Source organism: Gobio gobio (assembly GCF_949357685.1).
Source record: "Gobio gobio genome assembly, chromosome: 2".
NCBI classification, from domain to species: Eukaryota; Metazoa; Chordata; class Actinopteri; order Cypriniformes; family Gobionidae; genus Gobio; species Gobio gobio.
Genome location: NC_137098.1, coordinates 49,842,740 through 49,969,104, shown reverse-complemented (window position 1 = coordinate 49,969,104; position 126,365 = coordinate 49,842,740). Strand labels below are relative to the sequence as shown.

General features: G+C 39.5%; 1 protein-coding gene across 4 annotated transcripts; it reads right to left on the bottom strand.

Moving 5' to 3' along the window:
• Positions 1 to 46,854: 46,854 nt before the first annotated feature.
• On the bottom strand, positions 46,855 to 117,403 carry lmo1 (LIM domain only 1). Of its 4 annotated transcripts, XM_079810898.1 has the most exons (6): positions 78,121 to 78,454; positions 61,682 to 61,741; positions 61,322 to 61,588; positions 56,995 to 57,208; positions 49,913 to 50,038; positions 47,285 to 47,852 (listed from the first exon to the last, which is right to left on the bottom strand). In XM_079810898.1, the coding sequence occupies exons 4-6, from the start codon at positions 57,198 to 57,200 to the stop codon at positions 47,747 to 47,749; spliced, it is 438 nt and encodes a 145-aa protein (XP_079667024.1). In that variant the 5' UTR covers positions 57,201 to 57,208; positions 61,322 to 61,588; positions 61,682 to 61,741; positions 78,121 to 78,454; the 3' UTR covers positions 47,285 to 47,746. The 4 variants fall into 4 exon arrangements, with proteins under 4 accessions (XP_079667023.1, XP_079667021.1, XP_079667024.1 ...); XM_079810895.1 differs by lacking the exon at positions 61,322 to 61,588 and having other exon boundaries at positions 47,006 to 47,852; positions 78,121 to 78,710; XM_079810897.1 differs by lacking the exons at positions 61,322 to 61,588; positions 61,682 to 61,741 and having other exon boundaries at positions 46,855 to 47,852; positions 78,121 to 78,710.
• Between the last annotated feature and the right edge of the window lie 8,962 nt (positions 117,404 to 126,365).

Here is a 126,365-nt window from a genome sequence, read left to right as displayed (position 1 = left end):
CTTTCACTGCTGGGGTGAAATATTAAATCAATGCACACTCCCATATATCGAGTGGGCTTTAATTTTTATTTAATATTGATGGGAATGAAGCTGGTTTTGAGTGTCGTGAAGGACATACTGTTGCAAATCCAGGGGCCTTTATATTCATAGAGGAGAGACGGTAATGGTGAGTGAATGTGCTGGATTAATGCGGACCTGAGGAAGCTTGGCGGTGTGGGCCAGGCCTTGAGACACTGGCCACTTGTCATCCTCTATTTGTTACCATGAAGAGAGCAGGACGGCACATATGAGGCTTTGAATAATCTGGTGCGGTTCTGGAATTGATATATTATCAGATGAATGTCAAAAGTAGATTAATAATCCGAGTTAAAATGCTTGCCAGACCTTCAACCTGTCTTCCTATTGTAGAATGAGAAGTGATGACAGACATGCATGTGTGAGCGGTAAAAAGTAAAACATAACTGGACAGTTCTGCGAATGTGCTGATGATGTATTTTGCGGTGAAGGGAGGAAGCAGATGGGGATCCTGATTAAGGCTGAAATGCAGTGTAAATAGTAATCTGATCTGTAGCTGTGCCGTGCCTGTGGGAAAGCAGCTTGGGTCTCGGCCAGAGAGCACTGATGTCCTACCAGTACAAGACGTCACATTACTCGCTGCAGCACCCGTGACTCAGCCAGAGTTTGAAGGGTCAAAGGTCAAAATGCATGAATGATTGTTCGCAAATGTTTTGAATTCGAACCTAAACAGTATTTGAAAACTGTTTTGTGAAGTGTATCCTCCAATGATCATCTACACCATATTGCCAAAAGTATTGGGACACTCCTCCAAATCACTGCATTCAGGTGTTCCAATTAGTGGTATTATAACAAAGTAGAAGCAATTGGGAACAACAGCAACTCGTAGGCCCCACGTAAAATCACAGAGCAGGGTCAGCGCATGCAGAGCAACTTTCTGCAGAGTCAATAGCTGCAGACCTCCAAACTTCGTGTGGCCTTCAGATTAGCTCAAGAACAGTGCGTAGAGAGCTTCATGGAATGTGTTTCCATGGCCGAGCAGCTGCATCCAAGCCTTACATCACCAAGTGCAATGCAAAGGGTCAGATGCAGTGGTGTAAAGCACGCCACCACTGGACTCTAGAGCAGTGGAGACGTGTTCTCTGGAGTGTCAAATCACGCTTCTCTGTTTGGCAATCCGATGGATGAGTCTGGGTTTGGTGGTTTCCAGGGGGGCCTGGGACTTGCCTGATTGCATTGCACCAAGTGTAAAGTTTGGTGAAGGGGGGGGGGGGGGGTATGGTTATGGTGTGGGGTTGTTTTCAGGGGTTGGCCTGGTCCCCTTAGTTCTAGTGAAAGGAACTCTTAATTTTCCAGGATACAAAGACATTTTGGACAATTTCATGCTCCCAACTTTGTGGGAACAGTTTGGGGATGGCCCCTTCCTGTTACGAAATGGATGTGCACCAATGCACAAAGCAAGGTCCATAAAGACATGGATGAGCGAATTTGGTGTGGAGGAACTTGACTGGTCTGCACGGAGTCCTAACTTGAACCCGATAAAACACCTTTTGGATGAATTTGAGCGGAGACTGCGAGCCAGGCCTTCTCGCCCAACATCAGTGCCTGACCTCACTAATGCGCTTCTAGAAGAATGGTAAAAAAATCCCATTAACACACTCCTAAACCTTGTGGAAAGCCTTCCCAGAGTTGAAGCTGTTATAGCTGCAAATGGTGGGCCAACTCCATATTAAACCCTACGGATTAAGAATGGGATGTCATTAAAGTTCATGTGCATGTAAAGGCAGGCATCCCAAACCTTTTGGCAACATAGTGTATTTTTAAAGCACTCGGGTAAAGAAGTGTGTGATGTTTGTATGTACTGTAATAAAATAAAGAAGCAAACACAGGCACGAGTGTATCTTCTCTTTCTTTACTTTCTTTCTTCTCCTCTTCCTTCTCCTCTACTGCCATCTAGTGGCTACACAATGCTTCTGCAGACACAACATTTCCCCTTTCTTTGAAGCATTTATATTGGGGTATTGTACTAGAACATTACAACAATACTGTAAAGTACTATTAGTAAAACCATTGGTGTATTACTCCTGAGGACTTCAAAGAACATTTTCTTTAATGAGTGCCTTAATAACATTTAAACTTAACCAAGTAAACAACTCAAAACAACAACTGTTGAATTATGGCTATTTCAGCACCATTACCTCTATTTATTTCCGTAACACAAAGTCCTTCAACCAAGCTGGCTGTTTAGGAACTCTCACACTTCTTCTGTTACTCAATTGCTGTTCTTGTACCTGAACCTGAGGCTGTAAGCTTGGTTTCACTTCTGGTGTTTTTCTCAAACTTATCAACACCTCGTTTGGAACTCCAGTGAGACGAGAAGCGTTCCATTTCTTTCCATCCTCCAGCAAGAACGTGTTTGGACCAACTCTCTTTCTCACCAAAAATGGAGCAGTGTACCTTGTTGAGCCTTTATGAACATGCTCTGGTTTCTTAATACGCACCCAGTCCTTTTCCTTGAATTTGGGTACCTTAGCTCCTCTCTTTTTGTCAGTATAGTCTTTACATTTCTGCTGTTTACGTGTCACAGTGTCTTTGATCTCTGAATAGGTCTTCGCTTCCGTGCAGGCAGGCAGTACATTCAATTTTGTGCGCATCTTGCGACCACGAAGGAGTTCGAAAGGTGTAGCCCCCGTGGTAGCATGTGGTGTTGCTCGGAAATTATGCAAAAACTGCGTCACAGCCAACTTCCATGGCTTCTTTTCCTGGATTGCAGATTGAATGCATTGTTTCAACACCCTATTAAATCGTTCAACTGCCCCGTTGGCCTGTGGATAATATACACTGGAGTACACATGATGAATGTTACGCTCCTTCAGGAAATCAGCAAAAGCAGTAGATGTTAGTTGTGGACCATTGTCAGACACTAAACAGTGTGGGTTTCCTTCTCTACTAAAGATGGTGTCCAGAAAGTTTGTTATGACATCTGTTGTCACTTGCGATGCAAAAGCTACCTCTGGCCACTTACTATAGTAGTCCACCAGTGTTATGGCGTAGCGGCAATCCCACGTAGCAGACTCAAATGGTCCCACAATATCGATGGCTACCTTTTCCCATGGACCATTAGGTAGTTTCACAGGTATGAGAGGTGCAGGTGCAGGCTTGGCTGTTTTGTCATTCAGCTGACATGTCAAACATGAGGCAATCAAAGTCTCTACACTTCTGCCCATTTTCGGCCACCAGTAGAGCTCGCGCAGTCTTTGTTTTGTCCGTACAATGCCTTGGTGTCCTTCATGAGCTAAATTCACCAGTCTTGTACGCAGTGATAATGGGACTACTAGGCAGTGATCACCACGCATAATCAACGGACCTTCCACGGAAAGCTCATGTCTGATGTGAAAGTAAGGCTCTAGTTCTTGTGTCACTGACTTCTTGTTTTTAGGCCAGCCATTCACAATTTGTGCGCGAAGTTGTGCTAGCTGAAGGCAGTTCTCTGATGCAGAAGAGAATTCAGAGACTGACATGGCAAGTAAGTGTGAAACAGTGGCAACCATTTCTGGTTCATCTGTTGAGTCACTGGTCTCAGGTAAGGGGAGCCGAGATAGGCAGTCTGCTGTTGTGTTGTACCTCCCAGGGCGGAATGCCACATCATAGGAATAGCATAACAGACGGGCTGACCACCTGGCAATTCGCATGCCAGCTCTCCCTGTTCCTTTGGATGTAAGAAGCGTTGTAAGGGCTTGGTGATCGGTGCGCAGAACGAAATGTCTACCCCAAAGATACGTTCTCCATTTTTCAATGCTCCACACGCAAGCCAGTGCTTCCCTTTCCACAGTCGAGTACTTTCTTTCGGCTTGCGAAAGAGTTCGAGAGGCAAATGCCACTATGTGCTCGGTACCATCAGTGCGCAGTTGAGAAAGAACACCCCCCACACCGTAATCAGAAGCATCTGTACTCACGTAAGTTGGCAGTCGGGGGTCAAACAGAGCTAGAATGGGGCTCTTTGATAAGAGTGTCTTCAGTGTGACGAAACTTTGTTCAGCTTTATCAGTCCAGAGAATGTTTGTGTCAGTGGAGGTTCTCAAAACTTCTCGCAGGGGTTCAACCACTGTTGCATAATCTGGTATAAATTTACTATACCAAGATGTGAGGCCCAAGAATGAGCGCAGTGAGGCAGAATCATGGGGCGCAGGCGCGTGTACAACAGCAGCTACGTTATCGGGGTCTGGATGCAATCCCTCTTTAGAAATTGTGTGCCCCAAAAATTTAAGTGTTTGCAGCTTAAATTTACATTTCTGCATATTTAGTTTCAGACCTGCCTTGTTCAGACAGTGAAGTACAGCATTTAAGCGAGTGTCATGGATGTCCTCTGTTGCGCCATAAACGATTAGGTCATCCAGATAAGCTTGAACACCTGACAATCCATGCAGTATAGTCATCATCATTTTCTGGAAAGCAGGCGCGGCTGAAGCCAGTCCGTATGGGACACGTTTATAACGAAACAGGCCGTCCAGGGTAATAAATGCTGTTAAGTCTCGACTTTCCGGGTGCAATGGAACCTGGTGGTATGCTGAGGCTAGGTCTATGGTTGAGAATACTGTCGCCCCACGCAATTCAGCCAACAGTTCCTCTATATGGGGCAAGGGGTGACTATCTATCACTATAGCCTTATTAGGCTCCCTTAAATCAACGCACATGCGAATTCCACCTCCTTTTTTCTGTGTCACTACAATTGGGGAGACCCATGGAGATGCATCAACCCGTTCGATTATGTCATGCTCCAACAGATTTTTCAGTTCATCTGAAACTGCTTGCCTCACTGACAATGGCAGTCTTCTCAATTTTTGCTGAACAGGAGTGAAACCCTCTTTCACTTTCACTTTGTGTATGAATCCACTTGCGCAGCCTACCGTATGCACTGGAAGTATTTCCGGATTCTCATTCGTGATCACAGTATCGCCTTCAATACGACAGTGAAGAGCTTTCAGCAGATCCATTCCCAGCAAAGGTGAGCCTGACTTTACTATGTAGAATGTGCCCACCGCTGTATTACCATCATGGAAGACGTTCGTAGAGAAACAACCCAGCACTGGAATAGTCTCTTTGGAATAGGAAACTAATTTTACTTTCGCTGGATTGAGGGTGCATGAAGTGAAATGTTTACGGTACATGCTCTCGGGTATAATGGATACTGAAGAGCCTGTGTCCACAATTAACTCCACTGGCTGACAATGTCCGTCATTGGTTTTAATTTGCACTGAGCAGAGGATTTTGTCTGTCACAGTCTTAGGGTCATTCATGTACAATACAGTGAGCTCTGGTATCTCAATCTCACGTACCTGTTTCTGTGATGAGCGGCAAACTTTTGCAAAATGCCCAATTTTTCCACATGAATTGCATACTGCTTTGATCGCTGGACATGAAGGTTTGTTAGCCAGATGGTTGTTGGATCCGCAACGGTAACATGAACGTCGTTGTCTCGCGTTAGCGACTGGTCGCTCTGACGAAGAGGAAGGTGTTATATTTCTGTCCCGTTGTTTTACATTCCGGTGACTTTGTATGGCTCGTACTTGTGAAGTGTCTGAAAGAATCTCAGAGTTCTTTAATGCAGTCTCCATTTGCGCTGCTATCAAAACAGCTTTGTTCAGAGTGAGGTCCGCTTCTAGTAAAAGTCTATCCCGAACGCGTGAATTAGCTGCTCGCTCCACGAGCTGATCACGTAGCATTTGTTCTTCCATGTCTCCGAAATCACATGCAGCCGAAAGTTCCCGCAAAGCAGCAAGGAACTGGTTAACAGTTTCATCAGTCCGCTGTGTTCTTTGTCTGAATTTGTGTCTCTCTGCGACAACATTAACTGCAGGAACGAAATATTGTTTCAGTGCAGATACGGCTGTAGTATAAGTATTGCCCGTGTCTGGTAAGTTATAAAACAGTCTTTGTCCTTCTGTGCCTAAAGCATGTAGCAGAACAGCTCGCTTTCTTTCCTCCGGCCATGCGTCGCCAGTAGCATCGATCACGAGTAGGTAATTTTCAAACATTTTTAGCCAGACTGTAAAAGTAAGTGAAGGCTCACCAGGGCATGGCAGGAATGGAGCCGGTAAAGGAACTGTAATCGACATCCTCGTCGCCAATTGTGATGTTTGTATGTACTGTAATAAAATAAAGAAGCAAACACAGGCACGAGTGTATCTTCTCTTTCTTTACTTTCTTTCTTCTCCTCTTCCTTCTCCTCTACTGCCATCTAGTGGCTACACAATGCTTCTGCAGACACAACAAAGTGATTGCAATAAAAGCACATGGCAGATCAGTCCAGGTTCATTTATATTATTAAGATGATGTTAAAGGAAGGTGGAACTCAGTTTTTCACAACAATTTTTATATTGTTTTAAATGTTGTCATTTTATACATTAATCACAATGACATATTTTCCTTGTATTGTTGCGTCTTATATGTTTTGCTTATATCTTAACTGTTTTATTGATAACGTTTGGGGTTGGTAAGTAAAAAACAATAAAAAAATATATAGTCAAAACAGCAATATTGTAAAATATTATTACATTTTAAAATAACTGTTTTCTATTTTAATATATTTCATTTTTAACATGTCATTTATTCTCGTGATGGCAAGGCTGAATTTTCAGCAATAATTACACCAGTCTTCAGTGTCACATGATCCTTCAGAAATCATTCTAATATGCCCAAGAAACTTGTTTTTATGATTATCACAGTTGAAAACAGTTGTGCTGCTTAATATTTGTGTGGAAATGTGATTTTTTTTTTTATATACATGTCTTTATAATCACTTTTGATTAATTTAATGCTGAACAAAAGATTAATTCATTTTAAGAAAATTAATTTTCAAAAATTCACTGGAATAAAATGTTTAAAATCTATCCCCGGTCTCACATTGCCCCTGTGGAATTCAGATATTTGCGAGTGCCTGCATACACTACAAACATTTTTCAAGGAGGAAAGCAAATATACTAATTACCACAGCTAGTGCTGCATTTGCATGGAAATTGTTGTTTATGAAGCCAGTGTCAGTTTTCATTAAACTGCTTAGTGACAAACTACATATATGGCACAAATGTCAGTGTATTAAAACAGTGGTTCAAATTCCTCCCAGCAAGGTAATTACATGTGCCCGGCCTATCGTTTTAAAGGTAAGCCATAACCGATTGTGTTTTCACACAGGAAACAAGCAATTGATTGGCTTTGTTTGACATCTAGAGTTGTTTGCCAGTGCGCTGCATCTTTGTTGTGGACGCTGTATGTGGTGGAGAGAGTGTGGGCAGGCGGAGAGGGCCACTGCGAGGGTGGAGAAGGCGCAGAGGTTCAGCTGATAGAAGCTTTGATCTCAAACAGCAGGGGGGAAATGACATTATTTAAGGTGCCTCACCAGCACGACACTGCAGCACAGCGAGAGATGCGCTGTGAAATTGCAGGTTCAGTTGCACATGGTTGAAATGCCGGACACACACACTTGTGCATAAACACACAGACAAGCATATTAGCAGAAAGCCAGCCACAGGCGAGTCGGCATCACAAGCGCACACATGCCTCGCTGTGAGGAATGTAAATGCTTCAAATACATGTGGACTCTTCAAGTGTGACAGAGAGCTGTTTGTTTTTACATGGGCTGACTCAAGTTTAGATCAGATATTTATTTTAGTTTTGTGATGACAATCATACCAGCAGCATAATATATTCATCAAGTTATATATTCAAGCTTATTTCAAAGGTGCAGGTATAGGCTACTAAAATGTACTTAAATTAAGGCAGGGACTTAAACAAAACAAATGATCATGCATGGAATGGGATTCTCATATCCCATGATACCCATCATCTAATGGATAAAATATCAATTTTAAGCAAGCAATTGATAGTTTTTCCTGTGTGCTGTTAATCGTCCCTTTAAGGAATAGCTTTTAGCTAACAGGTCCTTGATGACATCATCCTGCAGGTAGTGACATCATTTTTGGTGAGAATACAACAGCACAAACATCAGTAAGTATTAGTGATTAATTTTTTGAATATATATGCTGGTTTGTCCTGCTCTTAAACGGAACAATGTTAAATAAAATTACAGAAATTTGGTATAACACCGAAGGTCAAAAGATGATTAAAAACACCACAAGTTCATTTTCTCACGCAGTGGAAAAAAACGCATAGTGGAGCTGCAAAGAGGACACTGACAACGCGCAGACAGACAAGACAGAACAGGTTATTGATTTGATATTAAACAGAGGTTGTATCTGAAATCGCATACTTCCCTAGAAGGCGAAAAGCATTATGGGTGCGTCTCAGTCAGCTCCCTAGTTCAGTAGTCAGGGCTGTCTCAATTGCAGAATCCTTCCAGTGCACTGAAATGTTTGCTCCCATAATGCACCGCAAAACCCAGGGTGATGCTCAAATTTGGCCTTGTCCCAAATGGCACACTTCATGTGCACTTTCGGTCTTGTGGACTTACAATGTCCCATTTGTTAATTTAGGTCTCAGAAGGGTGCTCGCGAGCGCCCCCTTTGAAGTCGATGTGCGCCCTCGACAGTGTTGCCCAGGGTTTCCTGCCCAATTGGGCAGTTTTGAATTTGATTGTGTGGGTTAAAACGGACTTGGGCGGGTGGACAAAATTTGGGCTGGTTTGGGGTTAGTTTGGCGGTTTTCAAACATCTAAATTGTATAGTCTAATTGGCTAATAACAAACTCAAGTGTGCATAGAGACAGAGCGTATTTAGGCCACGCCCACACCGGGGGAAAACAATCCAACGCTCTCCATTGACTTTGCATTGGGTGAGACTGCATCCTTGTAATTAACAGAACAATGTCTAAAAGCTGATATGTGACAAAGTGTACAGCAAACAAGCTAAAAAACACAGAAATAAGTTTTTATAAGCTGTCGACCAAAAAAAAACGAGAGTTTAAGGAGACAAAAGTGGATAAAGGCAGTAAACGTCGCTTCAGCAGGAAGAATGGGTAAATTTTGGGATCCTGACACTCAGTATGCGTATGTGTGCAGTAAACATTTTGTCACTGTTAAGTCAAATATCCAAATGTCAGGTTTATATATTATATTTACTGTCTCTGATTACGTCCCCCTGTAGTGGCTGTAGTTCTCAGTATAATATAACGTGTCGCGCTCTGCCTCTGTCTCAATGGCCTAAATCCACTTTTTAAGTCCGAAATGATAAGGAGGCCGCTTCACGCAATGGAAAGTCAATGGAGAGCGTTCGAAAAAAATAAAAAATAAATAAATTTAATCTCCTGGTAATTTTATTTTATTTCTAGTTCTTACTTTTTTAATAGCTTTTATTTTCTTTCTCATTTTTATGTAAAGCACTTAATTACCATATATGAAATTTGCCTTGCAATGAGGCTAAAAATATAAATAAATACATCATCATGTTGATATATATGCTGTATTTTTGTTTTTTTTACGACAATCATGTCTTCTAATATCTTCAATTGTTGCGTATACTGAGCTGTTGTAAACATCTTTATCCATTTGTAAACATCTTTACTTGGACCCATTGTGCGAGCTGTCTCTTTAATACCGCGTGGCTTATATACATGTTGCTGCTGATTGGGCTGACATTTTTGACACACCCACCAAACGAGATAAAACGCATCTCAAACCTGTTGCACACCGTTGCACACAGTTTCCAGGAAACATGCCGTTCAACCGGAAACCGTAGCAAAACGTTGCTTACCGGTTTGAGCTTTGAACGTGCCCCTGGCGTTGGTGTTGTTGACATTGCCGACGAGCACGCACTTCAGCCAATCGGCGATCGGCTTGATTCACGAGCACGATAGCCAGGGAACTGAATGAGACACACGTGACAAAATAGGCAAAAAGTCCCTGGATGACCTAACGTTACTACTTCAAGATTCTGAAGTGTAAGTTAACGTTACATACGATGGACACGTTACCGACGTAACCGACGCTGGTATGTCACATGATAATGACAACATGGCGAATGCAACATTACGTTCATACTAACATTACATATTACATACTTTTTGTTTGAATCGGTTGTGAAATAATTACTTGTTCAAAATAAGTACCTACTCAAGAGAGTATGCGATTTCGTTCGCAGCCAATGTCTCAGATCTCACTAGTGCCTCAGTTCAAGCGACACTTCAACGGATCATCTCTTTCTCTTTACTACTAGTTACAGCAATCAACATGAATCAACACCTGAAGGTATGTTGAAAGTATCAGTAGCCACAACTTACTGAAATGTATCATGCAATTGCTCAATCAAACGTTTCAACCGCAGAAAGACGTCAATAAAAAAAGCTTGTTTGTCACTTACCGTTGTATTTACCTCAGGAAAGCCATAGCATAGAGGGATGCATTTTATTACACTATACTACTCTATAAAAAAGCACTATATTACATATTTATTATATTTGTACTTTTATCATAAAAAAATCAATAACGGTATTACTATAAAAAATGCCTTATGCAATTGTATACAAATTAGTTTTTAACCTTTTAAGTAATGTAGCTACCAGCTGACAGTGTTCACTGTAGTGTACATAATTAGTTGAGAGATTTTTTTTCTTGAAAAATATTAACATGTACTGGTACCCATCACAATGAATTAATATTGAATCGAGATAATCAAATCGTGAAATTTCTGTCAATAAAAAAACAGTACCAGTTTTGTTGTACCATGTAAACTACATGTTACAATGTTTACAACAACTGGTGTTTTTTTTATTGACACAAATCTCACGATTTGAGACCGTAAACCTAATGAAATTATGTTGTTACCAAATGTTTTTACAATCACATAAGAGGAATAGTCCATCCACAATTAAATATTAGTACTTATATTTTTAATATTTCATGTTTTATTCCTTTTTCTCATTTCTATTCTACTCGCAGACAGTATGACTGGTTAGTATGAACTGTCATTGTACGTTGTGATTGACAATTTCCCATTTTCATTTTTGGCTGAATGTTTGTGAGATATATCTGCTGTAAACACAAACATCCCAAACAAATGAGAGTAAAGTTAATAGTGTTTGTTGTGCAAGCTCTGTCCTGAGAATGTCCTTCTTTTCTGACTGAGCAACCAGAGGCAGTTTTAATGTGCAATGTAAATCAAATACAGAATGTGAGTTACTTTGTCTTGTACATAATGGTTTTATATAAGCTACTCACTTTATGACTTTTTGATGTAAAAGCTCTATTCCTCCATGCATACTGTTTGATGTTTAGTTAATAAATAGAACAGGACATTGCTTTGGCATTAAAAGTTTCCAACGTACTTAGAAAGTGAATTTCTGCATGAATCAGACGAGTGTATGATTCACATACTAAACAAGCATATTTATTTAAGTCCCCCTTTTTTTTTTCAAACATAAAAGTAAAAGAATCAAAAACATTTTTGTTTAAAATCGAGATTACGATTCTCCCATGATTCTGAATAGACATCTAAAGGAAATAACATGTAATTTACTAGAGGATCTGACAAAATGTTAATAGCTGCAGTCTTAAAAATATATATTTAATTAATTTGAATTAAATCGCTTTGAATGAATAATTCAATAACTCACTCAAAGACTTCACTTGTTTATGAATCTCTTGAATTAATGATTCAATGACAATTATATTTTAACATTTCCAGTCACTTGTCGCCACCTACTGGTAGAATTATGTAATGATACAATCTTTATTTGCAGGGTCAAAAGTTACTTTGAAAAGGTGATTTACTCTATTTCTAGTATCAGTGTTTATATCCAAACTTTTCCGAACTATAATCCTTTATCCCAGTACTTCTATGAACATTGGTATGATTGTAATAGAGAAATAATGATACTGTGTGATTGAAAAGACTGTTTGTGAAGCTGTTTCATACATGACAACTGCTCTCTCTGGGTCAGCGGCAGCGCAACGCAGATTTGAATGTTCGCTGTGATTGTACTTGTAAAAAGTTGAATCGAGATTGCAATCTTTTAATGATTAATCGGGCAGCTCTAGTATGGTGCGGTTCAGTTGTTTCACACCTCAGGAGAGCTGATTTAGTTTATCATTTGCTTCAGTCATGCCCCTGATGGATCCCAGTCACCTGAGCCCTTATTTTGAAAGTGACGGAACAGAAAATCATCGGTGTGTTCCTCATGTGCACCTCGAATGGCCTTAACCAGCTTTAATAGGTGATAATGATTAGTGCTCCCCAAAAAAAGAGGGAACGAAATAACGGATAAAAAAAGAGAGAGAAAGAAGGAAAGAGCGCTTCTTCACGCAATTATTAACAAGTTAACTTTGTAGTGGAGACACTTTATCCCCGAGGACAAACAACCCAAATGTTTGCAAAATATAATTAAGCCGAGGCATCTTTAAATGTCATTGCAGCCTGTGCCATGTTTCAAATTGTTCTGCATCAACAGAATTTAACGAGATGGCGAAGGAATCCATTCCCTGCAAGCATGTGATAAGCCACACATACAGTGGAGCACTTTCATTGATTGCCAAAATAAAGCATTTTGTATGCAAATGGGGGAATGGAGTGGGTAAGCTGATTCAGCCTCATGGACACCAAATAATGGCCTTTACAATTAATACTCTCGCATGCTATCCATTGAAACTTTCATCTCCCGTTTAATGGCTCTGAAACGTTTACACATGCCCCATCCACCCCCCCAAAAAAGAAGAAAGGAAAAAAATGGTGTGTTGTTCCAATGGATTAATATGAAAGCCAACAAATAAATAAAGTCCAAACACCCTGTGCCTCCACATGAGCCCCCCTCCGATTCTTGGCCCGTTCACGTTTTTTTTTTTGCTGTTGTGTTTCAGGCACATTTTGGATTAACTGATAATCTTTGAACATGAAGGAAGGTCTGGGATCCCCCAGGGGCATGTGCTGGGGAGAGTGAGCTTGACAGGGGGATTGAGGCTGATGTGGCATTGTTTGAATGTAATGTGCTTGTTTTTGTACTTGTAAACACGCTTCTCTTTGTTTTAGTAATGCCATCCCGTTCCTGTGTAGATTTTTCTGCTGGAGCAGCACAGGTTTGTACACACTGAGGTGTGATGGGCTAACAGTGATGTTATAGCAAGACCTGATCAGATTGCTTAAGGGGAAAGCCTAAAGCTAGCAGACAGTTGAAGTGGAAGTAGAGCATCAGGCGATCTCTGTCCTTCCTTAAATGAGAAGCTACTGATATCATTAATAACACAGTGTCACGGTACTAACATGTTTTGTTTAATGTGGAACCATGGTACTTCTATTTCCATTCAATATAAAATGTGATGCTTTTTGTAAAATTGAGCAGTGGTCCTTCAGATGTATATGTATATGAAGAGATAACAGACAAGTGATTGTGACAGCCTTTATATATATTGTAACAAAGTTCAAGTTAAGGGAAGAAGGAGGCGGGAACCAGCGGACAATAAATGTAACTTTAATAATATAATAAATATAAACAACTAAACGAAAGTAAAGGCCAAAGTGTATTTCACTTTTTACGCGAAGATCGGTGTACAGTGCATTTGACGCAAATTTAGTTATCAGAAGAGTATGCGCGTACTGAATGCACACCGCTGAATTTTTGTACGCGCAGGTCGCATATGCGCATTTTATTTGTTTGCAGTATTTACATGGGGTTGTAACTTGTGACAAGTGATTGCACAAACAATACGAGTCAAAGGAAGTATAATTTGTAAGGCTGTGCGTTCGACTGTGCGCATACGCTCGCGTACGCGTAAAAAACGAAGTATACTTTTGGCTTAAAGCGTTAGCCCCTCACAGACGACTGCCGCATAAATTAGAATAAAACAACAACATTAAGTCCAGGCCTGGTCCTCTCTCCTCCTTCACTGTCATCACTCCTCCTTTTATCCTTCCGGAGCTCATCCGTGGGACTCATACGTTTCTGACGTTGCCTCAGAAGACGCAGTGGTCCAGCGTGGCGGCTATACATTTCCATGTTGTAAATAAGACAATATCTGTATTGCAAACCCCTCCATGTTGTGCCTTTTGTTGTTGTTTTTTGCGTTATCGCTTGCTGCGATAGTCTGTGTTACCCCCAATTTCCATCGGCTGCGTTACGGCTCCGTCACGGCGGCGGAGTCAATAGGTTTCCATTAAAGTCAATGAGTGTATTTCCACTGAATGCGTTACAGCTGCGTTCCGACTCCGGCGATCCGCAGCCCTCCGCATCAAATACGCAGAGCTTCTATTTTTGCCGGATGCCGGAGCGCTCCGCAGCACTACAGGGCAGAGTACGCAGGACAGGAAGTCGAGTGACAAAACAGAACAGCCAGAAACAAAATAAAAGATCCGTTTAATTTTCAAAATAAAATACACCGCGCTCATATTTCCCTACACTACACCTTGAAAACGTCATAATGGGCGGAGACAGGCTTGTTTTAACCCCGTTGACACGATGGATGAAGAAATGCTGATTATTGAGGTACAGAATCAACCCATCATCTATGACCCCTCACATCCTTTTTATAAGGACAACATTAAAAAGGATGGAAAACTGTTCCTGGTTTGGTAGTTCTGTTTATAGAAACTACATATCGCGCGATCACACCAGAATTCGCGAGATTACATGGGGCCTCGTGACGTCAGCTGTCAGTCATGACCGCAGCCGTTCCGCAACAAATCCGGACCTGGTGGGTATTGACGGACAACGGAACACGGAGCTGTCACGCAGCGGAGCCGTTCCGCAGCCGTAACGCAGCCGGTGGAAATTGGGGGTTACTGGTGTTACACGGTGTTCAGGCGATGGCGGAAGGTTTGGTTTCAAAGCGAAATGTAAAAGCGGCAATTAAAAAGGGCAATTTAAACCCAATGCTATAGGGAACCTGTAAACATTTAACGAGGCAGTCTGTAAACTTTGCGTGATGAAGGTGGCAGCATCCGGAGGTAAAACTTCTAATTTACAAACATACATACAGTACCTTAGCCTAGAAATCTAGACGCACCCTAGTGGCAACAAATCTAATTTGCAGCCAGGGTAGTCTAGCAACTCTCTGTTTGCTTGCAAGCTGGAAAAACGAAACTCTAGTCAGGCCAATCGCATTGTGTATAGAGTCTGTGGGCGGGCTTAAAGGAGAACTCCGGTGAATTTTTAAGTTAATCTTGATCGTTATACCTTTGTGAGTACTGTCTATATAAAAAAAATGAACCGGATTGGTGCTTGCAACACGGAGCTGTTACAGTTAATGCCCAGAGCTCCCACTAAGCTAACATGGCAGCTATGGGGGCATATACATAAAGAGTGTCTTTGTGCCTCTTAACAGACACAAAATGCAATTAAAATGTCAGTCCAACATGAACAGGGCCCTTACATAACAACGAGATGCGTTTAGCAACTTAGCCATTGTTTAAACTCACCGAAATAGTGTTTTAGACAGCAAGCAGTAGTCTCGCGCTGAAGTCCCGTGGGAACTCAGTTGTAGCCGGTAAAAATGTAAATAGTCCAGGGGGTAGGAGCGTCGTGTGTGTGAAGAGTGATGATCGGCTCATAAGTGAAGAAGAAATGGTTCGTAACGCTCCTCCCCCCTGGACTATTTACATTTTTACCGTTCCCACGGGACTTCAGTGCGAGACTACTACTTGCCGTCTAAAACACTATTTCGGTGAGTTTAAACAATGGCTAAGTTGCTAAACACATCTCGTTGTCATGTAAGGGCCCTGTTCATGTTGGACAGACATTTTAATTGCATTTTGTGTCTGTTAAGAGGCACAAAGACACTCTTTATGTATATGCCCCCATAGCTGCCGTGTTAGCTAAGTGGGAGCTCTGAGCATTAACTGTAACAGCTCCGTGCAAGCACCAATCCGGTTCGTTTTTTTTTCTATAGACAGTACTCACAAAGGTATAACGATCAAGATTAACTTAAAAATTCACCGGAGTTCTCCTTAACATAATAACGGCAGAGTTGCGGCGGTTCCGCGTGCTACTCATAAACCAAGAAGCTGGCGAATAGCGGTCTTTTGAATCTGCTTTGGCCGTGACTCTGGAAGACTTGGAGTTAAGCTTTTCTTTGAGAAAAGAACAAAGAACGGCACTGAAGTCATTCTTAAAGGGGCTCTTCAGCGCTGGGAAGATTAATGTGTATTTAAACTGTGTCATTTATGTAGTAGAAATGTGAAATTATTTTTGAATTTGGTGCCTTCTAGACTGAGAAAAGAAAAAAAAAAAGTATTTTTGTCTCATCTGTATGAAAGACAACAATTCCCAGAATGCACTTGCTTCGCTGCCCTACGAGGCCACTCCCAAGCCCACGGCCGCTGGTTATCACTTGCCCACCGCGGCACCGCCCCCAACGTCGTTTTGATATTCATAGTAATAAAATCATTTCGTTCAGTTAGAGAATAGACACTACAATTAAAAACTGAATGTGTCTTTTCAATAAAGTGTGAGTGAGCCGAACGAAAGTCACGTCACAGACGCAGCAGGAGTCAGATTTCATTCATCACGAGCTGAGCAGAGCTGAGGTAAGCGCGGCAGTCATTCTCGGCGCGTGTCCAGTCTGGCGTGTTATCAGATCGCATGTGGAAGCTAAAATTTCATAGGAATTAATTGAAAAGTTAAAACACTCACTTTGCTCCGTACCGCTCCATTATTAATGCCCGAGACGAGCGGCAGCGGCCGTACGCATTTACATTCTGTGAGTGAGATCCCTCCCCTGTGAGCGGGTTGAAAACATGCGGAACTAGCTCCTGTAGTCTCTAGCCTCTGGACAAAAATCCTCAGATGACGCAAAATGACAATATTTGCATCATTGGAGGATTTTTTCCAGAAATAAAATGCATAATTATCTCCTCTCAGGGGGATATAAGGGGGAAAAGTACCATAATTCGAATATACTACCGGGTTTCTACTGATACAAAGCTTAATGCTAAATCAATGAAGTAACCCTTTAAGAAAGGAAGACGTGTTTGGAGTTTTGCCGACCGGATACGAAAGTTTAATCGATCAACTAGCTCCGCTTCACCTTCTTCATTGCTCTGGTTGGTTGTAGAGATATCCTATTGCGTGCAGTGGGAATTTGAAAGACAACCGTTTATCCCGACGCTCGGATTGAGCCCTGTCAATGGTGTGTTCCTAGACCCAACATCTTGATGTGGGTCTGGTTTGTCAGGCTAACAGTACCTTCAAGCGGACCACAAAATTGAGACTGCCAGGCTTATTCGTTTTGTTAATAAAAGTTTTATGTTTTAAATTTGTCGTTGTAATATTTTATTGTGTTTTTCATTAAGAATAATAATGAACCCACCATTCAAGCAATCGTCGGTTCCGAATTGCCACTACTTTTGTGTAAACCATTTTTTTCCAGGATTGTTTGATGAATAGAAAATCATTGTAACATTCTAAATGTCTTTATTGTTACTTTTTGTGTTAATTAAATATGTCTTTGCTGAATAAAAAGTCTAAAATGTATTACAGACCACAAACGTTTGAACAGTAGTGTAGGATTGATATCTGTATTTACTGAGTGTGAACACTGTAAAAAGTGGTAACCTTTTGACTTAAATTATCTTCAAATGAATTAATTTAGATGTTACCACATGAAGCACATTTTAGGTTAAAATTTTTACAGTAAAGGTAGCCACTGAAAACATGCTAGCATCTGCCTGACCTTTAGAAACTGATTTTTAATCTGCCTTTGATCCTATTTATTTACCTTATTCAATTTTATACTGTAATATCTCATTCTCTCTCAGTCAGATGTTTTGAAATGAAGAGGTAATTGACATGCTCAATTGATGTAACATAACCCTTATTCTTATTATGTGTTATGCCGTAAGAATCACCTGTACCCTGATTATAGTCATTCCCAAAGTAATGACACCAGATCCCCATGTCTCCCTTCTCTGCCATTCATATGTTCTGTCTGATATCACCTTCTCATTTTGACATCTCTGTCCTTCAACTCCTTCAGCATCTGTGAGGTGTGTGAAAGTCAAGGGCGGCTGTAAAAGTGTTGACAGCAGTGTTTGAGGGCTCAGGACCACCACACCAGCAGGGAGGTAAGGAGGAGTCTGTTTACACGTTAGTGTGTGTTTGAGAGAAGTGCTGGTGATGGAGATGACCTCTGGTAGGCCGAAGTGTGCTGTGAGGAGAATGGGATCTCCACACTGCTGCCCAGGCTGGAATTTGTGCTTGGGAAGTGTTTAACTTTCTCAAATCCCAATTGCACTCAGCAGGAGGGGTCTCCTTTTTTGCCTACAGCTCTGCTCTCTAGGTTGCCCTTGTGTCTGGATCCTAAATGTGTGTGTATGTTGGGGGTTGGAGCACTAGAGGATTGATTGGATAATGGCTCTGCTGTCAGAGAGGTGAAAGTGAGCTAGGAGATGAAGAGAGACTGAAAACACAGCTTTAATGATGAGATCCACTCCTTAAGCTCAACCAGAGATGCCCGGGTAATGACGGAATGATTGGCTCTTTTTTTATTCAACTATTTATATATATACGTATATATATATATATATATATACATACATACATACATACATACATACATACATACATACATACATACATACATACATACATACATACATACATACATACATACATACATACATACATACATACATACATACATACATACATACATACATACATACATACATACATACATACATACATACATACATATATATATAAATATATATATATATATATATATATATATATATATATATATATATATATACATACACATACATACATACATACATACACATACATACATACATATATACACATACATACATATATACACATACATACATATATACACATACATACATATATACACATACATACATACATATATACACATACATACATACATACATACATACATACATACATATACATACATACATACATACATACATACATACATACATACATACATACATACATACATACATATACATACATACATACATACATACATACATACATACATACATACATACATACATATATATATACGTATATATATATATATATATATATGTGTGTATTTGTGAGTTTCAAGCACATGAATTTCCAAGCTAGGTTTTATAGGCAAAGTTAAAATTAAAGTTCCTGTAAAGTCAAAATAAAATACTGAGTTTGTCATACCACAGAAAAATGTGTTATTAACCACCCAGCCAAGTATATGTGTACTCCCCCTCAAGCCATCCTAGGTGTATATGACTTTCTTCTTTCAGCCAAACACAATCAGAGTTATATAAAAAAATCCTGGCTCTTCCAAGCTTTATAATGGAGTGAATAGTATCTCAGATTTTGAAGCCCCAAAAAAGCACATCCATCTATCATAAAAGTAATCTATACAGCTCAAGGGTGTTAATAAAGGCCTTTATGCAGTGAAGCGATGTGTTTTTGTAAGAAAAATATCCATAATTATAACTTTATAAACAATAATAACTGGCTTTCGGTAATAGCCGTATGAGAGCCGAGCTCAGGCGGAAGGGTGACCTCTGACCCAACTAACCTTTTAAGGGGAAAAAAAAAACCATGAACATTTTAGATGAGACCCGACTGGTAACATTGGAAGGGGCGTATTGATGTGAAATATTGTGGCAAAGAAGTCTGTTTAATGGTAATTAAAGTTTTCATAATTTTCAGACATAGATCCTAGATTAAGGGTCTTATTTTAACGACCTGGTGCCCTTAGGGCGTGTCCTAATCCACTTTTATTAGTTTAAAAAAGGGTTGGTGCGCCAGACACATGGCCCAAAAGGGTTGTCCCTATTCTTGAGTCATGGGTGTGTTTTGGGCGTAACGTGCAATAAACCAATCAGAGTCTCATCTCCCATTTCCTTTAAAAGCCAGTTGTGCTTGCACCATGGCGGATTCGCTATTTACATGGTGGAATTTGCAAGCGGAATGAAGGCTTCTCCAGAGAGGAATCCTTAAATTTTTTTAGGAATCCTTTTATTTTTAATATTTAAAAATGTTTGTGTGCTGCTGCGTGTGTGTGGGAGTGTACCAAGCGGCAACCTCCCGCAGTTTCTCTTGAAGCCAATACGGAAGTGACATATACTGCAATTCATCGACTGGCCACTAGGGATAGGCTCCAGAAGGGAGCAGAATCTCATTGAGCCCCATGTTAAAATGCCCAAATTTACAGCAGAATATAACATGTTTACAGCCTGGTACAAATTGTGGTTTTGGTCTATACGGCTAATTTTGCCCTTCATGACAACTGTGAGGGGGTGAATTTTTTTATAACTCATTTGTTTACATTATATAAAACATTACATTTCTGCATGATTAAGGGCTTGGCCACTTCGAGTGACAGGTGGATAGCCATTTATCTGCTGTCTGTTAGTCATCGCGTCACTTCAGCTCCACCCACGTCCCGCCTTTTTGCCCATTTTCTGTTATCCGGGAGTGATGCGCGATGACAAGATGGCAACGGCCAGCTCAACCTTAATTTACGCTTCAAAACTGCTCATCAGATTCCTATGGGTGACGTCACGGACCCTACATCCATATTTTTTTACAGTCTATGGAGTGTACGCGCATTGTGGATCCGCTTAATAGGCGCGTAATACTAATGCGCCCTTTAAATAAGACAAACAATACAGAGCTATTGGCTTTAGACCAGGTTTTTGTTGGTCAATGGCACAGTGTGATTTGATGGGCATGAGTGCATTTGCTATTTAAACAACGTGGCGCTGGCCATGAAAATGATAACAGCGTTGGGCTGAAACTATCAAAAAACACATGCGTCTCGACGTCTGGCTTGGCATTGTGTCGGGTGTATGATAGGGACCCATATGTTACAGGATGTAATTTTGTTTAAGCTATATATATATATATATATATATATATATATATATATATATATATATATATATATATATATATATATATATATATATATATATATATATATATATATATATATATATATATATATATATATATATATATATATATATATATATATATATATATATATATATATATATATATATATTAGAATATTATATTGGCTTGTGAGAGAGTTTTCATTTTAAATCCACTGGATTGAGTAAATCATTTTTTTTTTCAATGCTAACACTAGATTGAACACATTGTGTGTGAGCGATATCTCTCCATCATATCTGAGTTATAAAGCAATGGCAGGCCACTTCAATCTTCCTCAGAGAAGACTCGGCATTACTGGTCACTGCCATGCCCACTGACTCCCTGTTGTTGTTTTTGTATTTCATTTCACTAAGCTGCCTGAGCGAAAGGGTGAACGAAAATCTCCACTAAGTCCTTCACCCTCTGCGCAACCCTCATAGATATTCTCCACAGAGATAAAGCAAAGTAAAATTGAAATTTTACAAGCGACTAAAAAGATAATACAGTTTGAAATAATCTTACTGTGCATGCTGAACGGTGTCAATAAACAAGCATGCTTAGAACAAAATGCTCCCGCTTTTATCTCGGTGAAAAATCCATAAAGTCTTTACTTCAAGCTGAGACAGAGGTAAAGTGGTTGTTGCTTTTATGTTTCACCTTGTTTTTCTCAAAAGTGAGACCCCATTTGGGATTTGAGAGGCATGCCTTCTTATGGTTGACATTTATCTTGCACATGTGAGGGATGGAGGAAAGAGAAAGTTAATAGAGAGTAAGCGTCATGCTAATCTTACAGAGCAAAACAGTTAATTCACTCGGCAGGACAACAATAATCTCATGGCAGGAATGGACGCCCATTTATGTATTTAGCTTATAATTAAGAGTGTTAAATGCTTTTTTAAAATTTTGTTACACTTAAAAAGACAAGGCAAAAGTAGTCCAGTATTTTTTTTAAACTTCATATATTATTTGTATTTCAGTTTAATTTAATTCTAGTCAGTTTTACTTCTAATAATGTTCCCAAATCTGTCTGGTACAACTTACATTTTTCTCTGTAATTAGTGTCAAGTACAAAGAGTGCTACACCATTACTGGATGAGTTATACAGGGAAACATAGGTGCTTTAATTCTTTGCATGAATTTATTGTGGTATTCAACTGTTCAGAATCATTGTTATTCCATTCCGATCACCACTCCTGACCCTCATTTCATTTCACAATTAAACAAACTTTTTCATTTAAAACAGCAAATTAAATAGGAAACAAATATAGAAATACATACAGCAGACAATGTGTCAAATGTCACATTGTATGCAATTTTAGTGGGGCCAGTAGAAGTATGTTGGGAAGTCTGACAACCCTCCTAGTCTGGTCAGCCATTATCAGCCAATTTTAGTGACTTTGTTATATGCTTTTTGTCTTTTTTTAATGTTTATCTTTTATTTGTTTTTATTTCAGTTTTTGTTAGTTGCAAAGACTTTTGAAAGTGATCAGGTTGATGATGTTTGTCAATGTCAGCTGTGTGAACTGTGTTGTGAGACTTTCTGGCTGAATTTAAAGTAGTATACTATACTGTCATTATACTACTCTTACTCAGGGCTCGACATTAAGCCTGTTCATATGCTTGTCCTCCGGACAAGTAAATCTGTCATTCACTTGTCTGAGTAAAAAATGTGCTTGTCCGTATTATAATTTTTTTTGTTGTAAATAATTTATTCTGAAGCAGAATTCAGTGTTTAATCAGTTTTGACATATTTAAATCTGCATATCTTTCATATATTTACCTTTTTATAAAGGGCATTTTTTCCAATTTTCTTATTAAATATTGGCTATGCTTCAGCTTTCAGTTTATATTCTTAAATTTGACCTATAAATTAAATTAGAATTAGACACTATAGGGCTGTTACCAATCAAATTAAATAATTTACACTGAAAAATTACAACTGCATTAAAAATATGAGATTGTTTTAAATATTTTTGAAAATACAAATAAGAAATGTTGGAATGTTTAAACATGAAACTTCACCACCAGTAGGTGGCGGCAGGTGACCTTCTTAATGAGTTAGTCATTGATTTGATTCGTTCAAACGGCTGTTTCATTTAAAGGGTAACAAAACCCCAGCTCAGAGCTTAACTCCACCCACTGGCAATATTTGAAATATGCTGGAAAAGTGGGCAGAGCCCAGCGGAGACAGAGGGGGCGAAACCGAGGGCGGGACTGAGCGGAGGGCGTGCACCTGAGACCCGCAGTGACGGATTGATTGACAGCTGTCTGACTCGCGAGTCGCAAAGATGGAGAATGACTGGAGTGACGCCAGTAGCCTTGCAACAGAGCGGCCATTCTCTGGTGAGTTGTCTATAGACACAGACCCGGAGCCTTATCAATGCGAGCCGCTGGCTCAAACTGCATTAACTCCCGATGCCGACGATGCTAGCAAAGCAGCAGCTCAAGAGAACTGACCTACTCTATGAACAGTTAAATCCTTATACTGAATGCCACTAAAACTAGATCAGATTAACAGATAGATCCAAATTAACTGAATCAATAAGCAGCGCAGGACCAATAAGTTCAAACCTAATAGCCTATTATAAACAGATTTCCTCAAATAAAAGTTAGACTATATACGCCAGCACGTTACGGTATTATTGTTCGTTACCGCGGCAACCACTTGCGCGTCAGGGTTTGAAAGTGCGTCTCATCTATGAAACTTATCTGTACACAGGCGGCAATAATATATCGCAAGAAAAACCTGACGTGTACTGACAACTGCATTATTTAACCGCATTTTCTTCATTACAATGTTAAAGCATGTGTCAAGTAAGTTTCATTCATAATGTTTCTACTTCATGTAACATGACAGTTCATACTGGAGTGAAGCCGTTCTCATCATGTGATTGGGGAAAACATTTCTGAGGTCGTGGTGAGCTCGTGCGTGTTGGAAGAACCATCCTACGTCACGATGACCCACAACGTCCAATAGGAAAATTCAACTGCAGTAGCCACCGTTCAACCTTAAGAGGGCTTTACACCATATTGTATAGAATTAAAACACTTTATACCCCAATGTCAAAACATTTACTCGAATCAATGAACAGCATTAATAAAGCCCCAGTCTTGCAGATCATTAACTAAAAAAAGTTGGTTTAGGGTTTAGTTACTCTTTAAGAATTTATGAATAGGTTATTGAATCTTTGATTCAACCTATCAATTTAAAGCTGAATAATTCAGTAATCATTCAGTTGTTGTGTGATGCGTTATGGTTCTGCTGTGATCTTGGTTTGGAACTATTTTCGCTGCTAAAATCGGAAAAAAAAACCCAGTCAATATTTCACCTAAAATGTAAGTGACTTAATGTTAATTAATTGTTTATGGAACTGTCATATGAAATCAGTGTCACATTTTCAATCTTGATGGTATTCAGGAAAACAGCACTCTTGGTTGTGTGATGTTGCGTAACTGTATCATATGTTATAAATATAAAAACTCAGCAATTTGAAATTTAAACTGTGTTTGTTAACTGAGTTTCTTTGTGTGAGAGGTGCTCATTTGTTTTTATTTCTCCTCAAGAGGCTGCACGAGCGTCAACAGCGCAACATCGTTACGTCAGTTCATTATACATTATTATCCACTATCGATAGCCACTTACACTAAATTAATGCACAATCATTGCATTTTGGTGATTCCCTAGTTGTTTTTTGTAATTGGAGTTGTAATCAGGCTATTTGTCCGGTCAGGCAAGTACAATTCTCTTTCACTTGCTCCTTCAAAAAATCCACTTGTCCTGGACAAGCGTTAATGTCGAGCCCTGCTCTTACTATTTCTGTCATCTATAAGGCATAAATAAATAGTAAGAGTAGTATGCTAGCACATTATTCCGATTTTAGCTTTCCAAAAGACTTTTGTGTATGGTAGTCTTTTTTTATCCCTTGTGACCTCTCTTTAGAGCAGCATGAATTTATGAACTTATGAACTGTTTCCACTATAGCACTCTCTACCTATTGATGCTTTTGACCCAGTATTGGAAATCATTACAACCCTCTCCAAATGGTCAGCCATGATATTTCATTTTTTTTTAAAACATGTAGCACGTGTAGACGATGTGCCACATCAAATTAGCGAACTCGCCCTGTGTTGCAACTTGCAACACTCCTTCAGTGAATTTAGTTAAAAGCAGTACAGTTAGTGATGTAAGGTGGTTACATGTCTAATCAAACATAACAGAATACCACATATTAGACGCTTACACTCCCAGCTCAATATGAAATGGGATCACAAAGGTTTCTGCAAACACACTTCAAGTGCTGTGAGTCTGTCAGCTCTTAATAAGTGAAAGTGAAGTGAAGGTCCTCATGAGTTCAGAGCACCTGACACAGAAAGTGACCTCATCAAAGACTAGTTATCTGCCTCTACTATCTGCTGGCAAGATACAAGATTTGATGATTGTCTCAAGTTGAAGAGGCAATGATAAAAATGTCTCTCTGTCCCGACTGAGAAACAGAGCCACTGTGTTTATAAGAAAATTCATAGTCTTCTCATATTCACACATCAGAAATAATGAACAATATGCTCTGTTACTACATTAGCTGTTTATTGAGCTGTGCAGAAGTCTGACTTTTTTGTGTCCTACACCAAATAACCAGTTGCTATTAATATGTGTCAGCTAACCCGGTTGTGCTCTCGGCCCTTATTGATTCATTTAGCTTGCGTTTTCTCAAAGATTTGTCTCCATGCTGGAGACATCAGGAGAGCTTTCATAAGCCGAGAGTATGAAAAATATTACTTTTCGAAGCATTCAAACGCTTTACGTCACTTTGGCACTGTTATTACGTTTCCTTTGACCTTTTGCCGTTGGTGCGCAATGCGATTGACTAAGCGGAAGGCAGACAATAAGCTCATAATAGCCTTTAAAACAGTTCAACAACGCCGAGGAGCTCAATCTGCGCCTAGACAACTTTCCTCATCACACTTGTTGAATAAAACATCAGGCTGAGCGCATGCTAATGGCTGACAATGGCTTCTCTGTTTTGCACAAACAAAACCTTACTCTGTCTCTCTCTCGTTTTCACTCTTTTCGGCACCCAGGAGTTTTAGCTTTGATGCATTTTACACCAGCCTCGCTGTTGACAAGTTATCTGTGACCTGTAGAGAGAACCCCCTGAAACTGCAGCACCGAGAATCCATCTTCGCCTTCCCTTTTCGCCTCGAATAGCATCGGAGCAAACAAACAGGGCCTAAACAATACGATATATACCACATATCAATTACACTAAATGCCTCAGTATCTATACTTCACTGTCTCAACCACACACCGGTTACAAGGCACACACGCTGCGGTGGGACGATAATGGGTCGGCATTGTTCTCCACCATCTGGAGCGCTGATAAGACTCGCCTGTGCATAGTTGATAATAGGAGCCAGCGGAGGAAGAACTGAGTGTTAAACATTTCCTTGGCCCATGAAAAAGGTTCCATTAAGTCCACTGACCCCAATTGAATATTAATGAGCTAATTAACAGATTTATTGTTCTACGCAATTTCTGGAGGGGCCTGTTTTTTTAAGTGCTATTATTTTTTTCTAATTATTTTTTGCACTTTGTATAATTGAATCTTTGTAGCTGCCAGCATCCCAAGCGTGCCTTGGCAACACAGAAAAGAATTTGGACTTGTGTTTCTCTCTCTCTCTCTCACACACACACTCTCTCTCTCTTCTCCTCCACTCTGTTTGTTTCTTTCCCCGACAACAACAACAAAAACAATGTTTTCTTCGATGGCAATGTGTTTGTAATTAGGCTTTACCCCCTGCACCCCCCATCTTCAACAGCAGAGCTTAGGCCTATGAATTTTATATTTAAAGGGGCTACAATGTTTGTTCCAGGAAGGAACAGGGTGAGGTGTTGGATTACAAAACAGCAATCAGCAGGGTTACACTCGACTGCATCACTCGGAGGGTCTGGCAGGGCTCTTAAATGAGCATTGACAGCTGTGGCTGATAGATAGCATAATCAGCTGATGAAGAGGATACACTGCAGCGCTGCTCTCGACGGGCTTTTTGAATAGTGCTGCTGCAGCCACACACCGGGTTGATGTAAAGGTTACCTTGAAAGAAATAAATGCAATTAGGAATGCGAATGATCAACACGGGTGATAAAGGGGGACCGCAAGCCTTCAGTGGAATCCACCAAATCTTGCTCGTGTCGGCATGTCGGTGATGGATGGCATACTCATGCGAATGTTTTGTGTTTCAAAGGAGATGTTTGAAATGGTGTTCGATGCAAGGACACGGTCTAACAATTGCTTTTTTTGTGGTGAAATTGACATGCAACAGAATTTCAATAACTGTACGGGCATAGCGACCGGAATAATCGCAAATGTTCTGACAAGAGCACCTCCGTTTGAAATATGCGGGGAGAGATTGGAGGGACATGCGAGGGAGGGGGGGCCGCCGGTGATGACCTTTTGATAACTACAATATAATTATTATTGCATTTTTTTTTTCTATCTGCAACTTTACTTAATTCTATTTATGCCCAGAATCCAATTCCGCCCAAATAAAAGCATCAATTTCTTTCGGTTACTCCACCAATATAACTTAGAATAATGAACTCATTTCACTGTTATATGGAAATAGGGTCTCATTACAATAATTTTGCCTGATACACAAGCCAGCTGATATTAGGAGCTGGGCCCTACAGTCAGAGAGGTTATTATGCTATACATCACAAACTGCATTAGGCTCATAAAACCTGTCACCAAAAAGGTTGAGAAGTTGCAGCAGCCAGCCCTGTGGCTTCACATGTCTCCTCTAAAAAAGGAGACTCTGATGAATCAACCATATAGAGGAAGCTGATTAAAAAAATCATTTCTGATTGTTCATGATTTCCATAGACATTAGGGTTCCTAAGTTTGCTTCTGTTAAACCTGAATTGCTGTGGTAGCCCTTTTCTTTCCCATCAGCTATAACAGTAGTCTTTCTCTCATCTAATTCTCTAGTTCTATTTTCTTCTACTGTATTTATCTTAATTTTAAAAGACCACATCAATTTATATGTATAAACTACCGTTCAAAAAGTTTGGGGTGGGTACGGTTTTTTAAATGTTTTTGAAAGAAGTCTCTTATGCTCACCAAGGCTGCATTTATATGATCAAAAGAACAGAAAAAACAATAATCAAACAAAGTCACATGATCCTTCAGAAATCCTTCTAATATGCTGATTTGTTGCACAAGAAAGATTATTATTATCAACATTGAAAACAGTTGTGCTGCTTTAATATTTTTCCAGGATTCTCGGATGAATAGAAAGTTGATGAATAAAAAGCATCTATTTGGAATAGAAATAGTTTGTAACATTACACATTTAATTACTACCAGTTTTCGTCAATTAAAATTACAATTCCATTTAAAAATCAATTTAAATAAATTCAAAAAATCTTACTGATCTCAAACTTTTGAACAGTTGCTTTGTTGACTGTTTGTATACGTATGTGGACAGATTACAGGTCCTGAATGTATCAGTGTTGATAAATTAACCCGTTGAGGAATTGACTTCTTAATTTACTTTGTTGATTTTTTTTTTTTTACCATGTTTCGTTCCTGAATAAGTGTTTTTAACAAAATATTTGAGTAAATGATTCAATGAGTCACTAAAGTATATGCACAAATAGCACAAATAAATACAATACTTAAATAAACAATACTTTTACAGTGCTTGTGAAAACTGTATTACTATATGAAGTAAATCTACACAGATACCCATTAAAGCGACAGAAGTTATTTAGTTAAGAGCAGTGAGTGGTTCTCTCTTTTTCTTTTTTTGTTTGATTCACATTATTAACGTAGGAAACAGAAGTATGAGACTGATGTCACTTTAAGACCTAATGCACAGATCCATTGAATTGACATGCATCGGATGTTTTCTTAACCGTTTAAGTTCACTTAAGACATAACCGACGCTGTTTACTTTGATACTCGTCAAAGCGGAAGTTTTTTAATTTTTTGGTTGTATTTGCTCAAAATTCAAGAAAATGCAAAAGAGAACTAAATTTGGTACTCACATGCTGCCCGAGAGGTGGCTTTCTGTGTGTACCCTTCGTGTGTCCGCACAGAAACGATCTCTCACAACGCGCTAGTGTCTTTAAAATCACTTGAATGCTTGAAAAAGACACATGACAATGATAAACTTTCTCAAGGAAGCATCACTTGTTCAGATAGGTGATTATAGTTTTAGGCGGGCTGAGACGACAGACAAGGGGGCTGAAGCCCCCCTAAAAAGGATCTAGAACCACCCCTGCTTATGTAAGCTAATGTCTTAAAACGCCAGATGCTGGTCCTCAGTGAAAACTGTAATGTGGCATTATTTTAATTGCTTCATTTCCATGTAGCAGGCTGCTTGGTTCTTGACAGTTTGTCATAGTTCTTTGTGTTGGGTGGTGAGGAGCGGATGGTGAGAGCGATGACATGCATCTGCTGTTGATGTGAAATCACTTGAAGAAGGTGTCGAAAAATTTGGCTGTAATTGCCAGAGCTAGGAGAGGGTTTTTAGCATGCGTCTGGAAAGAAGAGCAACCAAAGCTCTACCTTGGCAAGTTAAGAGTTGGAGACAAAACAACAAAGTGCAATAATTGTTTTTGGAGCTGAATGCCAGCGGGAATGTGTGATGCTAAAAGCAATGCTTTCTTCCACACAGCACTCCCAGCAGCCAGATGCAGTTCTGCAATCATTACGTGTTGTCTCACAGAAAGTAATCTTTTGTAACAATCAATTACAATACATTTCCCTCTTTTGTCAGTTTTTCATATTCTGTACACTTTGCTAAACACCCCTCTTTCAAATATCATAAAATGTATTCATAGGGAACATTGAAACATGGAGTAGTTGAGCTTCAAAGTAGTGATTTAAAATGCAGCCTTCCTCTCAGAAGAGGAAATGAGGATAAAACGGGGCTTTTTTTGTCCCATTATGCAAAATGAATTACTATGTTGTTCTTTTTTAAAGATGTCTGTTGTGGCTCTGGTGCTTTTTTCAAAGAATTGTCCATACTCTGACTGAGGTCATGATTGTAGTCTGAAGGCAAATAGAGCTATATAAGGCAGTTTCATGCTCTCTGTGCTGGTTGGCTGACATTGAAATGTTCCACCACTAATTTGCAATGCGTACTCAGGAATGTCTTGCCAAATGTATTGCTGGGACCAGTAAATTCCTGACTTCACCATGCCACAGTGTTCTGCCACGACCTTTGGGTTAATATTAGACCCTGGAAATGATGCCTTTAGGATCCACAAAGAATGAATGATGAGCCCACACTCTATATTAAATTAAATTTTAGGATTAATTCAAACAGCTGGTAGCCTGTGTTAACTGTAATCAGGGGACATTGGAGCAGAGATTCAGTTGTAAGGCATTGTTAAAGGAATATTCCAAATTCAATAAAATTAAGTTCAATCAATAGCATTTGTGGCATAATTTTGATTATGAAAACTTTGACTGGGCCACTTGCAATAGAAGTAAATGGGGCCAGTATTTTGGAGGAAATGTAAAGCAAATAATTAAATAATATAAATAATTCTATAAAAGCACATTCATTCTTCTGTTAAAACTTTCATGTTCTTTGGTTAAATTATTTTGGTCAGACTTTAGATTAGGGTTCAATTCTCACTATTAACTATTATTAACCACAACTTTTGCCTCAATAAACTGCTAAACTCCTTAAAGGGTTAGTTCACCCAAAAATGAAAATAGAAAATGCTGGTTAGATCAGCATTAAAGAACTTTCTCAACTGTTAAATACAGATATAAGATTAAAATAATATCAGATCTTTCTTATTTTAAAGCAGCACTAGGTAACTTTTCAACCTTTATAATATATTTTCAAGACTCTTGTGATGATACATCGACTTACAATAGGTTGAATGACACGTCTGCCATAGCCTGACGGGGTCTGTATCGTTTTTAATCGTACTTTTAAACTTCGGGTTTCGGGTAGTAACCCGAGAACAAAAAGAACTACAAAATTCGACTGCTTTACGGCATATACGTCACTTCCACCACCACCCTCACTTCCTTAAATTCGGACGTGCGAGCCCAACTATCGTTTGTTTGCCGGATGTTATAGTCATGGCCGAAGCAACACAGAAAAATAAGAAAGCAAAGGTTTTGTCGGAGGAAAGCAAAAAGAGGAAACGAGAAAGTGATCGGATTAAAGGCAGGACGAGGATCAACATTGGGCCAGCGTTTGCTCGTTGGCGTGAGCTGAAGGAGGAGGAGGGGTGCCCGACCGATGCTGACTTGGCTGTCATGCTTTTGGACTAGTTATTACCTACCACTCAAACATTGAATTGAAGTATCATATAGATTTTGTAAAACGGTAACCAATAGACTAGGCTACTATAATGACGCTGGCTTGTAAACGTGAGCATCGTGATCATTTGGCGTTTTAAAAAAATAAAACCCATGAAATTATATTCATATGACATGCTGACACATATGCCACTGTACCTGGGATGAAGACATTTCATACGCGACGCAAGCAGAACACCTGAATGTGAACTCCTGCAGTGTTCAGGGCTATCATGGTTGTCATGTCAACAAATGCACGTGCGAATCCCCTTATGTAGGATGACAGAGTTTACGACAGTAGTAGAGGACAATACTGTTTCCCAACTGTAGGGGGACCCCGAGAGCAAAACCTACCTAGTGCTGCTTTAAATAAACACAAAAAACAGAGATACTTTTGCAATGGCTAAATAAATGTTCAGGGATATCTTCCAAAGATTTAAAAATTTTGGCGCAATTTTTTCTCTAAATAATTTTGATATGGCAACTAGTAAACACACTAAGTTTCGTCATCCTGGCATGTGTGGAAATTTTTAAACCATGCGTGTTACAACTAACCCGCGTTAAGTTGTGCCCCGCGCTCCCCTACATGTAGCTTCGTGTAACTACGTCACTTTTAAATACCAGGATTTTTTCTTTTTTTCTCTAAAATCATGTTAACAAACATTGTCGTGTGGCTGTACTACTGAATGATTTTTAAGTTGCGGAAGTGGCGACAGATCTTTGCGTATTGTAATGTGCCTGGTAAAGTATTTGCAAATCTGGAATACTAAAACCATTCTGTTTTTGCTTTAAAGCTTGAAATGATACAATCTAATTCAAATCATGAATCAATGTGTGTTGAATCTTTGTTTAGATCGTGATTCAAATGCAGTGGTTGCCTCTAATTTCAAATGGCTACAGATATTTTTGTTTAAGGACGTTATAGAACAAATAAACAACAAATACATTTGCTTAAACAAAGAAAAAAATGGCAACCGGAATCGCCAATTGGCCAATTTGAGGCCATGAAAAAACATGATCGGTGCATCACTAAATGTGATCCAAACATTATTTGGAATTGCCTTGTAAGTATCAGGGAGGGGGAAGAAAGCAATACACTTGGATTTAGGGCTAACATTTCAATTACGGACTTCATCAAGAATGGTAGCTTATCCCTCATAATTAACATAAAATGGAATATATCATCACACAGTGATTCTATTTTAGGGCAATCAGGGCGCAATTTCCATTCGATTATGAACGTGGTTTACGACTATACTGGGCGCCTATTGAAAGCTAATTAATTTGCAGTGAGGACAATTATCGGGGAGCTCATCATTTAGCACTGTACTGGAAGCTTTTTCTCCCCCCTTCATCCTAATTTTGTTCACTCAGTCGGAGTGCGGGGACTGAATGAGGCTCATGTAAAGCCACTGAGTATCAGTGAACCATAGCTATGCAGAGGGAATAGAAGTGTTGGGCCAGAGCTCTGCTTCCTCTTGGGGTTACTATTTCCCAAGCACAAGCCAACTTGTATGCCTGGCTGCCTTACAGCTCGAGCACTACTGTACTGAATGGTCCACAGATTGCTCCATTATTTCAGGACAGCAGCAATGCAAGATGGACTAAAGAGCCATTATCTGAGTGAGTGAGACCATCGGAACTTATTACACGTGTGACCTTTAAAAGCCTTTCCCCATTACAGATCTCAGGTGAGATTTTACTGGAATCAATTTTTTATACCCAGCCAGATGGAGGCCCCCGCTCAAAAAAGGAAATGAACGAACAAATGAGCGAGTGAGCAAGTGAATGAATGCATGAGCGAGTGAAAGAATAGCCCGGATCTTTGTGAAAAATGCTCTCATAAAAGGAATCCGCCAGAGCCGATGGAGATGGGCAGGATTTTAAAGCACCTCTAATGCCTCTGTGCCCTTTCTTCGCAAATTAAAGAGACTTTGAACTGGCTGAGGAAGATGCTGGAGTATTGTGCTTAATCAAGGTAGAAACACAAAGCCGGCACAGGTTCCCCAAAGGATCACATCAAAAGGTGCATCCCACTTTGTGCACTATTTAATCAGTTAAAACACAGATGGCAGCCTGCCTCAATTAATTAATCATATATGAAGCATCCAGTACCTGCGAGCGGAAAGTATGTCAATGCTACCGAGATCTAATTTGGATCTCGATGTACCTCAGTGTTTGTCTACAGAAAAAAGACCCGCAGTTAAAAAACTTCTTTCATTTGTGCGAAAAGTGCCAAGCGTAGTTAGTGCTTGGTAAACTGTATTGTAAAAGTTGCGGCAGCATGCAGCCTTTGAACCTCCTTATCCCCCTCTGACTGACAGCTTCTCATTTGACTTGGCTCTCATTGAATAACATAGCTGGTGCTTACCCTAGATGTATGGCTTGAATTTCATTTTAGGCCCGTTAGTCGTGTACCTGAGGGATATAAAAACAGAAGATATGCACATTATGTGTGCGTCTCTCTGTAAGAAAAAAAAAATATGAAAGGCAAATCTGCTTCAAAGCAAACATTATTTTATAATTAGCCTGTAAAATTCACTGACGGCAAGAATATCAATGCAAAAGCGCCTGTCAACAGACTTTTCCGTCTCTGGTTTGTTGAGCTTTTTGATGAACTGCAGTTTGGAGTGAAAATAGGAAAATGTCAACTCCTTTTAAAGATCTCACAAACCCTCCATATTAACCTTTTTTAAATCTGGAGACTTCTGGATAATGAGATGGAGAAGTGAATCTATTTTCTATCTATCTAATCTATCTTGCAGTTTAAGGAGTGCATGTGTCTTATTGCTTTGCAGGCTTTGTTTGTGGTTCATTGACCTGGTTGGAAGCTGATGTGGAGGTGTGTTGCAGGCCGTCATATGGCGACAATGTTTCTACCATATTTTTGCCGTCTTGACAACTCCCGTATATTGCTGTCCAGGTAATCAAACTACTTTGGAAAGTCTTGTCACCTTGTAAAAGTAATTAAATTTCCACGAAAGCACCATGAAGTATGTTTACAGGATTATAAAAGTGAGGGTAATGAATGTGGACATGAGGCCTGGAGCAGGGAGAGAGATGGATATGTTGTAAAACAGCAGCTGCGTGGACCCTTGAGTCTGGACCCATTGCCCCATGCTAACGTCAGGGTGGCCCTGTCATTCGGTGCAAACCAAGACTCCACTGGTGAAAAAAAAAAAAAAACTTCTTAAACTAGGCTTAGCTAGTCAGGTTGGTATAGTGGCTTGTTTTTAGTGGGGGTTTGGACATTTTTCAGATTTACTCTGAGCAGAATCAGTATTTTAACATTTCTGTTCTACGTTCCTTCTGTAACATTATCGTTCCGAAAACGGTTTGATTAGAAATAATACGATTTTTGGCCTATACTTTATACCAGAGTCTAGTCATAGCAAATAATACAGCCTGTTTGTAACTCTTCGTCTTTTGTAACACAAGTTTTTGGTCAAATATATTAAATGAGCGCCCGCCCACATGGCTACAATAACCTTTGTAACCTGTAAGTTGATAAAAACCTAATGCGAAGCACTTACTGCCTCAGATGCGACCATTCTATGACGGACAAAACACAAATCTCCATTCGCTGGAGAAAAACCTCATAACTCCATTTGAGCTTGATTTTGGAAAATATAATATAACGACACACCCAAGTGTCTGACGTAAACACACATAAAGCCGCAATACTACCTTTGAAGACAAGGCATTTAATCATTTACAAAAATAGAAAAAATATCCTAAAAAGTAGTTAGGTTTTACACTAACCTGCAATTTTTGGTAACATATCCTTGGATAAACTCCTGCGATCCAACAGCTAATGCCAGCACATTGCCTTGCGACTTACATAGGATGACTTGACAACTGAGCGCGGGCATTACAATTTGCAGTATGGGAGGAAAAGTTGTTGAACACTGTTGATATTTGAAATCAACCCAAACCAACCCACCCCCTCTCTTAATTTTTCTGCCTCCAAAATTCACGAACACTTTACAATCTGCACCTAACCACCTCGCTCCGCTGGTCTCAAACCCTGATCGCCAGCATCCGAGTCCGTGCTAACAAAGACACTAAACACAGCATTCTCTAGTCTAGTGTCACTGGCCTCCAATATACATGCAATACAAGGTTGGATGTCTATTTATCATAGCAGAAGCAAAGCAAAATAATGCTTCAAGAAAAATTAAGCAAAGAAGATGAACGAACGAAAAGGAAGCACAAAAAATTTAAATACAGTAAATAAAAGCAATAGTTGGTTTAGCACAGCAGCTCCAGACAAACAATGATACTCAAAACTGTCCTGTAACTATAGCTAACATTACAACAACAGCATTTCTTGGTTCTGTGAAACCGCAAAACCAATGTTACTCACGTATGGAGCAGAAACGACGCAACCTCGGCATCCGTTTTCAGGCTTTCCCGTGTAGGTCTCTACAACGCTGGAAAGCTTTTCTACAATTAAAGTGGCTTCTAAAGCTCTTTCCTGATCACAACCCTTCTTTTACCAGTGATTTTCTCTTTTGGATTGTCTCTCATCTCTCTCTATAGTCTTTCATCAAATCTCCCTCTTGCTCAATCTTTGTCCTCCACCATCATGCACCTCCTAATACTGATTGGCTACACGTTTGTTGTGGTGCTCGGTCCGACCAACTTTTCAACAGCATTTTTGAAAAATTGCTTACTGCACCTTTAACTCATGTTAATGATGCTTCAACGTCACATTTGCATAGGCTGTACTATTTGAATTCATGATTGGTTGACTGCAAAATTAAAATCTTAAACAGAAAGATAAAATAATAACGTTATTAACCGGTTAATGGTAATTTCAAATAAGCATTTCTGTTCAGAAAAATGTCATTAGTTTGCGGTTTGTTTTTGTTTTCGTTCCTTGAGCTGGTTCGAAGCCCTGATTTAAAATGGTATTCTTCCTCTGTGCCGTTATCATTATAGTTGTTGTGTGGACTTCTCTATTGTTTTAAATTTGGAATGATTTTTAAAATCTTTTTTAAATCATTGTCCTTGGTCTGAACGGGCCTTAAATTGGTTAAAACTGGTTTAAACTGGTCTCATGGCTTAAGGCCGAAACCGTTTTGCTTATTTTCAAGTTGATCATGTGAATTTGCTGCATTGACCTAGAGAAAGCTGCTTGGTTTGAAAGGGACTTCTGTGTCAGCAAAGCTTCATATATCTCCAGTCTACGCTATTGACAAAAGACAATGGACATTTTTTTGGCTTGAAAAATTTCGCTGCAATTTCGCAAATTTGACCACACCATAACAGCCAATCAGAACCCAACTTTAAAACTTGAGCATTTAAAGCGGCAGACATCGAAATAGTCTCGCGTATACAGACCTTCAGACTGATGGCAGAAGGTCTGGACTCGCAGCTTTCATTGGTCAAGAACCGCCCAAGAGGACATTTGACTGACATGTAACGCAACCAATCACACTTTTTGCTCCGCTTCATGTTTAGGGGCGTGAAAATGTAAAGTCGAAGTCCCTGCAATAACAGACCAGCGTGCATCTATAAAGTATTAATTAAAGAACATTGTTCAAGTTTACTGCAACAATGGAGCAACGAAATTGCGCTCATTGTCACAGTTGTGAACATGACAGCGTTCTTCTTCCACGAGGGAGTTTTTCCAGGCGGACCGTTAAAGAACGCAACACACTTGTCTCGCGGACATCCTGTAGAATTCAACCAATCAGATGACAAATTCAAAACTCCTGAAGTGTTTCCAGATAAGTGTGTCATATGTATCAGACGTTCAGCCAACAGTCTCTGGGCGTGATGTCTGAGGCTGAGACTAACGTTTTAACTGCAGCGTGCGCTTCTATTAAACAGAAAATTATTGTCCATTGGTATGCACGCTAATATAGTTATCGTGCTTTGGTGTGAAGGGCCCTTTAGACCGGTTTGAGCAGGATTTTTCAGCTGGGTCATGCAAATGTTAATTGTCAAAAAGTGTGCCCCTGTTGATAGTGTGGCATGCTGATATGCACATAAATGCAAAAACTTTTTTTTCCCCCCTCACTTTTTTTTCTTCACTCACGCATACAAATGTAGTTTAACCACCATTTCTCTTTATTCAGACTGGCGATGAACTGAAGTTTATTTGTCTCATACCCACAATTCCTGCAAAGCTCAATAAAGTAGATTAATAGTTCAGGGCTGCCTGAGCTCAACTGTATGGAAATAACTCCTATACAACAGTAATGTATCCGATCCCATGTCTCCCTTGTCTCCCCTGTCTCTCCTCCTGGAGGCAGCGTGTACCCTGCAGATGGTGCTGTTTTAAAAAGGATGGTGGCGTGAAATGCAGTTCCTGTGCTCAATTCTGCACTCTGTCTTACTGTTAGTACTTCTTAATAAGCCCTGTCTATGTCTGGCTGTTACGGTTAGTCAAATGGCTACTCCATTCATTTGTGCCATACCAACAGGAGAGGTTTACAGCTTTGCGGTCGTTTTCTACCTTATATCTTCAATGTGTCCTCTTAAAGGTGCAGCTGTAGCACTTGTTCACAAAGTCTTAACATCAAAGGGAGCTTTTAGAATGTGTCAGTGGCTATTCTTTTTGATAGAAACAGATATTGACGAAAACATCATCAAACTAAAGACCCCAGAGGGCGGGAGAAAGCAGAAGTGCTTGTGTTATTAAGGAGCTGCAGGACTGCAGTGATTGAGTACACTGTTTGTGCATTAGCAAAGTACAGCTGTGGTTAAATGAATGTTGCATCAAAGCTCACTCAATCAGCAGCAACACATGCAATTATAGCCGGCTCAGGAGCGAGGCACGCCATGACCCCAGTTCTGAGAAATAATTTACAAACAATTTACAGTAGAAAACACATGGCTAAAAATACCACACCTGGAATCAGTTTCATGAATGATGGTTTATTGATTCCATCCATCCGTCCATCCGTCCGTCTGTCTGTCTGTCTGTCTATTGTTCTGTCTATTGTTCTATCTATCATTCTGTCATTATTTCTGTCATTCTAAAGGGTTAGTTCACCCAAAAATGAAAATGTTGTCATTAATTACTCAGCCAGACTCCTACTCTGTTGACGTAGTAAACACAGTGCAAAGCTTCCGGGTTCTACGACAGAATGGCGCCTCATTTTTGGCCAGCCCCTGCGTCAGCATCACACACATGCGTCGTGGTGCTCATGTGAACATGTTGTCGGCCAGATGTTTTTTGCGCACAAATAGTACTCTCTTCGCTTCATAACATTAAAGGACAACTCCGGTGAAAAATTAACCTAGGGGTAATTAACACATGGTTACCGAGTAGATCGTTCTCTGGGATGCGTTTTCATGAAAATCGAATGTAAAGAGTTTATCTCTAAAAACAGATTAGCTTATAACGCTAGTATATGGGGCATAGAATAAGTGCAATTAAATCGCTAGTTAAAACCACTAACACGGCTCAAAATAGCCTCACACTAACAAGGTAGCATAATGAGGGTCCCTACATGCAAACCGAAGCATTGAGAACTTTGTAAGTGTACAAACAGTTTAATAAGAAGATACTTTATAAAGACAGCACATTACGCGTTTACAGACAGGAGCCATCTTGGAAAACAGTCTCGACAAGCCGAGCCACGGTTGAATAATCCGCCATCTCTTTAGTGTGTATCCTTTGGAAGCACAAGTCTCTGTTGCGTTCATTTAAAAAAAAATTTTTTTTTTATTTATTTATTTTCTCTGCTGCATTCAGTGCTTTCTTCCGGTTCATACGAACCATATGAGATTCCAAGTCACAGTTCATCACTTAAAACAGCGTTCGTGGCTCGACTTGTCGAGTTTTCCAAGATGGCTCCTGTCTGTAAACGCATAATGTACTGTCTTTATAAAGTATCTTCTTATTAAACTGTTTGTACACTTACAAAGTTCTCAAAGCTTCGGTTTGCATGTAGGGACCCTCATTATGCTACCGTGTTAGTGTGAGGCTAGTTTGAGCCTTGTTAGTGGTATGAACTAGCGATTTAATTTGACTTATTCTATGCCCCATATACTAGCGTTATAAGCTAATCTGTTTTTAGAGATAAAACTCTTTACATTCGATTTTCATGAAAACGCATCCCAGAGAACGATCTACTCTGTAACCATGTGTTAATTACCCCTAGGTTCATTTTTCACCGGAGTTGTCCTTTAAGTTTGAACCACTGTAGTCACATGGACTATTTTAACGATGTCTTTACTACCTTTCTGGGCCTTGAAAGTTGCAATGACGTTGCTGCCTATGGATGGTTCAGAAACCTCTGGATTTCAGCAAAAATATCTTCATTCATGTTCCGAAGATGAACAAAGGTTTTACGGGTTTGGAACGACATGAGGGTGAGTAATTAATGACAGAATTTTTGGGTAGTTTCGGGTATAATTTTTGTTTTTGGGTGAACTAACCCTTTAATTTCTATCTGCAGTTCTGTAATTCTATATCTAATGTTCTGCACTGATCAGCATTAAAACCGCTGACAGGTGAAGTGAATGACATTGATTATATTGTTACAATGGCTCCTGTTAAAGGATTAGATTGATTATATTGTTACAATGGCTCCTGTTAAAGGATTAGTTCGCTTCAAAATGAAAATTATCCCATGATTTACTCAGCCCCAAGCCATCCTAGGTGTATATGACTTTCTTCTTTCTGATTAATACAATCAGAGTTAATATCCTTACGCTTCCAAGCTTTATAATGGCAGTGAATGGGGCCCATGAGTTTGAAGCTCAAAAAAGATGCATCCATCCATCATAAACTTACTCCACATGGCTCCGGGGGATTAATAAAGGCCTTCTGTAGCGAATCAATTGGTTTTTGTAAGAAAAAATATCCAGATTTAAAAACTTTATAAAGTAAAATAGCTTACGCCAGACTGCCTTCCATATTCAACTTGCGGAAAAAGCATAACTGCTGTTACGTATGACGCCTGACGTTATAGTAATATTGCTGTTGATTGGGGTGTGCCATATCATACCGTTCACGATAATACCGGTATACATTTTTACATGATAAAAAAAGTGTCATATCGCGATATCAATGATATAGCGACGAGATGACGTTTGGCGCATTTACGTTCCCTAGCGCGCACAACAACAACAACACCAGAGTATAGAGCAGCATGTCAGCATCCGATAAGGACTTAGTACCTAAAAAGGGAGCTACTTGGTTACAAGAGGTCATCCCTCTTGACAACTGACTAAACATTGACAACTTAAAGCTGTTATTGATGTTTGTAGCGCAATATTTTACCGGAAGGGTAACATTGACGGTTATTTTCGTCCGTTACGGCTCGTGAGATCTAGCATTCTGCCTCCTTTGAATCTGACACAGAGATAAAGTAGTGCATAAGATTACATTTATTTGAATGGATGGATTATAGGATTTATTTGGATTAATTATCGATCGAGAGAGAGAAAGAAAGAGAGAGAGAGAGAGAGAGAGATTCGTACCTGTATGACTGCGTCTGTTCAGCGTCTCTCTTAACGAAGATGTGCGTTTATTACTGAAAAATATCGATGTAACGTTAACCCCATCGTTGCTGAGAAATATAATGTAGTGATCCAGTAACTTAGCTATTTTATTGCTAAAAGTCGCGGGCCGGCGTTAATAACAAGTGTCTGTGTTCATGAATGCAGCGTGTGCGCTTCAATATCCCCCTTTACATGCACACTTTTATGTCATTCCGACTAAAATCATTCCGATTGAACGATTCTGTGGACAGTTTACACGAGACGTTATCTAAACCGACCTGGTGTTGCTGTAAGAAAGCATCTGTCAGGCGCATTTGAAGTAGAAAGTGCCTGGTACAAACGCTGTCAGATGAGATGGCGTAGACAGGCTATGTCTGTTATTATTCCAACATTATCTTCATAACTTGTTACGAAATACAAAGTTTAACACTTCATAAAAATTTACTTTCCTCTCGTCAACATTATTTCCGTTTGAGGTGTTTATATGCAGCATTTTCATTCGGACTTTTAAACCGATTACAGTGCTCCGTGTAAACGCACCTCAGCGCATTAATAATATAAAACGAGGATTCATCCGACTTGGAACTATCTGTGCATTAAACGATTTTATTGCACACCTTCCAGCCAATCAGAATCAAATATTCAGACCGACCATGGCATAAATTACTTTAGTTATTGTTAAACTAAAATGTTATGTTATGGTTTTGTTTGCACTAATAAATGTTGCTGCCTACCAGCTGCAATAACCAATAAAACTTTGTTCCATATATTTTTTTCCTATATCGTCATAAATATCGTTATCGCAAATATTCTTGAAATGTCGTGATATAATTTTGAGGCTATATCGCCCACCCCTACTATTGATCTACCTTTCTATATCTATATCTGTCAGTCTATCTGGTTCTATCGTTCTATCTATTGTTCTATAGAACTTTAGAACTTTCTTTAGTTGTATTGTTCTATTGTATTATCTGTATCTATCATTTCACCATTTTATAATTCTATCATTCTTTCATTTCTTTCCATGTTATTTCTATTGTTCCATCTATCATTCTGTTGTTTTGTTGTCTTATCTATAGTTCTCTGTCCATAAGCCCTATTAGCCAAAACTTTCGCACAAAGCTTTTGTCAAATCAACATTCAAAGTTTGTCTTGAAAATCTTTTCCCATTAAATGTATATGCATCTTTATTTGAATTTCAATTCATTGCAATTCGGTATCTTGTTTGCTACATCAGTTAAAAGTCACACATATTGAATTGGAGTCTAAATGCCATTCTCGGTTCGGTTCTGGTGCACAACGTTGGCACTGACGGTAAGCGAGGAGTCTTTCGCTGGATTAGCGAATGAAATATCTGCCTGTAACTGCCCGAGCTCACATTGCACTCTGGCTCGTATCAGTACTTAGAGCAATAGAGGACCACGTCAGCCCGGAGAGAAACTTAATCAACAGTAATATATACAGTGCGCCCCGAATCCATTCTCTATATCCAACAAGGTGATTTTCTCTCTCTCTTCCTTTCTTTACGAGAAAGAGAAAATTGCACATCTAATGAAATCCAATTTTATATTTCATTCTGAGGAGCACAATAAACAGAGAACAAGCAGTAAATAAGCTTTTCAAAAAGCTGATTACCAAAGCAATTTATTGCCAAGTCCAAAACCATAGCAGAGCAGAGATGTGTTTGGGGGGTGAACAGGGGGGTTTCTTTTCTCTCTTTTACCTTTTTGCCTGCCGCGTTGTTATTGGCCAGGTGCGAGCATGTATGCGTAGGTCTCTATGTGCGATGATATTTATTTATCCGTATGCGCTCAACTTTTCTGGGATTTCTTTGTCTTCTGATGAAAATAAAAAAGAGGTTTGTGATTGGGGTCAGCCCTGCATCCATTAGAGCAGCAAATGAAGTGGAATTCAAGGCTCCTCCATTACCGAGGCCTTCTCTCATTGTTCCCAACTGCTTTCCATACAGCAGAGTCCCTCTCTAACCCAAGGCTGATTGCAATAATGATATTTTCCCACCACAACAGTCCCGACGTTTCCCTGATTGGAATACATAGCCAGCGTGCTCCAATAAATAGGCCTCACCTGTCCCCTGCCCCTTCTGAACAAAAGGTCCTAGCCTGTGCTTTGAGACAAATTGTCTCCCAGTTACAGCTGTATCATATTATTCTGTTGAGCTCATTTACTGGAATAGAAAAATGATAATTTCATTGTATTGTTTGTGTAGTGGGTCCACTGATACGGCCCGGCTATTCATGAGCTTTTCATTATTGGATTTGGATTCTAGACGTCTGGTTGAGCAGATCTTTGTCCTACAGGATTGAAAACGTATTGTCTCTGTACAGCCTCATCAAAGCGACTATGCGCCGTCTATGACTTGACTTTAGATCCGTGTTCATTTTTTTGCCATGCATTTTGCCCAAATGTGTCATCAGCATTCAAAATAGTGCCCATCTAGCTCAAATAGGAGACGGGCTGAGGTTGTCTGAAAGGGGGAGGGTGGCTAATGTTAGAAGAAATAAATTGAGCCGGCATATGGCGCAGGAAAAGTGCACCGTGCAGATTATTCACAGTTATATAATGTACTGGGAGAGAAACAGGCGCTTCTCATTTTGGTCACTTATCCCTCATTGTAGAGAGGCTGTATATTGCATTGCTGCTGCAGCAGCTTAGAGGATACATTTCAAAGCAGCAAATAAAAATTGGCTAAACTTCCAAAATTAGCACTTCAAAGTCAAACATGATTTGCAGCGAGGGAGGAGGGGGGGAGGAGGGAATGTGACTGAAATTTCTTCTGTGTGTGTGCAGGGGCTAGAGTACAAAACACTCTGTGTAGACCCTAAAACCAATTTCTAGGCAAATTGGTTTAATTTAAGAATGAGATCATAGAATAAGCAAAATGCTGCGGGGGCAAGTGTATGTATTTCTGCATTTATTTCGGCTCTCTTGCAGTCTGTCCATTTGGAAGTGTGTAACGGGAATAATTTCACCCAGGGGTGCACAAGCAGGTCAGCTTGCTATACAGTGTATGTTATCAAGCTAACATATTGTACAATGAAGTACGTAGTCTCAGTCTGACCGTTTTTAATAACTTATGTCTTTGATGTAGAACGCCTTCCTTTTTTTGATCACTTTGCTTAAAACTTGACATAACTGAGCATATCAGGAACTAATGTGTAGTTTGGGGGGTTATTTTTATAGGCCTAGATATTGTATGTTGATGAAGAGACAACATAGTATGAATAGGATATCCTCTGCAATGCCCAAATCAAAACAGAATCTGTTCTCTCTCTGTGTATATTCTTTTTTTTGCTACAGTAAAAACCTTTTACTTGAGTTGTGTACATTGGGGTGTTTTTTGCTACTCTTTGTAGTTTAATTTTAGTTATTTTATTATTACAGTGATTAGTATAATTTTAGGTGCAAAGCAGATTTTAGTAGTTGTATATAGTTAGAGGGCCCTATCATACACCTGGCGCAATGAGGCGACGCAAGGGTTTTTAGCTAGTTTCAGCCTGACGCATTTATCATTTCCTGCGCCACAATGTTTAAAATATCGAAATGCATTTGCGCCCATTTGTGCACCCATAGGCATGCTGGTCTGAAAACGAGGTGTGGTCAGGCGCATTGTTGGCGCGCCTATTTTGAGGCAACTGAAATAGACTGCGCCATTGACCAACAAAAACCTGGTCTAAAGTCAATGGCGCAGTATTTTTTGTTATATAAAGAACTTTAGTAATATGCGCCTATAGGCTGGCACGCAACGCACGTTACGTACACTCTGCTTATTACACACACAGGGACGCGGAGCAGCACACAAAAATGAAATTTTTTAAAGATTATTATTGTGTACATAAATATAAAAATGTCTACATGTCACATGCTCAGGGAGCTTTGGTGGAATCCGGTTTGTCCCGTAGATGGTCTGCTCATGCACTTTAACCTCGCGCACGAGCAGATCCGTTTCCTCGCTAGAGAAGCGATCCGTTTTTCCGCTTGCAAATTCCACCATGTAAATAGCGAATCCGCCATGGCGTGAGCGCAACTGGCTTTTAAACAGTTTCATCTCAAATCTATTTATTTATGTGGTGAAATACCGTGTAATAAGCGGTATGACTGTACCATATCCCTTAAATGTCTGTCTAGTTTGAACTTGTCGCTTGCAAGCTAGCAACTGCTTTCTTCGCAGAAGCTTTGCGTTTAAAGACCTCATAAAATATTTAAACTCAGGTCAATATTTCATGTCTAATTATTTACTTATGTGGCAAGTAGCCGTGTAATAAGCGGGATAATATACATCTTCACGTTGGGGGTCCTGAATACTCGACCAGCATTTATTCTGCTATAACAACCGACTGGATGTACATTATTCCTTATGTAAAAAATGTAAGCATTTTTTGCACAGTGAATTTCTGGAATCCACAGCTGCTCTTTTTTACTGTATATTTTACAGGATTTTTTTAACAGTATATGGTAATGTACACCATGAAAGCTTTATGCCAGTATTCAATAAACATTGTTTGTGTGGAAGTATATTTGCTTAAATGACCCGCTCAGACCATGCTGGGTTGTAATGCTGGTTTGGACCACCGTTCAAAATGCAACGTATTGCTGTTTTTTTTTCCTGCCCAGGGAAATGCACTGTAGCACAGACAAGGCACCTGTAGTTTTAATTACACACACCTCACCTTTAAATCACCAGTAAGTACATGTGCAGTCGTGTGTGTGCCTGTGCGTGTGAGGTAATGCTGCAGCTGGGGATGATGTGTGTGTGCGTGTGGTTGTGTATGTGGTCTTTTCCCTCATTATTTTTCTAGAAAATGAGCAATCAGGCATCTTGCACAGAGCCTGATTGTCTCCCTCTGTAAATCAATCCAGGAGCTGCAATTAAAAGGTACTCTTATGTGGTGTAATTGCTGTCTCGCTAATCCTTTATTTGCACACCTGCCGGTGAGTCTGAATTTTTAATGAATTTCTAATTAATGCACATTGTACACTTGATTTATTTGTTAGCAAATGATGTGGCTGGTCTGCTTTCCCTACTAGAGCAGTGTTTCCATGAAAGCCTTCCGTCATCCACAGTATAGGTACTTTCTCCATGCATTTAGGGTGAAAATGTGCACATGTAGGTCTGGCCTAAAGGTCAAAGCCCATATGTTGTCCATGTGTGGTTATAAACGTCTTACTGATGCAGGTGGGGAGAAACATTAAAGGTTTATGGTGATTTTGCAATTGTTTGGGCCCTTTAGTCCTTGACTTGATGGCCTGTTATATTCATATGCACTCAATGTGTGTGCGCACCTGTGAAATTTTGCAGTTTTATCACTGTTGCACTGATTACGGAAATGAGTCTCTTTTCGTGTAGTTTGGCGTTTGTATAATTTTGTGTTTTGTGCTAGCGTTGTGTGAAATATTACCTTATCGGCTTGGTTAAGTTGTGTGTAGTTTGAACGTGTATGTGTGTGTGTGTGTTTGTTTGAAGCTGCAATTAAGAATATAAAAAATACATATAATATAAATATAATAAAGTCTTGGGACATGCGCCTTAAAATTGACAGCCCTTATAACAAATTTTTTTTTTTTTTATGTTTGTACTTTTTTAATTACTTTGTGCTCTCTGAAGTTTTCAAAGCACTCTGGGGAAACAGGGAGAAGTTTTCTGTATGAATAGCATGAAAGGCTCCATTTAGCAAAATTATACCGGAGAGTCTGCTTTAAGTATTGGACATCTGTAAATGAAATTTCAATATGCTGCAAGACCCCAACTGATACCCTTCCCATTTCTTACCCACAATGAATGAAACTAATTGCTTTAAATGGCAGATCCTCGGTGAAGCAGCTCTCCTGTGGTTCAGAGCTCATAGAAACAAGAATTACCACCAACAGATGAGAATCAAAAGTAATGGGACAGAAGATTGTGTCACATCAGTCGCAATCCTTTAATTGCACTTCTTTTGTTCATGAAAGCCATTCGGAAATGCAGTGCTTTTGAGAGAGCAGTTTAACTCTCACAATGCCTCAAAAAGACTGAAAAACCCAAGGTGGCACGACAAATTGCGCTGTGTGTTTTGCGTACAAATACCATGCTGTTATTTTTCTCTAGACAACAGTTCATTATGAGGCCTTGTGATATTTTGATAGAGCTGTAAGTTGGTCAGACATGAACTCAAAAGGTAATTTGATCAAGACTTGAATCACCAGTGGTAAGGATAAGAATTAATTTAATAAGTGAGTGTTTGAAAAACAGGAAAATTATTGAAGACTCAAACTCTGAATCAGACACTCGGCATGACCTGACTTAACATAACATCGAGTACCACAACAGATCTGTCATTACGACAACAACAACAACAACTGAGTTTTTAAATGTATTTGCTTTATTCGAAATAGAGCCCGTATTTAATAAAGACTGTATTTAATTAATCTGAAAACAACTTGTCTTAGTCCATCAGCAATTAAAATATGCTGTATCATTGTCATTCTGTATATAAAATTGTCATCTATTATTTGTAGTTGTCTGATAAATGTTTTTGAAGCTTTAGCCATTTTAAGAGTGTTCAATAATTACATTTGTTGATACATGGACCAGCCTCTTCAAACTTTGGCTTTGGGATCAGAAAACAAACTCAACTATTAACATTTAAGAATCTGTTTAATTCACACTGGTAATAAAATTGCATTACAGTTTCATAAAATAAATGTTCCAGTTTATATATACAGAAAACCGACTGTACATACCCTCAGAGAAGCAGAGAGAGAGAGAGAGAGAGAAAGAAAGAGAGAGATGGTGACAAAGAGAAAGAGTTGGAGACCAAAACAGAAAAACATCACAAAAACCATACAGGCATTACAGTGCTCAACTAAGCAGGCACAACTGTACATCAAAACGTGTAACTGCTCAGTGTTGGGGACAGGAAGGGCCAAAAAGTAGTACATTTACAATAGAGTCCTCAGGGACCAATAGGGCTTTTACTGTAAAAAGTATTGCAGGCAAGCAGACAGATGCTCTTCTCTCTGAGTGCAGCAGAACATCCATCGCACAGAAGCGTGTGTTTGTGTGTGTGGACCGAGAGCTGCCGCTGCCATCATTTGATTGGCTATTGAACTTGTGTCTCAAAGCTCCCGTTGAGCTGCCCCTCCTCATAGTCCATCTGACACAGAATCATGTTGTTTTTTAGGAAAAACTTGTCACCCACACAAAACCTGCAGAAAACAAACAAACAAACACATAGGTTAACATACAAATCTATTTGGCTTATTCACATCAAGTCAGCAACAGATTTTAAAATCAACTCCTTCACACCAAGTCTGAAATATTGTACTATGCTGGACTTAAAAAAAAAAAAAAAAAAAAAAAAAAAAAATTGTATTCTGCAGCTAGGTTGTTCTTGCTGTTTCATTTCATACCATTCAGCTATCGCAGGAAGTAATGCTGATTCAGCATCAGACTCAATAGTTTTGTGAAGGTTTTGGTCCTTCAGGAAGAGGAATTTACTGACTAGCATTTTAGTAATGGATTCTGGGAAATGAAGCTAGTGTTAATCTAAGTGTTTTATTTTAATTGAACTTTATTCATTTTGTATACATTTTATATACACTATCGTTCAATGGTTTGGGGTCGGTAAGATTTCTTAATGTTTTCAATTAAGTTTCTAATGTTCACCAAGGATGCATTTATTTGATCAAACAATTTAAATTAACTAGTATAGGTATGTGGGCTTTTCAGCATTGACTATATAAAAATCAATTTAGGTTTTTTTGAGTGTAGGAAATAGTAGTGCATCAGTGTAAATGAACATGCAGTGGACCGTCTTCATCACTGGCATCAGGAATGCTACTGTTTCTGTGACGGCCTCAAAGCCTCTTGTGATGTAGCAATAAGGTGCAGCTTTAACTAAATGCTTTCAAAACCAAAAGCATTTTTCAAAGCAGGACAGGACTGGCATCCAATGAAAGCAAGCCACCATTTCTTTTCATTGGCAAAAAAAAAAACTGTACCAGTTTCCAAGGAAACCCCACCGCTGAGCTTTTTTTCCCCTATGTTGGGGCTCCTTGCCAAAGTATAAATTGTTAGCCTCTAAAAACTTCCCATGAAATTTCATGGCAATTAAAGAGAAAAACATTCCATGTGTGCACTGCATTTTTACATTAACAAGTTTGCATATGAAAGCCATGAATGTTGTATGGACAATAGAGCGGCCATGATGAAAGCGTTGCCAATGATGTTTTCTCTTATCCATCAGTGCCACACCAATGTTCTGCTTTGCCAACGGAATAGAGCGGGGGAATAGAACCGGGCTCCTCGTGTGCCATCCTTCAGCGGTGAGGCTTCACTCACCAAACTTAACTAGACTACTGGTTCTCACCAAATATGCCACTAAATGCTTTATTTTGTTTCATTGATGCATTCAACATCTAGATCCTTTAGAGGAGGCGCGGGTTCTGAATCATCAATTCTGAAATGGAGTTTGAGCTTGTTTGTATTTACTGTAGTATTCAACGAGTGTAGCGCGTGCATGCAGCAGGTTGAGAATGACACAAAAGTCTTTAGAAGTAGGTCACACTAGAGCATTTAAGACACTGTCACACTCCCTTGCTCCCCAGGAATGTTTGGAAGGATGATCCTTGAAAAGTTCATTCGTCCGGCCGCTTAATTCCCTCGGCGAGACACATAGTGGTGACGTGCTCGGCTTGGCTGTGTATTGAGTAAGAGCTTTCTGGCTGACTGTGTTCAATAAGGCGTTCACAGTTTGATCAGGCTTGGTATTGGTCTGCCAACGGTATCTCCACTGAAGCGCTGGTTAATTTCACTCAACTCAAGCTTATAATCCCGCTTCTGGTCACAAATACAAACCAGGACAAAAAAACATAGGTTTGAGACGAAAAGCAGAGTAGAAAGGGGTACGGGCCATTCGGAGTGTGTAAAGTCACAATGCTTGAAGTCATTAAGTGATTTTTGCGTGAGCTAATTGCCCGCCTGGTTTCACAGACAAGGCTTTAGGCTAGTCACAGACTAAAATGCATGTTTGAGCTGTTTTAACTGAAAGCAACGTGCACTGACATATCTTAAAATGTATCAGTGCCATTGTTTTGTCTCAAGATGCACACCAATAAGGCACGTGTATAAAAGCTCATTTAACTAAGACCTACTCCTGGCTTAATCTAAGCCCTGCCTATGAAACGGGGCCAATAGGTTCTTCTGCATTTCTAGATAGAAAGGAAGACAATCTTGCAGGCTTGTTGTGATCTCTTTCTCTCCTTACCTCTGGTTACAAAGCTGACAGGCAAAACAGTCCAAATGGTAAACATTATCTCTGGCCCTCATAACCATTTCAAAGGCTGGGATCAGTTTACTGCAGGCTGCACAGTTCCCCGTTGTACCGAAGAGCCTGTGAGAGAAAACACAAAAAGCAGATTTACTCACTTATACCTTTCTTAGCCTTTACGAAATCATGCAACAAACCAAAAAAGGCAAGAAAACAACTGTGGGAGAAGTGGGAGAAAAAAAACATTGGACATCTAATGCGATACGTGAATCCAGCTTGGCACACATTAGGTATTTTTTGTTAATGAGGGTACAAACCTAGATGTTAATTCTTAGCTAATGATCTAATTAAAATGATCACATGGTTCTAATCCCCTTCTTCAAAGAGTTTTTGCCTAGCACACTGCGAAAGCAATGAAAACAGGTCTGAGGCGAGCAATTGAACTGCTCAAAGTTTTTCTCCCCCTCTCTCTTTTAAATCCAAAGTAACTAATGAGACTTTGCTCAGACCAAAGCCAGCTGGATTTTACACAAGAGGCTAAATACTATAATGTAGTCAAAAGTTCAAAAGATTCCCCTCACAAGGATACTGCCTCGATCCTCCGTACCTCTCCTCTCATTCTCCCCATTTCTCTGTGACCTGTTAAAAACAGTGAGATGTACAGAGAGTGTCGCTGTGGTTCGTAACCTTGGAGAGGTAAGTAGATGCTCACTGGAGCACTGAAAGGGACACAAAACTCACATTTCTCTGCTGTTTATTTAAGCTTATTAGATGGGATGCAAACCGCCAAGGTCATAAACAGAACAAGGCATCGAGGCAGATCGCTTTCCTCCACTACATCCGCTGTTGGATTTACATTTTCATTTTCAAAGCCCTTGCTCCAATGTTTAATTTGGAGATTCAGAGTCAGAGATATAGATATACGTTTTACAGAATAGGGATGCTATGCACACAGGAAGAGCAAATGGAGAAGAACGGGGGGAAGAAAAGGGGAAAATAAGGCAGGATAGGGATGAGGCAGTATGCAAAACACTCCTAAAGTTAAGGACTTGGTTGAAAAGAGAAGGAAACCGAACAAAGTTGCTGCGAGTCCATATTAGTCTCTCTCGACTGCTTGCCCTGCGTCACCACTAGCATCTATCCAGCAGACCCTGCTGTTAATTAGAGCAACAGACCCGAGCGGAGAGGAGTCTTATGGTGGGAGAGGGCATGTTGTTATATCAGATAGGCGAGGTGTTAAAAAGAGCCATTGTTAGATCGGGTTACTGCTCCAGTAAAATGTGTTTATGTGGAACTCTGACACTCTGAGGAGGCCGTGCAACCCTATCGAGGTGTTGCCTCACAAAAGAGTTCAGCTTATTAAAATAATGGTTCGAATGCAGCCCTTCCAAGGTCAACGCAGAAACTCACTAATAATTGCATATGCACGTCTATACTTTACATTTTACAGCTACACTTTATGTTAGTGTCTGTTACACATTACACATAGAATTGTATTTGTAATCATAGTAAGTGTATTTACTGTCCAATTTGCAAAATAATTGCTTAGTTATCCATGTTGTCTGTATTTCTAGTGTATCACTGTAATAAGAAAATGAATGTATTTCAAATGTAACCCTGGACCACAAAACCAGTCATTTAAAAAAAAAAAAAAATGAATAAATAAGCTTTCCATTTGATGTATGGTTTGTTAGGACAATATTTGGTTGAGATACAACTATTTGAAAATCTGGAATCTGAGGGTGCAAAAAAAAATAAAAAATCGAAATATTGAGACAATCGTCTTTAAAGTTGTCCAAATGAAATCCTTAGCAATGCATATATTACTACTAATAATAATTTTTTTTATATATTTACGGAAGGAAATTTACAAAATATTTTAATAGAACATTAATACAACTTTACTTAATACCCTAATGATTTTTGGCATAAAAGAAAAAAATCCATAATGTGGCTTATGACTGGTTTTGTGGTCCAGGGTCACAAATTATTATTTTTTTATTGGTAAGGCTGGGTATCGATATAAATCTCTTAATTCGATTTTGATTCACAAGCTGTGAATAATTTAATTTAGATTCCGATTTGTTTGGGTCTATTTCAGTTCAAATGTGCATTTTGCTGATGTATAACAGAATATCACTTAAAATGTCAGAATGGACAGAATGTCACTTGGTTAAATGTAAATTATTCAAACCTAACTAGTCGAATCGCTAACTTGTCTTTATAAACAGTTGATTTAAATAACCAGCTCATAAGAGTTGTTTGTTTGTGAATCAGGCTAGGAATTGGACAACACTGGTCATGTTTTTGTGTGCAGCCTATGAGGACAACAATAGAAAGACTTTCCTTGCCATTATTGTGCTGTATTTATTGCATCACATTCAACTCAGGTGAAATATTTATTTCACTGTGGTGCTGAAGATTCATTATTAAAATGAAGATCATGATTGATTGGAAAATCTATATTTTTACACAGCCCTATGTATTGGCATTTCATGCTCTGTAAAAATCACCTTTTTGACAAAGATAGATCCGTCCAAGATTTGTCTTTTCATGAGGGCCTTTGGCAGCATATTAAAGAGACTATGCCAAATCATTTGCCACAACATTTGACAGGACAACCCTTAACGATAAGAATGCCAGTTGTAGTTGGCTGAGATCTACCAGTCATTCTTTGATCTTGGCAAGTTCTCAGATGGCGGGCCACATAATCCTAACGTTTGCAGACACACATACATGGTTAGAGGCAGAAGGAAGGATTAAGGTGTCTGTCTGAAGGGCCGTGTTCTCTAAAAGGGAATAGCACACTGAGTGTGGTCGAACACATTTCAAATGTCATGCCTTAATGCTGGAGCAAGCAACTGGAGTTGAGAGTTTAATGTTGTGTTATCCTGGCTTGCAACTGAAAAGGTGGTCGGTGTCCCTGGGGATCCTGAACAATTTCTTATGGCTCACGTCCATCATGTTGCACAGTAGAGGGTGTTACAGATCACATCACAAGACCCATTTTCCCTTGTTTTCTAAATCAGGTCACAGAAAGCACAGGGATGGCAGTTTGAGAGGGTTGTTACTGACTTGTGAAAATTCAGGAATCTCTTGATGGTTTAAGAGCACAGCAGTCTTCTTAAAAGAGAAGGGACTCCACACACACACACACACACTGACAGATAACCAGGGTTCTGCAAAGAAATTTGCGGTGGTTTAATTGTAGGTTTTCACAGCACTATGATGGCCCGGCTCAAAATGGAGACTTTACTGGGTTAATTTAAGTGGATTAGGAGGTTACAGAAACTCATTTGGAAGGTCACCAGCAAACTTTGAAATACAATGGCTTGGATTTTCAGGCAATATAACTCAAGATAAAGTGAAACCATTTTATCAGCAAGGCCATGTAATGTGTTATTCCAAGCAAAATGTACTCAAGAACTTCCAGGCCTGAAACGTCTATTGTGCATAATGTTTGCTGTATGAATTGCCATGAATGCAACAAAGCATTCTATTCAATAACAGATATTGGTGATAAGAGCACTCAACTCAATGTAGCATTCCTTTAATATAATCATAGCCTCGACAATCTTAAAGTCCCCAGCATGCCAAATCAAGTGAATAGGGGGGATTTTTTTTTTCACTCATCAATAAAGGAAAGGAGACGTACAGAGCTTTTCCCTTCATAATCTTGTTTGTGTTTAACTAAACTTTAGTATTAAAGCTGAAAGCCTTTGCTCATTGTTCTCTATGATTCCCTGTGGCTCGGTGTAGACAGGTGTTTCTCTTCTGGTGTTTCTTCTTAACTCCTCTGAAGCCGGCATCAGCTTCCTTCCCTTTAATGTCTCTCTGTGATTAGACTTCAGCTGTTCTAGTCCTTTACTTCCGTTCAAAGAGACTGTGGTTCAATACTGTACGTGTGAATTTGCACAAGTTCTGAATACAGCGGGGTTCAAAAGTGAGACCACAATACAGATCTGAGATTTTCACTTTATAAAGCCTAGACCTAAACTAAATATTTAAGGATTTTTATATTTATTATATTCTAATTATTCTACCTATCTATTTTTTCTATATCTTCGTATTACTACTATATTAACTATATTAGTAAATAAATACATACACACACACACACACACAAAAGCATTTTATTTTTATTTTTTATTATTATGACAGGACAGGAAGCGAAGTTGGAGAGAGGGGGGTGGAATCGGGAAAGGTCCACGAGCCAGGACTCGAACTCGGGATGCCCGAATCGCAACTGCGTAATATGTCGGTGCATTGCCCACCAGGCTATTGGCGCCGACAAACAAACTTTTTTTAAGCAAAGGAATGATAAATAAAACTTTGAAATTGTTTATTTTATAGTAACTTCTCTTGAATCGTAAAGCTGATAATATAATTTGTGATTGATTGTATTTTCACTACTGATCTCAGACTTTTGGACCCCACTGTATTTTTTGGCAGACAGGGGTCACTGTATTGTGTGTTTGGCGTAGTTAATCTTCAAAGTGAGATACGGTTGACATTGGGATTGTGTTTCCACTCAAACAATATGACTGATGTCTTTTTTTTTTACCTCATAGGAATAGCCGGGCTTGCTCAGTAGACTATTTTAACATCAAAATGCACTGAATGATTGCGGAGACTTATCTCTGCCCTTTAATCATACTCACATGCTGTGCCATCATTAGGAGGGGGTGTAATCTACTTTATATTTCAATTAAAAGCACCAATCTTTGATTAGTAAATGACTGATGTGTCCCCCATAATATAATGTAGTGGTTCAGATATAAAAAATAATTTCATGTCTGGGGTGAGCTCAGTCAAACACAGAGGCACTCTCTCTCTCTCTCTGGTCATGAGGTCAAAGGATTCTTGACCCCAGCAAAACAGATTAATCTATTTCGGTGCGCAGTAATGAAAGAGTATGGCCTGAAAGCTTATAAATCCCGCGTTTACTTCCTGCGCAAGGAGACGGTCAAATGCCACAGTTTGTGCAGTGGTGGGGCTGTGTGTGTTTTCATGGGGTGGGGGTTCATTATGGCTCTACAGTACTCCTGAAGGACAAAACGCAGAAGGAGCACAGCTCATAATTAACGTGCGCATGGCAGGGCTCCAAAAAACACAGGCGAAAATAAAAGAAATGCGTTTGATCCACCCGCCTGTCTTTAATGAAGTGCCTCCCTGTATGGGAGGCTAATTCTGGGTGAGATTTCAGCTTCATTACTGAAGGCGAGCGGGCTGATTCTCCAGCAGTGCACTGGAGGTGAAGTTTAGGTGGGATGCCCTGCGTGGAGTCTCAATCCCTCGCATTCAAAGCGAACGCACCAATGCAGCCTCGCTCTGTCTGCACGGAGAGAGGGATACTTCTTAATTTGGTCCTTAATAGAATTCATATCCAGCATCTCCAGGCATTAAGTAGCACACATTTGTCACAGGCTGAAGAGCAGACGAGTGGGCTAGATTTCATTAGGACATCAGAGCCAGTACAGCGGCAACAGGAAGCTTGTTTTTGTGCCGTTTCTCCCTCCTCCACCTAACTTTTATTCTACCAAACACAAAAAAGCAATCGCCAAAAATTTTGGTATTATTTAGATTTCAATACCATTCATTTTATCATTAGCTCACTTGCTCCTATTTGGGAACTTTGTCAGGTTACTTTTACAGTATCATAACAGTTGTGACTGGATGTGAAAGAGTAACGACCAGTGTATATAAATATTGACTACATTTAAAATTACATGACAATATACATTGCATTTAATTTCACTTTGATTGCATTCGGTTTCTATCTAATTGTAGTCTAAAATATTTTAGTTTAGAGTGAAATATGAATCCAAATATTCAAAGATTTTATACAGTATATTAATTTAAAGATGTTTCAACATGAACAAAATTATGTAAAATCTGAGTTCCTGAAGTAACATTATAATGTGTACAATATTGTGCATATGTTTATGTTTAATTTGTTGTCTGTGTTTTAGGTTTGTTTTTGACATTTGTCTGGTGCATTACATAAAACCATATTCACAATACGAGTTAATTCATAAGTTATATACTTATAAACAATTCTAAGTTATATACAAATTCACTTATACAAGTTCACTTGTGTATTCATTTTGTGCAGTTTGTGTATATCTGAATCATCCTGCGCTTTAGTGTACCAGCGTTCATTCACTGTTCAGTTCCAGCTCACGCTGCTCAAGTGGCTCAATCATTTTTCTACATTATTTTTTCCAAACTTTTCGGTTTAAAAGAATATTGTTAGAACATGTTTTTCATGCTTTAATTTTTTTACCCTGTTGACTTTCCTTGATAGGCAAAATATCTTTTGTGTTTTGTAGTTACATGAGAGCTACATGAGGGTGTGTAGATGACATCATTTTTTATTTTTGGGTGAACTCATGACGACAATGCTGAACTGCGTGTCTTACTAAAAAGGGCCTCATCAGTGGGGGCTCTTTGGGGAGAGCAGCTTGGGGATAAATGACTAGATCTGGTTGGGAGACCCCAGGGACTGGGATTTAACGCCCAGGAAATAATCATGTTTAATTTAGCAAGCAGATGGCTCAGAGATAGGTGGCAAAACCGATCCTTAGACCTGCGGTTCTGCCACTCAGCTGCCTGGGGTGAGCTGAAAGTCCATACATGCACTCGATCGCAGCGGTTTATCACTTTACTTAGAAAATGGGCAATACATCACAGTCATGTAAACAGGTGAAACCTCACAGAGCAAAACATAAACAGTCACTACAAGATGCCACTCCAAGCTATTTGCTCACTTGCACAATTGGGATTTAATTGGAACACACAAGAGTCTGGGTCGGTACACTGCGATGAAGAACGAACACGCACTTAATCTTCTATAATAGCCTCAAAGAAAACATAATTTACAAGCTAAAAAAATTCTTATAACCCCACAAGTTAGCAGATAAACGCAACAGGAGAGAGAGGACAGGGCCAGGAATGAGACGGGCAGGGTGGCAATCATCGGCTGTTAGATGAGGGTGTACTTTTCTGAATGTCATGCAGCCTGAGGTGTAACAAGCTCTTTCTGCTTTGGCAGCACTTTGACTTGAGCGTGTTCTTACCTCAGGTAGTCCCTGCGACAGAGGATGAGATTGGCTTTGGTGTAGAGGGTGGAGCCCACCTCCCCCAGGCGGCAGTCGCAGCAGGCACATTTCAGGCAGTCTTCGTGCCAGTATTTGTCCAGGGCCTTGAGCAGGTAGCGGTCTTTAATCTTGCGGTTGCAGCCGGCGCATCCCTTCTGTTTTCCTTTGGGCTGGACGGAGAGCATTGGCACACCTGTGGCGATAGGAAGACAAACACAGAGAGTGTTGTGATTTACTGCCTGGATAAACCAGTGACTTTTCATGTTCCGCGCTCTTTGATAAAGGTGGCATGCAGAAGCTCAGGCCGATGTTTCATATGCATTAGCCATGGACGCTCCTCCACGCAGATAGGCGCACAGGTCACTTTGGACTGCATTCATCCGTCACCGTCCCAGCTCAAAAGAACAGATGTTATTTTTGGCAAGTGACATACACCCGTTTAATTGGGGCTTGAATGCATCTCTATGTTGGGATGCCCCAGGACCATCTCTATTTAGATAGCTGACAGAGGTATTTATGTTGTTTGGAAGATTAGCCATGGCCCTATTTCATCAGTATGAGAACTGTTGGCCATGCTAAAAGCCTCCCGTGGGCTTAGTTTGGTATAGATCAACATTAACCTTTTAGAGCACTGTTGACCGCAAGAAGGCTGCTCTCAGCTTCCAATGAGATACGGTATGGCCTAAGTGCCTTCCGAACACGAGCGCACGCACACACGCCACAGCCCAATCTCCTTTTACACTCACGACCACTGAAGAGTAACCAAACAGGCTAAATCGCCGTGCTGTCATATAGCCTCCCCCCTTTAAGCATGCCTTTTAGCCTCCTAAAGGACAAATAAAGTCCATTTAATAACTGCACTAAACACTAATAGTCTATCTGCGGTCTGACATTTGTGTGTGGACTAAAAGCCGCCCCCGGGCCAGAGCTGGTAACACTGGCACTCGGCACCCCTCTGCCAGCACTAACAGGTCTGCCACAGCTGAAAGCGCAGGACAACAGCTCTTAAGACACTCTCTCCCACACTGAGCTATTGATCCGTCTAATAGAACGCGCAGCTAAACCGGCACTCTCCCTCTCTCTATACCTCTTTTTTGCTCTCTGCTTTCAAAACACATTTCTCTCAGAAAGCCCTGTGTGATGCCCTCTTTGACACCCCCCACCCCCCACGCCGCCTCTGCCGCCGCCATTCGGCAGTGCATTGGGCCTCGGACGGTCAAACATTTAAAACCCCCAATCCTGTATGGAGACGGACCCATCAGGACTTTTGATTCAAGCATTAGCCATTTTACAGTTTTACAGTACAGAAAAAGCATAAAAACATTCTCTGTAAATATTTAAAGAATTTGTTATTAAAAATATGATGTTGATATGACGCATTTGGGAGGAATTAAAGGAACAGTCCACACAAAATCAAAATTTAATCACCCCCATGTTGTTTCAAGCCTGTATGACGGTTTCTTTTAGGGGTGAGAATCACAGGGCACCTCATGATACGATTAGGGGTGTAACGATTCACTCGTTTTCGCGATGCATCGATTACAAATCCTGACGATGCCTATGCATCGACCTTGAAACATTGTATTTTTGAATCGTGAATCGTTGATTTCGGTCATAATTGATTTTAAATGCTAAGAATCTAATTAAAAATCGCAATTCGATAGTGATTCAGTGCTTTCAAATATATGAACATTAAATTATGCACAAATTAATATAGACGTTGTGTGCCGTCATTCGTGCCCTCACAGTTCTCCTTCACAGACACGCACTGCACTCTTTACCGCCTTCACTGGATTGCGCTCGATCCATAGCTCTCATTGACACATTTTTGAGCAGCCCACGTTTAGCTCTCCTCAGGACGGCCACTGCTATTCACATGAGCAGATGACAGCTCTCTATCGTATCGAGACAGTTCCTTCCCTAACTGAATGTACGAAGGAAACTGCTGAAAGAACTACACTGAAATAAGAGCGCACAGTTTATCTATCAGATGCGCATTAAAGTTGCATTCGTTACTGTAGCAACAGTATACACCCGGCACGGTTTTTTTCAGAATCATCATAGGGGAAATGTTCTGTTTAAAGAGAACAAAGAGGGCTTTTCTTTCCATTCCGTGAAGAAAAGTTAGTTTAGGATTAGTTGGAAAAGTGCATGATATTCTAGTCTCTCCATGGAAACATTGCATGTTTAAAGTGTTTAGTTTTAATAAAATAATAAAAAAAAGTTACAAAGTGTTTGTTTTTTGCCCACTCTCTGACCCCTGAAGGCCGCTGTGTAATTCACACCCTGACTAAGACACATTGGGGGAAGCATTTTAGAATCGCATCGAATTTTAATGTGAATCGTCTCGAATCGAATCGTTCTGAATTTGCAAAAATCGTTCTTGCATCGAAAACCTATGAAAGATTCAAAGATTCACAGCCTATGATGCGATATATGGCTCATGATACCGATAATATCACGATACAGCAATTCTAATAATACATCACGATATCTGTCTAACTATGAAAACAAAATGCCTGTGAAAAGGTTAAGTGCAGGTTTCTCGTATTGCTTGGAGAAGAACAACGATATATTGCCCTAGCGAAAACAAAAGATGAGAAATTTATTTTTTTGGCCATATGTTTTAGCAAGGCATGAACGTAAATGACAATTGATTTTGTTGTTGGTTGGACTATCTCTTTAAAATCATATTTTCCCAGTATTGCCATGTTTATATAATGCTTGTGCTTAGCTGATTTTTAGTGCATTGTAGATGTCTGTTAAGAGTATCCTGATGGCAGAGGTCACAGGCAGCAGCTCTTATTCAGCTTTAATGTCCGGTAATGGCTCTACTGTACATGATCAACAAATGTATGCCAGTGGGCATGAACTCCATTATCCGTTACCCTGCATGCAACTATCAGCATATTAATGTTTTTTTTATTTATTTTTGGTGTATGCTCCTCTAACTGGACTAGCCTTGCACTGTACTTTCAAGGGAGGTTTAGTTTAGTACATGGCAGGGTTGGACAAATTTCAGAATCTTTCCAAACTTTCAGACAAGGCTTTGTAAAGCCAATGTTCAAATTGACAAACTTAATTTAAACTTAAAATTAAGTTTGTCAAGACAAGTTTAGTTTGAGTCAAAAAATCATACCAATTAATTTGCTTCTACTCCCTTACATTTAAATTTAAATGATGCATCCTGTTTGCTACCTCCATTCAAATTTAGGGAATTTAAACCGCACTCTTTCAATTCAATTCTGAATATTCACAGATCTAGTACCTGCTCATTCTCACACTTTCCCTCTGTGATGCACATGTTCATTTATTGGATTCAGATTTGTTCAATGATTCTGGACTGCCCACGCATCGGTGGTGCTATGAATACAATATAATTAGCATTTTTTCGGTTATAAAATGAGGTAAAAATGTGAGCAGTAAGGAAAGACAGAGAGAGAGAGAGAGAGAGAGAGAGAGAGAGAGAGAGAGAGAGAGAGAGAGAGAGAGAGAGAGAGAGAGAGAGAGCAGGAGAGCGAGGGCTTGTTAGTTAAATTTATGACTTGGATGTGAATAAGAGCTCTGGTGGTATTCAACCATCTTATTTCTTTATCAGAACTGGAAAAAGAGGTAAGCTAATTGGTCTAGCGCCACTGATGGGAGCCATCAATTAGTGGTGTGCTTCCCCCTCCAGCTTCCTCCCAGTCCCTCCTCCGGCCCCAATACGGGCCCCTTGAAGCCGCCGCATTAGGATCACAAAACTCGCTATAAATACCAATGTTCAGTATAAATGAAGGTAAAAAGCCTTTAAATTGAAGCCACACTAGCTGAGGGCGGTCGTTTTCTACCTGCATTTCATGGCTTGTTAGAGGTGCACTCTGCAGGTATGCCAACAGTGCTCTCCTGTCAGCCTTCTACGGAACTAGAAACAGTCTTAATGAGGAGAGAGAGCTCGTCTGTGAGGAAAAAGAGTGTCTGTGTTTGTACGCGAGTGTGCGTACGAGACGGAAACGAGCATGGGAATCAGGCTCCTTCAGTTCCCCAAGGGATGGCACAAAAATCTTTAATTTGCCTTTTATGACAGCTAATTAGTTATTCTATTCAAAATCTTTGCTTTAAATAAGAGAACTAATTATACACAAAGGTCGTTTCCCCCACCTCAGGAGAACCACGCATAATTGGTTTAGGCCACCACCCCCCACTTTCCACCCACCTTTTAACAACACACACATTGGTTGAAGAAAAAGTTAACCGTAAAGTGTTTGACCCTTTCTGTAGTAAACCATATACGAGAAACCTTGGAGCATTCCCGTTCTGTAATTACCTGGATGAATTCAGGTTTGTGGGTAACTGAACGACACGTCACATCGTGACAGGTTTCCTAACCCAGATTTAAAAGCGGCTAACGCTTCCTGTCTCACCAGGCTAGAGCAATCTCCAGGATGAGTTAGTTGATGTGAATGGCGCCGTATTTTGTCTGAGCTAATCATCTTGTTTCTGCCATCTCTGAGAAACCTCTTGTTGTTTTCCAAAAAAGAGCCAGCTGAGATATGCTTTTAGAAGCCCTATATAGCCTCAGCACATTTTAAACCTGAAACGACAGAGTAAATGACTGAATAAAAGTACATAATGTTGACTCTGACATCAGCAAACTGGTATTTTGGGGTTATACAGAAGAGTGCACCTGTCATCATTCTTTGAACAGCTTGGAATCTCGGTAGTAGCCCCTTCCCCCATTTCTGTCCTGCAGAACAAAAAAGGGGAACATTATAAACGGAGACGCAAACTGAAGAGGCAGCTCCCACTTAATCCAATCCATTTAACCGATACAAGTGCTGCTGACCTTCCGGTGTCATTCCATGTCACAAAAAAGCATATCCTGCTATCTGCCACTTGATTCATATCCTAACAGTAGATGCGTTTTTTCCTTCAAGAGGCAGCGTTTGCCTTGTCAAACATTTCTCCCAAACAAATAAAAGGGAGGGAAGAAAATCATTCGCTATTAGTAATTGGTGTGCACCCTGTCATCTGCCTCTCTTTCCCCATCCACCCTTTAAATACCTTATCTCGGTCGAATATGTATGGATGCGTTTTTGCATTTGAAACTGTCAGACCATGTACTTTCCATTATAAAGATAGGATCCGGTTTCTATGTAGGCCTTCATTTCAAGTTCCATTTTTGTGGCTATCAAAAAAATCAAATCAATGTGGTACCCTTTTGATGTATTTAAGGTTTAGAGCAAGAGGGGAAAAAAAAGTCAAAGAATCATTTTAAAGTGTTAAGTGGGGGAGTAAAGGATTTGTTTGTCTTTGTATGACTCTTTCCTTTATTGCGTCTTCTAATGAGAACACTGTGAAAGCCGGTGATGATACAAAGTTGACTGTATGCAGGGTCACAGTTAATAGATCTGATCAATTAGCTGGACACCTCAGCTCCATGGGGGCAGGTGAAGGGGACTGCCGGGGTATTAGGCTTGAATGTGAGATCAGGAAGAGAGTGACTTGAGGGCTGGGCGATAAACTATATCATAATCGAGATTGCGGAAAAATTTACGTTGATAACGATAAGCTCTGGATTCTTTTCTTTCAATATGGATTAATAACAGCCTATCATAAAGCAGAAATAAATGTGACAATGGCCTGTCAGTTTATGTTGCCAATATGTGATTCTGCTTGTCTCCGTGTGAATGAACAGTGTGGTTTTGCCTGATACAGAAACTCGCACACGTGACGCTCACAGTGTTTTCAGCATCTGCCGTCTAATATATGAAGACATGAACTTCATCTCCAGAGCTTGAATACGGAAGGTGGTCTGCCGAAAGCTATATATTTTTACTTTACGTGTTAAATATGAATTTTTTTTATTTCAAAAACCCGTTGATTCGCTTCAGAAGGCCTTTATTAACTCCCCAGAGCCGCGTGGAGCACTTTTATAATGGATGGATGGATGGATGAATGGATGCCCTTTTATTGGGCTTCAAATTATGGGCTGCCTTCACTGCCATTATAATGCTTGGAAGAGCCAGGACATTTTTTTTTTATATATATAACTGATTGTATTCGTGTGAAAGAAGAATGTCATATACACCTAGCATGACTCGAGGGTGAGTAAATCATAGGGTAATTTTCATTTTTGGGTGAACTATCCCTTTAATGGTAAATTAATATAGTGATAAACATCGATTTTTGGCCATATCGCCCAGCCCTATTGGGTCGTGCGTTTGCCATTCTAAAAGGAATACTATACTATACTCTTAAAGAGATATTTCACCCAAAATTAAATTCGGTCATCATTTACTCACTCTATAAACTGGGTGGTGGTCCATATGACTTCTGAAGACATGCTTTATGTGAGGAACATATTTAAGATTTAAAATTTTAAAAATTTAAGTCATTTTTAATTACATTTTCTTAGTTCTGATTCTGCCTACCAGATTTGTGAATGAATCATTCATTTGAGTCAGATCTTTCTGATTTTCTGGTTGATCCGGTTCACAAAATGGGCTTAATTTGTTCAGAATCAGATTTCTGACTGATCAGAGAACAGGCTCACTGGAGGTGAAAATCATTGAATAACTTGTACTTGAATTGCTTAAATTTTTTAACTAAAAACTTACGGCAAAGCTATTGTGTGACTTAAAATATAGAGCTCAGACTACTTTAATGAAACATCCTATTTTGAAGTTTGAAAGGTTCCGGCCTCATTCATTATAATTGCTTGATACCAGCATAGTCTTATGAATCTTTTGTTTTGGTGTTCCACAGAAAAAAGAAATTCAGGTTTGGAACGAAATGAGTAAATAAAGAATTTATTTACATCTTCGGGGAGATGTCCATTGCCACAACAAATTCAGACACCAATAATTATAATATGAATGAATTTTAGACAAAAGCCACTCTTACTAAAGTATGAACATAGCTTTGTGCTTTATGAGGGTCTGCATATGGATCCCACAATGCCCTTAAACGAACCTCAACAGCATAAACCATGCCCATGACCTCAAAACATCTGAGAACGGGACCAATTTAGAGGGACAAAGTGCTGGAGACTTGAACTACAAATGTATGAGGGATTACAGGCAGTCATCTGTCGCAAAGCTGTTGCCATGATTTTTCATGTATGACAGCGGTAATGCATGCATGGAGCAGAAGGGTTCTCCAAAATGTTAAACACTAGCAGTGAATGAGTCTGAACTGTTTTTAATGACAGGAGAGTTTGCATGTACAGTACAAAGAGTTTTAGTTAAAAGATGCAACAAATTCTTTAGTTTAATTACAGGTCTGATTCCAAAAGCCATGTAGAGATAAGGTAGTACATACATTTAAGGTAGTACTCTGAAAAGAGACAGGACCAGAAGTCCACTGTGTGACAAATGAAAGCTGATCAAGCCATGGGAGGTTGTAGTCTTTGATTGAGCTGAACCATTTGCCAGAAGGAAGTCTTGGTGGTGACAGGGATGGGAGAGGTCTGTGATGATATTAACTGCATGTCTCCAAGGCATGTGATGAAGATGATCTCTGTGGACTTGATAAGCACTTGCAGCTTACCCGAGAGTGGGCAGGTGCAGTCCTGAATTACACATTTCCTTATTGAATGGATAGTGTTGATATTTTAGGTGAGGTTTTGGGAATTAAATGGTACCCAGTAGGAATGGCAAAAACTACACATTCAATTTAAAAAAAATAATATTAATAGTCGGTGGGTTTAAAAATCTTAAAGGCCAATATAATTAGGCAGACTTTGGGTTCACCTGACTATGATCAGACAGATTTATTCAACACAGATTTACATACAAAGTGCTCTTCCCCGTGGAATCAATTTCCCTTTTTTCCCATGTGGAACACAGAAGATATTTTAAAAAGTCTTGTTTTTTGTCAATACTATAAAAGTCAATGGGTTCCGATTGACCCTATTTACTGTCATAGTCAAAAGCAGTTTTTTACATTTCTATATATTTCATAAGTCAGTCATGCAGTTTTTTTGCAACTGACCTGGGCTAGTAAATAATGACAATTTCAATTGTGAACCATCCTTTTAATGTTTTAAAAAGTTAAATATTATATTTGGACTATTTGTTTAAAGGTGTATGAATTTTTAAATGTCAGTTTTGACAACCGAAAGCTAACGCACAGAGCATGCTAATTATTTTAATGAATCAATTTCCAGATCACAATGCCAAATACTCATGAAATGTATTTAAAGTTAACAGACTATATAAAACTATTAGCAACTGCGGTGTTAGCTCCATTTTTGCACAGGAGCTGGTTCTGTCTGCATGTAAGCTCTGTAAACACTGCAGCCATGGCAATCTGGGCTAGAATTTGTCAGACAGCCATGAAGAGGTTAATGGGGAACTAAGGCAGATGTCCTGCCATTGTCTGCGTGAATCAGTTCCTTTCAATCAGTCCACATCATTACGGTAATTGAGCCTGTAGACACTCATTCTCCTTCACTGCCAAGACAAAACACATCTGGTAATAATGTCAGGTAGAATATGCCAGCTGAAACACAGGCAAATGAATAAAGAGCTTGATACTAGTTGGTAAGCCCAGTCCCAGAATGATCTAAAACATATTGATTTGTATGTTTGGTGGGCATGATGCAGCGCACAATAGGAGAATAGAATATACTCAGCTGTAGCTTGTGGGCAAATAAAGTCAACCCTCTCAATGCGAGTAAATCACTCACATATGCGAGTATATCTTCACTCTGGGCAACTAAATAATATCCATCATGAGCCATTGGCTAATAAATTCTCTCCAGTGTATGAGGCTAAGTATAAGTTTAGCAAAGATATATTTTAGCTCGCTGAACACTCTTACTGAGTGCTTGAAAGTTTCGCCCTCTATCAAGCGATCTGTACTGTTTTAATTCTGCTCAATGGATACGATTGCGAGCGAACTCAGTGTGAAGGCGCACGACTCGCCGTCGCATTGCTGAGAGCACTAGCTGTGTTTCTTACACACACGCAGAATCGACGCTCTACATGTAAACAATATACTTTGTTGCATTATCCTGTCAAAATCAATTGGAATTAAGCTAGAACAAGCAGAAGATAGTGGACGGGACTCTCATTGGCTGGAGCTCATCTATTACCACCATATGAAATGGCATATCAGCCTGGCAAGTAAACAAAAAAAATGTACTAGCCAATGGTGATTCTATTGCCACGGTGTGCGTAGAGGGTTATAAAAGGTAAAGTATTTGTGGATGCAATTACATCTTTTCATGACTGCTCTGTGCATGAAATCAGGCCTATCTTTGCTCGCTATGATTATGATATAATCAATACACCAGAAAAGTTTGGACGGGGAGAAAATTTGACTTAAAGAAAGATGAAGGAAAAAAGCGAGCGATCAGGGCTGGCACGATCAGTACGGTTGGAACGAGGGTACCGTTCATTAATATGATGCACATTCGTAAACTTTAGCAGCCTGCTGCCGCTAATAAGCCCCAGTGAAACAGAGCAGCACTGCTCCCTCGCAGTGACCCTGGCACTGCCCGGGATAAGGGAGGGTTTTGTCTCTGGGAATAATTGCTCTTTTCACATGTTACAAGTGTCCTGACCCCTGCGGTCGGCAGCCACTTTCCCCGAGCATAATTACTTCTGATCCGGCCCAAATGAGGCAGCCGCATTAGGCCTGCAATAACACTGGCCCGGCTTCAAGCACAGCAGTGTGGGGAGTCTTGGTAGAGCAGGGCTGGGAAACAGGGGGTTTCTTTTCTCCAAGCCCTGGCGGTCATTTCCATCACGTCAGAGGTGCATTTCTTACACTTGCAGTCACTGCTAGAATCCAAGGCCTTTTCTCTCTCTCCCTTTCTCTAGGATGAGGAGATTGAGAGGCTTATTCAACACAATGTTAGCTCCTGGTGCCCTGCTAAAGCTTTAGCTAACAGATGCGATTCCAATTAACAGATAACTTCATTAGCTTGTGTGTGCGTGCGCGCGCGTGTTATTTATTTTTTGCTCTACACTTTTCTTTCTCCTATTAATTTTAATTTATTCACATGGGGTTAATTAAAAGAAATGTATCAGAGATATGCAACAGCTATCTAATTAAATTCATTAATGCTTATTTTGGAGACGTGCGAAAACTGGCAGTGCTAGTGCAAGAGGCAAGTTGTTCCAACACCTCGGTGCTCACTCGCTAGCATGGTGAGAAAACAGCTCTGGAAGGTGAGCTGTCGACAGCCCAGAATCAAAAAAGCTTGTTCAAAGGGGTTAGAAGAGTTTCAGAGGAACAATCAGTCTCGATAGAGAAAGAATAGGGAGGTGTGTGACCTCACATTTGGCCAATCAAGCGCCACCCGTCTGGAAGTTGTTCTCTACAGTAGGCCTGGAGTGCGCATTTGTTTTGGGTCTTCATTTAGACGGATCTTGGAGTCGGCAGCCCTACCCATTTACTCCACCAGAAGGCATAAACTGTCAATATCCCCCACTGATGAATGACTCTTCATATATATATGAACTCAATTCATTTTTCCCCTCTTTTCCCACAGATTGCATTTGCATCTGAATAACGGAATAAATCCATCTATTCTCCCTCCAGATCTTTTCAGTCTTTGAGGAAAAAAAGGGAGGACAATCTTATCTGCTACTTCATGACTCCTGGCAAGAATGTAACCATTAGCACCGTCAGAGCCTCTTTCTGCCATCCATCGCACAATGATGCCCCAACACTTTTTAGCAAACATTAAAAATGCATTTGGCTAGGCATAAATGTAGGCCTTCTAAAGTTTGTGTCACTCCCAAGGTTAGGGAGTGATGTATGAAATTCCCCTCTCCCAGCAATTACTACACATTTAGCGTTTCAAAAGATATGCCAGGAGACAGGTGTGCCATTCAGAACCATGCTGCAAGGTTGAAAATGGAGGAAACGGCATGCAGCACAACTCCATTTGGGCCCCGTTTAGAGCTGAATAATGCAAATCCTCCACGGGGGGTATTTGTTTGGTGTGTGGGGCCTCCGTGTCACCCGAACACTCTCTCAGATGCACCATCTCCTTATGGGGTAAATAATGAAGCAGGGTTTGGATTGCGACAGTTATATTTCATTTGCAGGCAAATTACATTGCTGACCAGCCTTTACTGTACAAGCTTAATCAGGTGAACAACATTAATCAGGTGTCATTAACATTACGTAAAGTATATTACGGTCATTTGACAATTTGTAGTTGCTACAGTTTCCCATTCATACAAACTTCAGAGCTTCATGTGTCATTCTCAAATAACAAATGTTCAGATACTCGTTTTGTATCAGTACACAATTACAGTATTTCAAGCCTGTGAGTTCGTTGTTTTACTTGGGTAAACTTTGTTAGGTATCATTCATAATGTTTATCGATGCACAATATTGAGTTATTCACAATACTTTAGATATTTTTTATATTTAGTATCCATATTCCACAATATTGGATTTTTATTAGGGCTGGAACAATCGATTAAAACAAAAAATGGCATAAGCCTACCACAGCAGCACAACTTCTATGCAGGAGCATCTAAAGAAAATCCCGGGGCTCTTTTACCTCAACGCGATGAAACGGCATTGTAAGTATTTGGATTATTACAGCAAATTTTTACACAGCACTCGAATACAGTTGTCAGTCCCATATTTTGTGCCTAATACGGTTGCATTTAGGGATGTCACAAGTTCCGGTACTTTGGTACCGAGTCGGTACTGAAATTGTGAAAATGTGACGATACCAGCATTTCTGTAGTACCAGTAACGACTAATAGACAGCTGCTTTGTCACTTCCATATTTATCTAAGTGCAGGGCTCCAGACTGTAGCTGATATATATTATTGTCTGTGAATATTAAACCGCTAAAAATTTATTTATTGAAAAATGAATAAAGTCTCTGTGTGAATGATTGGCTCAGATGCGCCGTTTAATTTGCCCCACACGCACCACTACCACCACTACTACTATTACTATGTACTTATAATGATTATCATCATAAATAATAAAATCATTGAATTTCAGTGTTTCCCCTACCAACCCCCGACCCCCCCCTGAAAGAATGACAAAACATTTGTGTCATTAAGGTCGACAATAAGGACTGTCTGTTGGCCCAGGGCCAGCGTGAAAGACACTTGGGGCCAGTTGACGGAACTGTCACTTGCCCGCTCGGGCCAGTGCTGCATCTTCACGGAAGTTGATAATGTGTGCATTTTTAAGCCTTGCCAATTTAAATATTCAAGCACAAATAGACAAGAAAGTGTCTCTCAGTTTGGTACTCGCGAAGTGCAGCAACACAGTCTCACAGCAGACGAATACTCACACAAAATTATGTCAAAATGCCTGTCTTGTCGAGTATCATAAACGTAGTCGGTTGTCTTAAATTAACATAAATATGAAATTTGCCAGTCACCGACAGCGTTTTTAGACATTTTCACAAGTTTCATAACCCACAGAATATCTTGTATGAACATCTGAACATACAAATATATCAAAAGAAAGAACAGACCCTCTGCTTTATTCTAGCTGAATTCTTTTTTCACGAAAACATTTTCAAGAAAAAACACGTTTTTGTAAAATACTAATGTTACGTCCGGTCCTGGGTCAACATTTCATGCAGTAACATCGGGCAGTGGATTTATATGCTATTTAATGTTGGTGATCGCATTATTTTTCATATGCTTCTGCTTACATATGATACGGTCGTTTCTGCTTCTTCTTCGCCGGTTTTGATCAGGAGATTCTGTACTCTTTCTGATTCTGCTCTTGACTGAATAACTTTTAATAAGGGTTCATCTATATTTATATGCAGTGACATATAATTTTATGCAGACTATGCAGTGATATTTTACATTTGATTACTATTTTTGTACCTGACAATCTAGTTTAGACCTGTATTTCATTTGTATGTTTATTCCATTGTATTTTTTTTTGTGCTACTGCTTGTCATTTGATTATTTGTTCTTATTTTATTACTGACGGTCTTTAACAATATTTTAAATTCATATGAGTTAGGCTAATAGTTTTTAGAGTCATAACCTTATTTATTAATATGGATCAAAAACAACAAAAACAATACTAGACCTATTTTATTTTATTTATTACTATTTTTTGTGGCGGGGCCAGTGAACATTTCGGCAGGGCAAGTAAAAATTTGAACCAGTAGAAAAAAATCCTTAGCATTAAGCCCTAATATATTCCAAAAAAGGCCACGCAAGTAGTTTCGGGAGGTCTAACTAATTTATAAATCTTTCTTACTGTACAGTATATTATAATGCATAAATGTACTTGTAGCATGCAAACTATTTTGAGTTGTGCATTTTAATTGTCTTTTTTAAATGTATAATATCAGCTATTTATTGGTTATTGGTCATAACATGAAAATAATCATTAGCTTGCAGTTACCAGACAGAATTTGAATCGCTCTCTCTCTAGATAGGAGTAAGGTTTGTGTCTAATCATCATAATCATCTTTAAACCATGTTCTTGTTATTTATATGTATATTATGTTTTTATTTAGAAGAAATGTTTAGATGAGTAAATGGGTGTGTATTCTAATCTTCTCCATAGCAGCATTGAGAGCACTATGATTGAATGCCCACACCATACAAGGTTATTGACGTTGCTGGAGAATTCAAGAGTTAAATCGAATGGCCACTCCATTATAAGCTCCAACGTGCACGGGAGACCGTCGTCACGTTTAAATGTGTCAAGAAAGGGTAAAATCAGCGGCCGGCAGAAAGGGGGCTGGACAGCATTATTCAGCCTGTGCTCAGTTTCCAATTTCAATTAAAGTGGAGCAGAGTGGCCAAGCGCTTTGGACCACAGCTGCCACTCTAATGGATCAGAACCCTCACGCTGCGCATCGATTAAATCAACCTCACCAATACTGTGTCCTTCCCCTTTAAGGAACAATACAAACTAACCAGCAATCACTGCCTTTAATTAGGTATTCAAGATTTGATTTATCGAAGGTCGGCCAATGAGTTGTGGAAGTTAGTATCTCATTAAGTGGACTGAGTTTCCATTTGCCAGCCTCCCTCCAGTGCTTTCTCTAACAGCGTCCTCCCTTATATGTTGTGGCTTTTTTATTAAAAAAGGAATAGATTTTAATATCCATGTAATATTTGGATGGAATGTGTTTACACAGGCTATATTGGATTTCTCTCTCCCAACTATTTTCTTAAGTACTTTACATGAGGTTTGTTATTATCGGTTTGTGGCATATATATGGAAAGTTTATTGAGCTGGGGGGAGTTTTCATTATGTTGCCCCAATAGAAAAGAAAAACCCTCTGGCATATGTTTCCTATATTTATAAGTGACCTAGTCAGCATTACAAATACTGATGAATTGAATCCCTAGATTTAAAAAAAAAAAAAAAAAAAAGGTATTATAAGTTAACAATGATAACAAATGGTTTGTTTTTCTCCTTTTAAAAGCAAATTTACATTCTTAGTGCAATAAAGATCAGGTGAAGAGCATTAAGTTATAAATAATTAAATTAACACATGTATACTTGGCGATCTAAAATGCATACATTATACTACCATTAATAAGTTGTCAATAGGTATATTGACATGTGTTAATTAAGAAATGCATAAAAATCAACAAAAATTATTTAAAAAACGTAAATATACATCAAATACGCTTTTTTTAAAAAAAAATTCACCTTCTTTAAAAAAAAAAAAATCCTGAAAAGAAAAATATTATGGTTTCCACAAAACTATTAAGGAGCACAACCGCTTAAAATATTGATAAAAAACTATTTCTTGAGCACCAAATCAGGATCAAGTGACACTGAAGACTCGAGTAATGGTTCCTAAATATTCAGCTTTGTTTTCGCAAGATTACATTTCTATTTCAATTTTACAATGTGGAAAATCAAAATAGTTATTTGAAATTGTAATATTCACATATTACCGTTTTTTTTTATCAAATAAATGCATCCTTGATGAGCATAAGTTCAAAAACAAACATACATAATGTGTTTTTATACATGCACAGAGACAGAAATAGAGAAACATATATGTACAGTGCAATATAGTTTTCTTATGATTCCAGAGAATATGATTCCTCGATCATATCTACAGTAGAATGTGCCTTTGTCTGTGTGTATGTGTGTGTTAGGGGGGGGGGGGGGGGGGGGGGGGGTATGGGGGTGAGTCAAGAGGCTACAATCTCCAAAAACATTAAAGCAATAGTTTGACTATCTTCCTCACACCAGGAATGACAAATTGAATCATATATTGAACAGTGTACATTACTCATTTCAGAATTCTTCATGCTGCACTCTGCTATTCAGTAATCTTAAACGACTCCATTGCAAAACACAGATGCACATCAGCTATAATGATGACTAGAACTTCAACAGCACTCTGAGACATTGTGTGTGTGCATTAAAACATGTTATAAACATACACAGTAAATACGTTCTGCACATGCAAACAAATTGCACACACACGTATACATGAACGCTAATGCACACGGTAAACATGTACCCTTACAGGTGTGCACACATGACTACATACCCCTGTACCTACAAAACACACCATTCTAAAAACAACACAACGGTTATCAGTGTGTGCATGCAGTTCTCCGGTAAACACACTCTTGCGAATATGTATCTAGGGAACATTTCAGGAGGGATTAAAAAAGGCCTTCCAACTAATAGGCATAATGGAAGATCAATGTATAACAAGATGGAAACTCTCATGCATAAACAGACCCCGTTACAATTATGCCACAAGATTCTATTTCTACATTAATCATTCATAAGTGCATAGCGCACCCTCATAAACATTCACAATGCTTTCCCTTTCTGTGCCTAAATACCTTTCTCAACTCATGTCTGGAATCTTTCCTTGTTTCATAATTTGCGATTCGGTTGATATTTACAGGATAAAGACAGCAAGGCGAGGTATGCAGAATCATGGTGTGAATTTTTTTACGTATATATACATATAAAAAAGGCAACACTAATGAATGGCTATGATACCTCAAGCTGCACTTTCTAACTTCATTAGAGCCAAATGTGGATATCAGTGTAGGTATCATTAGGAAAGCTTTTATCAAGTTACAGAATGTGATAAGGTTAATGAGGAGTTTATAAAAGTGTCTCTGGTGGACGGAAAGAGCTGGCAGGGCGGATGAGACCTTAAGCAAAGTATGCTAGTCATTTATTTCATTAGCATGACCACCTGTACTTTTTTTTTTTTGAAAGGCTAAACCTTTTAAAACAAGAAGGTCATGCCAAAAAGTAACACTCAAAAGTGCAGCGGCAGAACTTAGTCGAGAAAATTGCGTGCATGTGTCGAGCTGTAGGTCACTGCGTCGTTCTTTACCTAGTGCTATAGGTCGCAGTCAGCGGTGAAGAAACATTCCTAGAGCTTCACAGGACAACCGACGCAAAAGATAAGAGATGAAGGGAGGAGGGGAAAAAAAATAAACAAATAAATAAATACAGGAATGGAAGAGGGACTGATGAAATGGAGCCAAGTGTGACGACCTGCTGCAAGAGAAGCAGAGTGTGTGTGAGTGGAAAGAGAAAGTGATCGCACACAAATGCAATAGACGAAGCAACTCACCCTTGCAGCGAGACGTGCTAGCGAGAGGTGCTGCGACAAGGTGACACGAGGGAATAACATGTGGTCTAAAGACCAAAGGAAAGTAAATTAAAAACCACCCAGTGTAAAATCATCAATATGTAGCTGTATATCCCTTTTTCAGCAGAGCATATGTACTATTACTTGGAGCATGTCCACTGGGAGAAGCTACTATTGTTGAGAATTCCAGAGCAGAAACAAATATGAAAAGAAAGACATTAGTGTTTTTTCTATTTTAAACATGAAGCAAGATTTGGATGGGCCTGATTAGAGTAAACATCCTACGATACACACACCGCTTAGATATTGTTTTCTGCACATCTCTTGCTCCGCTTCGTTTTTTTTTTTTTTTTTACTGAACACTGCACCTGTCTGCATTCGTCTCAGGACTCAAGGTGAAAGATAAGGTTGCTCCGAGACATTTTAAAAGGTAGCCTAAAAATGACGATTCATCTCGCTGGCAGCATGTCTGAGGATGTTATAAAAGGTTTTCGGTGTTCCCAATGCTTCAGTGATGGACTGTACGTCCTTGGAGCATTTCAAAAATTATTTAAAAACTGGCAAATAGCTGCATCTTTTCACAGGAAAATACTGTAGAAACAAGACTGGGAAGGACTCATAGAAACACGCTGTCATGACAGACCGTATGGATGCAACATGAGCCTTAGCCAGCTCCCTTGATGTTTGACAGCGTTTAGAAATGTAAACGTCCTGGGGTGTACATTTTAATAAAAGTGTTCACACGTAGCACAGGAAGGGAAAGTGATTGAGCTAGTAAGCGGTTCTGATGAACGCAACCATTTGCATCATAGACAGGTGCATCGTAACTTTAACTCTCACTCTCTCAAGAACCTTCTTCTTTATTCAGGTCCCTTTTGAGTTGTGGTGAAGTGATGGGAAATGATATACATCTGTAGTCACTGATGTGCGAAAGCACAAGTTTGATAGTGATCAAGTGCCTTGGGACAGAGACAGAATTGAGTTTGGTGAACTGTACCTTTAGTCGATCGCATAAGATCTGGATTCGGTCTCTTTTGCTCAGTTTAAGTCTCGTCAACAGGGTTGTCCTGAGACGAGGGGGGCCCACCAATAAAATTTGGTCCTGTGTCCCCAGGATTTAAGCGACGACCCTGCATGCAATTATGGTAAAATTGTACGAGCCATCCAGTTTTGTGCCATTGAAAAGGATGCATCACCCCTTGTAATGTTTATCATTTCAACTTGATCAAAATGTGTCAGACCATCATGCATTCAAAACCATTGTCAAGAAAAAGAGCACGGCAATTTAAGACCACACAGCAATGACGGATCTCTATGTTGAGGACACATCAGTTGCAGATATATTGAACTGTAATTGCATCAGGAGGAAATGTTTATAAAGTAGGAATTTCTTCAGGCTGAAGCAATATAAGTGGCAGGAACACAAGCATTAGGCCCCGAATCCAGGCGCAATATTGCGAGAAACCCAGGGCGAGAGAAACATTGATGTAATTTCAATATTTGAAATTGGCAAGTTTAATTTAGAGTAAGAACAAGCCAATAAGCTGAGAAAATAGCAAATACAAGAGAGAAAATTACCTTGCAGGATGAAAAAAGTGAAAAGGACTTAAGGAATGTATAAAAGTAATCTCCAAGTGGAAATTAGAAATCAACCCACAGAAAGGGGAATAACAGAAAAGAAATATTACCGTCCACTCTCTAAATCAATATAAAATTGCTACGAGACAGAATTACCATGGTAACTCAAGTAAAGAATGAAGCAATTCTTATTTTTTCAAAATAAAAACTGGTGCCTGAAGCCCCGAGTTTTATTACAGCGACAGACAGATCCGGGGTCTAGTATTCATTTGAAACATTGCATTTCAAATACATGCATTAGAACGAACAGATTTCATTGGTCAGTCGCCACACATGGCTCGTAAATTAAACGGGGAACGGTAACCAAGAATTTATCATCAGGATGAAGAATAGAACGGTGTTCTTTTCTCTTCACCAGGTTCTTAGGGAGCCCAGCGATGCGAATGATCAATCCTGGACAAGTCCACAATGAGGACCCAATTATTCCTCCCAATCCAGATAGTTTTAAATACCTTGAAGGGAAAGAAAATGGCTGAATAGCGTATTTCTCCAGAGAGAATTAAAAGTCAACCGAGAGCTTCTTTTATTTAAAGGTAGTCATGAAAAGGAGTTGTGCTTGTTCAGTACCTGAACACATTTCCCCACTCCATCCTCCAAGTCATAACAAGAAAGTACAAGAGCAAGTACTGTATGGTATTGTGTCATGGCCTGAAAGCAGTACAGCTTTTTATTTTTATTTTAGCAAGGATCAAATACAGTGGAAGGACCACTGATGACAAAGCCTGCAATGCTGAAATGTGAAAGGGTTGATCATTTGGGAAGGCAGTGTAATAGTAGTACAATAGCAAGAGTGTGCAAAACCCTGTTACAAGCACCACCACAACGCTCTACTTTCAATCTCCTGCGCTTAGTACATCATCGCATAGTACGCAGAACAGAGATATGAATGACCCAATATTTCACATAGAAAAACGCACATATTTTGAAACTTCCTAATAAAGCTTCCTAAGAGCGCAGGGTGAATTTTAGGTCAGAAAACTAAAACAAGCTTAGAGTGTAGTAAAAATAGTAAAAACTTTGTATTCTACTTTCCTGAGGATGTCGGGGAGAAGGTAATTCTTCTAAGAGTTCTCTTCAGAGTCACATTGAGACCCTTTGAAAGTTCGGTTATGGAAACCAAATACAGAGCTGACACTGGCATCTGTAATTTTCAGAATTGCCGCATTATAAAACGTTTTGTTTGAAGAACGTTTATTTTTCTAAATCTGAAAGATCACAATGCACCAGCCAGTTCATAAGTACAGAGGATCTGTTGACTTATACAGAGACGTATGGGTGAGGGTTTATGCATATGGTTATATTTTTTTCACAAGGCTCAGTTTAATTTGTCTTAATCACTAGCTTCCCTCACTTTGAATTCAGCACAAGATGTACCGAATTATGAGGATACTATATCTCAACTGATATATTTAGAGTCAGACTACAGTCTTTTATTAGAGTCAGACTTATCTGAACATAGCCTGTTCCCATGTTAGTTAAAAGTTTGTGTGTGCACGCGCATGTGTGCGAGAGAGAGAGAGAAAGAGAGAGAGAGAGAATATGCAAGCTGCCTCCCCATCCCAGAGAGAGAGAGAGAGAGAGAGAGAGAGAGAGAGAGAGAGAGAGAGAGAGAGAGAGAGAGAATATCCAAGCTGCCTCCCCATCCCTGTGCCAAAATGCCAGCGCAGTTGGTCGGCACCAGCAAGCAAAGGGTGAAGCTTTTAGGCAATGAGCAGCAGGTGATCTAAGCTTTTCTGTAAGTCCTAATGCTCCTAAAAGCCACTCTCCCTGCTTCTGTAATTGGGCATCAGTAGTTAATGTAGTATTGACTGCATTACATGCTCCTGTGCATCCTCTCCTACTAATGCCATTTGCATCACCTTGTACATTTACCATATTGCTTAGCCAATAGCTGTTAAAAGCAATCTCAATCATGAATCATATGAGGAACTTTTAGCAAGACAGACATCCAAAGGAGACAATTTACAGTTGAGTTAATCTGGGTACATTAGCGCAACATGGATTGAGCGAGACAGACCAATTTATGTTTCTACGGCAGTCCCTTTATTGGTTTTTAGATGGGTTAGTGAAAGGATGGTTGGCTCAAAGAGATATGAAATATCCATTTTCAAACATAAATATGGGCCTGAAATGCAAGCCATTACTTTAGAGGGGAAAGGGCCCCTGGCTAAAACTAAATGTGTGTGATGACAATATTCCATGGAAGATGACAAGAAAGGCATTTTTAGGTCAGAGACGCTTTGTGGGGATTTTTCCCCCCTCTCTCAACACCGTTAAAGAAACATATCAAAATGCAAAAAAAAAAAAAAACGGGATTCAGCTTCACCAAAAACTTGTCAGCACAAAAGAGCTCCAAAAGAAAAGTTTATAAACGGTTTCCATAGGAACCAGAGTGCAGCGTATATACAGAGACGTGCATTGTTCTTATGCCTGTAAAAACACAAAAATGCTTAACTAAATGCACCGATATTAATTTGGTGATAAAAAATGGATCAGTAAGGGTTAGGGTTCAAATGCTCTCACCTGTGAGCGAGGGCAGCCGCTGCGAATAAAACATCTCCGTAACTTCACAGATTTGCACGAGCTCTAAGTGATACTGCGGTGAATAGCGACGTTGGTTCAGCCCTATCTACGTCTTTTAAACAGATAATATCATATTTCATAAACGGGGACAGTATAGAGAAGTACACCGCATTCTGCATGTCTCTCCCCACACGAAGTCTTTAGAGTACCGTACGCGCTTTCCCCCCTCATGTAAACCTGACGAACGGATGTGTTCGATTGATAAGACAAACGAACTGGAGCATGAAAGTGCCGCTCGGAGAGAAAATGGACGCTAAATGCTGCATTTCCTTACTGTCCCGCGTTCTTCACAGTCGTATAGAGCAAATGAATGCACTCATAATCATCCGTGCACTTACCCTCTTCCTTGTCTAACACCATCGTCCTGAGGAGCGAGGAGTCCGGCTCCAGGCGATCCGTTCTCGGCTCCAGCACACTTCTGCGCGCGCCGCTCGCGTCTCTGAGAAGAAACTGCTTTGCAACAACACAATAATAATCGTCCGCGTTGCTGCCACAAGCTTTGATTATACAGGCTCGTCTGTGTGGTTTTCCGCTGTTCAGAGACGGAAAGCCATGTAGAGAAGAATATGTATGTCTGTTATTCTATTGTTTAATGTATTTCGGAGATTATATGCAGCGATGTCCCCTCAGTGGTGTTCGCGTGCGCAGCGCGTCAGTACCGGTAATATCCACGCTCGCAATTAACGATGTCTAAAACTAAAGTGAGACGCCACGGTGCATTCCATGCGAAAATGAAACGACTACACTAACTCAAATCTAATTGAAACACCCGTTTAAATTGAGCTGCCGCGAAGAAGCTCTCGGAGTAGAAACGTGTTCCTCCCAGTTCTCATTTGCTCCGAAACTGTAACTATATTCAAGAAATCCAATTCTGAGGCTGACAACTCCTAACAGCATGCTCACGCTGCCTTTCTCACCCAATTTATGCGCTCCGCGCGCTCCTGCTACTGAATAAATGCGCGCGCTTCCCAGAGAGCCACGGATTCCCCTGTTAATTAAATCAATTCATTATGCTCAGATCTGATTAGCAGCCCTTCCCCCCTCTTTGAATCAATTATTCAATACACAAACATAATTGCTTGTGCCAGAGGTGTCTAAGTATTAGCTTATTTAACTCCAAGGACACTAATTACCCCTAGGGCAAGGGAACTTTTCTCATTAATTCTGACAAAACACAAAAGCACAGCTAAGGGAAAGTGTGTGTGTGTGTGTGTGTGTGTGTGTGTGTGTGTGTGTGTGTGTGTGTGTGTGTGTGTGTGTGTGTGTGTGTGTGTGTGTGTGTGTGTGTGTGTGTGTGTGTGTGTGTGTGTGTGTGTGTGTGTGTTTATGTGAAGTGCTCACAGGGGGATGTGTGTGTACGTGTGTTCTTGTGCGATTGTGATGTGTGTTATAAATAGAGAAAAGAGGGTTTGAGCTTTTAAAAACATTTTGAACAATGCTCGTGATCTAATTCGTTCACATGCTTTATTCTTGACGTTATAATATTTCCACTGGATGTGTATGATCGGCTAGACGACTCACTTTCCATATTCAGATAAACAGTCGTTTTGAGAGCAACAACACAACAGATGGGCTGTGTTTTGATTAGCGGTGAGATAGGAGACCGCGTTTGGCTCTGGTAATATAATTGTTAGCTGTTACTTCACTGATAAAAGTGTTATTGTTTCATGGTGGGCAATTGCTGGGGCTTTCACCTGCCCTGCGGAGACTCTTAACCAATCAAGGCAGAGATCCACCCAAGATTAACCATTAGCGGAGACGCAGAGGTTACAAGTGCTCTGTTTGCTAGCAAGTAATCTGGCGGACTAGTTTTCCTTGACTTTTATTGTACATCCTCGTCAAAGTAGAGCTGGAAATGTGCCTTGTTTAATGTCTTTGAGATCTGGATCTCCCTGAAGGTGATGAGTAGACATAAATTATGAAATCGTAATTCATATCTGCTATGCCCCCAGACATTCATTCGTGGTTTAATTCAAACTATATGCTGTCGCAACCTAAGAAGATTGGGACATTACCCTGCCCCTAAAAACCATTGTTTGAGCCTTTGCTCTCTTCCTCTCTTGCTTGACATGTCTGACTTTTCATTTCTGCACTGTGATAGATGGATGACTTTTGACCACAAATGTATGTCTGCTGACCTCTTGCAGAAGTGAGTGACACCCAATTAATCCAATCACAACAAACTGAGGGAACAAGGAGGAACACGCGCGTGGCCCCTTGTTGTTGAATGCTGGGCAACAAAAGGCCTCCTGACAGTTAAATGGGGAAACAATAACATGGCCGCTCTCTAAGTGCTGCTAAGTGTTTTAAAAAGCCATATGCTGTTCTTCCAAAAAAAGAGAAAGATTCATCTGATTAAATATGAACACAAAATATGTTCTATATTTTAAGGGTCGTTTTCTGACTGACAGTGAGTTGTAAGCCTGCAGAGTGGTTCATTATTAGAAAACATCAGGTTGTGATATTCTGGCTTCTTATGAAGCCCACTAGGAATTGCTTCCACCGGTGCAGCGACACGTATCATGCTCCCCTTCTTCGCTGATGGTCAGTGATGGAGCGATCCATTGTTTCTTTATTATTAGGAGGCCTAGCGTGTATCCGTGTTCTATGGCACACTGCATACGGGGTCAGCTGTGACTGGAACTCATCCTGGAGTGTGGGCCTTGTGCTGCTGAGTTAATTAAAATTCATTTTTGATTGGGAATTAAGCAGGCCCATCTATTTACTGCTGGGGCTCACATACAGCCAGTTCAAAAACACAGCACAGTAATTAACCCTACCTAATCAGATAGCATAGAGCCGAGTTGGGTTCCCATTTATCCTGGGGCAAACAATCAGTGGATGGTGGAGTCAGGGAGAGGTTGAACACGAGCCTCTCCTATATTTCATAATGGTTAAGCTGATTATAAACCAATATCAGACATGGTACTTTTCTCTAACTGCGTTCAATGGAAAGTCCTGCTTGGAGGAAAGACTCGGAGAGGCCTGTTGTGATGATATCTGGATAAATGAGATAAATGATGCTCATGATAGATGGCGCTTGCTTACATTGTCTTCAATGTATTGAAATACCAGTTGAAAGTTGCCCTCGTTTTCTTTCGTTTGATGGGCAGCACTCAAGATTTTTATTTCACGTGTGAATGACGCTTCATCACAATATCTTATAATTGTAGTTGGTTTCCCAGGATGTTTTTTTTTGTCTTTCTGAGCACATCCCCTGCGTCCTAGAAGTGAGTTCAGTTTAATTTTGTGTTGTATAATGGATGCAGTACGTTTTTTAATATTACAGTGCAATATTTTGAAGCAGTGGACATAGTTGTTTGTTTACTCTTCTGACAGTTTATGTAGCCCCTCCTAGTGGTTGCATAATGCACGTTCACTTTTAAGTGAACCAGCAAGAGCCTTTTTTCAGCTCTCCTTCCTGTTACAACAACGTATTCCGTATAATCCAAGAAACTGCCTATGACCTTAGCCTTACCACTTGAATATGCTCGTCAACGTTTGATTGCACGAAACAGCAATTTGCAGTCCACCTACTCATTCCAAATGGGACTAGTCAAAAATAGCTTAGGTGTCATTTGGGGGCAAAGAATCCTCTTCCCAAACATTTAATCCAACTTTAATCCCAGTCATTAAGAATTAGACATGCAGAGCTGTCCGGCCGTGCCTCTAAATTACAATCAAACGGTTACCAATTACACAAATTATTGATGGTAGATTCTCTTTTCAACTGCAAATTAAGGCTATTAAGAAAGGCTCCTTTTTAATGCAAAAGTGACTAATTAACCAACGGATGGGAAATCTGCAGCCCAGATATCAAAAAAGTGCTCGGCGCACATTGCAGAAACACAAGGGAACCAATTAGTTTAATTATCAAAACAGCTAATTAAAATTGCACAGTTCCTAATTAGTTCTTTGCTTTTGCCTCTAATTGACAGTATGGAGATAAATGGGCTGCCGATGAAAAAAAAAGAGAGAGAGAGAGAGAGGGAGAGAGAGAGAAAAGGGGAGAGGAGAAAAACAGGAGAAACTTGTGCAGAATATTTATGCTGACTTTATCTCCGTCTGTGTGGCAGCCCTTGAAAGTGGAAAATTAATGACCTTAATTCCCAAACTGTTTTCCCTCTAACGGTGCTCCCCTCCATGCTCCCGGTACACTCGCCTTTGTATGGGGTTTGCCACCCTGCCAACTACTGGAATGGGGGAAAAGGAGGACTTGGGGGGTGGGAAAGAGCCACCGATTCTCCTCCTAATGTGACAGCTCCCACCTAACAATAGAGCGAGATGAAAGAGCGGAGCAGATGTAACCACTGGGAGCGTTGCATCATGGGACTGCAACTTTGTCGGACTTTTTTTAAAGGGCTTCTGCCATCTTTTCCGAGCGCTAATTTGTCCCATAAAAAGAGAAGTCTGCTGGGACGCAGATAAAAGACATTTGATGGAGGAAAATGTGCTTTTATTGAATGTTCAAATGCCAGATGAATAATTGCTCTCCCAAATGTATTTATTTTCAGATTCATTTTCTCATGGAGTGACCAATGTGAGCGGTGTGCCTCCATTACCGTGTCTTCCTGTGTTTTATGGGAAAGGCTTCCTGCTGCCGCGGTACCATCTCTTTAAAGGTAGTTGAAGCTAAAAAGCAACGATGGATCCCGCTACACGAAATTGCTTCCCGGGCAATCTTGAATGACAGCCATTTGATTTTGAAGGCCGTGTTTAGAGTGTGCCAGAGACACACCGGTCCTGTGCTCTAGTAAGGCCCAGACCTGGCTGGCTGTAATCCTGCCTATATCCCCTCACATGTCACTGTCGCAACAACCCCCTTCACATTAGGAGATAAGCATCTACTAATCAGTTTACTCAGGGGCCTGTGTTAAAATGTAAATTACATTAATGCTCAAATTATGCATTATGGTAGTCAGTGATGCCTGGCCCGCAGCCTGCATAATGTTCCCATCATTTGGATACAATCTTTTTAGGTTTGTTGTTAATGCACACTGATTTGCCCTGGTCTGGTCAGCATCAAGTGTGATACATCAGTCGGCCAGCATGTGGGACATCATAAGAGAGTCCCCGTTTCTGAATTAGAAGGAGAGGAGCTTTTTAGCGGAGCTGCTCTAAAAGGTTACGATAATAACATGTTGGTTTCTTTTGCCTAGCACTCGCCCATGGAGAAGGACATTTCTGCTCTTTGCATTAATATTTCGGTGCTGGCGGTTGGAAAATTGCATAGGTATTAATTTACTTGTAATCCCAGTGAGTCAAAGTGGATTGCCTGAAGAGCTTTTAGGAACAACATTCGAAATGTGATTTATCTGTCCTCTTCCTGGCCATTTCGAAATTGCACCCTGAAGAGACCCTCGTGTTGCAGAAGCTCTTTTTGCCCAGAGGAACCTGCTGCTGCCCATGACTAACAAAGACGCACGTTCTTGGCTAATTGATTGTCTTCTGTTTTATTTATGGAGAGGCGGTAATTAGTGGCTAGCATAATGTACGCCCTTCATTAGCACACGGGTACCACTATGGATTTCACTGCTTTGTTTTAGAGGTGCACACCATTAGGAGCAAACAAAAGATGAGAATTTATTAGCACGGGCTCTTGTAAATATCCCTGAAAAGTCTGTGTGCCTTTAAGGGAGAGCGCGAGGCCTGTAAAACTTCTCTCAGCGCTTGCTCGGTGATTCCATTCGCGAGACGGAATACGTTAAGGAAAAAGCGGTATAAATTTAATTTTAATTGTTTTGTACACACGCCAGTGAAAAGGAACTGATTGGACACAGTTCACAGACAGTATATTAATATGTTATTTTCATATGTTAATTGGTTTGCATAATCTTTCCCCGTGCCTGGTTTCAGAGTACCTGGCACTGAGAAGGGGCCTAGAGAGAGAAAAAGGATGACTCCAATTTACATAAAATCAGACTCTCCGAACATTAAATAATAATGCGTCTGCAAGCCGAAGGTGTGTTCAGTTAGCAGAAAGCACATTTCTATAATTTATACGCCAGCTGTTTCGATGCTTTCGAGTCCATTTACCTCCCTGCCTGCATTTAATGAAATCTTGTTACTGGAGAATTGACTGGGCCTGAATTGAGATTTTAATCCCATTGACGTTGCGGCATGGAAATGCACACTGGTGGGAACTTTTAATGGAGGATCTTGTAATCAGAAGACACTTGTATTCAGCTCCCTTACAATAATGAATCTCATCAAATGCTCCGGGCCGGGCCGTGTGCGAGGGGCTCAAATTTCAAGGTTTTTGACCATCCCCATTTGAGACATTCCTTGGGGAGAGTGTGATTACTCAAGTTTAGCAGTTTATTGCCTCATCTTTCAATAGCCACTGAAGCACAAAATTCTCATCTAGGTTACTCCTTTTTTTCTTCCTTTACTTGAAGAGCAGGCCAATATAGACTGCAGAACAGCTGGTGACATCTACCATGTGGATTGCTATTGTGATGAACACTTTTGTTGTTCAACTTGTATTTGCATTATTATCATCAGTCAGTGTAGATATATTCTACATATTTATTACACAGCTATCCAAATACTTGATTCTGATTGGTCACTTGTGTGGAGTTCAGAGGTCAGATATTTAGACATTCTAGGAACATGTTCGCATGTCCCGGAGGGTGGGCAGGGGGGGGGGGGGGTCATATTTTAAATTATTATTATTTTACTCTAATGCTAAAACTCTGTAAGACAATTAATTTACTATTGGTCACGCTTTGTTTCTTTCTGTAAATATTTAAATATTTAAAAGTTAAAATTAAAAATAAAAAAATATTTAACAGATGAAAAGTATTTTTTTAAAAATCCTCAAACTGTTGGTAAAACCTCATAACTCCATCCTGCATCTCAATGAAGTGCCGCCATACATTTTGGACTGTCTTTGCTAGTTTGCAATGCAAGGATAAATAAAAAATTATAATTATATATATTTATATATAATATATATAAACAATAAAAAAAAAACACACAAAATTCGCTGGTCAAATACTTCATAACTTAATTTCAGCTTGATTTGGTAAAATGTTAATAATGTAATGACACATGCAAGTACACGATCATATATAAAGCCACAATATCAGTGGCTAAAAATACAGTGTTTCCCATTTCCTGAAAAGTAGAAAAAAATATTTTGCCTATGTCACAATATGAGGTAAATTCGGCCATGCTACTGGTGTTCATTCAAGTTTTAGTGCTATAACTAGTAAGAAGAGATGAGCGATTCACGTGCCGATTCAACTGAGGCACTACAGCAATCTGTCACAAAACATTAGAGAGGCACAAAACGGTATGTATTGTTTGAATTTCTTTCTGATTAACAATTTATTGGTTCTCAGATACTTTTCAGAATACAATGCAATACGTTTGTACAGAATCAAATTTTTAGTACCACCCACGCCACCCAACTACGGCTTGAGGTCATAACTTGGCTATATAATTTAATACAATTAGGATAACTTCCAGCATATGATGGAGAAAAAGAAAACAATATATATATTATATATTATTCTTTTTTATTCTTTTTTGTTTTTTTTATATATTTATAAAAAGATAAAATAAAAAGAGAATAAATAAATAAAACATTATAACACAACATTGTAAACATGTTTCCACACATAATTATTACTGCCCCTTTTCCAAATAAGTTAAATATCTGGACCATTTCTTATAGTATAAATTTAGTTTGTCAGCCTGTTTATAGGACATGTTTTCAAATGCGGCCACTCTACCTAATTCTGCTATCCATTCCTGAAAAGAAGGGGCCTCTTAAGAATTATTTGTCTGCCAATCAATTGGTTTGTATGCGCTGCCTTAAGTGTTTGTCTCTTATTTCATTATCTGTCCACCCACCTAATATAAACAATTGAGGACATAGAATCCAAAGCTTTGCAAATGTGTTCAGGAACTCTTTTACAGAAATCCTGGATTTTTGTACAAAACCAAAGAGCATGAATTAAATCTCCGTCCTCAGACTTGCATCTCCAGCAATATGGCGTACCTTTTAACCCAAGTCTAAACAGCCTGGAAAGGAATCCAATAAAAACAGTGCACAATCTTAAACTGTATAAGGCGTATTCTAGCGTCTCTATGCCGTTTTGACATTCTTTAAAACTCTATTCCATTCCTCATCATCGAATGTTAGGTTCAGATCTCTTTCCCATATTTCTTAAGAGCTAATAAAGCTCCATCACCAAGACTTTGAATCAACCAGGAATAGTACATTGATGCTTCATGACCCTTCCCATATGCCGAAAGTACCATACAGTGAACATCTGCTGACTCAGGAAGCAGTGTACTAGAACCAAAAGTAGTGCAAAGCAAATGTTGTAACTGTAAATACCGAAAAAAAATGAGATCTAGATATACCATACAGCTGTCGTATGTGTTCAAATGACTTCAGACTACCATTTTCATAAAGGTCACTTAATATAACGACACCCTTCTTAATCCGTTCCTTCCAAAAAAGGAGGTTTTATTAATACACAATTTAGGGTTCAACTATATGCTTGAACAAGCATTTAGGTAAGGGTCAAAGCTACGCAGACGGGAAATTTTTAACCATACTGCTCGCAAGTGTGAAATAATAGGATGTTTCTTCACCTCTCTGTCCAGTTTAATGGACAGACATAAAACTGTATTTATTGTTTGAATTTCTTAAAAATGACAATTCGAAAGCTGAGACTTGGTTTCACACCAAAAGTAATCTGCTCTGTCTTGTCTGTTGGCAGTGTCTTCTTTGCTCCGCAATGTATTTTTTCAATTGACCAGATCTCGGAGAGCACCGCCATGCATCATGACCTCAGAAGACTTCAGTATTAATATTGTTGCAGCGTTTGTCTTGTTACTAGGCCGATTGATGTAATATGCTGGTTAATGAACAATCAGCCAGTCATTATTACATTATATATATTCATATTCTGGGTGATACAGGACTGATTTATTTTGGAATAATGACCAGCTCAATTGTATTATCCCTTATGTAGAGGTTTTTCTCAAGTGATTCCAAGCACCACGTCTTGCTCACCCAACACTGCAATGCACACATGTTCATGATTCCATGGATGTCACAGAAAGTCCTTGCAAGACTTTTTAAGGGGGCGGTCGGTCAGCCTTGCGTTGCTGTGTGGAGATCATACAGGGACACCGGGGTTGTAGTAGAGGACGGATTTGTCCATGTTCCTCCTGGAGGTCTACTGCAGATCAATCACTGCAGAGCTGCTCCCACTGGGACTCTCAGTAACATCCACTGATTGCTTTCTGTGGTGGAGGCTGTTAAGTGGGAGCCGCATGATGGGCTCATGGACAACACTTAACGATCAATCAGCAAGGTCCAGACCTATTTCCAACTGCATACAGAGGCCGTCCTACACACCACACGCATTCAGCTGGAGAACCATTCAGGTGGTCAGAAGTGTTTAAGAATCACCAGGAAGAGAGCCCCTATCAGCGGTGGAGTGGAGAGTGAGGGAGGGCTGTAGTGGACAAGGACGTGCTATTCGTATTCAGTTTGGTGAATGTTTGGTCATTATTTATAATAGGGGAGATTTGAAAGTTGATATTTTGTTTTGAATGGTGTTTGAGAGCATGACCTTCAAAGAGTCAGTGTACGTTTCAGCTGGCACTTGATGAGAAGAGCTTGTCTTTGGGATTGGCAGGCATTCTGTTGTTTCCCTACCAATTTAAATACACCAGACAAACAAAGCTCTGCAAAAAAGAAAAATACATTTACCCGAGCAGAAATACTTGATGCGCTGCTTGTGCAATAGACTTTACCACAACATGTAATGAACCGTACCATGCCTTTAAGAACATTGTTGCTGCGTTGTGCAGTACTTGTACAATTGCTATGAACAGTCAAATGCAATACAGTCCAATCTGTACAGCCCTTACTTGAAATGTATCGTAAGTGCCTCCATAGAGCAGATGAAGCTCTAATGGCGAGAGAGCTACTTGAAGTTTTCCCATTGATTAAGGATTCCATTGACTTAATGAACCTTGTGCCTTCTATCAGACAAGCAGCCAATAAGTTCTAATCTCCCAAACAGATGTCAGGCACAGACTAGCTATAAATGAATTGATCTGCTCATCTTCCACAAATGGGAAAATGGCAAAGTATTGATATGACTCCCAGCATGGTGATGGATCAGGGGTGGTGTTAAAACATGATCCATTGACCGGGACGTGATTGCAGGAATCAGGCAGCGGTGCTAATTTGCTAGAAGCCTTCAAAAGGAACATTTCATTTTCTTTTACTGCAAATATAGTTTTATTGAGTAGGGAATGCTATTCTGGATGGGAAAGCGATGCAGCATATGACAAGTTTTGTATTGTCCTGATTGTTTCAGAAAGAATGTCTGTTATATGATAAAACCTAATAAGCAGTATCAGCAAAAAAAAGATGCGAGTGAATCTTTTTAGCATGACTGTTTCTGTGTTGCTGAAGGAAAATCTATGAATCTGTCCTTTTAGGTATTTCTGTGCCCTGAAAAGCAACCGCGCTTTTGAGTTATTAAGATTATTAAGGTTATTAGACTCGGCTTGCTTGGATTCCTATGAAATCTTGGGATTTATACTACCTCCCTCTGTATTTTCCCTCAGTCACGGCAAGAAGATCAAGTTTTGAATAAGAACAACTGCTTATTTAATAGAAACTGAAACAATCTCTTCCCCTGCTAATCTTTCTCGATTTGGTTGTCAGAAATGTTAATCTTTCCTGTGGCCTGCAATAATGAGCCTGCTTTATTGGTCAAAGGCCATAATCATTTGAGCTCTTGCTTTATAAACTCATTTCTGCAGACTGACATTGTGATAGAGGCACGAATAATAAATCATAAACGGGTCCTCCTAGAAGATTGTATTGTAAATGTCAAACCACACAGGAAATTGTAATTAAAGAAAGGAAATTGCCTCAAAGAACCACCTGATTTTGAAACGAGCTAAGCATGGAATTTTGTAAGCATTTAATTATGGTTCAATTTGCCAAGACTGTTAGTTTTTTTTCTCTTTGTTCATCTTTCTCTTTTGGACTTATTATTCTTTCCTCTTCTTCACAGTCACTCAGCGTGAGTTGCTGAAAAGAGGATCAGGAAGAGAGCTTAATTCTCTATGCTTTCATTCAAACCCAGAGTGATTATTTCATAAAATATTTTGTTCTGCCATTATCCAGTGTTTGAGAACCAAAGAGAGCACATTTAGCTGCGCACCTTCAATATTTAGATGACTTCTTTTCTTTTGTATTTTTTTCTATGCTCTTATCACATAATGTTTATATGAAATTCGTATACACAAATCATCTATATTTTTCATTGAAAGCACAGAATAAGAAACAGGAATAATAAGGGTAAAGGAAAAGAACCAATCTTCATTCATCCATTATGTGTTGATAAACTATTTATTTGTTTTTGTAGAGACTGTGATATGTGTTCAGCATTAGCATTGATTATTACATGGCTCTCTAGAATACTTGAATCTGATTGGTCAGTCACACCATCTAGTAATCAGTTATTTTAATCAGTCTCCATGGCAACGCTGTATATCAGACCACTCTTCCGTGTAACTGAAAGTGGCGCTACATTTATTTCTCTGGTATCACTCCGCAAACTCGCTCTTGCTTGTTTCATACAAACGTAACTGTCACCATTGTGCATCTCAATTATCAATTGTAGTTATCCTCATAGGATTTCAGTATTAATATTACTGTAATATTGTTATTTGCTTTGTTGCTAAGCTCATTGTTTTATAATCTGTGATCTAAAATATCACAGATCTATAATCTAAAATTATAAAATAATAGGCTATGTATAGTTATAGATGTATAGCTATGTAGCTATATAACATTAATGTATAATAACTCCTCAATATTTCATGTCCACATATTAATTTACGATGATAAGCCATGTAATAAGATACAGCAATGCAATGGTTCTCATCTGGTTTGGCCACATTTTCTCATGGTCATTAAACCGCAACCCACTTTTCTAAAGGAATTTACATATAATAGTCTACCGTCCCACTTTACTTAACATACACATATATTGAATATGACAACTGATGAATAAACAGTAAGCTTATAAGGTAAGGCTGTTAAACAGCAGTCCCAAACTTGTTTTTGTTAATACAATAAAGTTAATCAGTTGGTATGAGCTACCACAATCATTTAAAAATGTAAATAACAGTTAAAAAACAGTTCATAATCAATAAATGTAATTTATTATTAATTTAGTTTCAAATACAGTTTCTGAATGTTATGTTTACATATAAAACACCTATTGTGTTATTCATGAGTATAGTCCCATTCACACCAAGAACAATAACTATAAAGATAACTATAACGATAACTATATTAGCGTCCACACCAACGGATGATATCGTTCTGTTTATTCTAAGTGCGTGCTTGTCTGCCACTTTAAATGCTCAAGCTTGTTACGGCAGGATGGATTCTGATTGACTGTCAATGTTTTTATCGTTCATTAGCTGGATAAAATCATTCTGAAAAAGATTCCAACAATATCGAAATTGTTATAGCTGCGGTGTGAACTCTGAACTTTTTTTTCACTTTGTTTGTCACAAAAATAAAACAAAATCCAATATAAATCTGAAAATGTCTACATTTAAATCAAGGTCTGGTCCTAGAGCATAAACACAAAGTGGAACGAACTTTCTATCTCATACACACACACGCACATGCGCGCACAAACACACACATGTGTCTGACTGCAACAGAGCGCATATGTATAGAAATGTGCAAATAAAATCAACAAAACTGGCATAAATCTGAAAAATTGCCATACATAAATGAAGGATCAATTGCAACATGGAACAAGCATGTTCATTCACACACACAAATACACACAGGTGTATGGGGCATTTTTTTATTTTGGTAATGAATGTAAAAATGTAAAAAAAAATATATATATATTTTTATTTGTTTGCCAATTTTTTTTAAATAAATCTACAACCCCAAATCAGAAAAAGTTGGGACAGAATGGAAAACGCAAATAAAAAAAAAAAAGAAGTGATTTCTAAATTTACTTTGACTTGTATTTCATTGCAGACAATATGAACAAAAAATATTTCATGTTTTGTCTGGTCAACTTCATGTCAACTTCATTTGTAAATATGCATCCTTTCCTGTCATTCAGACATGCAACACATTTAAAAAAAAGTTGGGACAGTAAAGCATTTACCACTTTGTAATGTTGCCATTCTTTTTCACAACACTTAAAATACGTTCAGGGACTGAAGACACCAAGTGATGAAGTGTTTCAGGTGTAATTTTGTCCCATTCTTCCTGCAAACAAGTCTTAAGGTGGGCAACAGTACGGGGTCTTCGTGCGCTTCAAAATGCGCCACACATTCTCTATTGGAGACAGGTCGGGACTGCAGGCAGGCCAGTCAAGTACCCGTACCCTCTTCCTCCGCAGCCAGGACTTTGTAATGTGCAGAATGTGGTTTTGCATTGTCTTGTTGAAATATGCATGGACGTCCCTGGAAAAGGTGTCTTCTTGAAGGCAGCATATTATGCTCCAAAATCTCTATGTACTTTTCAGCATTAATGTTGCCTTCACAGAAGTGCAAGTTAGGGCACTGACACAACCCCATACCATGACAGACCCTGGCTTTTGGACTTGTTGCTGGTAACAGTCTGGATGATCCTTTTCTTCTTTGGTCCGGAGCACACGGTGTCCATTCTTCCCAAAAAATACCTGAAATATTGATTCATCTGACCACAGTACACGTTTCCACTGTGTGATGGTCCATCCCAGATGCCTCCGAGCCCAGAGAAGTCGACGGCGCTTCTGGACACTGTTAACATGGGGCTTCCTTTTGGCACAGTACAGTTTTAACTGGCATTTGTGGATGTAACTACGTATTGTGGTACTTGACAAAGGTTTGCCAAAGTAGTCCTGAGCCCATGTGGTGATATCGCTTATAGATGAATGACGATTCTTGATGCAGTGCCGCCTGAGGGATCGGAGATCACGGTTGTTCAGCTTTACGCACTGAAATTCCTCCAGATTCCTTGAATCTTTTAATTATGTTATGCACTGTTGAATGTGAAATATCCAAATCTCTTCCTATCTTTCTTTGAGGAACATTGTTTTTAAACATTTAAATAATTTTCTCACGTATTTGTTGGCAAACTGGCGATCCTCGGCCCATCTTTGCTCCTAAAGGATTGGATCTTTCTTGGATGCTGCTTTTTTACCAAATCATAATTACAATCACCTGTTGACATCAGCTGTTTCAAATCACATCATTATTTAACCATTTCACCTCATTACTAGCCCTAAATTGCTCCTGTCCCAACTTTTTTTTAAATGTGTTGCAGGTCTGAATGAAAGGAAAGGATGCATATTTACAAATGACATGAAGTTGACCAGACAAAACATGAAATATTTTGTGTTCATATTGTCTGCAATGAAATACAAGTCAAAGTAAATTTAGAAATCACTTCTTTTTTTATTTATTTGCGTTTTCCATACTGTCCCAACTTTTTCTGATTTGGGGTTGTAGTATAAATCCGAAAATTTCTACATTTACATCAAGGTCTGGTCCTAGAGCATAAACACAAAGTGGAACAAACTTTCTATCTCTCTCTCTCACACACACTTTGTGTGTGACTGCAACAGAGAGCATTTTTATAGAAATTGGCAAATACAATCAACAATTCAACTACAATCAACTAATACTAGAGCACAAATGCAACATGCATGTACACACACACACACACACACACACACACACACACACACACACACACAAACATATATTCACAAAATATATAACAAAGTTATGAGGAGAAGTTGAAGCATCAAGAAAAAATGAAGTGAAAATGAAGTCCCTATGGACCTCTGCTGGATATATGTAGTCATTGCACTTTCTTTCTTTAACTATAATTCCTAAGGTTTTTCCACAAACCTGAAGATTGCAGTATTCTATCCCTAGCAATGTCCAAAAACAATTTAGATTTAATTAAGATGATCATTTAAGTGATTTTGTCATAAAAAATAATGGCCTAGTTAAATAGGTAAAAAACTACCAAATATCCACAAAAACACAGCATAAATGTAAAGTTGAGAAGTAAATAATAAAAAAATATATATAGTTTCCATGTAAAAAACAAATATTTCCTTATGCAATCGCTCTGTAAATGTTTGGGGTCTATATGACCCCAAGGATCAAAAACTCAAAAACGTAATCCCTACTCCAGGGGTGTTTAAGGGTTAAACAAAATAAGAAAAAAAGTTAAATCTTCATCCTGTTCCAAAGTTTTCACCCCCCCAAATATGCAAAAGATGCAGGAAAACTGAAGAATCTGCGGGACCTGAAGGATTTTTCTTAAGAACATTGGGCAGTTTAAATGGACAAACAAGGGACTCATGAACAACCATCACTAAACAAAAAGAAAGCTGTGGATCATCCAGGTAGCGACGCAGTAATTAAGAATCAAGGGTATGTAATCTTTTGAACAGGGTCATTTTTATAAATTCAGATTTTTTTGTCTTGCAGACTATATGTAAACATCTTTTATGTAAAATCTTATTCAGGACAGTACTAAAAAATAATTTTAAAAAAACGTGCATTTGTGTGATCCCTCCTATTTTGTTAAAATTATTCACATTTTCACAGATTCTGCAAGGGGTGTGTAAACTTTTGAGCAAGACTGTATATCTAAAGGATTGATGTTTGTCGGGTAAATTGAGAGCTTATTGATGCAGTTCAGTCAGTCAGCTATTTTATTCCAACCGTTACTCCTGATCGGAGGCTTCCGTAAATATTTAGTTTATATATACACTCATCTAAAGGATTATTAGGAACACCATACTAATACTGTGTTTGACCCCCTTTCACATTCAGAACTGCCTTAATTCTACGTGGCATTGATTCAACAAGGTGCTGAAAGCATTCTTTCGAAATGTTGGCCCATATTGATAGGATAGCATCTTGCAGTTGATGGAGATTTGTGGGATGCACATCCAGGGCACGAAGCTCCTGTTCCACCACATCCCAAAGATGCTCTATTGGGTTGAGATCTGGTGACCCTGGGGGCCATTTTAGTACAGTGAACTCATTGTCATGTTCAAGAAACCAATTTGAAATGATTCGAGCTTTGTGACATGGTGCATTATCCTGCTGGAAGTCATCAGAGGATGGGTACATGGTGGTCATAAAGGGATGGACATGGTCAGAAACAATGCTCAGGTAGGCCGTGGCATTTAAACGATGCCCAATTGGCACTAAGGGGCCTAAAGTGTGCCAAGAAAACATCCCCCACACCATTACACCACCACCACCAGCCTGCACAGTGGTAACAAGGCATGATGGATCCATGTTCTCATTCTGTTTACGCCAAATTCTGACTCTACCATCTGAATGTCTCAACAGAAATCGAGACTCATCAGACAAGGCAACATTTTCCAGTCTTCAACTGTCCAATTTTGGTGAGCTGGTACAAATTGTAGCCTCTTTTTCCTATTTGTAGTGGAGATGAGTGGTACCCGGTGGGGTCTTCTGCTGTTGTAGCCAATCCGCCTCAAGGTTGTGCGTGTTGTGGCTTCACAAATGCTTTGCTGCATACCTCGGTTGTAACGAGTGGTTATTTCAGTCAAAGTTGCTCTTCTATCAGCTTGAATCAGTCGGCCCATTCTCCTCTGACCTCTAGCATCAACAAGGCATTTTCGCCCACAGGACTGCCGCATACTGGATGTTTTTCCCTTTTCACACCATTCTTTGTAAACCCTAGAAATGGTTGTGCGTGAAAATCCCAGTAACTGAGCAGATTGTGAAATACTCAGACCGGCCCGGCTGGCACCAACAACCATGCCACGCTCAAAATTGCTTAAATCACCTTTCTTTCCCATTCTGACATTCAGTTTGGAGTTCAGGAGATTGTCTTGACCAGGACCACACCCCTAAATGCATTGAAGCAACTGCCATGTGACTGGTTGATTAGATAATTGCATTAATTAGAAATTGAACAGGTGTTCCTAATAATCCTTTAGGTGAGTGTATATAGTTATGCTTCAACTAAGTATAATGGTGCAACACAAAAATATTTAGTAGTGCATAATTTGTAACATAGTGCCTATTTACATCAAAACTAGGCTAAGTTGTAACTTGTGCACAGCTGGTGCAACTGGCCCCTTTGATGATTAGAATGAACATCATACCTGTATGAAAACTAACACAACTAACACACGATGGACCAGTTATGTGATTTATTGGTACCTTTTTTTTTTCATGACTTTCTAATTGACAACATAACTACAACGTTGCATGCTCATAATTTCTTTCACGCTTTATATATAGTGAAGAGAAAGAGGCCTACTGCGTGTGCTGCCGCATTTGCACGTGCAATTGAAGCATTACAAGCACAGTATAAAGGCTGACAGGACAGGAAAGTTTGTTTATCTGAGGTCCGAGACAAACTACAAATTAGAATAATGAGACTGACATATAGCCTGGCGACATCTCATCTGACCGCAAAAACTGAATCAGCACAGGCACTTTTTTACTTAAACTGACAGAAAAGTAAACGCAGCTTTTACGCACGTCTTTCAAAATAAACGTTTAGCATCAGAAAGACATTTAGAATTACGTTTTTTTTTTTGTCAATATTGTTTCTTTGACCACACACTCAGAACGATCTTGTGACCCACCAGTTGAGAAACACGGCAGTAATGTACATTCAGTCCAGTTGGCCCTATGAAAACATTGCTTGATTTGTGCAGCATAGCAGGTGCAGTATTAATGACATGACTTTTGGGGCGTGACTATCTGTTGGTCAAAAGTTATTTGCCATTACTTTTGCAATTCCGTTTAGTGCCTCTAGTGGTGCAGACATTGCACACTTCACCAACTATAGACCTCAGTCATCTGACATATCAGAAGACCTCATTCACACATGTTGTGGTGGAGGGGTGTGACAGATAGCAGTGAGTATGTCTGAGAGAGAAAGATCTGGTCTTGAAGTGGGTATCTACCCACACTCCTTAGCCCTGTGCAGCGATGTCAACCAGCCCCTCTGTGAGTCAGCCTGAGTGAGAGGAACAACAGAAATTTCAACTGAGAAGATCAATTATAGATAGAAGGAAATGAATGGGAAAAGTAATTTAATAAATTATTGAGTTGATGTCTTATATCATCTACAAAAGCCAATGAAAAATTAGATTGTGTATTTGGATGAAACTGGATTTTTAAAAGGGTTCAGAAAACATATTTAATTAGAAAAAGAAAAAAAAAAGATGGTGATTGGTATAGCCGGTTACACAAGGAGGAAAATGAATAGGTGGAAGAGAGATAGTGAGACATGTGCCCAAGAAAGAGAGAGAGAGAGAGAGAGAGAGAGAGAGAGAGAGAGAGAGAGAGAAAGAGAGACATGTCATGGACAGGAACACCAGAGAGTGAGACTGCAGTTTAGGCAAGATTGTGCAGAGTACATTTTTTTTTCAACTCCCGAGGCAGGACATTGCAAATGAATTAGCATTTGCCATAAATTCTTAGATCACCATGTATTCTGTTTCAAATCTCATACATACAGAAGTGCAGTGGCTGTTAACTTATACACCAGCCGTAGCAGAGAAATAGCCTCAGTTAATGTCAACGTGACTTCATTTTTTGTTTTCTACATACTGTCCCCAACCCAAACACATGTATCTAAACATAAAAGAGGACACTCTGATTTACCCATCAGCCTCAGGAAAAAGTAAACAGCAAAAGTAATTAAAAGGGAGTAACTTGAAAGTTGAAAGTGGATTTCTCCTCTGTTTGAACCAGAGCATGAGTTATAGTGCAGATGAGGGAGGAGAGGGGAAGTAGGGAAGACTAATTATGCGTTCTTCTGAGTGGCTTCTTTGGGACAAGGCGGTGTAGTACGAGGAATGCAAATTGCGACGGTTTCTAGGTGAGGTGCGCCACAGTCACAATTCGTGTTGGGACCCACAGTGTTCTCAACAAGGCTTTTGTGTTGCCATTCCCAAGAGACCAGCTCAACGAACGGTATTATCGGCATTGCCATGTTATTTAAGCAGAAAAAAATGTCACTATTTATAAGATGAAAGGCTATCTTCAGGGAATGAAAGAATTATTTCGTTTTTTTCCAGTTAATTGGTGTTGTGAGATACTTTTCTTGTCGCCAGCTCCCTTGCGGTTTTGATATTAGTGTATTTACTGGATTGCACTTGGTTTCTGGAGCATCATGACTCAAGGTGATGTATTTGTCAGTGTTTTGACCTCACAGTTGACGCAATGAATGCAAAGTTCAAGTCTCCTATTCAGGCAGAGTTTTAACAATGGAGCACATACTGATTTCGCATTGACGTCAACTATAAGTTCCTGTTGTTACCGTACTTACTATAGTAAAAATGACTGATGGTGCAGGACATTTTTCTTAAGTTATTTCAAACATTTGAGGCAATTGGGATATTAGTGCATTAGTTCGTAGAATACAGTAATCAGAGGCTCAGTAGAAATGCAAGACCAGACCGCTTCTTGGACATGAGAACAATCTTGTAATTGTGAAATGCCACTCAAGTATCAATCAATGATTAAGAAAGAAAAGAAAAAAACATGATGAATAAAAGCAACTCCGAGACCTTAATCAAACCAAGAAGTCGAGTTGAATTCCAAACAGCTCTTCAAAGTGAAGCAGCATTTAGATATAGATTTGCACAAGAACAATCTATAGCGCCGCTTTGTTGTTTTTCTATCACCAGACTCGAAAAGGAAAGAAAATCTATTAACTTCTGATTAAAATGTACTCAGTCGCGTCAGAAATACTTGTGATTCAAGTGTGAATAGATTGTCGCTGCCATTAGATATGAGTTTATGCAGGTGTTGGCCACAGTCTGTGCTTGTGTGGGTGTCTTCAGGCTGGCTTGGAGTTGAAATGGTGATAATATAAAAATGCGTGAATCCGCTAATGAGACCCTCTTAATATTCTGCAAATCTAAGCATCATATTATCATAAACGTGCTCACAATTTAGTCAACTCCTTTGAGCGGCTGTGCTAGGAAATAAATTGTCCCGTTCTTTACTGCTAAATATTTGAGAGCACATGGATCCCTGCCACTGCCGTCAACCTTTTAAAAGCTCTGTGATTGGCATATGAATAGAAAGGGCCTCTTTTGAGCTAACGTACAAGTTCCTGCCAGTGCGGTGAATGGAGCTCTATATTTTACCGTATACCAACAAGATCTCTAATTGCATTCCCGATCAGGCTAATTGAGTTGGATTCCAGTGCAAAGTCACAGTCATAAAGGCTTTCTGAAAAAAAAAAGAGATGCCTGTACGGATGTACTTCAGATGGGCGAGTGAGCGGATTGATGCCAACGGCCTTTGTTCTGACATCTGTTAGTGACATCTGATGATTGGTTGGAATGCGGCGTTACTGGATATATTTTTCCACAGCCAGAGCTAAAATTGAGCTGTGTTTCAGGGTCAGCACCACCATTGTGTCTGTCCATTAGAGGTCACATCTTTTGTCATCTGATTGTGTGCGTGAGTGAATAAGGATCATTACATTAGATCATAAGTTGCTGAAATACAGCCGCCTTAACCTTAGAGTAGCTCTCGCTCCTTCACCGCTGTAATTGAATAACTTATCCACACACAAAAAAACTCTGCCCATCCTTTTCGCCTTCTATGCAGCAACACAGAAAGGGAAAAAAAAGTCTGCTCTGTAACTACCTGGGAAAGCAACCCATCAACAGCTGTTAGAGCTGACTTGAAGGTTAAATATTAGGAAGGAATCCAATTTCTCTTGTCTATTCAGCTCAGCGGTGTGTTAGATTGCAGCTGGAGTGTGCTTAGCGAGTATGGGGATATGAAGTGGGCTAATCAATCCCCTCTGCCTCATTCTCAAATTCCTCTCATATCAGGTCCCTGCCCCCCAGGCAGGCCTTCTGCTTTCCGAAAGCCAATTCCACACGAAATAAGAACTGTGACCTGCAGCTAGAGGGTGAAGTTGAGTTTTCCCTTCATGATTAATCTCTTCTTGGGTGGCTTTCAGAAAAAAAAACAGGGTGAGAGAGAGGGTGGACGTTGGGGGGGATATAGTGTAAGAATAAGACAACATGCAAGTTGCTTTGCAACAAGCCCACTGATGTTTCTTTTTTTCTTCATCTTCTTCATAAGAACTTTGTATGGCCAAACAGGCTTATCTAGTCGGGAGCTGCTTGTTTTGATAGGGCTTCATATTGACATTGAGAAAATGAAGTAACAGATGCCATGATTAGACCTGCCACTGCTATTATTGTCGCCTGAACGGGGTAACACTTTTTAACAGCTCCTATTTTTTTTTCCCAAGGACTTATAAACTAACAGGTGTACAGATGTACAAGCCATGTTACTTAGCAACTCTTTATTTTATTCTCATGAATTTGAACATGCATGTCAATTAATTCATTTTCAAACTATGTTTTTCACATTGATTTTTTTATTTTAAAAAAAAATCTCTTAAGAAGTAGTGTATGGATTATTATGATAGATCACAATTAGATAAAAGCAGTTATAAAATCACAAAAAATCAAGACAAGCAGACATCAAGACAAGCAGAGTGCAAAGTCTTCAGCGTAAGGCAGTATAACCTTAAAGTGCCAATATAGCATTTTATAGCATATAATGACATCTTTCACTGAAATTGGACCTGTCAAGCACTCATCCATCCAGTTGGATTCTACCTAATGGCCGTTGGTTAGAGTTCAGAAAAAATTGTTAAAGTACCACATACCAGCCTCGAGTGTCTAGAAAGGCTTCAGAAACGATTGCTTTTGTGTAGCGATGAAACTCAGAAGGATGTGTGGTGTTAAATAGTTGAATGTTTAAATGGCACTAGCCAAAAAATGGCTACAAATTTAAACCAGGCTCAGGGATTATATTCTGGAAACGTCTTTTTGTTGTGCATACAATTTTTTAAGTATATCTAAACCTGCAGCTTTGTACTTCTCTGAACATTCCAGCCCATGAGCTCATCCTCTCATTCTGACTCATCTCACATCCCCCAGGGTCCTCAGATAGACCCCAAAAATGTGCTCACCGGGACACTAAATGGCCTCTGGAACGGTGTGCATTTTTAATGTCTTAATGATGATCCCATGCTCAATGTACAAGTGTTACACATACATCTAGTAAATTTTTTAGCATCTAAAACGCTCACTTTGAAAAACAACCCATTTGCTCGCTACCCCCCACCAAACAAATTGGTGGAGAACAACAAAGTTCAATCTATGTTTGAATATTTCTGTGTTCATCATCTGTGGCAGGCACTTACAGGAGTACGTTTTTGCATCCTGGATATGGTAGAGGTTCACGAGGGACGAGTGGAAAGTGGATTTCATCCAGATGGGGGAATCGGCTGCATCCAGCTTTGAGCACCTCTGAGTCAGGCTAAACAGTGGGCACAGTCATCCATACACCGGGCCAAATGGAAGAGTGAAGTAGCAAACACCATGGAGCTACTTAGAGGAGGAGGACTGCAGTGCTGTAAACATGTTCCTCTCATTGGTGTGTGGTCTTAGACACTCATTAAAGATGGAGTGGGTGGACTTGTTGGGGAGCCATTTGTACATTTGCTCTCATGTAAGAGATTTGTTTATAATATGCAGCATTATGGAGTTATCGTGTTAGGTGGCCTGGGCTGACTTGATGTCATTTGTAGTCTCTGGAATTTATACAGCTATTTCCATAATAAGTGTAAGATTTACCGAAGTCCTCAAGGGCAAAGTGCCTTCCTTAGTCTATTATCTACATTACTTATTTTCTTTTCTGCTGTGAATAACGATATTTTTTTTAGGTTACACTTTATTTCGATGGTCCACTTTAGACATTCTACTAACTATAAGTAACTTTGCAACTACATGTCAACTAACTCTTGTTAGATTGATTATTAGTATACTATTAGTAGACTGTTCGGTTAGGTTTAGGTGTTAGTCAAATAATTTGACGTGTAGTCAGTAGATTGTCTGTTGGGGGACAATCAAAATAAAGTGTTACCATTTTTATGTGTAATTCTCAACTGTTTTGCATAATCTTTTTTTCTGTTTCAATCAACTTCAGTTTCAATCAAATAGTAGAGGTGCCCTGGAAAGCCAACAGTTTAGCATTCTAAACATGTAGCATGTTAAGGGCCAAATTTACTAAACAGGGCAAATTAGTGTGGGAGAGCAATTAAAAAAATAAAACGCTGATGGGGAGTGGAAAATTCTGCGCATGATCTACTGACGACACCCTATTTAAAGCACACAGATGCAGCCGGATCATTTCCATAATGACCAACGCAATCTACCGGTTAGCATCTGGTTTAAGTAAATGCGCAAACACCAGTAAATTGACGAGCACAAACCTTAGTAAATCACCTTGCATGATTAATTTAAATACTTTCCACCCATACATTTTGAGTCTGAAAGGGAAACTCCTACAAATGCATATGCCATAATGTAGGGCTGTACGATTAATCGGAAAATAACCGAAACCGACATTCAGAACCTCTAACCGACGTATTTTTCCCATGTCGGTTATTTCGGTTTTCACGTGACTCCGCCCCGTCAGTCACATCAAGTGCAGTTTGCAGGCACACTGAGAGATGCAAGAGCAGTTATCTGTGTTTATAGATGCCCAGAATCACTATAGTAACTGCATGTTTTACACAGTTTATACAGGTCAGTTAATTGCTGTTCTTATAGCCTACGCACTGACACACACACACACACACAGACGGCGCATGCAAACCCCGAAGCCGCTTTCACTTTCGTGCTCATAAAGTTTGTCAAGTACATGCGTTTAAAGGCTTGCCAGTTTCAACATTTAAAGCGATTGTGCTCTATTCAAAAACAACAATACGGAAAACTTATCCGTTCAGTGCAGCTTTTTTCTGTGACACAGAGAGCCGAGCCCTGAAGGCAGACCTCTTTCACCTGCGTCCTCACAAAGCTTTGTCATTTGTATGTGGTTTAAGCCCTGCCAGGCTTAAAAGCCATTAAAAGCCATCGTTTCGACCATCAGATGTGTATTATGGTGAACTAATGCCTGATATATTGTGACAAACGAACACTCAGACAGAAGCTCGCACATCACGTGAAGATCGTGCGCAGAGGAGCGCAGAAACGCAGTGTCAACACTGTCCTGTGACTAAAGTAAAGACACTAAAGTAGCTTAGAAACTCAACCGTTATAGGCATACATTTGAATACCTTTGCAGTAAGTACAAACCACAGCTTGATAATGAATAGAGACGGTAAGAGTAATTCACACACACAATCACTCTCTCATTGATGCATTCAGATAAATGTAATGTAGGCCTACTGTGCTAATTTATCTGTATCTGATGTACAACAAACAGAAATCTGCCCCATAGACAAGAACTGCTGAAAGTGAACCGTTTCCTTCAAGTATTTTAAAATCACAAAGAAATGCACTTTTTCATTAGAAAATGAAAAAGTGCATTTAATAGTAGAAAATATTTACAGTACAAACCTTATCAGTGAACTTACTCAAACTTATGAGGGCAAAAAAAAAAAAAGAACCAAAATAATCGTTCATTAATCGTAATCGAGGTCAAATGTTCAATTAATCGAGGTTTTTATTTTTGGTCAAATCGTTACAGCCCTACCATAATGTCAGCTACAAAAATAACTGTGCCCACGCCTTTTCAGGGCTAATTTTTCACTGCGTGTCTTTATTAAATCCTAACTGTAGTTTTTTACCACCAAAAGAGGATTTGCACTGGCGCAAGCTGTTAGTAAATCTGGCCCTTAAAGGGGTACTTCAGCGCTGGGAAGGTGAATGTGTATTTAAACTGGGTCATTTAAGAAGTAGAAATGTGAAATTATTTTTGAATTTGGTGCCTTCTAGACTGAGAAAAGACAGAAAATTTATTTTTGTCTCGTGTGGATGAAAAACAACAACTCCCAGAATGCACTTCTGCCCAACAAGGCCACTCCCAAAGCCACGGCCACTGGTTGTCACTTGCCCACCATGACACCGCCCCACCGTCGTTTTGATTTTCATAGTAATAAAATCATTTTGTTCAGTTAGAGCAGGGGTTTTCAAACTTTATGATGCCAAGGACCCCCAAATATGATGAACCTTTATGAGGGACCCCTTCCTAAAATCCATCTATTTTTATGCATGAAAAAACATTTAAACAAGATAAATAGTAAGTGTGACATTATAAATATAACATTGTTTCCTAACTTAAATTGGCTATACTTAATGTTGCATGTAGAAACCTAAAGAAGAACATTTTCAATTAAAAATTATTTGTATAAGCACCTTTCACAATAAATGTATGTAAGCAGCTTACGTACTGCGTTAAGGATACAAACCCAGTGAGCAAGATAAAGGGGTATATAGTGAGGAAAACTCACTAGAAAGATAGAAAAGCAAACATACACAATTCTGGAAAGTATACGGCAAGAAAGAAGAGAAACATTTTGAAATGAATTTAGAAATTAAATGGTTAGAATGTTCGGTAGACTTTATCCATTTTTGCTTTGTCTTTTTATTCTCTTTTTATACTCTGAAATTTTCTGGGGACCCCTTAGGACCTTCTGGAGGACCCCTGGGGGTCCCCGAACCCCAGTTTGAAAACCCCTGCGTTAGTGAACAGACACTACAATTATAAACTGAACGTGTCTTTTCAATAAAGTGTGAGTGAGCCGAACGAAAGTCGCGACACACGGAGCAGGAGTCAGATTTCATTCATCACGAGAGCGAAGAGCTGAGGTAAGCGCGGCAGTCATTCTCGTTGCATGTCCAGTCTGGCGCGTTTTCAGATCATGCCTATGGAAGCTTAACTTTCATAGGAATTCATTGAAAAGTTGAAACACTCACTTTACTCCGCACTGCTCCGTTATGAATGCCCGAGACGAGCGGCCGTGCACATTTACATTCTGTGAGTGAGATCCCTCCCCTGTGGGCGGGTTGAAAACATGCGGAACTAGCTGCTTCTACTGGCTGTAGTCTATAGGCTCAGGCCAAAAAATCCTCCGATGACGCAAAATGACGATATTTGTGTCATCTGAGGATTTTTTCCAGAAATAAAATGCATAATTCTCTCGTCCCTGAGGGATATGAGGGGGGAAAGTACATTAATTCAAATATACTACCGGGTTTCTACTGATACAAAGCTTAATGCTAATCGCTGAAGTAACCCTTTAATGTAGTAACAATTAGCAAGCAGTTACAATATGGGCCACTAGGGGCCCAATTATTATTTCCTAAGTAAAGTCTTAAAATCTATTTTCTAAATGCATGTTATTAATCTTTTTGTGTACGATTCAGATTCTTTTTCTCGAATAATACATTCACATGAATGTACATCATAATATGGAAGAAAAGATCTGTAGCTACTTGTTACATCTCGACTTAAAGATTGTCATGGAAAGAGACTCAATGTACCACTATGAATGCATGCCCCAAAACTAAGTTTATAGGTGCGTAGATCACAAAAATCCACATAGGCAAAAGTACTGTATATGCTTGCACACTATTATTTTAAGAAATTGTGCTATTTCCTAATTATTGACTATGAAGTCAAAAATGTGTTGTGTTTAAAGCTACACTGTGTGATATTTTCCCCCATCTAGCGGTGGAAAGGGTTAATGCCATCCAGTGAATAATAGTTTCTGTTCCTCTCAATTCCGATTTCGTTTTAACTCCTACGGTGGCCGATTTAGTTTAACCCTCAGAGCCCGACGGCATCGCCCACGACGTCACACGGCACCTCCGATAAATATCTATTTCATGAAACTTTTATCGATTTTCTTACCGTTTTTTCCAGCAGAAAGCTAACGAGCTAGCCATCACGGGGGTGTCTGTGGTGTCTTTGTAGCCTTTACAGAAGGTTTTCTATCTAGCCTGGAACATGTGCATCTTTTTGGAGTTGTTCAGCAATAAATCAAAACGCTTACATCCAAGATATATCCACTTGATGTCCATAATTTATAAATTTTCCGTCATTTTTGCCGCTAGCGCGATGCTAGCTGCCATTTTGGATGAGGGTTTGACCAATGACAGGCTGATCCGTCATCCACGTTGGTGTGCGTCATTACGCATGAACCACAGCTCTTTTATTGTGAAGAGAGAGAGACGCAGGGCTAGTGTTGAGGATAGAGAGAGAGAGACGCGCTGCAGTTTTTAGTAGTTTTGTGGAGAAAGTTTGAGGAAAAAGTTTGAGGAGAAAGTTTGAGGAGAAGTTCCTGATAGGAACTGTTTTGAGGCTTGGCACCAGTAAATATCCAAAATCCAAAGAGGCCAAAAGCGCCTGGACTTTTTTTGGAAAAATGTAAATAGTTTTGGTTCTGTATAAGTTATCATGTTTATTTCTGAGTTCCAGGACTCTAAAGACTTGAACAAACTGTTTTCCAGAGGAAATATGCTTAGCTTTTATTTATTTGTGTGTGTTTTCAATAAATATTTGAGTGATTCAATTTCCGTTTTATGTTTTCATTTGTCTTTATGGTCCCATAACTTATTTTACATTCAGGTGACATCAAGGCAACACAAATATACTGACAGAGCAACTTGTCTTGAAAAAAAAGAGGTGTGTCCATTGTCTGTGCACAACAGGGTTGATGTTTTACAAGCTTTTTTAGTAAATAACACCAGGCGGAAAATTAATTGTAAAAATACCCTTAGGTCTTAAAGGGTTAAGATTAACATGGCTTCCAGTTCGACCTCGTCCACATTCGACACGGTGCCATCGAGTGTTAAAACGCGAAAGGCGAATTTTGAATTTACGGGTATGTGCCTCTTTGGCTAATGTGCTTTCAAAATGGGGGGGCAACATGGCGACCCGCATTCGAACTCCTTACCCGTATGTATTTTCAATAGCATATTATAAACTTACGAGAATACTTTATTACTTGAAAGAAGTAAATATACATTAATGAGCACATATATTTTTGAAAGAACTAAGTGTTTTTAGCTAAAAATAAACTAAAAAAGTTACACAGTGTAGCTTTAACAGAAGCATATTAAAAGTTTATAGTAATCTATCTGTAGAACTATTTACAGTATACAACATATTGTAACACTGTTTTTGTAGCAGTGGCCTAGTGATGTTCTGACTCATATCCCCATCAATTGTGGTTCTCTTTCTGTGTCCTATCAATAAAAGTAGCAAAAGCCCCCCATAAAAAAAACAGTCAAAAGGCAGCCTAAACTGGGCATCTTTATTTAGATTTGAAGCGTGATGTCATAAGACTGACCAGGGTCATCGGACCTCTAGAGACCTCCACAGGCGTCCATGTATGTGCAAGCATACAGGATGTGTTTGGCCTGCAACACACTGCAGCACTCACACAGACCTTATCTCTGACAGCTAGGCCCCTGGAGCTCCACCATATTGATGAATAAAATAGTACCTTTTCCCAATTAGATTTCCCAGTGTTGGCACGAAAATGTACTGGCTGGAGAGGGGGAGTTAAAAGTGGCCTGGATGTTTGACGGTCTGCAAAGACAGCATAAAAGTTCTTCTGGCTCTTAATGACGGGGCTGGGGATGATGATGATGTTGAAGACTGACACTTTGTCAGAGGCTTTTATGGGCGCAGGGTGAAAGTGCACAGAGACGGTTCCGCCATCACTTCTCACCTCATTGTCCTCCGTGAGTAATGTACGGAGGAAGAGGAGGAGGAGTGCGATGAAGATGAAGGGCTGAGAGTGGGGAGAGCAGATGCTCCTGTACACAGTGGCGGTCGTCTCAGTGCGAGAGCTGAACTGCACTTAGGCCCCATTTGCTTTTAAGGATGTCTGACAGGACGGCAGCCACGTATGATCAAACTCCCCCCACCCCCAATGTTCAGTTGTGACAGTTCGCTGGGAGAAGGCCTTAATGCACTGTCACCAGCGCTCTCCACTCAGCTGCCTTGATTTACCTCCCCCATCTGTCCTAGTCAGGCAAGACAGGACAGAGAGCAGGACTAATGCTCTGGACCGGTTCAGTATGGGTCATTCTTTAGTTTAGTGCACATCCAGAACATTAGCATTCCAAATTCACATTAGTCAGACCTTTTACAATTATGACACTTTTTTTCTTTTCTTTTTTTCATACAATGGAACTCAGTTGAAAAAGTATTCTTTTGTATTCCCCTGAAGAAAGAAAGTCATACACGTTCGGAAATGTCCATTTTTGAGTGACTTTACCTTTAAAAAATTTGGGGCGAATATGATTTGTTTTTAAATAAATTAATTAAAGTAAATAAATTAAATGTAACACAGAGTCAATATATTAATCAAATGTTACAGTAAAGACATTTATAATATTACAAAAGATTTCTATTTTGAATAAAAGCAGTTTTTGTTCTTTCTATTCATCGAAGAATCCTGAAAAAGTATCCTGGTTTCCATGAAAATATTATGCAGCACAACTGTTTTCAACATTGATAATAATAAGAACAGTTTCCAAATCGGCATATTGTCACGCTGAAGACCCAAAATTATGAACGGTAGTGTATCCCTTCAAATGTGGAACTGAAAGGGTTAAAAAGGTCTTTTTTTTTGGATTTATTCGTTATTGAGGTTTGAAGCTGCTTCACTGTCAAAGAAAATGTTTCAGCTTCTTAAATAATCCTGACACATGGCCAAATAATGTACATGCTTTTACATTTTGACTCACAATGAAAGCCTCCTTGGGCTTATCACCGCTTAAAACGCATCCTTTCAAAGCACCAGGCTCGTGACACAACCTTGGGATTTAATAATGATTTTATGAATCAGATGCTACTCTCACATGAGAGAGACAGGAAATGGGGGGGTTGTTGAGAGGTTTGGTAGAAGTGGCATCATGGGTAATCTGGAGGCTTGAAGGCTCTCTCTCAGCCATTATCTTAGGAAAGCGCACATGTCCGCTTTGCCACGTTATTCCAAGGTCTCAATTACGCTGTGTTCTCTATGATTTAAGCAGCAGTGTTTTCATAGCGGCTACACGGTGCACAACAAGCCTCTTAAAGTCCCTAATAAATGTGAAATTGCATGTGATGTGTTTTCCCCCTCTCTCTTCACTCTGTGTGCTTTGATCATGCGGTCCCATGACAGATCCATCAGCCCTCTCTTCATCTCCTGTAGGAATTGGCTGAGCTTAATTGGTGCTACCAGGAATATATCAAAAGCAGGAAACCGGATGCTCTCCGAACAGCATCCACAAAGCAACCTCTAAATCTGTATCGCCCCAATAGCCACTTAGCAGCATTCTGCTTTTCAACGCACACAAACATTTTCAAAATGTTATAATGACAGGTGCACAAGGAGACTATGACTTTACTACATCGTGACAGAAATCCCCCTCTGTCTCTAGTATTGGGGGTTGCTCCGACAGCCCGTTGTTCTAATCTTATTTAACAGTCTATGCCTAACACTCAATGCTGGGCCTCTCAGATTGGAGAGTTTCCAAACAATGCTGGGCTCACCCAAGCTTGGAATTGGTTTTCTGTGGAACGTCTCCCTCCTCCCTTTGGGCACTTTACCAATTTGACCAAATTTGTTCCATCACTGGCTCTAAGTAGCAAGAGTGTTATTCGGCTTCGTACTGCAGACTGGCACTTGCAATTTGCACATTCTTTGCAGAACATTAACAGCTGTGTTAAGGGCTGAAACCGACCTGGTACAGAACTAGGACTAGGTTTATTTCTCTGTCAGTTCCTCAAGCCAAACTCAAATTAAGCTCAAAAGTTCCTCAAGCTAAGCTCAAAATCCCTCTTGACTCAATCGGCGGATCCAGTTTTGAAGGAGCTGAATCATTCAAGGTTATGCATATGATTTTATTTCCCCCTGTATATATTTATATATTCATATACCCTCGACCTAATCATGTTTAAACTGAAGAAACCTTCAGCGTTATTAAAAAATAATGGAATGTCTTTGTCCTGCCTGACTGTGACTTACTGTATTACAACAGACATGCTCTATTGCCCCTTATGCCACTCTATTAAAATCGCAATGTGCCTTCCTCATTATCACCCACGGGTAGGACATTACATCTCTGTGAACTTTTGTTTGTTTTACCGTCTAATGCAAGACAAATACTCCATAGCCAAGGCACCTGTCTACTTGATGTATTACAGGCGTACAATAGGCTACTAAAAGTTGATATACTGTAATTGTGCATGATAATTAGAGTTATAAACCCACCTGTAAATGCCCCATTGGGATCTGGGATATTAGCTTGTTCACTGAAACGCACGCCCACTGCTTTTTTTAATTTTAGGGATGAGTGTTAGTGGAAATATCATTTAAGAGCCATGATTGCATTGGAGGTGTACATATAGATAAAGACCAGAATGCTTCATAAACCATTACTTTACAATTGGAAGATAAGTGCACGAATTAGGCTAACGCTAATGGAAGAGTGTGTAAACTCAGCAGTAAGTTTAACAGCAGCGAGACTCGAGCTGCAGCCGAGAACAGCTTCAGGCAGCAAAAGCAATTAAGAAAACTTAAAATAATTTGAACTAATTCTTTTCTCGTTATCTGTGGAAAATAATGCATTATGTGTTGATTATGAGCGGGGAGGAAGTCCTTTATCAGGAGTGGGAATACCTTATGCTGAGACTGCTTCTTTCAGGAGGCTGCTTGAGGGTATTACAGCACTGGATTTCTATTTGGTCTGACTCTCTTGCTTTCATTTGCAGGCTTTGCTCTTTTTCTTCTCTATAGTTCTCCCCCCCCCCCCCCCACGCCTCACATTCAGAGTTCAAATTCATTAAACACGGTGTCATCACGCGTTAGTCTTCACCTATCGGCGGCAGCCATTTCCTCCCTCACGTTGCTTTTAGAAACAATTTGCTTGTGAATAGCAAGGGCATAACAAAGTGGAATGAATCGGAGTGAAAGCGTAGTGTTTCCTGGAGATGCGTGTTGGCAAATGGAGTTCCGTGCCTCCGTGTGACATCTAAACTCGCTGTATCCCTCAAACGGATGGTGCGCTTGTGTGTGGGGTGTCTGGTTGCAGGGATTGCCAGTAATCTTTAGTGGCTTGCTTATACACACACCACCCCGTATGCTTGTGAAGTTGTGAATGCTGGTGTCGATCCAGAAAATCCAGTTGCCTTTGGATGCTCGAACCACATCAAGACCTTTTGATGAGGGGCAGAAATCCTTTTCAAATGTCATACTTTGGTGATGTTTACCTTTAATAACCCAGATCTAAATATTTCTTTTTAATTTTGAGCGAATCATTTGTTCGTGCTTCGAGACATTTTGTTGATATTTCATTCAGGCGGGCGTACACAATGAAACGGGTCTCTTTGGTAGCCGTTTATTTATTTGATTCTCTGTGGAAGCTGCTGCCATCAGCTAGGCCTCGCCTGAACCCGGCGCGGTAATCTCGCCTCAAGTCACGTCACAGCGAGGGCTCTGCTCAATTTCAGAGACACTAGTGAGCAGTCATGAGAGGATCCAAACCCCATTTAATGTCCTCTGATGGCTTTTGCCTGTTCGCTATCTCTCGGTGTATCAGAGTGAACTTAATAGGATAATGGAGTAATCCGGTTAGTTTACCTTCACTCTTAGACCATTTATTCAGCCTCTTTGATGCATTTGTTTCAGAGAACACCAATGGAGATGTTTAACCCGCAGATGCTAGACTGTGGAATGGTTGCGTAACGCATTCAATTTTGGCAGAGCAGCAGGCATGAGCGCGGTGTGTCATGAGTACCAGAGTTCATGTAACCTAATGGAGTGCAAATAGAGTCATTATGCACTGTAATAGGAAGCACTCTCTGCAATATAAGCTGAGCATGTTTTCACCACTTTTCTCAGTTTTTGCTTGCCCTTCCCTTCACTTCCCCCATTATGCAAAATGGATTTGTAAAAAGCAGGCCAACTAATCTTTTCATGCCTGTATCTTTTATTCTCTTCAAGCATATTCCAAGCGTTTTTGTGTTGTGTGTTGTTTGTCTGGGAAGGTGAATCCTGAATTTACAGCGGCTGCGTGACACCTTGCTTCACGTGTTTGGGTTTAATTACATTGAAATAATCAATCGACTAATGATGGCATAATTTAGAGCTCACATTAATCTACTGTCTAGAGGTGTTAATCAGAGCAGAGCCCAGTCTGGATGTGGGGAATGTAACCAGGGAGAAAGTTATTCATGGAAGACCGGGTCACAGACCATGATGGAAGAGCAAGGCCAGTGATTGATTCTGAATGTTATGGTTCAGCCTATTGGCAGATTTTTCATGCAGGTTTTATTGCGATAAGGGAGTCATTATATTGAAGTTACATTTGTTGCATATCCACAGTTGTTTCTGTGTTCAAAATATTCAAAACTGTATTTTGATTTGAAATACGGTTAAAACATTATTATTATTATTATTATTATTATTATTATTATTATTATTAGATTTAAATAACTATTTTCTATTTTAATATATTTAAAAAAAATACTCTGATGGCAAAGCGGAATTTTCAGCATCATTGCTCAGTCAGTCTTCAGTGTCACATGATCACATGATACATGTCACATGATAGCAGAATTTATTTGAAATAGAAATCTTTTGTAATTTCATAAATGTCTTAATTGTCACTTTTTATTGTCACTTTTGATCAATTAAACGCTTTCTTGTTGCATAAAAGTATTCGGACCCACTTTATATTAGGTGGCCTTAACTACTATGTACTAACATTTTAATTAATAATTTGATACAATGCACTTATTGTGTACATACATGTTTTTACATTGTACTTACATTTAAAAAAATACCTGCATGTAATTACATCTGTAATTGATTTCTGTAGTTACATTTGTAATTACACAGTTGACACTTCCCTTACACCTAACCCAACCCTTAAACTTACCCACACCACCACACCTGTCCCTAACCCTACCCGTATCCCACCTTGATATCAGCAAAAGTGTTTTGCAATACAATTTGGACACAGTAAGTACATTGTACTTATTTTTTTATGTAAGTACATAGTACTTAAGGCCCCCTAATATAAAGTGGGGCCAAGTATTCTCTTTTTTTTGTTGAAAAAATCTAACTGTCTTCAAACTTTAACAGTTTAGGTTGAGTGAATTTAGTAAAATGACTAATTTTCTCATATTGATAGTAATTATTGATTTATGTAATTCAGTGCAGTTTAATTGAATGATTATGCAAACACCAAATATATTATTTCCAAACTTTGTTTTACTGTATTTTGAGTGAGGTAAACAAAACCAAAACAAACCAAAGCCTTAGTTCCTTTAAATTATGGGCAATATCCCTGTAGGTTGGAATTTAATATTGGAAGACCTTGTCCATGCAGGATTATTGTTTAAGCCAAGAGTTTTGTACTTTCAGTGGGACAAATGGGGAAATTGAGGTACACAGATTTTCAATAACCTGTGCAACGTCCCGCAGTGGCTCATGGGAAGGCACACATTGCTCTTCCTTCCTTTTCAGCAGGAAGCCCATGGGGGACCCAGCACGTGTTTACAGGTACAAGTACCAAGCACGGAAACAAGTGCCCTCGATCCCTCCTAAACCCCAAACATACACACCAAATGAATTCTGCCCCAGCAGTCCTTTACTGGAAATATCTAGAGGAAAGCGACGCTTAACACAAGCAAACATTACTTAAAAAAATGTCACATATTCAGGACAGCGGAAGATAACTGCATTGCACAAGAGACCTGCACTAATGTCAGCTGAAGGGCATTGGAATAAACAGCCGCTTGTCTTTTCTTGGTTAGGGAACTAGGGATTGGATGGGGTAACTGGGGATAGAGATAGCCAGCCTCTTCCAGCTGTCTCAGAGCTTCACAGGACTTTCTCAGTCCTCTCTCTCTCTCTCTCTCTCTCTCTCTCTCTCTCTCTTTCTCTCTCACTTTTTGCACTCATTTTTATTCTTTTTTGGACTCCTTTCATTGTGTACCAGAGTTTGGCCCTACACATCCTTCTTCTTAGTTTATAAAGGCCAACATATTTGTACTTATTAATTTTCCATTTTAGCTCTGTTACGAGACTCAGTGGTAAGTTTGCCATGGCTTTCATTAAGGCTGAGGTAGGATGAAATATGGATGTGTAGGGAGTGGATTAGAGTGATGGAATGGCTTGAATATTGCTTTCCTGGCGCCTGGGCAATATTGTCTTGGGGGTGTAAGACACTTAGGCCCATAGAAACTTGAGCCATTTTCAAAATACCATCACACTCATCGGCAGGGCAGAAAAGAAGTTTGACTCATCCGCAACTGATGAATATCATCTTGAGACGCAGCAGACTTCAAAGTGTAAGAGAGGCTCCATCATCATGATACATACAGTCTTGGGTTGAGAGAGGGGTTGACCTGAACAAAATGTCTGGGAGAACTTTCAAATTACTTATACAAATCCATTCTAACCATGACGCTCAACCGACAGACGGTGATGTGCTTTTAATGACATTTTGCTAATGAACAATGCAGCTAAGACAGCAGTGTCATCAAATCGCTTGACATTTCTGTTATGTATCGTTACCAACACCAATATTGGAAACTAAGCAAAGTCCTTGTCATACATCAAAGGCTTGATACATAACCGAATGGAAAATGGCATGCTAGACTTTCCTTGCTGTATTTGCCAGTAGAAAATGGACAATGAAATAAAATAAAGTAAAAGTATAATATGTGCTTTCTCTCTGAGCCACATGCAGTATGTTTTGTTCCTGAATGAATCAGTGATTCATTCTCTCAACCGATTTGTTAAAAAACAATGACTCACTTATTGTTTTTGAACAAATCAGTTGAAGGAATGATTCAGTGATCCACTCAGACTGTTGCTTGCTTCAATCCTGATGGAAGTGTTTTTGAATGAATCTGTTACGTAAATGATTGAAAGACTCATTCATAAAGATAAAGACAGTCACATGTTTTGTACTTCAATGATTCAGTGTGTTTTAACTCACTCACTTATTGCCATCTACTTACAAAACGATGTAACTTGCAGAAAGAGTCATGTTTGGGAGCTTGTACGTTTCAATATTTGTGTTGACCTTTTGTTGATTTTAATTATTTTTTTGTACAGTTAGTATTCTTCTCTATTATATGCTCTGTCGTTGTGTTCTAAAGAGAGGATAAAAGCAGGCCAGCAATTAAAACCCCACTAAATCACCTTAAAAATTATATGCCAGCAAAGACATTCAGAGATTCCAGAGAATTTATGGAATCCTCCAAAATGAGGGTGAAATGGACGTTTTAGTGATGCACAGGAAGTGCCTCTGGAGGGAGGATTTCTTGTGAGACTGTGGAAAGTGTAATTGAGTAGGGTAATAAGTTCCAGTGTTTATCTGTGAGCCAGTGTTTATCTATGCTACATTCATAAAAAAAAAATAATAATAATAAAAAATAAACAAATTAATGTCTCAGTCTAGGGGAAAAGGGTGGCAGGATGCAAAGTTTGGGAGTAACTACTAACTTTTTTAGTAGTGTAACAGCAGATCACTTTTTCTCCAGTGAGTAGCAGTATATGATGTTACTTCACTGAATTCGTGTCACATTATATTTTGTATGCTGCACTATAGGCATCACAAGGCATTTATGTCTTCTTTTTTGTATCGAAATATTTAATTAAATGGTGGTGTTGTTATAAAAATATGCATTGTATAGTTTTAATGGCCATATATATTAGCTATACATTGTGTATAGCCTACCTGGAGTACCAACTCTCTCTGCTCAGTTCAGTTCCTTATCATTTTTGTTCCCAAGTAATACTGATCTAATTGTACAAATAAATGTATAACAATCAATATATAATAATAATAAATAAAGCTGCAAGCAGCCATTAAAGGGCCAAGCACAAAGAAGCAAGCAAGAAGTAAAATCATGAGTAAAATATAGCATTTTATTTCATATACTTTATTGTAATTAGTGGCAATTTAATATTTTGTTCAGTGATAGCGTCACCAACAGGCACAATCCCACCACTTTTTTTATGTGTCCTCAGAGTGTGCCCATAAATAGGTGTCAAATTTGGTGAAAATATCTCATTTTGTTTGGGAGTTATAGACATGTATATGAGTACATAAAAAATTACGTATAAGTTCATATAAATTATTTTTGCCACTTATTATACAAATTTTGCCATTTGGGCTTCTATGTTATGCCAATGACCTATGATTTTGAATTTCCTACAGTGGATTCGTCTCGATCGGACTAATAGTTTTAAAGATATTCGCGAACTTTGTTTTAACGCCAAATCGCAATGTTGCACAAACCATAAGGCGAAAACTATCATGTTAGGTATCGTTGGACTTGGCAAGGATTCAGGAATCTAAGGAGATGACTCCCATGAAAATAGTTGGACAGTGGCGCTGTTTCGAAACTTCTCAGGCTCCTTCAGGGGATCGTGCTGATGACCTATACCGAGTTTCGTAAGGATACGCTAATGTGTTAAAAAAATACAGCATTTTGCTACAAAATGCAAAATGGCTGACGGATATGGTATTAGATATCATTCAACTCAGCTGGCTGCCCTGATTTTAACAAGACCAGTTTTATATAGCCATTTTTGCTATCTCCGGACCGTAGGTGGCGCTGTGCCGAAACGCAGCATGTAGCCTCAGGTCATGCTTGTGATGACATGTACCAAGTTTGGTCAGAATACGCTAAAGCATTGCGGAGGTGGCATGCTCTTCTTTGAATTTGTTTGCACGTTATTCAAGAATGGTTGGGTTTATCAAAAAGCTTTTGATAACTTTTTGCCAGCATAGTCTGAGGATGATCTGATTTGATGTTCATGAAAATGGGAGCAACCGTCTAGGAAGAGTTTGATAAAGTTGAAAAAGTTTCTGGCCCTTATGGGTCAAAAGTTATTAGCATAAATGTAAGTGAATCTTTGGACAGTTGGTGGATTGAGTTAGAGACTCCAAAATTTCTGTTGAATGTTTGGACTGTCCTCTTTCTGTGTGCCAAAATTCATAACTTTCTCACAAGCGGTTCTATAGGCTGCCATAGACTTCCAGAGCAGAAGAAGAATAAGAACGCCAACGATTACAATAGGTGCCAAAGCACCTTCGGTGCTTGGCCCCTAATAATACTAATCACTGTTCTGTTCTGTTCTGTTCTGTTATAATAACTATCAGGGTCCCACCAGCTCAATAAAGCAAGAGAGAGTGGCCGACTGAGGATGGTCTGCATGAAGACCTATCTTATGATCAGCCAGGCTCACCTCCTTGTGCTTCTCTATGGGAGGCCGATGTGCACGGTGCATGAGACCCACAGGATGCTTGTAATTTAACCTCTATCTGGTTGCCTGTTTTTGATCCTGTTGGCTTGTCTCAGTGATTAAGACATATAAGCGTAATTGAGAAAATAAGTGTAAATAATATACTGTCGCTGTACTGAGAGAATCGATCATCACATAAAAATATTGACAACAGATGTTTCAACTATTAATATTAATTATTCTTACTGTAAAAATGAATGCGTAAAAAAAACTGACAGCTCTCATTCAAACAGGGAGAGCTGATATTGACAGAGACAGAAACATCACTACAGTATATTTCTACGGTGAACGTGATTTCACCAAGTGCAACATGTTCCTGGATCAACATGTTTGTTGACCTTGGAACAACATTCCAATCAACCAATCAGATTTGAGGGACAGGTTTACAGTTTATGTCAATTTTAGGCTTACAACCAGGTGCTTCTACATCAGTGTAATTCACCTATAATTTCCCTCTGATTTTAGTGATAAGATATGGTTAGGTTTAGAGGTAGAGATATGGTTAGGAGCGGGATAAGTTAGGACAGGGGTAAGTTTTGGACAGGAATGTTGTTCCAGGATCAACAAAATATGTTGATCCAGGAACATGTCTGTCTTGGCAAAATAACTGTGCTTTACTTACTACACTATATACAACCCCATTAATATTACAGGTATTATATTTTTAAGCCTATTAAATGTTAAAAATGAAGGCTATCAATTATACTGAATGGTATTAAAATAAATTAAACAACTAAATTGTATTATGTAGAAAATAATGTTATATAATATAATATTTATATAATATAACATTAAATCCCCTAAATTGTGTTAACTTATATATTTAAAAATATGTTTTCCTTATATAGCTTTGATGTAGTTGGTGGCTTCTTCCACCAAAATCCCCAAACTCAGCTCTGACTTGAACCACACAACAACCAGCACCCAAGCCAAAATATCAGCAGGCTGTGTGAAATGGGCGGGTAACATGGAATGCAGAAACTTTCAGGTGAAATCTGAGGTAGAGCGGGACATGTTAAGGCATGTCTGTTCCTGGTTTATGTGGAGGACAAATGCATTTGTGACAGAAAGCTGTAATGATAGAAGTGCTGCTGTCATTTCACGCTGCAAACATCAAATAATCACACAATCACAATTGTATCCACATCCAGCAGCATTAGAACCCTAATCGACTCTCATCCAATGAGCAGAGAGAAGACAAACAGCCTACCTGGAGTCTCTCTCTTCATGCCATATGTCACCAGCTTTCTCCAGCAGCCCATCCTCAGTGATGCATGGGCAAATACCTGTCACTAACTGCCTTCTCTGGTAATAGGCTGTTCAACAATCCAGTCGTAATTCATTAAAACATGTAAAGTAGACATTTGGACGAGAGAACCAGCTTGCCCATCACAGCTCGTAGTGCGGGAAGATGTATTGCGCGGACTGTCATGATAAGCGCCTATCTGGCAGTGGGACAGTGTGGGCGAGTCAGAGGTTGGCTCTATCTCGGTCCTGGAGAGGCAGAGGCCTCGCCGGCTACGTCTGCCATCCGCCTGATGGTCCCGCGATCTATAAATGAAGTCATCACTCAAGTTCGTCGCCCATAACTGTGCCGAGCCAGTGGAAGTCAACGCGAGTCTGAGCACCCTTTCCCTGACATTAATTACACAGAAAATTAAACAAAATCTATTGCAGTGATTGAGGTGTTTACCGAGAGCAAGCAGCCACGAGGATGACTCTCTATCTATCATTCCACAGATAAGAGGACATAAAACACAAGGTGCAGTGTTGACATATTGAATTACCTCTGAAAATGTGTAGTTTCGGTGCAACACGTGAACTAGCATTTTGTGTTTTATACTGTGTGTATGTAATGCAGTAAGGAAGCAGAATCCACATGTGGCATAAAGCCAGCAGTTACTTGAAAGGATTTTCAATGCGGAATACAAAGCACAGTGTTTCGCATCTGTGAATACGGAGGAATCCAATAATTGTGCTTGTAATAATGATGGTTGGCTTGTGACATCTGTCACTTTAAAACGTCTCGAGTAAAATTAAGAGAAATGAATAGTGAATGCTCCCTCTCGTATGAAATAGTGTAATCCTCTTTAAAGGAAGACTTTGCCTCGCAAACCCTTTCTTCTTTAATTGTAACAATGATAATTGCAGTTTTGTGTTTGACGACTTTCAAGGACTTATCTCCTCTATTTTGTATTATTAACTTTCCCGCTTCCGCTAAATCCGAAAGTTTTATGCTTTGTTACTTCTATTGTCATTGTTCATTTTCAATTGCCTATATTTCCTTTTTGAAATATAAAGTCATTATGTTCTTCCTTTTCTTGTGTTTCCCTTGAAGCCCTCTCTTTTCTATTATGGCTGAGCTGAAAAGTTTTTTCCACAGATTTTCAACTCTGAAATCACCATGAAACACCGTGGCTCTATTTACAGACAACCCATTTGGGTCTGTGAGTGTGAAACGGGCCTTTTTTCCCCCAGCATTCACCTCGCTCTATTAATATGCCTGCCCGGCAAAACGTCAGTGGCAAGCTCCCGTGTCTCAAACCCAAAAGGTCATGCCCCTTGGCCTTGTTATCAAAGTTAAACGGCTAGTTTAACAGATTCCTACGGGCCTGTTTTTGAGAGTGCGCTCGTTCACATCCAGGCTTCCTTGTTCATCTACACAGACAATGAGTGATTAGCACACAGTGGTAAGTGCTTTTCCCTGGCTTCAAAGGCCTAGCCGTGTGGCCGGCTTCAGAGGCAGGGGTGGCTTTTAATCTGGGCACACCACCTGTGAGAAGCGTCAGAAGTTGCGGTTGGCGTGGCAGCAGTAGGACTTCATTATGTCTGAGCCAGGCTTGGCCTGAGTTATCCTGCCTGGCTGTACCTCTCAGGCAACACACACACACACACACTTCGCTTGGGCCTTTCCCTTTCACGCGGCGCCCGCAATTTGTCACTTTTCACATGAGATGAAGCCTTTTATGAAGCGAAATGAGTTTCCCGAGAAAGAAGTGCCACAAAAGCCCCATGATTAATTTGCTTGTTAGGCTATTGCAGCTGTCACCTGTGTAAGACATCTGGACAGCAGATTGACTAATGCCATAAGTGGGACCGAAACATGGCTCACACTCTCTCGCAGTTAGCTTTCCCTGCAGTCAGTCTTTTAGTGGGCTTTTAAAGGGGGACTACTTGCTGTCTAAAATTGGCCTTTTTCTAAGGGGTAATTAATAAGCATTACTTTTGATTGACATGGTAATTAGTTGTATTAATGTGCCGCTAAGAGGGTCTGTACAGGAAGGAGGCCTATGGGTGTGAGGTGGGATGGTCTGACTCAAAGTGACCTCACTTATGTTTAATTGCCTTTTCTAATAATAATCTGGCTTTTACAGGCATGGACTAAACAAAAAAGAAAGAGCATATAGTCTATGACTGTGGTTAAGATTATGTGAAATCACTTTGAGGGTCTGTTGTCAGATCTCTGATATTGTACTCATCTTTAATCCGCTGCATTGGAGCACTACTGGGAGGTGTTTAACATTTTAAAAAGACGTTCACCAGATTTCTTATATACCTCTATCCTGTTATATTCTTTTGTCCCATTTTAAGAGTGATGTAGCTAGCAGTTCAAGTTTGAATGTAAGGAAGTGGAATTCAAATGAAATTTAAAGAAAGTCAAGACAAACGTTGAATGACTTGCCAAAGCCTTGTTTGAAAATTCAAAAGGTTTTGCAGTAAGGATGGATGGATTCGAGCAATTCAATACGTTCCCATTCCCATTTAATTCCAATTCAAATTCCAATTTAGCCCCCTGTTGGGTGTGGCCAGTTCAATTCAAATTCCTACTCATGAATTAAAAGGAAACCAGTTCTTCAACAGTTATAAAGCGTTCACCCATAAATATCAGCAGCAGTTGTATTGTTATTGTATGGAGCCTTTAATGTGATTTGTTCAGTAACAAATGTAGTGCATAAAGTGCATAGAAAAGTACAGCTGCAGATTTCCTGCAGTTCTGACCCATACGTTTACAGCAGGAGCGATTTCCACACAGCAACGAGAGCAACTGAGTTACAGCAACGAGATGCAATTTTGAATGAATCCCCTCCCTTAATTTTTAATTATTGCGGAATTAGCTGGTGGTAGCATCAGTTTATTTATGTTTTCTGTGTAATCAGGAGATTCATCTGAGAAAACAGAGGCCCGAGGGCCAGTGACATACAAAAAATGCAACACAATACTCTCCCATTCACATACCTCCCGTTTGATTAAAACCGTTTTGAAATATAGATAAACAAATCTGGCAGGTCCCATCGTGTGCCTAGGGCCTACCGTGACCAATTCCTGTTTTTACTAAATATAAACAAAAAACAGCAAATTCCAGCTAGAGTGTAAAAAAAGAGGGGATTTACAAAATGGCAGTCTTCAATCCAACTCGCAAACAATTCATTCAGCAGAAGCTACAATAACAACATCAGTGGATGGGGCTTTAGTAAATGTTTAAAAACATACACTGTAGAGCCTGTATTTCTTTCCCGGAATCAATTTTCTGTTGAAAGACACATTTCGCACTGATGGAGCAATTTGAGGAATGGAAATAACACCTGAGAACTTGTGAATCACCCTGTGCATTGATCAGAAGGTCCAGGGCTTTTTGTGGATGTGCTGTTGAGTGTAAGCAGGTCACTAAATCAGATTCATGAACCGCTGGTAGATGGAGAATGTTGGCATCAGAGGGGGTGTTGATAACCTAATATCAGGCTTGTGGAAAATAACCCTGCAAAAAAGATCATGTACCACCAACTTCCTTGGCTTGCACCCACCCAATACCATTACTATGAAAGATCTATGAATCACACATATGGAAATGATACAATATAATGTACTTTATTAATGCCCGGGGGGTGAATTATCTTTTCCTTTGATCTGTGTGGTGCATTTCTTTTTCTGTCATTTCCTCTTGTAGATCCATTGCTCACTTTCAAGTTGGATTACTTTTATTGTGCAGTATGTTTGGGCTTCATGTGATCAATTCACCATAGCAGCATCAGTCATATCAGAGATTCTCGATGAAACTAATCAGATACATCGGCTTTGTATCCAGTATCAACATAACTTTAAAAAACCTCTACATACTGCCTTTTCCACTCCGCTCTCTCTGTGGTGCCTTTTTTGGGCCTATTTCAATAATCCTCAACATGTATGTTTAATGGCAAGGGCCCCGACAGGAAATGATCAGCAAATGAAACGAAGCGGCAGGTTATTACGCAGCACTGCGGTGTCAGCCCGGGCTTCGCCGCCATTAATTTTATTGTAACTCATTTCAGCGGCCGAAGTACGCCGGGATTTAATGTTTCCATTCCCCCAGTCCTGTTCTGCATGACAAATTGTTTTAATAAACATATACTGGGTCATAATACAGTAATAATAAGCCTACCAGTCACCTTATATCACTGCAGTTAAATTCTCCCTCCCCATAAGCCAACATTGGTTACAATGACAATTACATGGGGAGCCAATCCTTAGCAGCGGCAAGCACAATGGACAGATTTAATATAGTTTGTAAATATGATTAGTGTGCTGTCGAGTTATTGGAGTCGGGTATTTACATTTCTCTCAGGGTTATTCACTATATGGGATCTACGTTGAACAGAGGGGCCTTTTTTTCCTCTCTTTTTTCCCTCTTAGCTTTTTTTTTTTCTTCGAAGGGCTTCCTCCGCTCCCCTTCACAACTTAATGAAAAACACGGTTGACCGTTAATATTCCACGGATCAATCACCATTTTTAATTTTGAGGATAAATGTGCAATTGTGCAACCCTCCAAACCTTTCTCCCACCTACACTGTGTGTGTGTGTGTGTGTGTGAGCGCGTGCAGTCATGTGGATACTTGTTTGCAGCCGGATGCAGACTGGTGTTAATGGAAAAGAGAAAGAATGTGTTCTTGTAATGGCTGCTGGTTATTTACAGGGGTAATTTCATGCTACATTTCAATTATTGCCTAGGTTTGTTTTTAGCTCCTCAAGCTGTTGCTCCTACCTGCAATTGAGCAGAGAAAGGAAATTTATAATCAGTGCACAGTTGGTTCTGTGCATAGTGAAGACTGCAGATTGTTTGTTAGTTACATCCGTCTCCAACATTTGGATAATGAAATACTCAAGTGGGGATTGCTGAGGTCAATAAATGCTGAAGCAATGCATTTAACCCATTCTCTTATTTCTGAGTCAGCAAAGGGACCAATTTGGCTGCACACAGGAAAGCACATTTGTAGACCTGCACAACTAAGTGCAGCGCATACGCTCCGAGTTCAATATGTTGTAGAGGAGCTGACTCTTTGTCTAATTATTCACAGCTTTTCACACAGAGAATTTCAATGTTTCCCAGAGTCATTCAAGATAGGAATCTGTTTGCAGAAAATATTAACCCATCCCCACTCTTTCAAATATGTGAAGTAATAAACTTGGCCATATTATGAAGTCTAGTCCACAATGCAGCCAAATAACTAGCACAAATATTGATATGATAATCCGAAGATGTCAATAGAAGACAAAACACACTAATCTAGTCCAGAGTACAAGCCTGTCTGTTGATCTATTAGTTCTTCGTCTGAAAGATGAGAAATTTAGATCCTGTTCTGTTTTCATGTTGACCTGTTTGTGCCATGTGGGAGGCTGTTGTGGGAATGTACACAGGTAATTAGAACATGGCCCCCAGAATCTCATCAGATTTCTTTTGTTCTCACAGTAGGATTTTTTTAACAACCCATGGGAACTCAATAGTGTGTCAGTGTTGTAGCAGATTAATAGGATTATAATTGCAAGCAATGTTTTCTCTGTGAAAGTCAACAGTCTTTTATTGGTTCATTTTGATGTGCCAGTTAGAAAGAGGCTAAAGTATAATAATATATAAAATAATATTTACCATGGTTACGGTGTTTCTGTCATCATTCTGTCATCATCAAAAAAAGTAGGGTGAGACTTGATTTTGTCCATTGGGAATTGATTGGGTCATAGTTGTTTGCTATTGCTGGAATCTTATTTGAGTGACAGGTTACTGGAGGGGAGCGGTTATTGTCCTGCTCTAGCACTGGTGCATAGAAAAAAAATTATTGTCCATTTTTATTTCATGGTGACTTAAAGAGCACCTTAAAAATATATTAAAAGTAGTCAATACAACTAAAGTAACATAATAGCATTGTGTGATTGTTTTGTCTGATTCACAAACAAATAATTCAGACCGGTTTTGTTTAATGGACAAACTCATTCTTTAAATGTATTGTATTGTATTGTATATTAATATATTTGATAAAATATGACTTAGAACAAATCTATTGTAAAGCTTGGAATACAGTCACGTAGATCACTTATGATACTTTTATAATGTTTTCTTCTCACCCCTCATTCACCTCCATTATTTTGAAATCGGTCACAAACTGCTCTGACATGGTTGAGGATCCACATGCAGCTTTATTAGGGTGTACTCACACTAGGCAATATGAACCGTGCCCGATTGAGTCTGGTTCGGTTGACTAGTGTGAGTGCTCTGTACCCTGCCGGGGCACGGTTCGTTTAGCCGGCCCTGGCCCGCTTGGAAGAGGTGGGCCAGAGCGCGGTTCGGTTGGCGGAGCACGGAACAGCTGTCCACAACTGTCATCATTACAACAGCAAACACCAAACTATTACTACTTGGATACACTTTTCATTTAATTCAAGTATATTTCGGTTTATAACGGACAATCGCGCTCAATATAACAGACAATATAACAGAGTCCAAGATACAGACAAACAGGGAAATCCAGGAAACCAGGCAGAAGATCAAAAACCATGACACAGGGAAAATAGAGAGTGTGCACAGAAATGCAGTGTGACACTTACAAGACTTTGCCAAGAATGAGTGAAAACACAGGGGGTGCGTCTCAATCAGCTCCCTAGTTCAGTAGTCAGGGCACGGATCAGGACATAAGTCAATGGGCTGACTCCCTGATCAGTGCCCTGACTACTGAACTAGGGGGCTGATTGAGACGCACCCAATAGGGCTTACATAGGCCTGCATTAACAAGATAACGAGACACAGATGTAAGTAATCATCATAATAAGTCCATGCAATGGGTTATGGGAAAGGCAGTTCATGATAAGGAGTTGGTAGATAATGGAGCACTCCAGCTGGCGGATGTGACAAAATCAGTAACAAGTTCTTAAAATTCAGTAACATTCTTCAAATATGTATCTGCTGGGTTCCACAAAAGAAAAAAATGCTTGAAAAATGCTTTTTTTTATTTATTTTTTTAAGTTTTTTTTAAACAACATGATGCGGATGAGTAATTGATGACGGAACTTTATATTAAAGTAAGCATTTTGCCAGAATCAACTGTTACCATGGTCAATTTTTGGCATAGTCTCTATTCATGTATTAAATATTCTCTTATGGTGTCTCGCAATGTCTAGGTTTTTCCAGGCACTATCATTTTAAGCTCAAATTGTAAAACGTCATATCTGAGGTCATGTAGTCATTAGTGGCATGATGAGTTCAGAATGTGTGCAGAGCAGACACCATACTCGTTCTGACAGGGGTTTGTCCAAAGTGTCCTCTGTGAACTGCCTATCACGACTGAAACTTACTGTGCTAATTGTTGTCAAGCAAAGCCTGATCCCGCCTGGCCCACTGTGCCCAGCCTCTTTGATGAAAGGAGTCCTCGCTTCCCTCTTGCTTGGGAAAGAGAAGGATGCCTCCAGTTCACTAGCAGTGGCCCTCCACATGTCGACAGGCCCCCCTCTAAACTGCCATCACATGAAAGACGCCGGCGCTCATCCCACCGAACTGACAGTTAAATGAAATATTTATTTTCAATATCTAAAAACATACATTCTGTCCTCAGCAGTAGTTTGAGAACATAGACTTCTGAAACACCTCATTGCCACTGGAGTCTTGGCCCTCCAGTGAGTCAATTAGGGAGGCTTAGAAATGTTGGCAGGTCTCCTTTCCTTTTAGCTTCAGTCGAGGTCTAATTTTTCATCTTCCAATTCTTTTCATCTAGTGTGCACTTATGATTCATTTCTTGTGGCTAATCAATTGTAGGTGAAATACATGTAGAACAGGCCGGTTCAAAGCTGGCCACGGCAGACAGATAACTGGGGCGGAAAGGTCGAGACTGACATTTGGTGATTTTCAGCCTTCATATCTCTCCAGCGCTCGCTTGTTTTTTATATATATATTACGTGTGTGTCATGCATGCCAAAGCTGCTGAAAAACTTTGGAGACCTCAACACAACAAGAACTTATATAAATAACCTACCCTCTCATAAACCTGCTTCCTTACTCTGCTCTGCAGGTTAGGTCCAATTCTTTACTGACTGGAATAATATTTGAGTTGGCATTACCATTAATACACTTCCAGCGGTGTTGGCTCACATCAGAAGGGCTATCTAAAGGATGCGTGACCTTTTAAATGAATTCATATTTCTGTAATTGTGTTTCATGCTTGTTGCCCAGCATTGAGTTGGTTGTTATTTTATTGCATTTTCACCCTGAATTCTGAGCAATTGAGATGCCATTTATGAAACAAATGGTCAAAGTGATCTCTTCATTATGTGTTTTTTTTTTCTTCTTGCAAACAGTTTCAGATAAAACTGAAAAAAGTTTTTAGCGCCTTTCACTAGACATTTCACTTTGAAAGTGTTGCGAAACGTGCAAGAAGCAACATAATATTATTTTGCAGAAAGATACGTTTTTTCAACAAGCCTGGGTTGTAAAATTCCGGCCAATACAAAGCCAATAATTATTTCATGGCTGATATTAAATTTCTATACTATAGTATTTTGAATAGTAATAATCGCCAGCAGCCATATCACCCTGTAGCCCAAGACTGGTTTCCCACTGAAGATAAGCAGGGCTGAGCCTGGTCAGTACCTGGATGGGAGACCAACTGGAAAACTAGGTTGCTGCTGGTAGAGGTGTTAGTGAGGCCAGCAGGGGATGCCTAACCCTGTGGTCTGTGTGGGTCCTAATACCCCAGTATAGTGATGGGGACACTATACTGTGACAAGCACCGTCCTTCGGATTAGACGTTAAAATCCCAGGATGTCCTTCGATAAAGAGTAGGGGTGTAACCCCGGCATCCTGGCCAAATTTGCCTTTTGGCCCCTGTCCATCATGGCCTCCTAATCATCCCCATATATATATATATATATATATATATATATATATTTATATATTTATATATTTATATATTTATATATATTTATATATATGGGGATGATTAGGAGGCCATGATGGACAGGGGCCAAAAGGCAAATTTGGCCAGGATGCCGGGGTTACACCCCTACTCTTTATCGAAGGACATCCTGGGATTTTAACGTCTAATCCGAAGGACGGTGCTTGTATATATATATATATATATATATATATATATATAT

Excerpts from the sequence above, each read along its gene's own strand:
- lmo1 (XM_079810895.1), bottom strand. The coding sequence starts at position 78,142 with ATGGTGTTAGACAAGGAAGAGG. Across the intron at positions 61,742-78,120 it reads GGTGTTAGACAAGGAAGAGG|GACAGAAATGGGGGAAGGGG; the intron begins GTAAGTGCACGG and ends TTTGTTCTGCAG. Across the intron at positions 57,209-61,681 it reads TGTTCAAAGAATGATGACAG|GTGTGCCAATGCTCTCCGTC; the intron begins GTGCACTCTTCT and ends CTATCGCCACAG.